Source organism: Staurois parvus, unplaced genomic scaffold (assembly GCF_062004578.1).
Source record: "Staurois parvus isolate SC_StPar_1 unplaced genomic scaffold, SC_StPar_1.0 ptg000151l, whole genome shotgun sequence".
Taxonomy (NCBI): Eukaryota; Metazoa; Chordata; class Amphibia; order Anura; family Ranidae; genus Staurois; species Staurois parvus.
The window spans coordinates 11,918,334-12,040,229 of NW_028317947.1; the positions used below are offsets into that span (position 1 = coordinate 11,918,334).

At 43.4% G+C, this 121,896-nt stretch overlaps 3 protein-coding genes across 4 annotated transcripts in view; 2 read left to right on the forward strand and 1 right to left on the reverse strand.

The window, feature by feature from the left end:
- The window catches only part of LOC149464478 (keratin, type I cytoskeletal 47 kDa-like), a 23,620-nt gene extending 15,074 nt beyond the window's left edge, over window positions 1–8,546 (reverse strand). Inside the window, exons 1-2 of the mRNA XM_089674447.1 lie at window positions 8,069–8,546; window positions 3,705–3,833 (exon numbers count right to left, since the gene is read on the reverse strand). Coding sequence (XP_089530573.1) covers window positions 3,705–3,833; window positions 8,069–8,320 — 381 coding nt within the window. The 5' untranslated portion in view covers window positions 8,321–8,546. The remainder of the gene's footprint in view (window positions 1–3,704; window positions 3,834–8,068) is intronic.
- A 48,374-nt stretch (window positions 8,547–56,920) lies between these two features.
- EIF1 (eukaryotic translation initiation factor 1) lies at window positions 56,921–64,514 on the forward strand. The gene is made up of 4 exons (XM_089674448.1): window positions 56,921–57,079; window positions 58,836–58,999; window positions 59,103–59,204; window positions 61,957–64,514. Exons 1-4 carry the CDS (start codon window positions 57,049–57,051, stop codon window positions 61,999–62,001), a joined length of 342 nt encoding a protein of 113 aa, XP_089530574.1. The 5' UTR covers window positions 56,921–57,048; the 3' UTR covers window positions 62,002–64,514.
- A 6,697-nt stretch (window positions 64,515–71,211) lies between these two features.
- LOC149464480 (gastrin/cholecystokinin-like peptide) lies at window positions 71,212–120,549 on the forward strand. 2 transcript variants are annotated; one of them, XM_089674728.1, is made up of 4 exons: window positions 71,250–71,304; window positions 114,416–114,588; window positions 117,808–118,017; window positions 120,361–120,549. In XM_089674728.1, the coding sequence occupies exons 3-4, from the start codon at window positions 117,810–117,812 to the stop codon at window positions 120,459–120,461; spliced, it is 309 nt and encodes a 102-aa protein (XP_089530854.1). In that variant the 5' UTR covers window positions 71,250–71,304; window positions 114,416–114,588; window positions 117,808–117,809; the 3' UTR covers window positions 120,462–120,549. The 2 variants fall into 2 exon arrangements, with proteins under 2 accessions (XP_089530853.1, XP_089530854.1); XM_089674727.1 differs by lacking the exon at window positions 114,416–114,588 and having other exon boundaries at window positions 71,212–71,304.
- The last annotated feature ends 1,347 nt before the right edge of the window (window positions 120,550–121,896 follow it).

A 121,896-nucleotide genomic window follows, 5' to 3' on the forward strand; every position in this document is an offset into this window, starting at 1 on the left:
TAGGAATCTGCAATAACGTTTGCTAAGGTCCTTGCACTATATCAAAGGTGACCTTGGAGTTTTTTTTAAGTTACCTTTTTTGGAGAGAAATATAGGAGCTGACAATGCTGACTTGTTTTAATAGGTGCAGGGTCTAAGGCTGCCATCATGACCTGTGCGTTGCCCCGCCACTCCAGGGTCTAAGACTGTCATCATGACCTGTGCGTTGCCCCGCCACTCCAGGGTCTAAGGCTGTCATCATTACCTATGTGTTGCCCCACCACTCCAGGGTCTAAGGCAGTCATCATTACCTATGCGTTGCCCCACCACTCCAGGGTCTAAGACTGTCATCATGAGCTGTGCGTTTCCCCGCCACTCCAGGGTCGAAGGCAGTCATCATGACCTGTGCGTTGCCCCGCCACTCCAGGGTCGAAGGCTGTGATCATGACCTGTGCGTTGCCCCGCCACTCCAGGGTCTAAGGCTGTCATCATTACCTATGTGTTGCCCCACCACTCCAGGGTCTAAGGCATTCATCATTACCTATGCGTTGCCCCACCACTCCAGGGTCTAAGACTGTCATCATGAGCTGTGCGTTGCCCCGCCACTCCAGGGTCGAAGGCAGTCATCATGACCTGTGCGTTGCCCCGCCACTCCAGGGTCTAAGGCTGTCATCATGACCTGTGCGTTGCCCCGCCACTCCAGGGTCTAAGGCAGTCATCATGACCTGTGCGTTGCCCCGCCACTCCAGGGTCTAAGGCTGTCATCATGACCTGTGCGTTGCCCCGCCACTCCAGGGTCTAAGGCTGTCATCATGACCTGTGCGTTGCCCCGCCACTCCAGGGTCGAAGGCTGTCATCATTACCTATGTGTTGCCCCACCACTCCAGGGTCTAAGGCAGTCATCATTACCTATGCGTTGCCCCACCACTCCAGGGTCTAAGACTGTCATCATGAGCTGTGCGTTGCCCCGCCACTCCAGGGTCGAAGGCAGTCATCATGACCTGTGCGTTGCCCCGCCACTCCAGGGTCTAAGGCAGTCATCATGACCTGTGCGTTGCCCCGCCACTCCAGGGTCGAAGGCTGTGATCATGACCTGTGCGTTGCCCCGCCACTCCAGGGTCTAAGGCTGTCATCATTACCTATGCGTTGCCCCACCACTCCAGGGTCTAAGGCATTCATCATTACCTATGCGTTGCCCCACCACTCCAGGGTCTAAGACTGTCATCATGAGCTGTGCGTTGCCCCGCCACTCCAGGGTCTAAGGCAGTCATCATGACCTGTGCGTTGCCCCGCCACTCCAGGGTCGAAGGCAGTCATCATGACCTGTGCGTTGCCCCGCCACTCCAGGGTCGAAGGCAGTCATCATGACCTGTGCGTTGCCCCGCCACTCCAGGGTCTAAGGCAGTCATCATGACCTGTGCGCTGCCCCGCCACTCCAGGGTCTAAGGCAGTCATCATGACCTGTGCGTTGCCCCGCCACTCCAGGGTCGAAGGCTGTGATCATGACCTGTACGTTGCCCCGCCACTCCAGGGTCTAAGGCAGTCATCATGACCTGTGCGTTGCCCCGCCACTCTGTTCATCCACCAGTAATGATGGAAAGCCCTGTGTAAGATGTGAGCTTACACAGGGCTATGAATTCACTGGGAGACAGCCCTGAAGCATATACAGTGATGGAAATAAGTATTTGATCCCCTGCTGAGGTCCCAGCTGCCTGGAGATCATTGACAAGATCCTCACATGTAGTTCTGGGATGATTCCTCACTGTTCTCATGATCATTGACACTCCACGAGGTGAGATCTTGCATGGTGCACCAGACCTAGGGAGACTGACAGTTGTTTTGTGTTTCTTCCATTTGTGAATGATTGCACCAACTGTTGTCACCTTCTCACCAAGCTGCTTGGCGATAGTTTGGTAGCCCAGTCCAGCCTTGTGTAGGTCTACAATCTTGTCCCTGACATCATTGGACAGCTCTTTGGTCTTTGCCATGGTGGAGAGTTTGGAATCTGATTGTTTGATTGCTCCTGTGGACAGGTGTCTTTTATACAGGTAACAAAATGAGATTAGCAGCACTCCCTTTAAGAGACTGCTTCTAATCTCAGCTTGTTACCTGTATGAAAGACACCTGGAAGCCAGAAATCCTGCTGAATGATAGGGGATCAAATACTTATTTCCCTCATGAACATGCAAATCAGTGCATCATTTGTTAGACATGTATTTCTTTTGAAAGCCCCCCCATGCCTTGCAGCGCTGCCGGGTTCCCCTCTTCTGCTGGCTGCTGCGGAAGATCGATCAGGATGGAATGCGAGGAAGGGGCAGGTAAATGTGTAATTTACCAGCCCCTTCCTTGTCTTAGTGAACAGAGTCACTGACTCTGTTCATTCATAACTGAGGCATAGTAAACTGTGTGTACTATGCTTCAGTTTGTGAAGTGAAGGGAAGCTCTGTACAGAGCTATTCCTGTCCATTCTTTCTGTACAGCTGAGGCTGCAGAGATAGAGACTGAGGGCCGTGTCCTTAATCTCCTTTCTCTGTCACAAAGGTGAATTATCTGAGGTCTGTTTAGACCCCTGATATTTCACCAAAGCTCCCCAATGGGGCTTGTAAAAAATAAAATTGTAAACAAAATAAATAAATAAATAAAATTGTAAAAAATTAAATAACAACAAAAAAAAACAACTAATACTGACATCAGTGGCGGATCCAGGGTGGCAGAGGTCACACTTGCAACCGGGCCCCGGCTATCCGCTACTGTGGGGAGGAGCTGGTGGGGGATCAGGGGGACCCTTTATGGTTTCTTGTACTGGGGCCCTGAAGGTTCTAGTTACTCCTCTGCATAGGGGGGTCCCTCACTTGTCAAAGGCACCATTCACAGAACATCCTACATTTTTCTCAATGACTGCAAAGCATTCATTGATTGGATGAAGTGGAGATTGTGACTTCACCTCCCTGCCTGTGATTGGCTCCCATGCAGAGCGATCTTTCCCCTAAGTTAATTATGCAGCAGGGCAACCCCTATGCATGTGACCCAGAGGATCACTATAGTAGTTGCAACTACTGAAGTGATTCTCCACTTCCACAGGAATTCCACCGGTATGGCATGGCATATACATACTTACATTCATCCAAGCTGGACCAATGTACCTACAGTATGTAATAAAGATCACATCTGAAATTCAACATTAGGTAAGCTACACAGGGGCAGAAAAAAAAATCACTATATAAGCTGTTAAATAATATTTAGGCAGGTTAGGAAGCTATATTTTTTATTTTACAGAGTTGCCCCACCCAAAACTGATCTTTCTGGGAGTATAAACTACCTGACAGTTGCTTCTGTCTCTCAGATATTGGTGGGATATCTGTGATGGGTTTGTGGGTCTACACTGTTGCTTTGACCATCATGAGGACTTCCAACCAACCCTGTTGGCTTCATTTATATTATATTATGAAGAATGTAGCTGGAGTAGCTGGATTGCACAAAGGTGCCAGAAACAACTGGAACGCCCAGGAGGACAGGAGCAGAACTGGAATGGAGATCTCACTGTTGGAGTTTCCAAGTCTGACTCACTAGGCTTCACCGAAAATATTACTTTTATAGAGGACCTTTCATTTTTACATAGGAATCTAAAGATAGCCAGAATAAATCTTTCTCATCCACATTATACTGCAATTTAGATTTTGTATCCTTTTAAAAAAAAATAAAATCTAAAAGGACAAGCCAGTTACCTGAGAGCGCAGCTTGTTGATGGTGTCAGAATACCCACTTGCGTCAAAAGCGCTGACGGTGGATTTTCTGTCGTAGAACTCACGGATTTTCAATTCAAGTTCATTGTTGGCTGTCTCCAGAGATCGGACCTGAGGAAACACAATATTAAACTGTACTAAATACACAAGAAAACCTTCATCACTCTCTGTGTAAGCCTGCAATGTGGTATATGTATGTCTCTGCATTGTCACAGGATGAGGTTCATGCCGCTTGGCAATGCAAAAAGGCAAGAAAAGTGGAGCATCCAATCCGAGCATCCATGTTTGTTTTCAATTTAGTACATTCGGAACAGTAAAAAAAGAATAAATAACTGGTTAGTTATATACTATATATATATATATATATATATATATATATAAAATTATTATTATTTGCATTATTATTTAATAAATTATTCTTTTTTTAATTATTATTATTATGATCATTATTATTGTGGGTGGAACATCAAGCTTAAGCTACCGTGGAATAAAATCTCTTTTCTATACATAATTTATTACTGAGTACAGTTACATAGTTAGTCTGGCTGAAAAAAGACAAAAGTCCATCCAGTTCAACCATAAAAAAAAAAAGTTATAATCCTACACCCACAGTTGATCCAGAGGAAGGCAAAAAAAACCCAGCAAAGCACGATCCAATTTGCTCCTGCAGGGAAAAAAATTCCTTCCTGATCCCCCGAGAGGCAATCGGATATTCCCTGGATCAACTTTACCTATAAATGTTAGTATCCAGTTATATTCTGTGTATCCAAGTACAGGTATTTATATAGCTTGGGCCTTATATTATTTGCACGTATATACATACATTATACTTTTGTTATATTTCTAATAAACATTAAATGCTATTTTATTTTCCACTGGAAGATTTGGCACTCATCTGATTGCAGCACACTGAAATCAACCTTTCAACAAGCAATTCAATTACATCCCTCAGCAGCAAAATGATTTAAAGCATATCCAAACCCCAAAACAGAAAAAAACATGATATACTGCAGCCTACCAGTCCTTAAATGTAGTTTCTGTCTTTGTTTTCGTTTTTTTTTTTCAATTCCACCTGGTGATCCTGCCAATAACACACTCCACTCCCTGTCCTAGGGTGACCACGCTGACTCACTGGATCTATGGAGGAGCAGCGTTGGTTTTTTTCTCCTGATTTGGACTGCAAAGACCTCCCCTCTCTTTCTCTCCATGACATGCAGTTCCCAGAGCATAGCTGAGAAGGTTGATAAGAGTTTTTAAATGTTACTTCAATGCACAAACAGGATTCTGGCATGCTGGAATAATTCTGAACTTGCAGAAAATGAGCCTAGACTTGAAAAATAAAAAGAATGCAGCCACCAAATCTAAGGACTGGTAAGAGGCAATATATGATATTGTTGCTCTTGAGTGCACATATGCTTTAAGGGGTCTATTGATAAAACATTACAATGTCATTCCACTGTACTGTATGAAGGAGTAGAGTTGTCACCCTAAGCTGCAGTCCTAATGTGAACTACAAAAACCTACCAGTATGGTCTCATTCACACAGCCTTGAAAATGTTACTGATGCTTTTACCCGTCTTCTAGGAGAAAAGTTCCCGTGTAATGATCGTTAAAATATTTGCATCTAAATGAGTAAAAACGCTATAGGGTATACTTTACATGCATCACTTCGCAAATTCAGCCCTGGTACACTAATGCGGTGCAGGAAACGCAGTGAATCCTGTACATTTCCCGCACCGCATTGCAATCGCCAGCATCAATGCGATCTGGTACGGGTGTCAATGTTATATTTACAACACCCCGAAACAGATCGCAAAACGCAGTGCAATTGGCAGAATTCGCATTGCATGGGTGCGATGGTCCTGCAACTTTTTAGTGCGGATGCGATTTGAGCCATACAAAATGTATAGCTGAAATCGCACCACACAGACATCGCATGTGATTTGCGCAGGAATGCCGTGCGGTTCCTGTGCGAATCACATGCAATGTGCCGAACCAGGGCTGAAGGTTTTGTGTGTGACGACGAGCAAAGGGCCACACATGGAATGAATAACTATAGGAATGAATAACTATCATTCACTTGGCCATAAAAAAAAACATACAATTGCATTTTAATTACGGATGTCTAAGCACATGTGCAGGGGCGGACTGACAACACATGGGGCCCCTGGGCAATAGGGGATCATGGGGCCCCTGTGCCCTTGCCCAAACTCAAAAATGCCTATGAAAAAGGTATTCTCATGGGGCCCCCTACTGACCCTGGGCCCTCGGGCAGTTCCCGAGTTTCCAAATGGTCAGTCCGCCCCTGCACATGTGTGAACGGCTCCCTTGAAAACAATGCAGTGGAATTCAGATCTGTAATGAAACCCTTGCGCACCACTCAACCGCGTACGAGCGGCCCGCACAGGCAAAGCAACGTATCCATACTTAGCTGCCTGTTTCCAGGTTTCAGGCGTGTCGCCCCAACTCGCCTACTCCCGCTATGACTGTACACAGCAGCAGCCTGTCAGCAAGTCTTGGTCAATGATTCTCTCAGTTTTTCATCCCTGCAAAGCAGGGATGAGAAACTAAGAGATGATTAGTAAAAACAGCACACCGTACACACATTACACAGTTAGGCACTGATTTAACCCCTTGATTGCCCTAGATGTTACCCCTTCCCAGCCAGTGTCATTACTACAGTGACAGTGTACAGCATTAACACTGATCACCATATTAATGTCACTGGTGATGTCAGTGGCAGTTAGTGTCAGATTGGTCACCGCACTATCGCAGTCCCGTTATAAGACGATGATCACCGCCGTTAGTAGTATTAAAAATAAACTGCAGTGTATATATACACCATAGTTTGTAGGCGCTATAACTTTTACACAAACCAATCAATATACACTTTTTGGGATTTTTTTTTTATCAAAGACATGTAGCAGAATACATTTTAGCCAAAATTGATGAAGACATTTTCTCTTTTTTTAATCTTTTCATTGGATATGTTTTATAGCGGAAAGTGAAAAACATTGTTTTTTTGAAAATTTGCAGTCTTTTTTCGTTTGTATCGCAAAAAATAAAGAAACCCAGTGGTGATCAAATACCACCAAAAGAGGGCTCTATTTGGGTGAAACAATTATATAAATTTTGTTTGGGTACAGTGTTGCATGACTGCACACTTACCAGACAAAGTTGCAAAAAAATGGCCTGGTCATGAATGGGGTAAAATCTTCTGGAATTCAAGTAGGGCAGCTCAGTGGCTAAATGGTTATCACTTCCACCTGGCAGTACTAGGGTTGTTGGTTCAAATCCCAACCACGGCACCACCTGCCTAGAGTTTGCATGATCTCCCTCTGCCTGCGTGGGTTTCCTCCAACACTCCAAAGACATGCTGGTAGGTAAATTGTCCCTAGTATGTGTATGTATGAATGTGAGTTAGGGCCCTTAGATTGTACGCCCCTTGAGGATTAGGGACTGTGAATGTACAAAATATATATGTAAAGCACTGTATAAATTGATGGTGCTATATAATAAGTAGTTAAAAAAACACTTGTGTATGCATTTTTTCTGGCACGTGAATGAAGCCTATAGCTATTCATTCCATGCATGGCCCTAGGCTTACTGTCACACCCAAAAGCTAAACCTTGAATCTGTAAAGTGACGCATTTATTTATTTCAGGTACTTATATAACTCCATCAATTTACACAGCACTTTACATATATATATTGTACATTCACATCAGTCCCTAACCCTCAAGGGGTGTACAATCTAAGGTCCCTAACTCACATTCATACATACACATACTAGGGACAATTTAGACAGGATCCAATTAACCTCCCAGCATCTCTTTGGAGTGTGGGAGGAAACTGGAGTACCCGGAGGAAACCCATGCAGGCACAGGGAGAACATGCAAACTCCAGGCAGGTGGTGCCGTGGCTGGGATTCGAACCAACGACCCTAGTACTGCCAGGTGGAAGCCACTGTGCTGCCCATTATATTGTAAAGTGCTGAGCAAACTGTTGGCGCTATATAAATCCTGTATTATAATAATAATAATAATAATATAATTTAAAAATGTATAATGATGTCACTGTTGTATACTACATTGTGAAAAAAAGAACAGCTGTCAGGTTGATTCATTAGTATGAGTCATAAATAAAGTGCATATGTCATGTGTGCTCCAAGCATTTTTCCTGCAAACTCCAGGCAGGTGGTGCCGTGGTTGGGATTCAAACCAGCGACTCCAGTACTGCCAGGCAGAAGTGCTAACCACTTAGCCACTGTGCTGCCCAGATGCATGATATACCTTCTAGCTGCAAGCTGGTTATGTGATCAAATATTACAATGCGGTTGTCCTTACCCGTTCCAGATAGACAGCCAGGCGGTCGTTCAGGTTCTGCATGGTCTCTTTGCCGTTGACAGCTAAAGCGCCGGATTCTTGGGCTGCAAATCCAGCACCAAAGGCAGGGGCTGCCATGTTAAAGCTGGCAGAGGACACCCTGACACTGGCAGCACCTCCTGCCAAGCTGCGCGCCCTGGGAATGCCAGCTCCAGCACTAGCCCCACCAAAGCGGCCAGACTGGTTGATACTGCGGGTGGAGAAGCTCATCATTTTTCCGGCAGGGATGAAGCGACAAGTGTGAAGCGTGCAGGAGGGTGAACTAGTCTGTGGCCCCTCTGCCCTGTCTTATATACCCAACAGAGGGGGAGGGCTTGCATTCTTATCTGTACCAGGGACCCTCATAGCTGCTTGTCTATACAAAAGAACATTCCTGCAAGTAAACAGGCTTGACTTGTCTGGGGAGTACCACGAATTCCTGACGTTTTACTGTATTTCCATGGAAAGGGAGCTTTACCTTTGTGAAGAGAAAAGTGTTGAAGAATTAAAAGACGCAGCTGTCATTGAACGTCTTTAAAGGAGCAGATTCTAATTCTGGGATTTACAGACCTGCAGCAGCTGCCGACTATATTTCATCGGTGCCTCTACTATTATTTCTGTCCTTGTAACATCCTATGGAATATGACCATGGATTGGGCTTAAAAAGGTCTTGACTGTTGGGAAATGCAGCAAATAATCAGGATCTAAAGGCTTTCCAAACCCGAGTTGCTGCATTTATTTCTTTTTCAGGTTTACACAGCCCCGGTATATACTGAGAAGCTCTATATATAACTCTGCACCAGCCATATCATATAACGACTGCTGGAGGAGCTTGGGACGTGACTGCTCTTCCTACACTGGACACGGTACAGGCAGAAATCAATGAACCTGTCCATAGATTCTACTCCAACCTGAGGCTGGCCATACATTATGCAATTTTCTGCCCAATTTCCTTTAGATTTATCTTAATCAATGTAGTGCAAAGGCCTGCCTAACTGGATACAAGTGAAAGTGTTGTTTAGGTTGACCTCATATTATATGGTTTTTGGTAAATCTAAAGCAATTTTCTAAAAAAAATTGTATAATGTATGGCCAGCCTAAGACCATACAGCGGTTTAACAGGACAGGTTCCACTCAGAACAGGCCTCGCTATGGTCGACCAAAGGAGTTGAGTGCACGTGCTCAGCGTCATATCCAGAGGTTGTCTTTGGGAAATAGATGTATGAGTGCTGCCAGCATTGCTGCAGGGGTTGAAGGGTGGGGGGTCATGTAGTCATGTAGGAGTGGAAGAGGACTCCAAGGGCAACCTGTGAAGCTCTGATGAACTCCATGTCCAAGAGGATAAAGGCAGTGCTGGAAAATAATGGCGGCCACACAAAATATTAACACTTTGGGCCCAATTTGGACATTTTCACTTAGACATTAATGGCTGTGTGTCGAGTTATTTTGAGGGGACAGAAAATTTACACTGTTATACAAGCTGTACACTCACTACGTCACATTGTAGCAAACTGTCATTTCTTCAGTGTTGTCACATGAAAAGATAATAAAATATTTACAAAAATGTGAGGGGTGGACTCACTTCTGGGAGATACAGTATGTCTGTTATATAATAGTTTATATATAAATCAGTGTCAGAGGTTCTGATGCTGGCCATACATAGATGAATTTAGGCTGATTCCTTTTTTATAAACTGAAAATCTGTCCCTGTTGGCACCATCCGAGTGAACAAAGTCAATCAGCAAGCCAAAAGGCCAACACCTTGGAGGGATTGCATTGGGAAAGGTAGAAAAAAAGACAGTTTAGAGGAAGATTAGTAATTTATCTGTCCATGGGGTGGGGGGGGTGATGCAGCCTGCCCACAGCTAGTGTTGTGAATACTGTATCCATGGTGCCTACAGTGTACTATATACAGTATTTTTTGTTAAATCATTATCTGGAAAGTCTGGTATAACTAGATGGATAGAAGGATTGCTTCACTATAAGCTGCTTTTATTGCACAAATGTATACTGGACAACAATTACCAAAGCAGAAATAGAACTGATTTTCTCTCTTACCATTAGAACCCAAGTACTATAGATCCCTTTCTAATTTTGTCTACCCCTGCAGGAGCCGCTTCACAATGCTTGTCCCCAGTGGTTGCCCTGACCTAGCTAACCTCCCAACGCCTCCGACACTCTGGGTTCAGACATACAGTGAGGAACAGAAGTATTTGAACACCCTGCGATTTTGCAAGTTTTCCCACTTAGAAATCATGGAGGGGTCTGAAATTCACATTGTAGGTGCATTTCCACTCTGAGAGACAGAATTAAGAAAAAACAATTCAGGAAATCACATTGTATGATTTTTAAAGAATTTATTTGTCTTGCACTGATGAACATAAGTATTTGAACACCTAAGAAACAACAAGAATTCTGGCTCTCAAAGACATGTTACTGCGCCTTTAAAAAGTCCACCTCTACTCCACTCATTAATCTAACTTAGTAGCACCTGTCTGAGCTCTTTAAAGACACCTGTTCACCCCACAGTCAGTCAGATGCCAACTACTACCATGGGCAAGACCAAAGAGCTGTCAAAAGACACCAGAGACAAAATTGTGAACCTCCACAAGGCTGGAAAGGGCTACAGGGCAATTGCCAAGCAGCTTGGTGAAAATAGATCAACTGTTGGAGCAATTGTTAGAAAATGGAAGAGGCTAAAGACGACTGTCAGTCTCCCTCGGACTGGGGCTCCATGCAAGATCTCACCTCGTGGGGTATCACTGATGATAAGAAAGGTGAGGAATCAGCCCAGAACTACAAGGGAGGAGCTGGTCAATGACATGAAGAGAGCTGGGACCACAGTTTCAAAGGTCACTGTCGGTAGAACACTACGCCGTCATGGTTTCAAATCATGCATTGCACGGAAGGTTCCCCTGCTCCAGTCATCACATGTCCAGGCCCGTCTGAAGTTTGCCAATGACCATCTGGATGATCCAGAGGAGGCATGGGAGAAAGTCATGTGGTCAGATGAGACCAAAGTAGAACTTTTTGGTCTAAACTTCACTCGTCGTGTTTGGAGGAAAAAGAAGGATGAGTTGCATCCCATCCCTACTGTGAAGCATGGGGGTGGTAACATCATGCTTTGGGGGTGCTTTTCTGCGAAGGGGACAGGACGACTGCACTGTATTAAGGAGAGGATGAATGGGGCCATTTATTGGGAGATTTTGAGCAACAACCTCCTTCCCTCAGTCAGAGCATTGAAGATGGGTCGTGGCTGGGTCTTCCAACATGACAACGGCCCGAAGCACACAGCCAGGATAACCAAGGAGTGGCTCCGTAAGAAGCATATCAAGGTTCTGGAGTGGCCTAGCCAGTCTTCAGACCTAAATCCAATAGAACATCTTTGGAGGGAGCTGAAACTCCGTGTTGCTCAGCGACAGCCCCGAAGCCTGACAGATCTAGAGGAGATCTGTGTGGAGGAGTGGGCCAAAATCCCTGTTGCAGTGCAAACCTGGTCAAGAACTACAGGAAACGTTTGACCTCTGTAATTGCAAACAAAGGCTTCTGTACCAAATATTAACACTGATTTTCTCAGGTGTTCAAACACTTATGTTCAGCAGTGCAAGACAAATAAATTCTTTAAAAACCATACAATGTGATTTCCTGAATTTTGTTTTAAAATTCTGTCTGAAATGCACCTACAATGTGAATTTCAGACCCCTCCATGATTTCTAAGTGGGAGAACTTGCAAAATCGCAGGGTGTTCAAATACTTCTGTTTTTCACTGTATTTCAATAGGATAGAATACTAATGTAAGAGACACAATCCTTAGTAACACCTCTGTATTTGACTTGTTCAAAAGAGTAGACCACAGAAATAATGGGTTTAGGATATACAACCCCAGTTAATACATAAAAGCAGAACACTGATAGAATAGGCATAATCAATTAGCAACGTTTAACAGATTACACAGTCATGAGCAGAAAGTTTCAACTATTTAATTGCAACACCAGTACCTAGAGGAGGGAGAAAAGGCTTGTTGTTTTATTATGTAAATGTGTACTCTGGCATAAATAGATATAAATACCCTAAATTTAATAACAATGGCCTTGGAAGAGAAAAGGTCCCTTTAACTTGAGATTGCAACTTGAGTCCTGCGATGTTTAAAGTTCCTGATGGTGGCAGCTGTTGTCTTCTGCTAGCAACAGTGGGGCCCATAAACATTAGTCAATACTGGTAATTCAATGAAGTTAAACAGATAAGCCATAGTACTGCTTAAAGCAATGGTCTCCTGGTAACTGATGTAAAGGTTTCTGCATGCAGTGTCTCTAGAGTGATGACAGAAAGAGGTTGGGCACCAGTCCACTTCCCTATCCCATGTATAGCATGGCCTCCTAGGAACAATACTGCTCCATCTTTGGTGTCAAGTGGAAGAATAGTGCCCACCATTTGTGTAAATGGAAGAAATAGTGCCCCCTCATTGGTGTCAGTTAGAGGAATAGTGCCCCCTTGTTGGAGTCAGTGGAAGGAATTATGCCCCTTTACCGGAGTCAGTGGGAGGAACAGTACCCCAAGGACAAGATAATGGCTAACAAAGGGCCGCAGCTTGGAGACCACTGGATTAGTGAATAAGTAGAGTAGCAGCAGACTCCACTTCAGTCATCATCATATGCAATGAAAATGGTAGTTTTTAATTTTCCTTATACCTGGTAAGCTAAGCTGAAAATTGACTTTACAAGTGAACAAGCCATTGGACACGCATGATAGCTAGGCTACTAACATTTTCAAACGGAGAGTTCAGCAGTGGCAGCCCACAACTCAAGCTTCAAATCATCAACATTAGACATGGCAAGAACTGAAACACATAATTCAAAAGCCATGACAGGTCGGGAAGAAGAAGGTGTAGGTTACTTCCGACAACTGTCACTGTAATGTCTTCTTCTTTTTATAGGTCCCCTGGAGCTATGAACCTGACTGTTGTAGCAGGGAGGACAAAAGTTGATCTACGAGGAGCACACTACCAATAACTGTAGGTAAGTAAAGAAGAAACAAGAGGGGAGAGTGGAAAAACAGAATATTAGGAATACATACAGTACACATATCTTTGGCTATCATAATATCCTCATATCCCCATTTCATTTTTCTTTCTACCACTTCAATAAATGTATCCAATACAGTACGCAGGTATATATACTTTTAGTATGCATCCAGGGTCATACGTCCACATGCATGTTCTTGCCAGTACCAGCGTATATTTGCACACAGCCGCATACAACCATTAATGTCAATGGGTGGCTGTGCACAGCCTGTGGCTCCTGGGCAGGGAAATATGTTGTACAGCCCCAGGTGTCCATGAAGAACTATTAAACCCAAAAGCTAAATTCTTAGATGTAATGGCTGCATTAGTTTTCTTTTTTAGGCTTGGTGATCCTGCCAGTAAGTCTATTGCTTTTCGAAAGAACAAGTTGTCCTGCAAGTGTTTCGGTTTTTCAGGGATGAGAGAAACAATTTACCACCGACCGGTGCTTACACTGGTCAGCTTTTATGTAAAACATTTATCCCGAAAGAAAAAAAAATATTTACTAAGTAATCACTGGAGTTTGGCATCAATTTGTTATCGCATGTAGTATATTTAACACTCCCATCCTACCAGACTGACAGTGCTAGTGTTTGCCGTGCCTCCTCTGCTCCTTCATCCAGAGTAAGGGCACTCTAATACAGAAGGTGTGTTACTGGCCGGTGTGTTTCCACCACCATGTTTGACAGTTGGGATGGTGTTCTTGGGGTCATAGGCAGCATTCTTCCTCCTCCAAACACGGCGAGTTGAGTTGATGCCAAAGAGCTTGATTTTGGTCTCATCTGACCACAACACTTTCAACCAGTCCTCCTCTGCATCATTCAGATGTTCACTGGCAAACTTCAGATGGTCCTGGACATGTACTTTCTTGAGCAGAGGGACCTTGTGGGCACTGCAGGATTTCAATCCTTGTTGGCGTAGTGTGTTACCAATTGTTTTCTTGGTGACTGTGGTCCCAGCTGCCTGGAGGTCATTGACAAGATCCTCACGTGTGGTACTGGGATGATTCCTCACTGTTCTCATGATCATTGACACTCCACGAGGTGAGATCTTGCATGGTGCACCAGACCTAGGGAGACTGACAGTTGTTTTGTGTTTCTTCCATTTGCGAATGATTGCACCAACTGTTGTCACCTTCTCACCAAGCTGCTTGGAGATAGTTTGGTAGCCCAGTCCAGCTTTGTGTAGGTCTACAATCTTGTCCCTGACATCCTTGGACAGCTCTTTGGTCTTTGCCATGGTGCAGAGTTTGGATTCTGATTGTTTGATTGCTCCTGTGGACAGGTGTCTTTTATACAGGTAAAATAAATGAGATTAGCAGCACTCCCTTTAAGAGACTGTTTCTAATCTCAGCTTGTTACCTGTATGAAAGACACCTGGTAGCCAGAAATCCTGCTGAATGATAGGGGATCAAATACTTATTTCCCTCATGAACATGCAAATCAGTCATCATTTGTTAGACATGCATTTCCGTTGAATTTTTTGTTGCTATTCTGTCTCTCAGTGTTACAATACACCTACCAATCGATTATTAGAGTGATCATTTCTTTGTGAGTGGGCAAACATTCAAAATCAGCAGGGGATCAAATACTTATTTCCTTCACTGTATATTGTACACACGTTTTGTGCATACTCTGTCGAAGCCTATTTACAACTGAGAGATGTAAAGAGCATTTCCAAAAGCCCATTCACATCTGCCATTGAGTAAAAAAAACAAGAGCTTCTCTAAGACACGATGGCACATTTTTGGCCCTAACAGACTTTAGTGGGACCACCTGAAAAAACACAATTTTGTACCAACCTCCTCCTCCTCCTCCTAGTGAATAACTTTGCATTGGCTAATCCAAAAATGCTTAAACCTAAAAACAGGCATACAAATGCACAAAAACACAAAACAAAACAACCACCATGGATGCCAGCACTCAAGTGTGAATGTAGGACTAAAGAATACAGGAGATCTCAGATAAGGATGTGTACAATGTCACAGGTACAGTATGTGATTACTAACCCAGAATGCTCCAGAGCAAGTTCAAATTCCTTGTAGAAAGGAGACTTTGACCAGCTGACCTTAACCCACAGCAGGACATTATACATGCATTGTATTATAGAGTGAAGGGGCTGCAGCAATCTACAGATTCTTCTACACCAGGGGTCTCCAAACCTTCTAAACAAAGGGCCAGTTTACTGTCCTTCAGACTTTATGGGGGCTGGGCTGTGGCTATTGGGAGTAGAAAAGGTCCAGGTCAATGGGAAAAAGCAATGCCCCATCGTTGGTGTGGGAGGAATAATGCCTCATCATTGGTGTCAGTGGGAAGGATAGTGTCCCATCTTTGGTATCAATGAGAGGAATAGTGCCCTTTTACTGGTGTCAGTGGGTAGAAGAATGCCTCATCATTGTTGTTAGTGGGAGGAATAGTGCCCGATCACTGGTGTCAGTGGGAGCAATAGTGCCTCATCATTGGTGTCAGTGGGATGAATAGTGCCTCAACATTGTTGTCAGTGGGAGGAATAGTGCCCTATCACTGGTGTCAGTGGGAGGAATAGTGCCTCGACATTGTTGTCAGTGGGAGGAATAGTGCCCTATTACTGGTGTCAGTGGGAGGAATAGTGCCCTTTTACTGGTGTCAGTGGGAGGAATAGTGCCTCATCATTGTTGTTAGTGGGAGGAATAGTGCCCTATCACTGGTGTCAGTGGGAGCAATAGTGCCTCATCATTGGTGTCAGTGGGATGAATAGTGCCCCAACATTGTTGTCAGTGGGGGGAATAGTGCCCTATCACTGGTGTCAGTGGGAGGAATAGTGCCTCGACATTGTTGTCAGTGGGAGGAATAGTGCCCTATTACTGGTGTCAGTGGGAGGAATAGTGCCCTTTTACTGGTGTCAGTGGGAGGAATAGTGCCTCATCATTGTTGTTAGTGGGAGGAATAGTGCCCTATCACTGGTGTCAGTGGGAGCAATAGTGCCTCATCATTGGTGTCAGTGGGATGAATAGTGCCTCAACATTGTTGTCAGTGGGAGGAATAGTGCCCCATCATTGGTGTCAGTGGGGGGAATAGTGCCCCATCACTGGTGTCAGTGGGAGCAATAGTGCCTCATCATTGGTGTCAGTGGGATGAATAGTGTCTCAACATTGTTGTCAGTGGGAGAAATAGTGCCCTATCACTGGTGTCAGTGGGAGGAATAGTGCTTCATCATTGGTGTCAGTGGGGGGAAAATTATGCCCCATTGTTGATATCAGTGACAGTGCCCCAAAGGCCAGATGAAAGATAGCAAAGGGCTACATCTGTCCCCCGGGCCGCAGTTTGGAGACCACTGTTCTACACCAATAATTAGCTATGTGCTCAGTATAGGTAAGGTGTAACACTGGCTACATTGTCAGTTATACTGTATTTGCACTATGAACACATGACAGTAATACAATAACTTTCCTTCCTCTGCTTTTTTCCAGATTTCACTACATTCTCCCCCTTGCTTAGGAGAAAAAATATTTTGGCTGCGAGTCCTTTTCTGGGAAGCCACAGTGCAACTTCTCGTGACCATTTATGTGGTTTATAAACCATGTGACTATACTTTCCCCATTTCTAGTATATTGCCACTTAAGCTGGCTATACGTGGATCGAGGTTCAACCAGTTCAGCCAAATTTCAATCCAGTGATCAATCAATCAATCGTGTGGCCACTGCAGTTGAACAGAAGTCGATCTATGAATCAACTTCTGTTCAACTGCCCTACTGGATTTTAGCGACTCGATCAGCACCACGGGCAATAGGCTGCAGCGCTGATCTGTGTATTCTGAGGGTGGGGGAGTCTCCCCGCTGTCAGAATACAATAGCGCATCAGAAAGGATTCCCCCATCCACTTCAAATGTGTGGATGGGGAAATTGGGTCAGCTTTTTTCATTCAACCTGTTAGTTGAACAAGAAAAAAAAATGACCCATGTATGGCCAGCTTTAAGCTTTTTTCACCTAAATCAGCCTTGGTGTTGTAGGTATACTAAGGATAACCGTGGCTGGGATCAGAGGTGTTCTCATTAGCAGCGACCACTCACCTCATACAATTCAATGACAGGCTGAAAGGAGCCAAGACTGTTCATGACTATAGGCATGTATCCGTATATCGATGAGTTACTGTGGTTGGGGACAGATGTCCAACCTTGGATGCAATCTGTCTGCTTCCATGCTCACAGCTGCAGACAGCCCCAGCTCCATTGAGTTGTACAGGCTGAACAGAACACCTGGGATTCCGAATGCAGGAATCCTTGATTTAAATTGTCACCCCAAGGCAGATTTAGGATGTGTGATGGAGGCCTTAACTGTCAATTAATTACTGTCACTCACTGACTCAATTATACTACTATAAACTCAAATACTCCAGGCTTGCTGGGAAACATGTGACTGCTTTCCAGGATGCAGTGCTTGGACTTGAGTAGCAAAACACCACGCCTAAACGCTGTTGTGTGATGAGAAAGATGGGAATAACAACTCTGTGTAAGCTTCGATGGCCTCCGACATGGAAAACACTGAGGTTTAACTGAGGAGGAATGAAGGGGGGGGATTAAGGGGAAGGTGGGTCAGTTGGTGACTTTATGGGAGATTCTGTTGCTCCAAATGGGCAATTATCAGAGTCTTTAAAATTCCACAAAGACATCATTTAACCATTTCAATACCGTGCAATTTTACACCTTCCTGCCCAGGCCAGTTTTCAGGTTTCAGCGCTCTCACACTTTGAATGACAATTGCGCGGTCATACAACATTGTACCCAAACTAAAATTTGATCATTTTCTTCACACAACTAGAGCTTTCTTTTGGTGGTATTTAATCACCGCTGGGGTTTTTATTTTTTGCTAAATTAACAAAAAAAGACCAAAAATTTTGAAAAAAAAACACATTTTTCTTTGTTTCTGTTATAAAAGTTTACAAATAAATAATTGTTCTTCATAAATTTAGGCCGAGATGTATTCTGCTACATGTCTTTGGTGAAAATAACCCAAATTAGGATGTATTTTTTAGTTTGTAGGAAAATTATAGAGTTCACAAACTATGGTATAGATCTGAATATTGATCAATCCTGAAGTACTGACAGCCAATCTAATATCTTGAGGTCCAAGAATGTCAGAACAGTACAGATATCCCCCAAATGTCAGAATAGTACAGATATCCCCCAAATGACCCCTTTTTGCAGAGTAGACAGTCCGACGTACTTCATAAGAGGCATGGCGAGTTTTTTGAAGTTGTATTTTTTTGACATAATTTTTCGGAAAATTAAAAAATTAAAAAAATTATTTTCACTATTTTTTTTTTTACATACTGTCACCAGTGCAGTACAGCGTCATCATATAACTGGCATGGCGGTGAACAGCGACACTGACTGGTGACAGTATGAAAAAAATATATATTTTTTTTTTTTTTTAATTTTTTTTAATTTTTTTATTATATTTAATTTTTTATTACATTTTTTTTTTATTTTTTTTAAGATTTTTTTTCATATTTTACTATGACCAAAATAGTACAATGTTACCATAGTAACACTGTACTACTTTGGGGAAGTGATCAGTATTTTTTTTTTTTTTTACACAATTTGCTTATAGCAAAGAATTACTTTGCTATAAGCAAGCATTTACCTGAATGAAATCGATTCATTCAGCTTTTTTTCTTTTTTTTTTTTGTGCTTAGCTGTGATTTGGTCACAGCTAATCACATGACATGTGCATGTGATTAGCTGTGACCATTCACAGCTAGGCACTAGTATACAATGGATGGCATCATGAATGAAGCCATCCATTGTATACAACTGTCATGTGACCTGCTGTGATTGGTCACAGCAGGTCACATGGTACCGGCAACGGGGGCCGGTACTCGGATCTGTGATCGGCCGTGTCCGAGGTGCACGGGCGGTGACAGATCGCACTGCTGCGTCGCTCTGCAACCGCGCAAACCGCACATGTGCGGGAGCACGCCAAATGGTGTGCACCCGGAAAGCTGCAGCGCTTTTCAAGCCACCAAACGGCCATTGGCCGGGCGGCTAATGGTTAAGAGCTGGGACAAAAAAAAAAAAAAACAGCGCAAACCAATTAAAGAAAAAGGAAAAAACCAAATAAGTCCCAAATAAAGAAAGTCTTGTGTTTCAAAAACTTAAATAAAATAACTTAAAAAAAAAATAAACTATAATTCCCAACGTGTTCAAATCATCTAAACAGTGCAAGTTTTCACTTACACTCCCTCATTTAAGAGTTGCTGGGATTTTGGGACTTATTCAAATGATCAAACACAAAGAAGCTCACTAGCTCCGGTAATGCGGCTCTTTAACAAAATAGGACGACTCCCTTGATGCGTACCCAAAAGCAACCCAAAATGTGGATATATAGAAATAGACGACAAATCAAAAAGTCCTTTTATTGTTCATAAACAGATTCCAGACATCCAATGCGTTTTGAGTTCAACAACTCCTCCCATTCATCAGGACTGAAAAAATAGAATTGGACTAAAATGGACTCAAAGGAAACTGTAACCAAATGGACCTATTTTGGATCTGGTATAAACTCCTTTTTGACTGCAACTGTGTACTGTGATTGGTTGTAGTTATTTTTTTTTTTTTAAAGCTGAAGTTTTGGCAATTTTCTATATAGTTACATTAGTTCAGCTTGAGCCAATGAAGTCATACCTATGGGATCCCCATGAAAGCTGGAAATCACTATAGTAGCCACTGCTACTACAGTGATTGCCGCTGCTTATCAGCTTGCTCCAAACAGGCTCCATTCAGGGAACATTTTGCATTATCTCAATGAATGCAAAGCATTTTCTGATTGGATGAGGTGGAGAGATGGGGTAATGACATACTCACTGAATGAAACCTGTTCCAATCTCCTGTATCCAGTAAGCAGCAGGGCAGCTGCTTGGCACAAGACTTGAAAGCTAGCAGCACTGTAGTAGTGGTGCCTACCATCATGATTTCCAGCTTTCACGGGGGGTCCCACAGGTATGGCATATACCCACTTACACTGATCCAAGCTGGGTCAATGTAACTTTCCATTCTGTGGGAATCGGAGGAGGTGTCACCAAGTGTTATCGCACCCGGTGACACCAACCCTAGGGACGCCCCCGATCAATGATAACCTGCGTGGATAGAGGAATCTTTGCTAAAGGCTGTTGTACTCAGACAGCTGCACCTGCGGCTGTCTGAATACCTGAACAATGACTGCTTTTAATTGGATGCAGTCAGCGTTCAGCTGATAGTCTTCCACTCAGCTCCATTTTCTGATTGGATGAGGTGGAGAGATGGGGTAATGACATATTCACTGAATGAAACCTGTGCCAACCTCCTGTATCCAGTAAGCAGCAGGGCAGCTGCTTGGCACAAGACTTGAAAGCTTGCAGCAATCACTGTAGTAGCGGTGCCTACCACCGTGATTTCCAGCTTTCACGGGGGTCCCACAGGTATGGCATACACCCACTTACACTGATCCAAGCTGGGCCAATGTAACTGTAAAAATTGCTATACCCCAACGTCAGTCTGATGTCTTTTTAATGTCAGATCTAAAGGGCAGGAGCACATCACATGCGATATAAACATTCTTTGCACATTTCATTCATTTTACAAATAAATGCAGGAAATGTATGGAAACTTGGGATCTAATTTCTATTTTGCTATTGTAACTGAATGTTAATTGCTAATAGCTGCTCTCTGTAAGGTTCATGCAAGGCTGTTTTGTTAGGTGATGTCACTCATTGGTTCTCTGCAGTGACTGGTAACACAAGTGATGACACATTTCACAACATTCGTGACTTAGACTGATGCTTCCCTAATTTCTCACATTCCTACACAGGAGCCATTATTTTGTTAGAGAGTATAATTATAGGTGTGATGATGCAGCAATCTAAGGACTGCAGGCAGTGCTTTGTAAAATGTTGCTCATCTACTATGTAAGCCAGTGTAAGAAGTTACTGTATAACAAGTAGAGGACACATAAAAGATATAAATTCCTAGCATTACATCATATCAGCCTATGAACAGTACCTAATCGCTTCTCAGTTATGATCATGGCATTTCCTAGATGGGGGAGAAAAGCCATACACATTTAGACTTCTCCATCCATGCTAACCTGCGTGGATAGAGGAATCTATACTAAAGGCTGTTGTACTCAGACAGCTGCACCTACAGCTGCACCTGAATACCTGAACAATGACTGCTTTTAATTGGATGCAATTTAATTGGATAGTCTTCCACTCAGCTCCTCTGATTCTTCAGTTGACGTTTGGCAAGCCGGGTTGTTCCGGCAGGGCTGACCACAGCTCCAACTTGCTTAATCGGCAAAAAGTTGAGCTGTGTATTATTATTATTATAATACAAGATTTATATAACTGTAAAAACAAACCCCAGCGCACAAGAACACCCCTTAGGAAAAATCATAAATAAACCAAGGTTGTAAATTGCTGCTCTACACAGGTCAAGTGAACCAAAAATAAGAAAAACAATAACAGCGCAAATCACCACCTTAACTCAATAAATAAATACACATAAAAACTTATGAATAAAATGTGGTAAAAATTAAAAGTGAACAAATTATGAACCATTAATGTTAATGTGATGTGCAAATTCCTACACACATAACATATAAAGTGTCCATATAACTGAAATCCAAGAAAAAAAAGTCCTTTCTCCCCAGTGCCAAAAATAATGCTTCCACCATCCACCAGTGAGAAAACAACATCAACCGCACTCACCAGATATTGGGGAGTGCTGCGCCTTTTAGGATTATTTTGGGCTCCTAAACCCCTTTAAAACCTCCAAGACTCCTTTCCACCATAAGATTAAGGATACTCCTCCACTCGCTCCTGTCTTCTCCTCTCACCGGAAATGACGTGAAACGTCATTTCCGGTTTTGCCGTCCTGACGTTCCGCATCATTTCCGGTGAGGGGAATGCACGCTGTACAGTGCATTCCAAGCGGCCATCTTACTCATTGTTGAATGGTGTATCCTATCATCCTTTCGTTGGACCAGGCCGTGAGGTCTCTGGTGTAGATAATATGGAAGCTGTGATACCTGTGATAGCCTAATGAGGAAATAAAACTCTGATTATGATCATGAGAAATGTGAGTGGTCTAGCAAACGTTTTTATTATTTCATGGAGTATTAGCAGTATCACACTATTGTGTATTTTTTTTCCCTGCACTCCTCTGGAGTTGGTGAGAGGAGAAGACAGGAGCGAGTGGAGGAGTATCCTTAATCTTATGGTGGAAAGGAGTCTTGGAGGTCTTAAAGGGGGTTTAGGAGCCCAAAATAATCCTAAAAGGCGCAACACTCCCCAATATCTGGTGAGTGCGGTTGATATGGTTTTCTCACTGGTGGATGGTGGAAGCATTATTTTTGGCACTGGGGAGAAAGGACTTTTTTTTCTTGGATTTCAGTTATATGGACACTTTATATGTTATGTGTGTAGGAATTTGCACATCACATTAACATTAATGGTTAATAATTTTTTTCACTTTTAATTTTTACCACATTCAAGATGTATATAGTGCCAACAGTTTACGCAGCGCTTTACAACGTAAGGGCAGACAGTACAATTACAGAACAAATTAATACAGGAGGATTCAGAGGGCCCTGCTTGTTAGAACTTACAATCTAAAAGATACCAGATATAATCAATAATAATAGATAATTTATAAAATAATAGCAAAAATAGATATTCAATGCAATAAATATTGAGCAATAAGCTAGATATTGATTATATCTATACATAATACAGTATTGTTATTTTATTTTTATGCTGTATAATACAGCATAGTGTTCCTGGGTCCACTACAACTGGTGTAGTGTTCCTGGGTCCACTCCTACTGGAGGAAACCCCTATACAGGGGTTCTGCTCCTGGTGCAGGACCTTAGAAAAAGCTTTTAGGAAGACACTGAGTCCCAGTTAGGCTTAGCTGGAGGGCCTATGCACAAGTTAGGGGATAAAGTTAGGTCTGGAGAAGCTCACTGGAAAAAACGAGGCGGAAATTGGTGGCAAAGAGTCAAGCCTTCCTATGGTGGTGTGAGTCTACATCTCCGTCACCAGGAGGAGCCTGGTGGAAATTGTCAGGAGGCAACCGATGATCCTGTGGTGAAGAATAAGAATAGTCACTGTCTGTAGCTTTAACCTCTGGAAGGAGTACAGGTAGCCATCAGCTTATAGATCCAGTGGGACATTCCTTGTTATGTACTGTGTAGCCAGAAGTGAGGAGCCCTCAAGTTGTTCAGTCCTACAGTTTATTCGAGTATCCCATGCTCCCTATTCAAGTTCATCATTCCCAATAACCCTCACCATTAGAAAGTTCTTTGGAGCCAGTAGAAGAGTGTAGGAAATGCTGTGTGCCTGGCTGTGTTTTCTCTAAGAGGGAAATAGGACCGAATTCACTAACATCTCCTTAGGGGGGTGCGCTACACATGTAAACATAGTGATAACTTTATAAAGTGATGATTCCTTCTCCAAAACATGTAGCCCAAGCAGACTAAACAGAGCTAATAATGATATGCAAATGTTGACTTTCTGTCAAAAGTCAGCAGCTAAACCTTCAGCTCCAGCTCTGGTCACTAGTATATGCAACAGTGAAACAGTGGATGTTTCAACAAGACCAGAGGAGTACTTGGCGTGAAGGTTTTGGCTGACAGCTTGATTTTACCATCTGTATGCTGTGTGAGAAGCAAGATGGTGGCACCAAATGGGTATAAACTGGGTCTGCGGGGACACACTGGTGCTGGGGTGTTTTCAATGATATTGCACCAGTGAGTTGTTAATAAAGCTGAATAGTTCAAATTTCTCTGTGTTTTATGTAAACACTAGCAAAGTAAATGGTTGAGAAGGTTATGGAGACCCGAACACTGCCAATTCAGAGCAAGTGAGGGTGTCTGGTAATAGCCCGTCCCCGGCATCGTGTATATATTATTATTATACAGTATTTATAAAGCGCCAATAGTTCGCTCAGCGCTGTACATTACAAAGGGGGACAGAACATGTGACAGAACAATACCAATACAATGCAAAACATGAGGGGATTGAGGGCCCTGCTCTTTCGAGCTTACAATCTAGGAGGGAGGGGATGGAAATGACCAATCTATGATATTTTGTCACCTCCCCACTCTGCAATGATGCTGTAATGGACTGAGGATCTGGAGTATTGGGGAGCGTTAAATCTCCTCTATGAAACAGAGCTGAGAACCCATTTGTCAGACCAGACCAATTTCTCTTGGAGGGAGTAACACTATTCCACTAGGCAAGCTGTAACGCCTTTCAGTACTGGAATTCAGTTAGACAAGCATACCGTGTTGGGAGTGGGCCAGGAGCAGACATTGCCACTTAACCCTGGTTGGGCAAAGTGACAGTGCCTCTTAAAGTGTCAGGAAATGATTGATCATTTTTCAGAGGTGATAAGTATATAATACGAGATAACATATTACATGCTAAAATTCATTGTCCTGTAATCCTAGCATGAAAAACAACCAATTTTCAGTAGCAGAAAACTTGATGTCCACCACACACAAGTCCACATTTACTGGCTACAGGCAATCTACAAAATGTAGTAGTGGGCAACACAGTGGCTAAATGGTTAGCACTTCTGCCTGGCAGTACTAGGGTCATTGGTTCAAACCCCAACCACGGCACCACCTGCCTGGTGTTTGCATGTTCTCCCTGTGCCTGCGCGGGTTTCCTCTGGTTTCCTCCCACACTCAAAAAACATGTTGGTAGGTTAATTGGACCCTATCTAAATTGGCCCTAATATGTGTATGTATGAATGAAAGTTAGGGACCTTAGATTGTACACCCCTTGAGGGTTAGGGACTGATGTGAATGTACAATATATATGTAACGCACTGCATAAATTGACAGCGCTATATAAATACCTGAAATAACGAAATAAACAATGTGTGCTGTTGGCCTAGCTTGCTCTAGCCCTAACTGCCCTACCCATACAGCATCCTGTATTTTAACAGAAACTGGAGCTTTGCTATTACCATCCCCCATAATGGTCTCTTAAAATGCCAAGACAAAGGAAAGGTCAGTCTCCAACTTGTAGCTCAAGAATGATGCAGGTTAAATTACCCAGACAACACAACAAAGGATGTAATCCACAAACAGCCCACAGCCAAGTCCTGTGGTGATGGGGGCATGATAAAGCTAAGGGCCATTTAGGAATGTCCCCACCTTATAATTGCAGGAACGTGCAGGTTTGGGCAATTCACAGAAATCCAGATGGACCAGTATGATCATTCCTATCCAACTCCATAATTATCTAATGGATTAGGAGTTGTTTTTTTTTTTTTAAAACGATGACTGCAATCACTAACATTTTACATGACATATTCATACAGTGAGGAACAGAAGTATTTGAACACCCTCCGATTTTGCAAGTTCTCCCACTTAGAAATCATGGAGGGGTCTGAAATTCACATTGTAGGTGCATTCCCACTCTGAGAGACAGAATTAAAAAAAAAATTCAGGAAATCACATTGTATGATTTGTAAAGAATTTATTTGTCTTGCACTGCTGAACATAAGTATTTGAACACCTGAGAAAATCCGTGTTAATATTTGGTACAGAAGCCTTTGTTTGCAATTACAGAGGTCAAACGTTTCCTGTAGTTCTTGACCAGGTTTGCACTGCAACAGGGATTTTGGCCCACTCCTCCACACAGATCTCCTCTAGATCTGTCAGGTTTCGGGGCTGTCGCTGAGCAACACGGAGTTTCAGCTCCCTCCAAAGATGTTCTGTTGGATTTAGGTCTGGAGACTGGCTAGGCCACTCCAGAACCTTGATATGCTTCTTACGGAGCCACTCCTTGGTTATCCTGGCTGTGTGCTTCGGGTCGTTGTCATGTTGGAAGACCCAGCCACAACCCATCTTCAATGCTCTGACTGAGGGAAGGAGGTTGTTGCTCAAAATCTCACAATAAATGGCCCCATTCATCCTCTCCTTAATACAGTGCAGTCGTCTTGTCCCCTTCGCAGAAAAACACCCCCAAAGCATGATGTTACCACCCCCATGCTTCACAGTAGGGATGGTGTTCTTGGGATGCAACTCATCCTTCTTTTTCCTCCAAACACAACAAGTGAAGTTTAGACTAAAATGTTCTACTTTGGTCTCATCTGACCACATGACTTTCTCCCATGCCTCCTCTGGATCATCCAGATGGTCATTGGCAAACTTTAGTCGGGCCTGGACATGTGATGACTTGAGCAGGGGAACCTTCCGTGCAATGCATGATTTGAAACAATGACGGCGTAGTGTTCTACCGACAGTGACCTTTGCAACTGTGGTCCCAGCTCTCTTCATGTCATTGACGAGCTCCTCCCTTGTAGTTCTGGGCTGATTCCTCACCTTTCTTATCATCAGTGATACCCCACGAGGTGAGATCTTGCATGGACCCCCAGTCCGAGGGAGACTGACAGTCGTCTTTAGCCTTTTCCATTTTCTAACAATTGCTCCAACAGTTGATCTATTTTCACCAAGCTGCTTGGCAATTGCCGCGTAGCCCTTTCCAGCCTTGTGGAGGTCCAGAATTTTGTCTCTGGTGTCTTTTGACAGCTCTTTGGTCTTGCCCATGGTAGTAGTTGGCGTCTGACTGACTGTGGGGTGGACAGGTGTCTTTAAAGAGCTCAGACAGGTGCTACTAAGTTAGATTTATGAGTGGAGTAGAGGTGGACTTTTTAAAGGCACAGTAACAGGTCTTTGAGAGCCAGAATTCTTGCTGTTTCTTAGGTGTTCAAATACTTGTGTTCAGCAGTGCAAGACAAATAAATTCTTTAAAAACCATACAATGTGATTTCCTGAATTTTTTTTTTAATTCTGTCTCTCAGAGTGTGAATGCACCTACAATGTGAATTTCAGACCCTTCCATGATTTCTAAGTGGGAGAACTTGCAAAATCGCAGGGGGTTCAAATACTTCTGTTCCTCACTGTATAGTATTATCCAAGCACATTAGACCATGTATGTACCCATATCCGTTTAGTTGTATCTGGCCCTTGGTGGTTTTATGGACCAGCTCTCTGGGCACCATGTCTGATATGCTTGAGTGCCTTTTTGCTTAGAATTTCCATGCCAAATGTTTTTACGAGGTAGGTTGCCCTCCCCAATTGCTCAGGCTTGGGACTGAGTAGAATGTGAAGACACACATGCAGAGTCAATTTACAATAACCAAATAACCTACCAGAATGTCTTTGGAGTGTAAGAGGAAAGCCATGCTAACCAAGGGAAAACATGGAAACTCCATGTAGGCACTGGACAATACTATAATGCAGGAAATTAGCTGGCCAAGCATTACCTGATATTCACAAGAGATATTAAATGCTACCTATTATAAGGATTGGTAATACATTATACATCTACTTAAGGCCAGCTTAGCTCTAACGCCCTCCTGATGCCACCTCCATGTACCCGGTACTTACTCTTTAACCACTTCCCATCCATAGGACGTACCAGAACATGCTTGGATGGTATGGGTGATATCTTAGTATCTTTTTTTTCAGCTGGCAATTCTGTGTTTTGTAAAAGTAATCTGAGCAGCTAAAGAATCGCTGTATTGTTTTTACAAGCGGCGAAATTGGGTCCCCCCTACCGCTGCCACCAGACCATGATCCAACACTGATCCAACACTGGGTGCTTTACTGACAAAAAACAGGTCCATATGTTGTTAGGTGTGGACAAAGGAACAGACCTTACTCTTGTGTAAGCTCCAAGCACACCAACCTGGAACTTACATGGGGAATTATTTTGTGACCCTGGTGGAGTGTGGAGGAGTGACTGGACATTACGTACCTGCACTAGGGGAGCAGGGGGTGGAGGGTGCAGTCTATTAGGTGGACCTGTCACTTCATCCTCAATGAACAAAGTGCAGTTTTTTTCCAAACAGATATTGTTTATAATGGCATCACTTCAACCCAAATGCACATACATGGGCTTTGTTATTCATTTTTGTATAGAAGAGTCATGATTCCACACCATTCCAATAATTCCTTTATGCCTTCATGGCTCACTCCAGTGTACGTCCAAAACCAACGATATACGGCCTAATTACACCGAAACATTCATTCCCACTTGTTTCAAACTTTTTGGTCCTTGGCAGTAGTTCAGTGAATAATATTACAGAACTACAGTATATAGATATTTGAGAATGGTTCTTTTTTTTTCCTTTTCAAAATAACTTGAATTATCTGATATGGCGATTCTATAACTTACAATGCCAACCAGTGGAGAAGTAGCACAGGGACGCCAACATATGGGGCTCTGTATCATATTGGTGTAGATTAGTCTGCCAGGACTTCTCCAGAGCCTCTCCCATCCTCTGGAACTCCCTACCACAGTATGTCTTGTCAGTCCCCACCCTGTCTGCCTTTAGGCGATCTTTGAAAACTCACTTATTCAGGGAAGCCTACCCCACCTCCACCTAAGAGCTGTACTTGAATCACCTCCACCAGATCATCCCCCGCAGCTATCACCTTTTGTATCACCTCTCCTTTCCTTTAGATTGTAAGCTCCATGAGCGGGGTCCTCCTATTCCTTCTGTACTGAAATGTATTGTAATTGTACTGTCTCCTGTTATATTGTAAAGTGCTGTACAAACTGTTGGAGCTATATAAATCCTGTATATAGGGGCGTCCCTAGGGTTGGTGTCACCCGGTGCCGGAACACTTGGTGACACCCCCTCTCTCTCTCTGCCCTCTTCCCCCCTTCTCTCTCTCTCTGCCCTCTTTCTCCCCTGTCACCAGAGTCCGGGGATTACACACTGACCTGCTGCATACTCTGCCCGCCCCTCCAGCTCTCTGACTTCAGCACCCGTGGCAGGAATGTGGACCTGCCCCTCTGCTGAAACTCCGAGAAGGAGAGGTGTCTGAAGTGCCTGCTTCACTGTCAGTCCCCTCAATGCTTGCTTACTTCAGCAGTGGCACATACAGAGACGGACTGAGCTTCTCATGGGGCCCTGTAGTGACCCCGAGCCCTCAGACAGTCCGCCCCTGGTGGAGCAGGTCCGGTGTCACCCCGTGCAAATGGTGTCACCCGGTGCGGCGCACGCAACCCGCACCTGCCTAGGGATGCCCATCTGTATAATAATAATTATAATTAAAACTGGTGCGCTCAGAATCTGGTGCAGCTGTGCACGGTGGCCAATCAGCTTCTAACTTCAGCTTGTTCAATTAAGCTTTGACAATAAAATCTGGAAGCTGATTGGTTACTATTAGAGATGAGCGAATTATTCAAAAATTCGATTCGGCTGATTCGCTGAATTTGCGGAATAAATTCGATTCGATGCGAATTTATTCGCTGCGAATTTAACTTATTAAAAGGGTTTCTAGGCTTCAGAGAGCCTTTATATTAGTGCAGAACACTGTACCTTTAATTTAAATGCCCTTGGAGTCTGCTGGGGAAGAGAAATAATACTGACAGTCAGTATGACATGCAGATGAGTGCCGTCGATCTTAGAATCACCGCACACTTCACTCATTTGGGCAGTCACGGGGCACGACGAAGAAGATGAAGAAGAAGATGAAGAAGAAGAAGAAGATGAAGAAGAAGATGAAGAAGAAGAAGATGATGAAGAAGATGATGATGAAGAAGATGATGATGAAGAAGAAGATGATGAAGAAGAAGATGATGAAGAAGAAGAAGAAGATGATGAAGAAGAAGATGATGAAGAAGAAGAAGATGATGAAGAAGAAGAAGATGATGAAGAAGAAGATGATGAAGAAGAAGAAGAAGAAGAAGATGAAGAAGAAGAAGATGAAGAAGAAGATGATGAAGAAGAAGAAGATGAAGAAGAAGATGAAGAAGATGAAGATGAAGAAGAAGAAGATGATGAAGAAGAAGATGATGATGATGAAGAAGAAGAAGATGAAGAAGAAGAAGAAGATGATGAAGAAGAAGATGATGATAAAGAAGAAGAAGAAGAAGAAGATGAAGAAGAAGAAGATGAAGAAGAAGATGATGAAGAAGAAGAAGATGAAGAAGAAGATGAAGAAGAAGATGAAGATGAAGAAGAAGAAGATGATGAAGAAGAAGATGATGATGATGAAGAAGAAGAAGATGAAGAAGAAGAAGAAGAAGATGAAGAAGAAGAAGAAGATGAAGAAGAAGAAGAAGAAGATGAAGAAGAAGAAGATAAAGATGAAGAAGATGATGATGAAGAAGAAGAAGATGAAGAAGAAGAAGAAGAAGAAGATGAAGAAGAAGAAGATGAAGAAGAAGAAGATGAAGAAGAAGAAGATGATGAAGAAGAAGAAGATGAAGAAGAAGAAGAAGATTAAGAAGAAGAAGAAGATGAAGAAGAAGAAGATGATGAAGAAGAAGATGATGAAGAAGAAGATGAAGATGAAGAAGAAGAAGAAGAAGAAGATGAAGAAGATGAAGATGAAGAAGAAGAAGATGAAGAAGATGATGAAGAAGAAGATGAAGAAGATGAAGAAGAAGAAGAAGAAGAAGATGAAGAAGAAGAAGAAGATGAAGAAGATGAAGAAGAAGAAGAAGATGAAGAAGAAGAAGAAGAAGAAGAAGGAGAAGAAGAAGAAGAAGAAGAAAAAGATGAGGATGAGGAAGAAGAAGAAGAGGATGAGGAAGAAGAAGATGAAGAAGAAGATGAAGAAGAAGAAGAAGAAGAAGAAGATGAAGAAGAAGAAGAAGAAGAAGATGAAGAAGAAGAAGAAGAAGATGAAGAAGAAGAAGAAGAAGATGATGAAGAAGAAGATGAAGATGAAGAAGAAGAAGATGAAGATGAAGAAGAAGAAGATGAAGAAGATGATGAAGAAGAAGAAGAAGAAGATGAAGAAGAAGAAGAAGATGAAGAAGAAGATGAAGAAGAAGATGAAGAAGAAGAAGAAGAAGAAGAAGGAGAAGGAGAAGAAGAAGAAGAAGAAAAAGATGAGGATGAGGAAGAAGAAGAAGAGGATGAGGATGAGGAAGAAGAAGATGAGGATGAAGAAGACGAAGAAGATGAAGAAGAAGAAGAAGAAGATGAAGAAGAAGAAGAAGAAGATTAAGAAGAAGAAGATGAAGAAGAAGATGAAGAAGATGATGAAGATGAAGAAGAAGAAGATGAAGAAGATGAAGAAGATGAAGAAGAAGAAGATGAAGAAGATGAGGATGAAGAAGAAGAAGAAGATGAGGATGAAGAAGAAGAAGATGAGGATGAAGAAGAAGAAGATGAAGAAGAAGAAGAAGATGAGGATGATGAAGAAGAAGAAGAAGAAGAAGAAGAAGATGAGGATGAAGAAGAAGAGGAAGATGAAGAAGAAGAAGAAGAAGAAGATGAAGAAGAAGAAGAAGATGAAGAAGATGAAGAAGAAGAAGAAGAAGATGAAGAAGAAGAAGATGAAGAAGAAGAAGAGGAAGATGAAGAAGAAGAAGAAGATGAGGAAGAAGAAGAAGAAGAAGAAGATGAGGATGAAGATGAAGAAGAAGAAGAAGAAGAAGATGAAGAAGAAGAAGATGAAGAAGAAGATGAGGATGAAGAAGAAGAAGAAGAAGATGAAGAAGAAGAAGAAGATGAAGAAGAAGAAGAGGATGAAGAAGAAGAGGAAGATGAAGAAGATGAGGAAGAAGAAGAAGAAGATGAGGATGAAGAAGAAGAAGAAGAAGAAGAAGATGAGGATGAAGAAGAAGAAGATGAGGAAGAAGAAGAAGAAGATGAGGATGAAGAAGAAGAAGAAGATGAGGATGATGAAGAAGAAGACGAAGAAGAAGATGAGGATGAAGAAGAAGAAGAAGACGAAGAAGAAGATGAGGATGAAGAAGAAGAAGAAGAAGATGAGGATGAAGAAGAAGAAGAAGATGAGGATGAAGAAGAAGAAGAAGAAGAAGATGAGGATGAAGAAGAAGATGAGGAAGAGAAGAAGAAGAAGAAGAAGATGAGGATGAAGACGAAGAAGAAGAAGAGGATGAGGATGAAGAAGAAGATGAGGATGAAGAAGAAGAAGAAGAGGATGAGGATGAGGATGAAGAAGAAGAAGAAGAGGAGGATGAGGAAGAAGAAGAAGAAGAGGATGAGGATGAAGAAGAGGATGAGGATGAAGAAGAAGAAGAGGATGATGGTGAGGAAGAAGAAGAAGAAGAGGATGAGGATGATGAAGAAGAAGAAGAAGAAGAAGAGGATGAGGATGAAGAAGAAGAGGATGAGGATGAAGAAGAAGAGGGTGAAGAAGAAGAGAATGAGGATGAAGAAGAGGATGAGGATGAAGAAGAAGAGAAAGAGGATGAAGAAGAAGAAGAAGAGGATGAGGATGAAGAAGAAGAAGAAGAGGATGAGGATGAAGAAGAAGAAGAAGAAGTAGGATGAAAATAAGAAGAATTCCAGTACAGCAAAAAGTGTATCTGCAGAGAGCTCCGCTATTTCTGACAGTTCTCTGACAGTTCCTTCACATTTACAGCGGTTGAAACATTGTATCTATTTGTTTCCGAATAAAAACATCTGTATCCTAAATGGAAACAAATAGATACAATGTTTCAACCGCTGTAAATGTGAAGGAACTGTCAGAGAACTGTCAGAAATAGCGGAGCTCTCTGCAGGGACACTTTTTGCCGGCTGTAGAAGGGATGAAAATCGGCCGATCGGGAAAAATTCAATTCGTGCATCCGAAGTTTGCTAAATTTCGGATTCGACGCGAATCGAATTTTTCCTAATATTCGAAACGAATTCCACTTCGCCAAGTTCGATTCGCTCATCTCTAGTTACTATGCAGAGATGCACCACATATTGCACTATGTAGTTTTAGTAAATAGGCCACTTTGTGTATCTGTGTATTTGAACAGGTATTTGCAGTGAAAGTGGAGTTGGTAAGGTCTTACTATGTCATTCATTTGCTTCTATATGAAAAAAATCTGATTTTCTGAAGGAGTTTGCATGGTCTCCCTCTGCTTGTGTGGGTTTCCTCCGGACACTCTGGATCTTAGGCTAGGTTCACATCTATGCATTTTTAGTGTTTGCAGATCCACAGAAACCCACTACAATCCACTTAACCTCATTCTCTATGGGTCCTGTTCACATCTATGTAGTTTCCTGCAATGCGTTTTTTGGAAAGGTACAGGGACTTTTTATACCTAGCACGGTGCGTTTAGTCCATAGACTTCAATAGAATTGCATCAAATATGCATGAAAAATGCATGTACGTGTGTTTTTGGTGCCTGTTCCAGCATGAAAGCAGACAGCTTCTTCTAGCAACATCACAATAAGCAAAACGCATTAAAAGTGCATGAAAAAAAATGTGAAATGCCCTAGAAAATGAAACGTAAAAACGCATCAACCGCAGAAGCATAGATGTGAACCTAACCTCAGATTGTAAGCTCCTTGAGGGCAGGAACTGATGTGATTGGACAATATGTAAAAGCCGTGTAAATTGTCTGTGCTATATAAATACCTATATTAAATAAATGAGTAATTACAGAATTATATGGATATGAGAATGGAACTTTTTTTTCAAAAGAACTTGAATTATCTGACATAATCCAGATTTAAATGAAAAAGGCTGCAAACAGAAAATATAAGGATCAGGCCCTCCTAAGCCTCTTGTATTGAACTGTATTGTTGCCGTATTCTCTCCCGTTATTTATTTATTTCAGGTACTTATATAGCGCCATCAATTTACGCAGCGCTTTACATATATATTGTACATTCACATCAGTCCCTAACCCTCAAGGGGTGTACAATCTAAGGTCCCTAACTCACATTCATATACAAGTGCCAATTTAGACAGGATCCAATTTTTTATTTTTTTTTATTTAAATATTTATTTTCCATATATAATACATATTTCATCATTATTCTCATAAAAAAAACCATTTCCAAATCGTTAATTACATTTCTTACTATCTTTATTCCCATTATCTCCCCCCCTATCTAATTACCCCTCCTCCCTAAAAAATCCTCCCTTCCCCTACATAAACCCACCCACTCTGCATTGTTCTATTACCTCTTTTCCCAACTAGAATATAGAATATATAAATACTTCCATCTCTCTCGCATTACTACTTCATATATTTCACCATAAATTCTTCCCATTTTTTCCACTTAGAGAATAACCCCATCTTGTCTTCTTGCATATAATACAATTTCTCCATCCTACATATCTGATTCGTTCTCTCCACCCAATCCTCTATCTTCGGCACCTCTGGTCTATGCCAAAACCTAGGTATCAGACCCTTCGCTGCATTCAGATAGTACCATATACCCGAGTCCTTGTATTTATTTACTGATAGCTCTGTACTATGTAGTAGACACATAGACAGGATCCAATTAACCTACCAGCATGTCTTTGGGATGTGGGAGGAAACCAGAGTACCCGGAGGAAACCCACGCAGGCACAGGGAGAACATGCAAACTCCAGGCAGGTAGTGCCATGGCTGGGATTCGAACCAGCGGCTCCAGTACTGCCAGGCAGAAGTGCTAACCACTGTGCTTCCCAGATGCATGATATACCTACTCACATTCATACATACACATACTAGGGACACTTTAGACAGGATCCAATTAACCTACCAGCATGTCTTTGGGGTGTAGGAGGAAACCGGAGTACCCGGACGAAACCCACGCAGGCACAGGGAGAACATGCAAACTCCAGGCGTGGTGCCGTGGTTGGGATTCGAACAAACGACCCTAGTACTGCCAGGTGGAAGTGCTAACCATTTAGCCACTGTGCTGCCCATTATATTGTAAAGCGCTGAGCAACCTGTTGGCGCTATATAAATCCTGTATAATAATATCATTTAAAAATGTATAATGATGTCACTGTTGTGAAAAAAAGAACAGCTGTCAGGTTGATTCATTAGTATGAGTCATAAATAAAGTGCATATGTCATGTGTCCTCTAAGCATTTTTCCTGAGTCATACATAAACTATGTACAGGTCACAGGTCACATGTCTCATGTCCTGGAAGCCGTACAAAGTTACTAAGAATGCAATAGAAGAATGCTGTCTGCTAATAAAAGTGATTTGTTCTGTGAATACCCACAATAACTACTCTGTGCTGCCACCTTCTGCTCACAGCACGACATGACACTAAGAGGAGTATTTATTTTTTTATTTTCTATTTATTTCATGTACTTATATAGTGCTGTCAATTTACACAGCGCTTTACATATATATTATACATTCACATCAGTCCCTAACCCTCAAGGGGCGTACAATCTAAGGTCCCTAACTTACATTCATACATACAACTGCAAGACACTTGCTTTCTGCATGTCACGTGAATGACATGTGGAATCTGATGCATGCCCGTGTTTCCATCAGACTTTGTTTTTTCATTTTTTTCATTATGGATGAAGTTCAGAAGAATGTGCTCTAGGAGAATGAGATTACCTTTTAACCTTTTTGCTGCCAGAGCCGTTTTGCACACATTCAAAAAAAAAAAAAAAACATTTGAGGCCTGAAGATTACACAAAACCCCCAAAACATTAAATATTTTCTGAAGGTAGACACACTAGATCAGGGGTGGGCAAACTTTTTGACTTGAGGGCCGCAATGGGTTCATATATTGAACCCGGGGGCCGGACCAAGAGTAGATGAATGATGTGTATGTGTCATCCATAGTAAGTATAGTAATATTCCCCCATAGTAAGCATAGTAATTCATCCCCCATATAGTAATTCATCCCCCATAGTAATTAATCCCCCATAGTAATTCATCCCCCATAGTAATTCATCCCCCATATAGTAATTCATCCCCCATAGTAATTAATCCCCCATAGTAATTCATCCCCCATATAGTAATTCATCCCCCATATAGTAATTCATCCCCCATAGTAATTAATCCCCCATATAGTAATTCATCCCCCATAGTAATTCATCCCCCATAGTAATTCATCCCCCATAGTAATTCATCCCCCATATAGTAATTCATCCCCCATAGTAATTCATCCCCCATATAGTAATTCATCCCCCATATAGTAATTCATCCCCCATAGTAATTCATCCCCCATATAGTAATTAATCCCCCATAGTAATTAATCCCCCATATAGTAATACATCCCCCATATAGTAATTCATCCCCCATAGTAATTCATCGCCCATATAGTAATTCATCGCCCATATAGTAATTCATCCCCCATATAGTAATTCACCCCCCATAGTAATTCATCCCCCATATAGTAATTCATCCCCCATAGTAATTAATCCCCCATATAGTAATACATCCCCCATATAGTAATTCATCCCCCATAGTAATTCATCCCCCATATAGTAATTCCTTCCCCTATATAGTAATTCATCCCCCCTATAGTAATTCATCCCCCCTATAGTAATTCATCCCCCATAGTAATTAATCCCCCATATAGTAATTCATCCCGCATAGTAATTCATCCCCCATAGTAATTCATCCCCCATAGTAATTCATCCCCCATATAGTAATTCATCCCCCCTATAGTAATTCATCCCCCCTATAGTAATTCATCCCCCCTATAGTAATTCATCCCCCATATAGAAATTCATCCCCCCTATAGTAATTCATCCCCCATATAGTAATACATCCCCCATATAGTAATTCATCCCCCATATAGTAATTCATCCCCCATATAGTAATTCATCCCCCATATAGTAATTCATTCCCCATATTAATTCATCCCCCATATTAAGTCCCCAAGTCCCCCCTGTGTCAATTCACTTACCTTTTCTCCGCGCGTTCCTCTCGCCGTGTTCCCGCGCCGTTCCGGTGTAGCATGAAAATCTGTCTCCTATGAGGATCTGCCCCCCTCGACGTATCTGCGCATGTGCCAGTTTCAGGCATTAGCAGCCGATCGGCGATCTCCGGCACATGCGCAGATACGTCCAGGGGGACAGATCCTCATAGGAGACAGATTTTCATGCTACACCGATCTTCAGGGCGGACTGTGAGAGGAGCCTAGCGGGAGCCTAGCTCCGCGGGCCGGATTAAAAGGTCTGCCGGGCCGTATACGGCCCGCGGGCCGTAGTTTGCCCATTGCTGCACTAGATAATTAAATAATGGTAGTTCCAATTTTGTATGTCACATGATATTTATTTATTTATTTCAGGTACTTATATAGCGCTGTCAATTTACGCAGTGCTTTACACATATATATTGTACAGTCACATCAGTCCCTAACCCTCAAGGGGTGTACAATTTAAAGTCCCTAACTTACATTCATACATACACATACTAGGGACAATTTAGACAGGATCCAATTCACCTACCAGCATGTCTTTGGAGGGTGGGAGGAAACCGGATTACCCAGAGGAAACCCGCACAGGCACGGTGAAAACATGCAAACACCAGGCAGGTGGTGCCGTGGTTGGGATTCGAACCAGCGACCCCAGTACTGCCAACCATTTAGCCACTGTGCTGCCCAGCAGTAATAAAGGAGTAAATGTGATGTACTGCTCATGAAGCTTTCAATTTTATTACCAGCATGTCTTTGGAGTGTGGGAGGAAACCTATGCAGGCACAGGGAGAACATGCAAACTCCAGGCAGATGGTGCCGTGGTTGGGATTCAAACCAGCGACTCCAGTACTGCTAACCATTTAGCCACTGTGCTGTCCAGCAGTAATAAAGGTGTAAATGTGATGTACTGCTCATGAAGCTTTCAATTTTATTTAAAGACATTCACCTGCAGTGAATGTTCTCTGAATGTCACATTCACTGTTTCATAACTAATGCAGTAAATGCTTTATTTATATTACTTTAATTTCGTTTTCTTAGCCCTACAGAAGGGCAATGTTGGGTCCTGGAAACACGTTGGATTCCTAATTTGATCTTCTATCTGATCATAGATGAAATAAAATTGTAGATGGACTAATAACTTGTAGTTAACATGTCTTTGGAGTGTAGAAGGAAACCGGAGTACCCGGAGGAAACCTGCACAGGCACGGTGAGAACAAACACTAGACGGACCAATAACTTGTAGTTAACATGTCTTTGGAGTGTAGGAGGAAACCGGAGGAAACCTGCACAGGCACGGTGAGAACAAACACTAGACGGACTAATAACTTGTAGTTAACATGTCTTTGGAGTGTAGGAGGAAACCGGAGGAAACCTGCACAGGCACGGTGAGAACAAACACTAGACGGACTAATAACTTGTAGTTAACATGTCTTTGGAGTACCCGGAGGAAACCTGCACAGGCACGGTGAGAACAAACACTAGATGGACTAATAACTTGTAGTGCAATGCTTCTATGTCAAATCTAAAATTATTTTTGCTGTCCTTGTGCAGCTTCAACCTACATTTATGAATGCATCCACTGGTGTCACGATCAGGAATCCCACCCAGACAAAGGCAATGCAGCCATTGCTGGAGTGCATGAAGATATGAAGTAGCTGCAAAGAGGCTGCAGGAGATCAGCAACACCGAGACTTAGCAAAGGATGAAAATTTTTTTTTAGAAAAGACAGCTGTTTACAATACACAGTACTATGTCATAATCATCACAATTAAATGCGGTAATGGTGTCTGGCCTGCTTCATTCATGCTCTGTAAGGCCACCCATTATAATGATTGGTTAATGAGGAAATGTAGGAAAGCATGGGCCAAAACTAGAGTGCGAAATGCCTCATAGACCTTCCAAGGTTTTAGGGACCCTGACACTGTATGGCTTCTGTTATTGGCTCCTGGTGTTGGAAGTGGCAGTTTACTAGGTATATTAACCCCTGGCTAACACTGCTGCGACTTGCGACATCTAAAGTCACATGACAAGTCAAAAACACATTGTTTCAATTGCAGCCATTCCAATCGATTCAGTTGCAGCGACTGCAAAAATAGGTTCCTGCACTACTTTAATACAACTTCAGTTCAACTTAGGGTCCCATGAAAGCCGCATGAAAGACCCACTGAAGGTCGCACTGGAAATCGCACGACAATGGGGTTGCAGCAATGTGAACCGAGCCTTATGTCAATCAGAACTTATTCTAAGTTGGTTTTGGTTTTAATTTAAAAATCTTGAAAAAAGTTACAGTCTCACTCAGCAAACTATAAACTGCTGAATTCAAACAAAACCATGATAAACTTTAAAAAAAAAAGTCATAAAAGTAATCCTCATACAACCAAAATCCTAAAAATGTCGCCAACATCCTAGTAAAAGAATAAAAGGAGAGGGCACCAGAAGGGGAATTGTGGAATGTTGGTAGCATGTATGGTGGGACAATTAAATATACTGCAGCTTACCATTCCTTGGATGTGATGGCTGCATTTGTTTTCTGCTTTTCAGGCTGATCATTCTTTTTTCACCCAGAGATCCTGGCATGAAGGGGGGTAAAAGTGCCCGATAGGCAAGTGTTTAAAGGCACATGACATAGCGGGTGCTGCCAGGTAGAGGGGAGGAAGCAGAGCAGACACATATAGAACGTCACTTCTGGGAAACCCTGTCATTGTACCTGACCAGCATGGCCAGAAAAGAATGTAATACAATGCGATCTGCATTGCATTTTATTAAGTGGAGCACAGGGGAGACATTCAGGGTCTCATTAAAGAGAGACTATCACCAAAAAACCATCACATAGTCACCTACAGTATATGATGAAAAAAAAAGTTAGGTAGAAAATTATTTTTAATTATAAAAAAGTTAAACCCAAGCACATAAAATCCCCCCCCCCCCCTCCCCAAAAAAAAATGTTTTGCGGACCTCCACATTTACGCACATACGAACGCAGGGGCGGACTGACCATTTGGAAACTCAGGCACTGCCCGAGGGCCCAGGGTCAGTAGGGGGCCCCATGAGATGTCCCTGGTACCTTTTTCATAGGCTTTTTTGAGTTTGGGCATGGACACAGGGGCCCCATGATCCCCTATTGCCCGGGGGCCCCGTCAGTTGTCAGTCCGGCCCTGCACGAACGTAAATGCTAGCATCAGGGGGACCAAGGCATGCGAAATACATTACATATCACCGCACATGCCGGAGAGAGAGCAATATTTCTAGCACCAGACCTCCTCTGCAACACTAAGGAGGCTTTTAAAGCATCGCCTATGTAACAAATACAGTACAGGCGCATGCAAATTTAAGGTTTGACATGTTGGGTATCTGTTTACTCGGTGCAACCTCAACTTTCATATTTTACAAAAAAAAAACGCTAATTTATCATGTTTTTGTTCCCTAAAACAATAGCATATTTTTTAGTTTCCTAGACCTTTGCAGTAATATCAGCACAGTGGCTAAATGGTTAGCACTTCCGTCTGGCAGTACTAGGGTCGTTGGCACCACCTGTCTGGAGTTTGCATGTTCTCCCTGTGCCTGCATGGGTTTCCTCCGGGTACTCCGGTTTCCTCCCACACTCCAAAGACATGCTGGTAGGTGAATTGGCTCCTGTGTAAATTGTCCCTAGTATGTGTATGTATGAATGTGAGTTAGGGACCTTAGATTGTACACCCCTTGAGGGTTAGGGACTGATGTGAATGTACAATATATATGTAAAGTGCTGCGCAAATTGACAGCGCTATATAAGTACCTGAAATAAATAAATAAATATCATGTGACAGAAAAAATTGGAACTACCACTACTTTATTATCTAGTGTGCCTTCCGAAAATATTTAATGTTTTGGGGGTTTTGTGTAATCTTCAGGCCCCAAATGTTTTGTTTTTTTTTTTTTTTTTTTTTAAACGTGTGCAAAACGGCTCTGGCAGCAAAACCTAGGTTTTAGAGGAGGAAAACAAGAAAAAAATATTCTGAACCAATGGACTGCAGACATAGTACAGGAGATGACCAGAGATTGCAGACATTGTACAGGAGATGACCAGAGACTGCAGACATAGTACAGGAGATGACCAGAGACTGCAGACACAGTACAGGAGATGACCAGAGACTGCAGACATAGTACAGGAGATGACCAGAGACTGCAGACATAGTACAGGAGATGACCAGAGACTGCGGACACAGTACAGGAGATGACCAGAGACTGCAGACACAGTACAGGAGATGACCAGAGACTGCAGACATAGTACAGGAGATGACCAGAGATTGCAGACATAGTACAGGAGATGACCAGAGACTGCAGACATAGTACAGGAGATGACCAGAGACTGCGGACACAGTACAGGAGATGACCAGAGACTGCGGACACAGTACAGGAGATGGCCAGAGACTGCGGACATAGTACAGGAGATGGCCAGAGACTGCGGACATAGTACAGGAGATGACCAGAGACTGCAGACACAGTACAGGAGATGACCAGAGACTGCAGACACAGTACAGGAGATGACCAAAGACTGCAGACACAGTACAGGAGATGACCAGAGACTGCGGACACAGTACAGGAGATGACCAGAGACTGCGGACACAGTACAGGAGATGACCAGAGATTGCAGACATAGTACAGGAGATGACCAGAGACTGCGGACATAGTACAGGAGATGACCAGACACTGCAGACAGTACAGGAGATGACCAGACACTGCAGACATAGTACAGGAGATGACCAGAGATTGCAGACATAGTACAGGAGATGACCAGAGACTGCGGACACAGTACAGGAGATGACCAGAGACTGCGGACACAGTACAGGAGATGACCAGAGACTGCGGACACAGTACAGGAGATGACCAGAGACTGCAGACATAGTACAGGAGATGACCAGAGATTGCAGACATAGTACAGGAGATGACCAGAGACTGCAGACATTGTACAGGAGATGACCAGAGACTGCGGACACAGTACAGGAGATGACCAGAGACTGCGGACACAGTACAGGAGATGACCAGAGACTGCGGACACAGTACAGGGGATGATCAGAGACTGCGGACACAGTACAGGAGATGACCAGAGACTGCGGACAGTACAGGAGATGACCAGAGACTGCAGACAGTACAGGAGATGACCAGAGACTGCAGACAGTACAGGAGATGACCAGAGACTGCAGACAGTACAGGAGATGACCAGAGACTGTCCTTGACCCACCCTTTCATTCATTGAATTTCAGTTCTTTCAATGATGGAATCACATATTCAGCTTTTAACTAAAATTATTGTGTTGCAATCGTTTTCTCTCCTCTCTACGTTTATGTTTTCACTTTAGAGATGAATGGAGACTGCCATTGCTGACCTCTCCATCTGGGAGTCTCACTTCTCTGGCTGTAAAGTCGATGCTAAAAGTTTCAGTGCTGAGATAAGGAATTCTAAAATTGTTCTGACACTCATTTACAGCATGCGCCAAAGTAGTATAGCCAGACACAGCCAGGCAACTAGCATTTTTCAGAGGGATACCAGTAGTCCCCATCCCCATACTTTTCATAGGACAGGGACTTCGAAGCCATTTCGTTTTTGTACAAGGGTGCCATCTAATGGACAATATTGTGTATGACAGCCACTGAAAAATCCTATCAGCCAAAGATGGCCAACTGTGGCCCTCCAGCTGTTGTAGAACTACAAGTCTACAAGAGGCATTTCAAAACTGACAGTTACAAGCATGACTCCCAAAGGCAGAGGCATTATGGGACTTGTAGTTCACCAACAGCTGGAGGGCCACAGTTGCCCACCCCTGCACTCAGCCATGCATGCACAATAACAGTGGAAAACATCTATCTGCAGAAGAATAAAGAAATGAAACAATAAAGCGGGACTCCGGACAAGTTGTTTCTAATCCAGTACGGCCTTTGCACTTTCATCAACAAACAGCACAGAACGTCAATTTTAAAGCCTTTCATAGGTGACAGGTTTTGATTTTAGTGCAAGTTTTGTACTTTTTACTGTTATTTGCTAATAAAACTGTTTGTCAAACATTTAGGCTTAATTTAAGCCCGTCTTGCTCGCTGAAAAACGATCTGAGAGGATCACTTTTCATAGTGTGATACAGGTGCAGCTTTTTTAACAGGAATACCACTGAAAACCATGACATGAGGTGGCCCTGCATACACTTTAGTACTTTTTTATTTAAGAACAGGGAAAAATCTTTAATCTCACAACAGAAATATGTTAAATATTTCAGATTTCTTTCTTTCTGCCATCAGGAGGAGCTCCAGGCTCCTTTCCATGTTTACCAGGCTAATCTTAACTGCTTTGATGAAGAATGTCTGTTTTCTTGTAAAGCTCAATCAGAGAGTCTACATACACAGCTTGAGAGACAGAAGCAGGGGCGGACTGACAACTCATGGGGCCCCCGGGCAATAGGGGTTCATGGGGCCCGTGTCCTTGCCCAAATTCAAAAAAGCCTATGAAAAGGTACCAGGGGCATCTCATGGGGCCCCCTACTGACCCCGGGCCCTCGGCCAGTGCTCGAGTTTCCAAATGGTCAGTCCGCCCCTGGTCAGAAGTAAAGATGAGCAGAGGTTCACCAATCAGTGAAGAGCTGTATCTAAAAATTGTCCATTTCAGAATAATGTTCCTCAATGTAAAAATTGCAAAGACTTTAAATATATCATCCTCACCAGTACATAATATCATCAAAAGATTCCAAAATTTTTTAAACATAAATCACCAGCGCCAAAATTTGCACAAATTAATACTGAATATACAAATAAATTCTGCTGCTCATCAGTGCAAACCCACACCAAAAAACTAAATATAAAACATTAAAACAGCGCAAAAAGAATTTGAAATAAATTCCACTACAAAATAATGTATATATATAAAATATCTGGTGAGTGCGGTATCATTTTTTGAACACTATTTTTGGCGGAAGCACGATTTACTTCTTTAGGAAGAGGACTTTCAAGAATATTTATATATTTTTTTATTTTTTTTTTTTTATTATATAATAATTTTTTTCACCAAATTGGAGTGGGACTTATAATTTTATATATATACATTTTTTTTTGTAGTGGTATATATATAAAATTATAAGTCCCACTCCAAATTGGTGAAAAAATTATTATATAATAAAAAAAAAAAAATATATAAATATTCTTGAAAGTCCTCTTCCTAAAGAAGTAAATCGTGCTTCCGCCAAAAATAGTGTTCAAAAAATTATACCGCACTCACCAGATATTTTATTAATATATATTTTTTTTTGTAGTGGTATTTATTTAAAATTCTTTTTGCGCTGTTTTAATGTTTTATATTTAAAAGATTTCAAGAATCTGGAGAAATCTCTGTGGGCAAGGGACATGGCTGAAATGCAATATTGGATGCCTGTGATCTTCAGGCCCTCAGATGGAACTCTGATTGGGGGGGACTTTGTTGACCACAGACCATCTTCTGCAGAGTGAATAGACTATGGTAAGGAGGGGTTCCTGATATAAGGGGGAACCTTTATATCAGTGCCCCCCCTTACCCTATTGGATTCACTCCCCTCTTAGATCAGTGACCCTCCGTCAAACTGGCCTGCAGGCGCTGTCACTGACCTTCTCTCAGGTGCACCATTCAGGACTCAGTCAGACTGTCCCCTCCGTGCTCCAGCTTGGCGGTTCTGGTTTCATCCTATATTCTCTTCACCACAGTCCACACACGTCTAACTCCTCCTGTGACCTCCGAAGGTGCTCCCGCTCTTGACTCCTCTCCAGGCTCCCGCTCAGAGACTGCAGACAAGATACAAGACAAGAGATGTTGAGAGACTGCAGACATAAAGTTCACAGTAAATCCATCAATCAATGTTGCATTAAATTCAGCCATGGATGTTCTTGAAAGGCGGGGGTTATAGTGGAGGGTTGATCTCATAAGCCAGTGCCTATCCTGTAATGCACACCGGCTGCCAATCAAGCGCAGGCTAGGTTTCCAGAACTGGAATGGTGCACCCCATGCCAAAAAATCTCTAGATTTTAGATTTGTATCATTCCTATAAAATTGATAACAAAAAATATGAAAAAAGGTAAATATGATAAAACCATTAAATTATAAATCAATAATAGTAAATTCATGAACTAGTAATAATTGCAATAAAATACAAAAATGTATATATATATAAAATATCTGGTGAGTGCGGTATAATTTTTTGAACACTATTTTTGGCGGAAGCACGATTTACTTCTTTAGGAAGAGGACTTTCAAGAATATTTATATATATATTTTTTTTTTATTATATAATAATTTTTTCACCAATTTGGAGTGGGACTTGTAATTTTAAATATATACATTTTTTGTAGTGGTATTTATTTAAAATTTTTATGTTTAAAAATAAAAGCAAATACATTATTTATAATTCAGATCAATCAATATAACCATGATTAGGATCTATTGAAAATAGTGAAAATGAAATAATAACAATATTAACAACAATAATAAAAAAAATTAGAACAAAAATAAACTACTATAATAATAATAATATAAAAAATTAATAAAAAAGATTGTGTAATAAGAAAAATACACTACACATATAAATTCATAACAACATGCATGTGTGTTTATGTGTGTGACTCTAAAACACTAAAAAAAAACAATTAGGACAAAAAATAAAATAATATTCTTATTATACAGTATTTATATAGTGCTAAAAGGTTTGCTCAGCGCTGTACATTATAGTGGGGGACAGTACATGAGACTATACAGTAACAAAACACGAGGGGTTCAAGGGCCCTGCTCTTTCGAGTTTACAATCTAGGATCTACAATCTAATATAATAATATTAAAAATTGATAAAAAGGATCATGTATTAAGAAAAATACCCACAAATATACTGTACATCCATAACAGCACACATATATATATGTGCATGAATATAAAATGCTAAAAAAAAAATAATAAAAACAAAATTAGGACATAAACTAATATAATAAGAATAATATAAAAAAAAGTATTAAAAAAATATAATGTAATAGGAAAAATACTTTACACATATACATCCATAAGAGAACACATATATGTATGTGTGCATGAAAATAAAATGATACAAAGAACAATAAAAACAACATTAGGACAATAAAATAATATAATGAGAATAATATAAAAATGAACTAATAAAAAAGATCAAGTAATTAAAACAATACCCTACAAGTATACTGTACATCCATAACAGCACATATATATGTGCCTAAATATAAAATGATTAAAAAAATAACAAAATTAGGGCAAAAATAAAATATAATCATAATATCAAAAATTTATTATAAAAAAAGATCATGCAATAAGAAAAATATCCTACAAATAAACATCCCTAACAGAACAGATATACAGTATCTCACAATAGTGAGTACACTCCTCACATTTTCATAAATATTTTATTATATCTTTACATGTGACAACACTGAACAAATGACACTTTGCACGAGCAGAGAAGGCCATAGATAACATACTGCGATCCGCAACTGATCCTTTTTTCATATATTTTGTTATTAATTCTATAGGAATTTGGCATGGGGTCCACCCATGGTACAAATTTTGGCCAATTCACAAGAAATCGGATTTCCATAATGGAAAATTTTAAGTCAAGCATGCATTATATTCATATTGCAATGAGGACACTATCTGCATGGAGTTTGCATGTTCTCCCTGTGCCTGCATGGGTTTTCTTCAGGCATTTGGACCTTAGATTGTAAGCTCTTTAAGGGCAGGGACTAATTTGAATGTTCAATATGTACATTGGTGCACAAATACCTGTAATATATAAATGAATGTTATTAAAGTTATCAATATTTTATATAATATATTAATGTATTCTATAGTAATAAATACACTATACTGCCAAACGTATTGGGCCCGCCCTCCAAGTCATGTGATTCAGGTGTTCCAATCCCCTCCATGGCCACAGGTGTATAAAATCATCACCTAGGCATGCAGACTGCTTCTACAAACATTTATGAAAGAATGGGTCGCTCTGAGGAGCTCAGTGACACCAAGCGTGGTCCCGTGATAGGTTGTCACCTGTACAATGAGTCCATCCGTGACATTTCCTGGCTACTAAATATTCCACGGTCAGCTGTTAGTGTGATTATAACAAAGTGGAAGCAACTGGGAACAACAGCAACTCAGCCACCAAGTGGTAGGCCACGTCACATGACAGAGCAGGACCTGTTGTCAGGGGGTCAGCCTTACATCACCAAGCGCAATGCAAAGTGCCAGATGAAGTGGTGTAAAGCACGCCACCACTGGACTCTAGAGCAGTGGAGACGTGTTCTCTGGAGTGACCAACACTTGCCTGACTGCATTGTGCCAGGTGTAACGTTTGGTGGAGGGGGATTATGGTGTGGGGTTGTTTTTCAGGGGTTGGGCTTGGCCCCCTAGTTCCAGTGAAGGGAACTCTTAAGGCGTCAGCATACCAAGACATTTTGGACAATTTCATGCTCCCAACTTTGTGGGAAGAGTTTGGGGATGACCCCTTCCTGTTCCAACATGACTGCACACCAGTGCACAAAGCAAGGTCCATAAAGACATGGAGGAGTCAGTTTGGGGTGGAGGAACTTGACTGGCCTGCACAGAGTCCTGACCTCAACCCCATAGAACACCTTTGGGATGAATTAGAGCGGAGACTGTGAGCCAGGCCGAAGTCTCTGGTCATCTCCTGTACTGTCCGCAGTCTCTGGTCATCTCCTGTACTGTGTCCGCAGTCTCTGGTCATCTCCTGTACTGTGTCCGTAGTCTCTGGTCATCTCCTGTACTGTGTCCGCAGTCTCTGGTCATCTCCTGTACTGTGTCCGCAGTCTCTGGTCATCCCCTGTACTGTGTCCGCAGTCTCTGGTCATCTCCTGTACTGTGTCCGCAGTCTCTGGTCATCTCCTGTACTGTGTCCGCAGTCTCTGGGCATCTCCTGTACTGTGTCCGCAGTCTCTGGTCATCTCCTGTACTGTGTCCGCAGTCTCTGGGCATCTCCTGTACTGTGTCCGCAGTCTCTGGGCATCTCCTGTACTGTGTCCGCAGTCTCTGGTCATCTCCTGTACTGTGTCCGCAGTCTCTGGTCATCTCCTGTACTGTGTCCGCAGTCTCTGCTCATCTCCTGTACTGTGTTCGCAGTCTCTGGTCATCTCCTGTACTGTGTCCGCAGTCTCTGGTCATCTCCTGTACTGTGTTCGCAGTCTCTGGTCATCTCCTGTACTGTGTTCGCAGTCTCTGGTCATCTCCTGTACTGTGTCCGCAGTCTCTGGTCATCTCCTGTACTGTGTTCGCAGTCTCTGGTCATCTCCTGTACCGTGTTCGCAGTCTCTGGTCATCTCCTGTACTGTGTTCGCAGTCTCTGGTCATCTCCTGTACTGTGTTCGCAGTCTCTGGTCATCCCTGTACTGTGTCCGCAGTCTCTGGTCATCTCCTGTACTGTGTCCGCAGTCTCTGGTCATCCCTGTACTGTGTCCGCAGTCTCTGGTCATCTCCTGTACTGTGTCCGCAGTCTCTGGTCATCTCCTGCACTGTGTCCGCAGTCTCTGGTCATCTCCTGTACTGTGTCCGCAGTCTCTGGTCATCTCCTGTACTGTGTCCGCAGTCTCTGGGCATCTCCTGTACTGTGTCCGCAGTCTCTGGTCATCTCCTGTACTATGTCCGCAGTCTCTGGTCATCTCCTGTACTGTGTCCGCAGTCTCTGGTCATCTCCTGTACTGTGTCCGCAGTCTCTGGGCATCTCCTGTACTGTGTCCGCAGTCTCTGGTCATCTCCTGTACTGTGTTCGCAGTCTCTGGTCATCTCCTGTACTGTGTTCGCAGTCTCTGGTCATCTCCTGTACTGTGTCCGCAGTCTCTGGTCATCCCTGTACTGTGCCCGCAGTCTCTGGTCATCTCCTGTACTGTGTCCGCAGTCTCTGGGCATCTCCTGTACTGTGTCCGCAGTCTCTGGGCATCTCCTGTACTGTGTCCGCAGTCTCTGGGCATCTCCTGTACTGTGTCCGCAGTCTCTGGTCATCTCCTGTACTGTGTTCGCAGTCTCTGGTCATCTCCTGTACTGTGTTCGCAGTCTCTGGTCATCTCCTGTACTGTGTCCGCAGTCTCTGGTCATCCCTGTACTGTGCCCGCAGTCTCTGGTCATCTCCTGTACTGTGTCCGCAGTCTCTGGTCATCTCCTGTACTGTGTCCGCAGTCTCTGGGCATCTCCTGTACTGTGTCCGCAGTCTCTGGTCATCTCCTGTACTGTGTCCGCAGTCTCTGGGCATCTCCTGTACTGTGTCCGCAGTCTCTGGTCATCTCCTGTACTGTGTCCGCAGTCTCTGGTCAGCTCCTGTACTATGTCAGCAGTCTCTGGTCATCTCCTGTACTGTGTCCGCAGTCTCTGGTCATCTCCTGTACTGTGTCCGCAGTCTCTGGTCATCCCTGTACTGTGTCCGCAGTCTCTGGTCATCTCCTGTACTATGTCCGCAGTCTCTGGTCATCTCCTGTACTTTGTCTGCATTCTCTGGTCATCTCCTGTACTGTGTCCGTAGTCTCCGGTCATCTCCTGTACTATGTCTGCAAACTCCGGTCATCTCCTGTACTATGTCTGCAATCTCCGGTCATCTCCTGTACTATGTCTGTAGTCTCTGGTCATCTCCTGTACTATGTCTGCAATCTCTGGTCATCTCCTGTACTATGTCTGCAATCTCTGGTCATCTCCTGTACTATGTCTGCAATCTCTGGTCATCTCCTGTACTGTGTCTGAGGTCCATTGGTTCAGAATTTTTTTTTTGTTTTCCCCCTCTAAAATATATATATATATATATATATATATATATACACACATATATGAATATTATTAAATATTACAAATATTACTCAATTATGGATATTTGAGAATTTTTTTTGTTTTTTTTAGAAGAACATGAATTATATGATCCAGAGGAAAATTGCTCCAACACAAAGCTGCAAACATAAAATATAATTTGCAAATATATAATATTTAATATATATTCATTTTAAAAAAAACACAGCTGTCAAATTGATTCATTAGTTTCTGAGTCATAAATAACGTGCATATGTCATGTGTCCTCCAAGCGTTGTTCCTGAGTCGTACATAAACTATGTACAGGTCACAGGTCACATGTTCTAGAAGCTTTACAAAGTTACTAAGAAGGCAATAAAAAAATGCTGTCTGCTAATAACAGTGATTAATGAATACCCTACAAGAACTACTTATAGTTATATTTAGAAAGCAGTGAATGTGACGTACTGCAAACATTCACTGCAGGTGAAATAGTTAATTTAGTGAATGTATAAATATTTGATATAAACTCCCCTAAAAAGCTTTTTATGTGACTTTTGATGTTTTAAGATATATCTTCCATGTCTTCTGTCTCTATCTTCCAGAAAAAAAAGGGTCAGTGTGTATTAACTCACATGGATGTTTATATACTAAACCTAGAGTGCAAAATCCGGCTCACTTCTGCAGAGAAACCAATCAGCTTCTAACCTCAGCTTGTTCAATTAAGCTTTGGCAATAAAACCTGGAAGCTGATTGGTTTCTCTGCAGAAGTGCTCCTGATTTTGCACTCTCCAGCTTTAATAAATAAACCCAACAGAGCATTTTATACACAATCCCAATAAAGGTGAAAGCTACTTTATATATTTATGAGGTAACATGCATGTACACTCCAAACATTTTGGATTGTGTAAGAAAGGGTTAAAAGTGTTTCACTGTGTCCCACTTGGGAGATTTCCCATCATTTACTGTCCCGAAGATGCAACAGGAAATCTCCCCAATGTTAGGGGAATCCCCTTCTTGGGCAGCTGTCACAGGAACAGGTGTCCCCATCCGGAGATTTGCCCTAACCTCTTGTTCTGGTGACAACTCAAATTTTGGCTTTCCCATCATTTTTGGTCTCAGTGACAATGATCACCAGGAGTTAATATCCCCAACAGGGACACAGACAGCGCCAAAAACCTGACAGGGGTTCTAACCTTTCACCACTCCATCCAAAACTAAAAGTTTTACCTTTTAGGTTTAAGAGGCAGTGTCATTTCTCCTCACTAGCCATTATTTACTCCTGGTGCCCACCAGTGACACTGCTTCCACTGACACCAATGCTGGGGCTTATTATTGTGGCCACTGACACCAATGCTGGGGCTTATTATTGTGGCCACTGACACCAATGCTGGGGCTTATTATTCTTTCACTGACACCAATGCTGGGGCTTATTATTCTTTCACTGACACCAATGCTGGGGCTTATTATTCTTTCACTGACACCAATGCTGGGGCTTATTATTCTTTCACTGACACCAATGCTGGGGCTTATTATTCTTTCACTGACACCAATGCTGGGGCTTATTATTCTTTCCACTGACACCAATGCTGGGGCTTATTATTCTTTCCACTGACACCAATGCTGGGGGTTATTACTGTGTCCACTAACACCAATGCTGTGTGTTATTAATGTGCCCACTGACACCAATCCTGGGGGTTATTATTGCGTCCACTGATATCATTTCTGGTGGTTATTATTGCGTCCACTGACACCAATGCAGGGGGGTTATTACTGCATGCATTGACATTGATACTAAGGGTTATTATTGTGTTAACTGACACCAATGCTGGGGGATATTGTTGCATCTACTGACACCAATGCTGGGGGATATTGTTGCATCTACTGACACCAATGCTGGGGGTTAATATTGCATCCATTGACACCAATGCTGGGGTTATTACTGCATCCATTGACACTGATGCTGGGGGTTATTACTACATCCATTGACATCAATGCTGGGGGTTATTACTACATCCATTGAAATCAATGCTGGGGGTTATTACTGCATCCATTGACACTGCTGCTGGGGGTTATTACTACATCCATTGACACCAACGCTGGGGTTATTACTGTATCCATTGACACTGATGCTGGGGGTTATTACTGCATTCATTGACACTGCTGATGGGGGTTATTACTGCATTCATTGACACTGTTGATGGGGGTTATTACTGCATCTATTGACACTGATGCTGGGGGTTATTATTGGATCCACTGACACCACTGCTGCGGGTTATTATTGCGTCCACTGATATCATTTCTGGTGGTTATAATTGCGTCCACGGACACCAATGCAGGGGGGTTATTACTGCATGCATTGACATTGATACTAAGGGTTATTATTGTGTTCACTGACACCAATGCTGGGGTTAATATTGCATCCATTGACACTGATGCTAGAGGTTATTACTGCATTCATTGACACTGATGCTAGAGGTTATTACTGCATTCATTGACACTGTTGCTGGGGGTTATTATTGCATCTATTGACACTGATGCTGGGGGTTATTATTGGATCCACTGACACCAGCGTTGGAGGTTATCATATTCCAACTTTTTTTAATGTGCCTTGCAATAAGCTGAAAAAAATGCAGCAGGACCAAAATTTTGGGGTGTTGAGGTGAGAAATATAATAATTTCTTCATAAATTTAGGCCAATGTGTATTCTGCTACATGCCTTTGCTAGATAAAAAAAAATCCCAACACGTGCAAATCAACTGGTTTACGTGAAAGTTATAGCGTCCACAAATGGCGGTATACATACTGGAATTTTTATTTATACTAGTAACGGCGGCGATCAGTGACTTATAGCGGGACTGCGGCGGGCATTCTGATACTGGGGGGGGGGGGAACTGACTAACTGCCACTGACATCCCAATGACACTAATACAGTGATCAGTGGTAATAAAAAGCACTGTACTAATGACACTGCGCAGGAAGGGGTTAACATCTGGGGCGATCAAAGGGTTAACTGTGTGATGTTTTACATGATGTGCTGTGCTGTACTAGGAAGACATGCTGTTTTGTATCTCTCTGCTGTGCAGAGAAATACAAAGCAGCATGTCCTTGGTGGCAGGAGAGAGACCTGTGTTGTTTGCAAACAGAGGTCTCTCCCGTCAGCTTTGCCTGATGATCGCCGGGTGCTAGCGGGGAATCTCTGGCCAGGACCTGGCAATTGACATCCCTAGCCGCTAATGCCGGGGCGGGTAGGGCTGCGTGCACGCCCCCTAGCTGGAAATGCAAATCACATATATTTACGTGATTTTGCACAGCCCTGCAGCAGTTCTATTAGTGTATGGCCAGCTTTACTTCGACTTTAACCACTTTCCCGCTGCCCTATAGCAGATATACTGCTATAGGGCAGGCACGGATGCGCAAAATCACATATATATATATATGTGATTTTGCATTTTCGGGTAGGGGGCGCGCACGAGACACGCATGCTCCCTACCCGCGCCACTATTCGCGGCCTCAGCTGTAAATCACCGGGTCCCAGCCGGTGATTACTCGACGAGAGAACTGTAAGTAAACAATATATATATCTCCCGTCAGCTCCTGCACACTGCTAGGCATGGCTTTGCACATCAGAGCCATGCAAAGCAGTGTCCTTAAAATGAAGCACACGCACATAGCAAGCAGCACACAGTTAACCCTTTGATTGCCCCAGATGTTAACCCCTTCCTGCCCAGTGCCATTAGTACAGTGTCAGTGCTTTTTATTAGCACTGATCACTGTATTGGTGTCACTGGGAATGTTAATGACACCTTGTCACCTTCTCACCAAGCTGCTTGGAGATAGTTTGGTAGCCCAGACCAGCCTTGTGTAGGTCTACAATCTTGTCCCTGACATCCTTGGACAGCTCTTTGGTCTTTGCCATGGTGCAGAGTTTGGAATCTGATTGTTTGATTGCTCCTGTGGACAGGTGTCTTTATAAAGGTAACACAATGAGATTCGCAGCACTCCTTTTAAGAGACTGCTTCTAATCTCAGCTTGTTACCTGTATGAAAGACACCTGGTAGCCAGAAATCCTGCTGAATGATAGGGGACCAGATACTTATTTCCCTCATGAACATGCAGATCAGTGCATCATTTGTTAGACATGAATTTCTTTTGAATTTTTTGTTGCTATTCTGTCTCTCAGTATTACAGTACACCTACCAATGTTCACTGGGGTGAACTGACTTGGTGTCACTGACATCCCCAGTGACACCAATACAATGATCAGTGCTAAAAAAAAAAAAAGCACTGACACTGTACAAATGGCACTGGGCAGGAAGGGCTTAACATGAGGAGCGATCAAAGGGTTAACTGTGTGCTGAGTGTTTTACTAGGGGGTGGTGTCTTGTGTGCTTCACTGTAAGCACACTATTTTGGATGGCTGGGCTGTGCACAGCCATCCAAAGCAGTGAACCTGAGATGACAGGGAGAATTGTTAGTAAACAAAACAGTTCTCCTCCCCGTCGGAGATCCTCGGTAATCACGAGGTGCGGGCAAGTAATCACCGGCTGGGACCCGGTGATTGACAGCCACGGCCGCAAATGGCAGCGCAGGTAAGACGTGCGTGCGCCCTCTACCTGGAAATGCAAAATCACATATATATATATATATATATATATATATGATTTTTCGCACTTGTGCCGCCCTGTAGCAGGATTTCTGGAAGCAGTTATCAGCAAAAATTAAAAAACTAGAAAAGCTACAATTTCTGGGGAAATTGTGTGAAGTGTTCTTGCCTCCACCAGTAGTCTACAACTGGAGTGGGCGGAGTAACTGGGTGGAGTGGCTTGTCACTCTGCTGCATGCTCACACACCTGGGTTCCTATGGCAACTCACTCTACAGCAAGGGCAGAAAAGAGGTAAAAACAAACTGCTCCAACTTGCTCACTTCACTGGCGGTTCCCATTTTTAAACAGTTGTAGTTTAAAAATTATAAATCCTACACCGAAAAGCTTTATAAATTGTGAGAATCACAAGACCCAGACCTACATTTCAATGCATAGTATGTCTCTGAAATATTATAAATGAAGGCAAAGTTGCAGTTTAGAAATTGCCCTTCAAATTTGAGGAGGCTAGAGTGGAGTTTCAATGAATGTCAATGGGCGGCGTGAGTTGCAAACAAATGGTCATATTGTGAAAACTATCAGGACTATGGCTTAGCCGTGGACATTTTTAGTGGCAGCGGGATTAGCTGAATGTTTTGATACAAGATTTGTGTAGGTGGCCTTGAAAATGAGGGAGTGATGGCAGTTTAGAAATCATGTCCTGATTTTTCATCTCACACTCTAGCTTTTGTCAGCTCCCACTCTAGTTTTGAACAATCCGCCATTCATTCCTATGCGACCAATGTCACCACAAAAACGCCGATATTTCGTGAACCATTCGGCAAAACGTTCCACAAAGTAATAGCACACCAATCGGGAACAATCCGCACGTTTCGGTATATTACTGTCTATGTAGTGTAAAAACTGTGGGAGGAGTTAGGGTGGTAAATGTGGCTATAATAACAAGAATATATATGTGAGATAACAGGAAGTGGTCTGCCATGCAACAACACTTAAATATATAGTTTTTTTCAAAATTGTTGGTCTTTTTTTGTTTATAGCGCAAAAAATAAAAAATGAACAGGCGATCAAATACCACCAAAGGAAAGCTCTATTTGTACGAAAAAAGGATGTAAAAGTCAAAGTAGCGCCTGGTCAGGAGGTGGGGGGGGGGGGGTAAATCCTCTGGAGGACAAGTGGGTAATTAAACGAATACGTTACAGTTTGCGACTTGAATGTTCTTCAGTCTATTTGGTAACAACGGAAGTAAACATGAAATGTTGGAGGGCCAGTGCTTGTGTAACCCGACAGGTGATCCGTCCAAGTGACGTGAAACCGAGGGGGAACCTACTAGGTAACAGTAAACAGTTTTCTCGGAAGTCTCATGCCTGGAGACATATACATGACATCACTGCTTTGGGATGAATTACAAGGCAAACTCCTCCTAGCACTGGCCACTCCCCACCCTCTTACAAGGACAGGGCAGCAGCCATTTTAGATAAGGGCATACATGACAAACAGAGCCAAGGATGGGAAGGATAAACACTTTTTATAGGAGTGATTTCTTCTTCATGTGTCAGTTTACATGTCACAGATCTACAGACTAGCTATAGATCTGAAGTCACGTATGATGATGGAATGGTCTATACCCGGGGTCTCCACTTTACAGTATGAGGATCATCATCAGGAGTGCAACATCATTAATTATCAAGTGTCTGGGGGAGGAAACGTGTTTTATAAATAAATGAGCAACCCTTACATCGGGGTCCCCATCAATGTCCCCCCTTACATCAGGGTCCCCGTCAAAGTCCCCCTTACATCAGGATCCCCGACAAAGTCCCCCCTTACATCAGGGTCCCCGTCAAAGTCCCCCCTTACATCAGGGTCCCCGTCAAAGTCCCCCTTACATCAGGATCCCCGTCAAAGTCCCCCTTACATCAGGATCCCCGTCAAAGTCCCCCCTTACATCAGGATCCCCGTCAAAGCCCCCCCCTTACATCAGGTTCCATGTCAAAGTCCCCCCTTACATCAGGTTCCATGTCAAAGTCCCCCCTTACATCAGGGTCCCCATCAAAGTCCCCCTTTACATCAGGGTCCCCAATAAAGTCCCCTTACATCAGGGTCCCCAATAAAGTCCCCCTTACATCAGGGTCCCCATCAAAGTCCCCCTTACATCAGGGTCCCCAAGAGAGTCCCCCCTTACTTTAGGGTACCCAGCAAACTCCCCCCTTACATTAGGGTCCCCAAAGTCCCCCTCCCCTTACATCAGGGTCCCCAATAAAGTCCCCCTTACATCAGGATCCCCAAGAGAGTACCCCCTTACATCAGAGTCCTCATCAAAGTCCCCCCTTACATCAGGGTCCTCTTCAAAGTCCCCCCTTACATCAGAGTCTCCCCTTTTGAGCCCCTCAGACCTCCTCCTCACACCAGGGTTCTCATCAGACTGGCCAGCAGCGGCTGTGATGGAGGGAGGGGTGTGTGAGGTGTGGTGGGGGTCGCTGCGAAGGAAGTTGGTCGCTGAGGTGAGCTCGGAAGCCTCGATGGGGAAGTATGAGGGCCTCTGTAATAAGGCGGCCATTCTACGTGCTCTGAGGTAAACGTTCCTGACGTTTAGTAAGCCGCTCACAGCACATACCGCACTACGAGAAGCAGGGTCTAGTATAAGGCGCCCACACCTAAGATGGCGGACACAGGAGCCCTCTCTCAAACGCATCTTCATCCCCATCCCGAAAAGGGCGGGACCGCGTACGTCTGCCCCACCCCCCACGTGTTGACGTAACCGAAACCAGCAGAAGGTATAAAAGCAGCGGCGGCGGCCATTTCCTTGTGTACGTGTTACAGGAGCTGTTCACTCGGTTATCTCCAGAGCCCCCCCGCCGTTCTCACACAGGAATCTCCATCTTATCGTATGTCCGCTATCCAGAACCTCAACTCCTTCGGTGAGTGGCGGGGAAATGCAGGGGGGCGGGCGGTGAGTGGCGGGGTTCTCACTGGGGGAGAGGAGGGTGTTATTCCGCTGCGACTACACGGGGCATTGTTCATACACGGCCGCCTGTGTAGGTCAGGATTATCCGGGGCTCCCCTAGTGAAAGCTGGGCTTCTATCGCAGGATGGCCGCTGGTCGGGCTGTACAAGATGGCGGCCCCCCCACTATCGGCTTCCTTTCTTCACCCGGCCTGCTGATGTAAAGGGCGTGGTTTTGAGGAAGCTCGTCGTTTCTTTGCTCCTCCCTCTAGTATCTGCCTATATTCTTGGTGGTTGACAAGTGTGGGCTCTGGGGGCTCGACTGTGCCCCCCCCCGGCTCTGGGGGCTCGACTGTGCCCCCCCCCCGGCTCTGGGGGCTCGACTGTGCCCCCCCCCCGGCTCTGGGGGCTCGACTGTGCCCCCCCCCCCCGGCTCTGGGGGCTCGACTGTGCCCCCCCCCCGGCTCTGGGGGCTCGACTGTGGCCCCCCCCCCCGGCTCTGGGGGCTCGACTGTGGCCCCCCCCCCCGGCTCTGGGGGCTCGACTGTGCCCCCCCCCCCCGGCTCTGGGGGCTCGACTGTGCCCCCCCCCCCCCGGCTCTGGGGGCTCGACTGTGCCCCCCCCCCCCGGCTCTGGGGGCTCGACTGTGCCCCCCCCCCCGGCTCTGGGGGCTCGACTGTGCCCCCCCCCCCGGCTCTGGGGGCTCGACTGTGCCCCCCCCCCCGGCTCTGGGGGCTCGACTGTGCCCCCCCCCCGGCTCTGGGGGCTCGACTGTGCCCCCCCCCCCTGGCTCTGGGGGCTCGACTGTGCCCCCCCCCCCCTGGCTCTGGGGGCTCGACTGTGCCCCCCCCCCTGGCTCTGGGGGCTCGACTGTGCCCCCCCCCCCCTGGCTCTGGGGGCTCGACTGTGCCCCCCCCCCCTGGCTCTGGGGGCTCGACTGTGCCCCCCCCCCCCCCTGGCTCTGGGGGCTCGACTGTGCCCCCCCCCCCTGGCTCTGGGGGCTCGACTGTGCCCCCCCCCCCCCTGGCTCTGGGGGCTCGACTGTGCCCCCCCCCCCTGGCTCTGGGGGCTCGACTGTGCCCCCCCCCCCCGGCTCTGGGGGCTCGACTGTGCCCCCCCCCCCGGCTCTGGGGGCTCGACTGTGCCCCCCCCCCGGCTCTGGGGGCTCGACTGTGCCCCCCCCCCCTGGCTCTGGGGGCTCGACTGTGCCCCCCCCCCGGCTCTGGGGGCTCGACTGTGCCCCCCCCCCGGCTCTGGGGGCTCGACTGTGCCCCCCCCCGGCTCTGGGGGCTCGACTGTGCCCCCCCCCGGCTCTGGGGGCTCGACTGTGCCCCCCCCTGGCTCTGGGGGCTCGACTGTGCCCCCCCCTGGCTCTGGGGGCTCGACTGTGCCCCCCCCCCTGGCTCTGGGGGCTCGACTGTGCCCCCCCCCCTGGCTCTGGGGGCTCGACTGTGCCCCCCCCCTGGCTCTGGGGGCTCGACTGTGCCCCCCCCCCCCTGGCTCTGGGGGCTCGACTGTGCCCCCCCCCCCTGGCTCTGGGGGCTCGACTGTGGCCCCCCCCCCCCCCCCTGGCTCTGGGGGCTCGACTGTGGCCCCCCCCCCCCCCCCCGGCTCTGGGGGCTCGACTGTGGCCCCCCCCCCCCCCGGCTCTGGGGGCTCGACTGTGCCCCCCCCCCCCGGCTCTGGCGTTTACTGTTGGAGTCTCATGTATGTTGCATGTTCTGATTGCAGACCCCTTTGCTGATGCAAGTAAAGGTGATGACTGGCTCCCAGCTGGGACAGAGGATTCTATCCATATAAGAATCCAGCAGAGGAACGGCCGGAAGACTCTGACAACTGTGCAAGGCATTGCGGATGACTACGACAAGAAGAAACTAGTCAAAGCTTTTAAGAAGGTCGGTGTTCTCACGGTCACTCTGTATTTCTAGCACATCGCTGCCAGTGGCGGGTCCGAGCTTCAGTTCCTTTTTTTTATCTTTTATTTTTTTCCTTTTATAGAAATTTGCTTGCAATGGTACCGTTGTTGAACACCCAGAATACGGAGAGGTGATCCAGCTTCAAGGTGACCAGCGCAAGAATGCTTGCCAGTTCCTTATGGAGGTAAGACTCATTCCTTGCTGTTCATTAGGGGATCTCTGCAGTATAGTGGGGGGGGCATAAGCCTCCCCCCTTGTATAATGGCTTGTGACCTACAAATGAAGTCTAAGTTCTGAGTATCTGTTGGCTTTTGCTGCTTCCTGATTAGGCGGAGCAATGCTAACGTTTGATCATATGACGTTCTCCCATTCCAACCGCTCAAGTGCGGCTCTGGGAGTGCGCAGCACGGTGATCGGTGGTACGCTGTGTCTCTCAGGCACAGCAGATCAACGGAAGATGTCGACTCGGTCATGTGATCAGCTGTGTCCAATCACAGCTGATCGCATGTTAATAGGGAAATGCCGGTTATCTGCATTTCTCTCCTCACGAGCTGTCGCGCTGACAGAGGAGAGCCGGGAATCGGCATCCCTTGGAGGGGACATGTACACTGATCATCAGTGTGCCCTGATGTGTAGCCCCATCAGTGCTACCTGCCAATGCCTACTAGTGCACATCAATGCCACATATCAGTGCCCACCTGAGCTGCCTTTCAGTGTCACTTATCAGTGCCGTCTGTCAGTGGCATATGCGTGCTGCCTACCAGTGCCCATCAGTGAAGGAAAATCGCTTATTTTACAAAATTTTATAACAAATTAAACTTTTTTTCAAAATTTTCAGTGGTTTTTGGTTTAGCAAAAATAAAACCCAGAGGTGACTGAATACCACCAAAAGAAGGCTCTCTCAAAAAAAATGATAAAAATTTCATATGGGTACAGTGTTGCATGACCACGCAATTGTCATTCAAAGTGTGACAGCGCTGAAAATTGGCCTGGGCAGGAAGGGGGTATAAGTGCCCTGTATGCTAGTGGGTTAATGTTCTCCTACCCCCAAAGTTGTTACCATGTCAGGCCAAAACTTGGAATAGGAAGGCTGACATTGTTTTCTGAAAATGCTAGTTGCCTGGCTAACATGCTGATCAGTGGCCTGAAATTTGAGACTGGTTTAAAAACAAAAATCCCCTGCGGGTTAATGTCATGTGCCAGTATGCACCACACACTAGCATTTTGTGACTGCCTGTAAAACAAAGCCTTCCAGTGGCGTGCTTTTGGCACTTCCATATTCACCCAGTCTTCCAGGTTTGTCCTTATTGCCTGTTTGAATGGCTGGGCCATGATGACGTCACTTCTAACCCATGCGCAAGGGAGTCACGGCTGTCATACAGCACTCTTAGTGTGCCATCATGTGTACTGAGCTCTGAATTGAGGTGGTGACATCACTGTCTGCTACAACTGCATAGTACAAGTGTAGGCGATATTCAGTGTACCTACAGGTAAGCCTGAGCCTTTTCATAGGCCTACCTGAAGGTACAAGTTAAGGCAGAGCTTACTACCACTTAAACCACCTCCCGCCCGCCATATAGTAATATGACAGACGCAAGGCGGTTCTCTCGTTCTGGGAGGACGTCATATGACGTCCTCTCATTCTCACCCTCGGACACAGCGGATCACGGAAAGAGCCGAAGATGTTGGCTCAGTCATGTGATCAGCTGTGTCCAATCACAGCTGATCACGTAAACAGGGAAATGCCGGTTATCGGCATTTCTCTCTCGAGTGGTCACGCTGACAGCTCGAGAGGAGAGCCGGTAATTGGCTTTCCGCAGAGGGGACATGTACACTGATCATCAGTGCCCTGATGATCCGTGTAGCTCCAGCAGTGCCTCGTGTCAGTGCACATCAATGCCTCATATCAGTGCCCATTTGAGCTGCTTATCAGTGCAGCCTCATTAGCGCACATCAGTGAAGGAGAAAAATCACTTATTTACAATTTTATAACAAAAATTAAAACTTTTTTTTCAAAATTTTCAGTGGTTTTTGGTTTAAGAAAAAATAAAAAAACCCAGAGTTGATTAAATACCACCAAAATAAAGCTGTCACAAAAATTATAAATGTCATATGGGTACAGTGTTGCATGACTGTGCAATTGTCATTCAAAGTGTGACAGTGCTGGAAATTGGCCTGGGCAGGAAGGGGGTAGAAGTGCCCTGTAGGCGAGGGGTTAAAGTAGAGAATCAACATGCCATGTTTTGGATTCTGCTTGCTTAACCACTTGCCCTCCAGAGGATTTATTGCTGTGCCAATAAATCACATGATTGGGCAGACCTGAATAAAAAAAGTAAAACTTTATTTGTAAAACATGCAGAAAATACATCCTATGGCTCTCCTTCAACAAATCTTTACCTGCCTGTGCAGGTAATGAACTCTCTAACGTGTGTGGAAGTGACTTTCTCTCAGTCCAACCAATCAAAGATCACCACCATAGAACACTGACCTCTGACCTCTTGGGGCATTTAAAGCATCACCTATGGGAAAACATAGGGTGGCTATTTCACAGGCAACACTAGTTCAGTTCTTGACATGTTGGGTGTCTGTTTACTCTGCGCAACTTCCAACTTTTATTTTACTGAAACGGGTAATGTTCTTTAAGTGCCCTAAAATAACATCTTATTTTTGTACTTTTTACTGAGACTTTTGCATTCCGTAAACCATTGTGCTAATATCGTGATATTTGGAACTACTGCCAATTTTCTCTCGCATGGCTGTTCTTAGAAAATGTTTTCGGGGTTTTACATAATCCTTAAGCCCTAAAATGATTTGATACTTGTGAAAAAATTGCTCTGGCAGCAAAGTTTTCAGTATATACTATGGGAGGTGGGTAGTATTGCCAGGTGGTTGGCCATGTTTAAATATTAAACTTTTTTCTCCCCCCTTTCTTTTAGGTTGGACTGGCCAAAGAAGATCAACTGAAAGTCCATGGATTTTAATAATCAAGACCTAACCTCAGCTTTACCTTAAGGATTCCTGTAATGAGTAGCTTTATTAAGAACTGACCCTTGTTACAAGTTTAACTCGCTTGTGATTAATCTGCCACCTTCAAAGGACTTTAACAACTTTTTAGACTCTTAGTCATTGTGGACTGGTCCTATTTTGTAGTTTCATGTGACAAACACTGATTAACCATAGCATTATGACCACTGACAAATAAAATTGATTATATCATTTACAGTGGCGCCTGAAAGTGGGTGGGACGTACGCTATATTGCCAAAAGTATTGGGACACCCCTCCAAATCATTGGAGTCAGGTGTTCCAATCAGCTCCATGGCCACAGGTGTATAAATTCGAGCACCTAGTTGTGCAGACTGCTTCTGCAAACGTTTGTGAAAGAATGGGTCGCTCTGAGGAGCTCAGTGACTTCAAGCGTGGTACTGTGATAGGTAGCCACCTGTGCAATAAGTCCATCCGTGAAATTTCCGTGCTCCTCGATATTCCACGCTCAACTGTTAGTGGTATTGTAACAAAGTGGAAGCAACTGGGAACAACAGCAACTCAGCCACGAAGTGGTAGGCCACGTAAAATGACAGAGCGGGGTCAGCACATGCTGACAGTCTGCAGAAGTCGCCAACTATCTGCAGGGGCAATAGCTAAAGACCTCTTAACTTCATGTGGCCTTCAGATTAGCAAAACAACAGTGCGTAGAGAGCTTCATGGCATGGGTTTCCATGGCCAAGCCACTGCATCCAAGTCTTACGTTGCCAAATGCAACGCAAAGCGTCGGATGCAGTGGTGTAAAGCACGCCGCCATTGGAATCTAGAGCAGTGGAGACGTGTTCTCTGGAGTGACCAATCGTGCTTCTCTGTCTGGCAATCTGATGGACGTGTCTGGGTTTGGCGGTTGCCTCAAGAGGAGTACTTGTCTGACTGCCTTGTGCCAAGTGTAAAGTCTGGTGGAGAGGGGATTATGGTGTGGGGTTGTTTTTCAGGCGTTGGGCTTGGCCCCCTAGTTCCAGTGAAGGGAACTCTTAAGGTGTCAGCATACCAAGACATTTTGGACAATTTCATGCTCCCAACTTTGTGGGAACAGTTTGGGGATGGCCCCTGCCTGTTCCAACATGACTGCATACCAGTGCACAAAGCAACTTCCATAAAGGCATGGATGAGCGAGTTTGGGGTGGAGGAACTTGACTGGCCTGCACAGAGTCCTGACCTCAACCCGATGGAACACCTTTGGGATGAATTAGAGCAGAGACTACGAGCCAGGCCTTGTCCAACATCAGTGCCTGACCTCACAAATGTTCTTCTGGAAGAATGGTCAAACATTCCCATAGACACCCTCCTAAATCTTGTGGACAGCCTTCCCAGAAGAGTTGAAGCTGTTATAACTGCTAAGGGTGGGCCAACTCAATATTGAACCCTACGTACTAAGACGGGTGCCATTAAAAGTGTGCGTGCGATGGCAGATGTCCCAATACTTTTGGCAATCTAGTGTATTAGGCAGGGAGTGAACATGTCCCTGAAGTGATGTCTTGAAAGAAAAATGGGCAAATGTAAGCATTTGAGGAGGGCCAATATGTAATGGTTAGATGATTGGGTGAGCGCATAGCCAAAACTGCAGCTCTTCTGGAATGTTCTCGGTCTGCAGTGGTCATGACCTACCAAAAGTTGGGCCAAGGAAGGAACACCAGTGAACCAGCGGCAGGGTCCTGGGGGGCTAAGGCTCACAGATGTTGATGGGGAGCAAAGACTGGCCCATGTGCTCCAATCTGGTAGTGCTGCTGTAGCTCAAATTGCTGAAAAAGTGAATGCTGCATCCGATAGGTGTCAGAAGACGGTGCATCGTAGTTTGTTGCGAATGGGGCTGCACAGACTAAGATCAGTCGAGGTCTCCACATTTACCAATGTCCAAAAGCTCACACATTGGGCACATGGGCATCAAAAATCTACTGCAGGCTGGTCTGAATCTAATTTTTTAGATCGTGTGGCTGTCCAAGTTGCATGTGCGCCTTTTACCTGGTGAAGTGATGGTACCAGGATGGGTGAAGGTGAGCCAGATGAGGCAGTGTGACTTTCAGGATATGCTACTAATGGCTTAGTGCCAGATACCACACCTTCAAAGGTCGGTCTAGTGGAGTCCATGCCTTGACAGGTCAGGCCTGTCTGGTGGCAAAAGGGACCTACTCAGTATTAGGTGGTCATAATGGTATGGCTGATCGGTGTATTCAGCAATGACTTGTTTGTCAGTTTCTGGTGTCATGGCACATCTACAAAGTTGGGTAAGTTTAACTCCCCCCAAATATGACATACGTGTTGGGGAGGCAAGATGACCGGGTTCATGGACTGGTTTATTCTGGTCCATTCTGAAAGTCATCCATTGGATAGTATCACAACAATGTAGTCTGCCATGGCTGACATCTGTTGGCAATAACATTGTGTAGTGGCAAGAAACAAGCTTGTTTTATGTTAAACTTATGTAAATAAACCTTTTTTTTTTTCATTTAACACCTGTGATTGCTTTTATCATAAGTGCCCGGTCATACCGGTGCGATTTAAGACGCTGACATTCACATTCGTTAGATGCTATTTTAGTAGTAGTGCACTGAAATGAAAATTCTGGTGCCGAAACCAAAAATTCAAAATGCACTTGGCCGAAAAACGAAACCAAAATGCGCAGTTTTTAAAAATGAATATATTTTTTTGGGGGGGAAATGCACTTTGATTAAAAAAAACTATATATACCCCAATTTTTTGTAAAATATGAAAGAAGCAAGTAAATAGATACCCAACATGTCAAGCTGTAAAATTGTGCACGCTCGTGAAACTGCGGTACTTAAAAAAAAATCTCCATGGGTGATGATTTAAAAATGTGTACAGGTTAGTAGTGTAAAGTTACAGAGGAGGTCTAGTGTGAGAATTATTGCTCTTGCTTTGATGTTCGTGGTAATTCCTCATGTATTTGGTTTGAACACTATTTACATATGTGGGCATGGCCTACATATGCGTGTTCACCATTACGTGCGAGAACGGGGGGGCACTTTAACCTTTTTATTTTTTTGCTTTTTTTTCACTGCCGTTTCATAAAAATAATTTTAATCACTTATCACAAGAAATGCATGCATCCCTTGTGATAGAAATAATTAGTGACAGGTCCTCTTTATGGAGAGATAGGGGGCCAATAAGACCCCACATCCCTCCTCTGTAATGTAAAGCATTGGATCAAAAAAAGCATTGAGCTAGTGCGTTACAAAAAAAAAATGGCCGGAACAGGAAGTGACATCGTTCCGGTCCTCCAAGGGCATAGAGATGAGTGGCGGCCATCTTTCCTTCACTCATCTCTATGTCTAGTGCTGGGATCGATGGTTTCTCAGGTAAGGCTGAGAACTACTGAGGGGTGGGGCGTTTTATTGGCACCTGTATCGGTGCTTTTTTTTTTTTTCCACCAATTTCTGCTAACGGCCGAAAGGGGTGTTTTCGGCCGAGCATTTCGGTGCATCCCTAGATTTTAGGGGTAATTTCAAATCGCATCGGTACGACCGGGCACTTAGCGTCTGGTCACACTGGTGCAGATTGAACTCTCATCTAACAAATATGAATGTCAACGTCTTAACGGGCGATTTGCTGTAGTGCGATTTCTAAAGTTCTTGCATTACTTTTTCTGCAGTTTTGCTGCAATTTCATATACATAGAACATAATGGAAATTGCACTGCACATTGCAAGAAATCTTCACAAGTAGCAAAGTCTTCATTGAAATTGCACATAAATTGCATGGTTTTTAAATTGCACCGGTGACTTAATGTTGATGATCATTGTGTATAGTAGACATTTTTCCCCTTCTGGGCAAAGAGATATGTTCCCTTGAAAGCTGCTCAGTCTGGAAGTGCCCCCCTTCAGTGTACGTGGGAGCATGCTATTCTCTCCTAGGATGTGTCACTGATTACTGGGTCACTGACACATGGCCCAGGTGCCCGCCTAATGAACCTTTGTTATAAATCGCATGTTTGATGTACACAATGGCTTTGTCACATACATTAACCTGGCGCTAAGCCTGAGTGTGGCTCGGGGTTAATTTGCAGTACCAAAAGCGGTAACCCCGAACCACACTCAGGATTACACTGTAGTGCTTCTGCGATCTCCGGCCGATGCCGGCATCTGTCTTCCGGGTTCCGTTCCCTGCGAGCGTCGGGACGTACGGGGGGCGGAACCGGCAGGAGATTCAAAAAAGTAAAAGTGTGACATACACACAATACATTGTAATCTGTTAGTACTACATTACTGTATTATTATTATACAGGATTTATATAGCACCAACAGTTTTCTCAGCGCTTTACAATGTGCAGGGAGACAATACAAGAGAGATTTGAGGGCCCTGATCCTTGGAGCTTACAATCTAGGAGATCAAACCATTTCACATACATTTTGTCCCGAGTGCTGTGCCCGGCACCCTGCCCTCTTTTTTACTGTTCTTTCTGCCTGGAAACTTGAGAACGTCCAAAAAGCGTCCCTTTAGGTCAAAAGCGGTGTTAGACCAGCTAGAGAACAGCGATAGTAAATCAGAACCACTTGCAGAATTGAGTGATAATGATTCGTGGGGGAAATTCATCATCAGACACTGAAAACGATTCTGCGACTTTGCTCAGTGATTGCGAACTTGGCGCTATATTTCAAATTTCAGTGTTTTTTGTTTGATTATATTAATTAATTACATTTATTATTATTATAATTTTATGATTATTATATTATGATTTTGTGTTTCAAATTTTATCCTACCCGGGATGTCTACTAGACTTGTACGGACAGATTTCAGTGAGGTATTCTTAAAAATTACAGGCCTACAATAAAAAAAAATACATATTTCCATGTAAAAAAATGTACTGCTTTAAGCACAGAAATATGGACATAATCAGACCGCTAGGGAGGTTGAAGCCCCCGTTTTTAATAGGTGTATACTCCTTCCACTTATCCAGTGTTGAGGTGGGGGTTTGTCAGACTTTTGGGTAAATTAGAACTGAAAATGCTCAGCATGTTTACTGCCTTGTGTCACCCAATTTCATGTTGCATTTTGAGGTACTTCAGCCTAGCTATACACATTGGATTTGGTACTACAGCATTTATCTGGAAGAAAATGTAATGAATTACTTCTTCCGCAAGCCTTTTCTTTGTCAGGGTAATGTAACAAGGTAAAATTTAGGGAACATTTCACACAGATGATCTGATCAGGTCTGCTTGTCAATTTATTTCAAGTGGACCTGACCAGCAGGTCCATGCATCCCTATGGACAGATGTACACCCATCTGTCCATAGGGATGCATGGACCTTCTGGTCAGGTCCGCTTGAAATAAATTGACAAGCAGACCTGATCAGATCATCTGTGTGACATGGGCCCTAAATGGACCAGTCTGCTTACACCCTGCCTACCTCTGGGTCCAGTCCACTAAAGGAAGGGGATCAGGCTTCAGTTTTAGGTGGATTGGGGTGTAGTCAGGTGTAAACACAGCAGAATCCGTTTATTCCGAGATGCCTGTGAAGCAGAATGGGCTCTGTCCATGTTAGCTCTACGGAAACTGAATGGAAACATGTATTTGCCAGCTCTGCTCAGATCAGCAGGGGATCTGTGAGTGGATGACGGCAGCATTGGCATCCCTATGTGTATGGCTCTTCTTCTGTTTCAATAAAGTTCTGTGAGGGGTGGGGCCCTGGCAATGGATGCACACAGCCTGGCTTGGGAGTGAGCCTGCAGGTGTGCCACCATAGCAAGTGGCTTTCTATGGGTGTGCGCAGAAGAGCCGATGGTGTGGGGATGCCTGAAGATAAGGTTCGGGGCAGGTCTGTCCAAATCTACTGCACAGAGGAGGTACTTCTACCATTTAAAAAAAAATGTTTGCAAACACTCAACAAGTATACCTGTCCTTTGCTGATCAACGGACAGCCAGACGGGTGAGTAGTCCCGCTGGGCAATTCCAGACTACACAGGTAAGGAATTATTAGACATACAAATTCACTTACCGTTTTGGAGGTGATCAGTCTCCGCGTCTGGAATGCTCCACGGTCCCCCTCATCCACTCTCTGTCGGCTGGTCCAGTGTTCAGAACCCGGGCCCCACGTTGGGCGCCAAAATGTTTTGGACTCGGTCACTTACAGACCATTTACCATGATCTACCAGCGAGCCAAATTAATATGAGAATACGTGCACGTGGAAGTAAGACACTGACACTTCGCAGTTTGCCAACTTCCTAAAATTCTGTTTTATTGAGGAACTAACAGTATCATTTATAGGGCTTATGATGCAGGCAAAGCATATACATTGATTGGGTGAAAAGTCCACTGGGTTTCTGCGTGTTCTTCCATCCCGGGACACGCAGGGAAGAAGTCCCTGCACTTCTCTGGAAACCTCAATCCACACGGGAACCTCGGTTCCCAGTGCGGTTGTGATTTTCCAGTGTGGATGGTGTGCCATTAGAATTAATGGCACCCGCCCGCGGGTCCCTATTCTTCTGTGCAGGTGGTGCAGCTGCACAGATTTTTGTGCGGATCCGCAGCGGCACCACCCACACAGATGTGAACCTAGCCTAAAGCACAGCACACATTTAACCCTTTGATCACCCCAAATGTTAACCCCTTCCTGCCCAGTGTCATTAGTACAGTGTCAGTGCTTTTTATTAGCACTGATCACCGTATTGGTGTTACTCAGTGACAGTTCCCCCCCAGTGTCAGAATGCCCGCTGCAGTCCCACTATAAGTCGCTGATCACCGCCATTACTAGTATAAAGAAATAAAAAATCCCAGTATATATACCGCCATTTGTAGACGCTATAATTTTCACGTATTGGGATTTTTTTTTTAACAAAGACATGTCGCAGAGTACATTTTGGCCTAAACTTATGATGAAATTTTATTTTTTTTTTACTGGATATGGTTTATAGCAAAAAGTAAAAAATATAGTTTTTTTCCTCAAAATTGTTGGTCTTTTTTTGCTTAAAGCGCAAAAAATTAAAAACCGCACAGGCGATCAAATATCACCGAATGAAAGCTATATTTGTGGGAAAAATTAGGACATTTCATTTGGGTGCAGCATTACATGACCGCGCAATTGTCAGCTAAAGTAACGCAGCGCCGTATCGCGAAAAATGGTCAGGAAGGGGGGTAAATCCTCTGGCGGACAAGTGGTTAAGAACGTTGTCGGTTCCCTAGCAATGCAGACAGTGGGCGGAGCCTGATGGGGACGCTGAAGACACCAGTTCTCCATCAGGTTCACTCTCTTCTTCTGATTAATAGCAGGCAGTGGGGGGGATTCTAAAACCAGTAGTAGGCTGTCTTTTGGCCGTGGAATACGCCTACTGCCTGCTGTCAGTCACAAGGGGAGCAGACCTGATGTGGAACTAGGACAGGGGTGTCAAACTCCATTTCATCGTGGGCTGTATCAGCATTATGGTTGCCCTCAAAGCCTCAAAGGGCCGGTTGCATCTGTAAGACTAGATGTCCAGAGCACCCCACCCCCCATTACATCAGATGTCAAGAATCCCACACCCTCCCTAACCTCACCATACACCCCCTTTGGGGAAGAGCTGGAAAGCAGAAAGTGCAGGGTCTGGAGGAGGAGTTGAGTCAGTTACCAGAGTCTGCTGAATGCTGAGACCAGGGAAGGCAGAGATGAGGGGGTGCTGTAGCTGAATTGAGAGATGCAGGATTTGGCAGAGGAGTTCTATTCTCTCTGCTGCTGCCTGCTGAGACAAGGTGGGGGCGAAGACAAGGGGTTACCTGCAGGAGAGGTACAAGGGCCACATGACCTGGAGGGCTGGATTCGGCCTGCGTGCCTTGTTTTTGGCACCTGTGAACTAGGGCCTCTGAATCCAAATATGGCTCCGCCCACCACGCTACAAAACTCCTTGGCCACTATGCTTTCACAGGTGGGAAGGGAGCAGAGCTGCTCTGAGGATGGACACTCGGGGCGCCTCCGTGGTGCTTTTCCCAAACTCATGTACCTGTTTCCAATAGGAACGTCAATCTGTCACCTACACCAGATACAGCAAATTCTTAACCATTTCTCTACCACCCTATAGCAGAAATACTACTACAGAGCGGCACGGGATGTGCAAAATCGCGTGTATATATACGTAATTTTGCAGTTCCAGGTAGTGGGCGCGTGCGTGCGTGCCGCCATTCGTGCCCTCGGCTGTCAATGACCGGGTCCCGGCTGATGATTCCCTGCTGGCACCCGGTGATCTCCAAGGATTTCAGATGGGGAAAGACCTGTATGTAAACAAAACAGATCTCTCCCGTCAGCTCGTGCACACTGCTTTTTATGGCTCTGCATAGCACAGCCATACAAAGCAGTGTGCTCACAGTGAAACACACACACAACCCACATACAGCACATAGTTAACCCTTTGATCGCCCCTCATGTTAACCACTTCCTGCCCAGTGCCATTAGTACAGTGTCAGTGCTTTTTATTAGCACTGATCACTGTATAGATGTCAGTGACACCAAGTCAGTTCCCCCCAGTGTCATAATGCCCACTGCAGTCCTGCTATAAGTCGATGATCACCTCCAGTACTAGTAAAAAAAAATTTTAAATTCCAGTATATATATATATATCACCATTTGTAGATGCTATAACTTTCACGTAAACCAATTAATTTACACGTATTGGGATGTTTTTTTTAGCAAAGGCATGTAGCAGAATACATTTTGACCTAAATTTATGACGAAATTTTATTTTTAACATTTTTTTTACTGGACATGTTTAATAGCAAAAAGTCAAAAATATAGGGTTTTTTTAAAATTGCTGGACTTTTTTTTATAGCGCAAAAAAACCACACAGGTGATCAAATAGCACCAAAAGAAAGTTCCATTTGTGCTAAAAAAACAAGGCCGTAAATTTCATTTGGGTGCAGTGTTGCATGACCGCGCAATTGTCAGTTAAAGTAACGCAGCGCCATATCACAAAAAATAGCCTGGTCAGGAAGGGGGGTAAATCCTCTGGAGGGCAAGTGGTTAAATACAGTGAACACCCAAATTACCACTAGCTGGAGAGGTAAGTATTCTTCATTTTCTGTTTCAGGAAGTTTAAAAGAAAAAAAAAAAAAGTAATTTTCGGAAGCACCTATTGAACCTCAACATTGTGCCTGGTGGTAGAGAGCACCAGATGCAGCTCAGTGTTGATTAGGAAGGTTTACTTTAATCTGGTGTGATTAGTGTCATGCGGTGTACCATGGCCCTGCTTGGAGGTCAGCTTAGAGGCATCGGGTGTTGGCTGGGATGGGAGAGAACACCAGAACAGACACTATTACTAGGTGAGTGTGTTCAGGTCCTCTGTAATCTCTCCTTACATTTTTTTTTTTTGCTGCTACTGTAATATTCAAAGGAAATCTGGACAGGATTAAAGTGAACCTGTGCTTTGCATAGGCAAGCTGGCCGTAGCTGGCTGGACAGCTTGGCTTTCATGTAGCATTCAGCAGGCAGTGAAAGTCATACCTTAAATGGGGTTATGGATGTCCCATCATGGATGTTGCATAGAACAAGTTCCTTATGTACTATACAGGTACTCCTCGCTTAACGACCGAGTTCCGTTTCAACGACTTGGTCGTTAAGCGAATTGGTCGTTAAGTGAGGAACTGCATGTACTGTATACAGTAGTACAATATATGCATAGTATTTGACAATACAGTATTCTGAATAAGTAAAATAACAAGAAAGATCAAACTGAAAACTTCCACTTATCTTAATTTGCATAGGTTGTGTAATTTACACACAGTACTGGAATGTTGTATTACAGAACATAAAGTTAGCAAAGTACAGTAGGTACATTAAAGCACCAAAAACCACAGTACTGTACTGTAGAGTGTACAAGAAGGAAAAAGGATATTTAAAATACAGTAAACAAAAAAAAACAAAACAAACAAAATAAATTCAGGCTATCATTTTAGTCAACGAATCCTTCAAAATCTTCATCTGTGTCATCATCAGAGCTATTATCAGGAGCTGCTGAACGCCCAGGTAAGGGACACGATGGAGTAGAAATTGAAGCATTGGTAGTGCTTGGTGTAACTTTCCAAAAGTATCCACTTAGAGTGGTCTGCTTTGTCATTTTCTTTTTTTCTTCATATATTTCACGATAGCACTGTAAAACTTGACTTCTTTGTCTTTCCACCTTTGTGAATCGTTCAACATTCGGATCTATACTCTCTAGTTGGAACATAGCTGCATTCACTTTTGAGAACACACCAGCTAATCCCTTCACAGTAAACTTCTTTGGTACTTCTTCCATGTTTTCATTTTCTTCTTCCTCCTCCGCCAGGTTCTGCTGTGCTTCCAACTCTATTAAATCTTCGGTAGTTAGCTCTCCCTCCCTGTATTGCACTAATTCCTCAATATCTTCCACCTCAACTTCTAAATTAAGCACTTTAGCAAGTTCCATGGTTGTTTTATTTATGGCATCAACATGTTCATCTTTCTCAAAAACTGCAACATTGTTCACAAAACATTTTAGGCATTTTTTCCATATGCCTTGCATACACTTTTCTGTCACTCCCTTCCAAGCGGATTCAATGTTGTTTATGCAGTCTAAAATGTTGTAAGATCTCCAGAAATCACGGAGAGTTACTTCATCATTTTCTGTTGCTGCTACAGCTTTGGAAAAAGTTGTGCGTAAATAGTATGCTTTAAATGTGGCTATGGCCCCCTGGTCCATTGGCTGAAGGATTGAAGTTGTGTTTTTAGGTAGATATACTATCTTTACATCTGGGTTTCGGTCATCAAGATACTGGGGATGGCCTGGAGCATTATCAAGCAGGAGGATAATTTTAAAAGGAATGCCCTTTTCTTGACAATAATGCTTCACTGAGGGTATGAAGCAGTGGGTGAACCAATCCTCAAATAAAGCTTGAGTCATCCATGCCTTGTTATTTGCTCGGTAGTAAACAGGCAGTGTGTTCTTTCTAACTCTGCTCAATGCACGTGGGTTTTCAGAGCGATAGATAAGCAAAGGCTTCAACTTAAACCCGGTAACATTTCCTCCCAACAACAATGTGACCCTGTCCTTAAATGCCTTAAAGCCAGGCATTGTCTTAGCTTCTTTGTGTATATAGGATCTTTCAGGCATTTTCTTCCAAAAAAGTCCAGTTTCATCCACATTGAAGATCTGTTCTGGACAGTAGCCACCTTGCTCTATGATTTTATCAAATTGGTCAACAAATTTTTCTGCTGCTTCTACATCTGCACTTGCTGCCTCACCACTGACACTCCGATTATGCAGGTTGAATCTTCGAGAAAACCGTTGAAACCATCCGTTACTTGCTGTAAAGGTTTCGGTTGAACCGCTGCGTGCTTGCAAAGTCTCAAAGATATTGAGTGCCTTGGCTTGAATTATTGAAAGGTTCAATGGCATTCTTTTTTGAATCTGGTCATCAAACCAGATAGCCAGTAACTTCTCCATATCATGAATTAGGCCTTTCCGCTGTCTAGTTATTATGGCTTTAAAGCCTGTTGATGCTTTCACTGCCTCTTTTACTCTATCTTTATCCTTAAGGATTGTTGAAATGGTTGAATGTGCCAGATGCAAGTCATGTGCTATCTCATGGACTTTTTTGCCACCTTCATAATCCTTTATGATCTTTATTTTCTTCTCAAGATCAATAGCCTTCCTTTGTTTCTTGGCATTTTCTGGTGCAACCTTGCTTTTCCTTTTTGGAGACATCTGGGGTAAAGTACAATACAGAATAAGGCACCCAGATCACACACAACTTGTATGCTTGAAGAAAAAGCTTTATAAATAGTTACACTGTACTGTACATACTGTAATGTACTATATCTGTACTGTATACAGTATTGTCACACTACTGTGCTGTATTGTGTGGGCCTGAGAGAGATCCTGGACTGTATACAGTACAGTACAGTATAGCTGTTTATAAAGTTTTTTTCTTTGCATCGCAAAAAAATACAGTAATTTACAGTACTGCTGAAATGTGAATACTGACCAGGAAACCAGCAGTACCGGACCTCAGAATAGTGTACAATTTCAGCCATGAATGATGAATGACTTTGAGACGCAGGGCCGCTACCACCGCTACCACGTTTAGCACGTAACCACGTTTTAGCACGTACCGTCGGTGAGATGGTCGTAATGGTAAAGAGATGGTCGTAAGTGCGAGCGGTCGTAACGGTGAAGAGATGGTCGTAAGTGCGAGCGGTCGTAACGGTGAAGAGATGGTCGTAAGTGCGAGCGGTCGTAACGGTGAAGAGATGGTCGTAAGTGCGAGCGGTCGTAACGGTGAAGAGATGGTCGTAAGTGCGAGCGGTCGCTAAACAGGTAGGTCGTTAAGCGAGGAGTGTCTGTATTTGGGAGCAGTATTGTGCTTTTCTTTTTTTTTTTTTTTTTTTTTTTTAATTTTGCGTCTTCATCTACCATCACTACAGGGGAGCGATAGGCAAGTATATGCTGAGTGTAGCAAGTTCAAAACTTTAACTTGCCCTGAATGGGCAAAAAATAGATTTTGCTTACCCTCCTGCCAACCACGTGACATATAAATGCATTGGCAGGAAAAATGGACTTTAACGCCCAGCCGCCACACATATGCATCCAGGGCAGCCTGAGGTTCTGCGCTTCAAGTGCACTGCCGTCTTTGACAGCTCTCGGTACCTGATGCTAATCAGAACTCAGCGGCTCAAGTTCCCAATCATGTGATCGCAGTGAAAGCCAATCATGGTGTTCATGTGATAGAGAAGCTCTGCTTCCTCCCAGCTTACATTTGATCTGTTTCTGCAGTGCATTTTGTGTTTTTGTACATGCAGGTTTTTTACGTGTTTTTGATGCGTTTTGCTTCCCCCTTTTTTTTTGTTTTTTGTTTGGCAGATTTAAAACACAAAAATGCATCACATGCTTTTCTGCAGCGTTTCCATTGAAGTCTATAAGAACCAAAAAACGCAACTTTTTGCGTTAAAAAAAAAAGTCCCTGACCCTTTCCAAAAAATGCACCGGGTGAAAAAGCAGAGATGTGAACATGTCCCATAGGAAGTCATGTAAAATGAACTGTAGTGCGTTTCGGCAAAACGCTGCAGAAAGCGCTTAGGTGTGAACCAAGGGTAAGGTGTTTTTGATGTATTTTTGGGAGGTGTCTGTTGTCTTGCACTGCGTTATTGATGCATTTCTGCTACATCTATTGAACCAAAGGTGCAACCTGCTGCGGGAAAAAAAAAAGTCCCTGACCCTGTTCAAAAACGCGCAGATGTGAACGGAACCCATAGGAAATCATATTAAATGAGCTATAGTGCGCTTCTGAAAAAAATGAAAACACACTGAAAAATGCATTGGTGTGAACCAGGACTAAAGCCCAACCAAAGGGCCACAGGAAGGTGACGTGAAGGGGATAATCCCTTGTCTACCAATCTACGTTTACAGCTGCTGCTTGCTATTCATTTTTAGAGGCTACAGAGGGCGTTCAGATAAAAGTGAGACGGAGCAGCTACACAGATCACTTTTATGTGTCTCTGAAGGTGTCCGCCCGCGTATGCTCCAGACCAGGGGCGGACTGACCATTTGGAAACTCGGGCACTGCCCGAGGGCCCGGGGTCAGTAGAGGGCCCCATGAGATGCCCCTGGTACTTTTTTTTTTTTTTTTTTTTTTTTTATAGGCTTTTTTGAGTTTGGGCAAGGACACAGGGGCCCCATGATCCCCTATTGCCCGGGGGCCCCACGAGTTGTCAGTCCGTCCCTGCTCCAGACTTATCATCTTGATCTGATTACACTTCTTTAGTAAGTCACTTGCCTATAACAAGCATGCAGCTAGTGAAGTCAAAACTATCCTACATGCTTTTTTTTCCAGGCCAGATCTGGGGTAGATAATTTAAATAGATTTAAGATTTGGTTATCAGTGACAGTTGTCCTTGTACCCATATGGAAGAAAAATATATTTGACATATACTTTAAAAATATTCTTCCCAAATATATTGCCATATATTTGAAATGCTACAATTTTGGCCATATTCAGTGTATGTATGTATGTATATATGTACGTGTGTGTGTATATATATATACTGTATGTTGAAATGCCTTTTTATTACAAAATATATGAAAAATATTTTTAAAAATACATTCCAAATATACTGTATGTCTTTAAAAATACATATCTACATTTTTGGAATGCATTTACAAATATATGTTAAACTATATTTTAAAATGACTCTTTTTATATGTTAAAAAAAATCTGAAGAATATATTTAAAAATATATATATTTTTTAAATATATTCAGATATTTTTTTAACATATAAAAAGAGTCATTTTAAAATATAGTTTAACATATATTTGTAAATGCATTCCAAAAATGTAGATATGTATTTTTAAAGACATACAGTATATTTGGAATATATTTTTTTAACAAATTTTTTAAACATAAATTACATATATTTGTAAATACATTCAAAAAATGATTTGTATTTTCAAAAATATTTTTTATATATTGTGTAATAAAAATGTATTTCAAATATATGGCAATATATTTGGGAAGATTGTTTGTTTTTAAAATATATTTTTCTTCCATGTGGGTATCCCCATTTAGTTGTCATATCTATTCCCATTGCTAACTGAAAGCCTGCTTGATCTGTACTATACAGGTCCCCAATTCTTCCATTATATTGCTTGGTGTGTATTTCTAGGCAAAACACTTTTTTTTTTTTTTGTAGTTTTACATAGATTGGGGAATAGTGAGAGCCTATGTCTCACTATTAAAAAAAGAAAATTAAATTCTTCATTCACCTATTTTATGTTCTAATAATTTGATTGCATTTGTTGATTATCCTCTGCAATAATACACAGTATACTGCAGCACTTACTGTACAGAACACTAGAGCCCCCCCAATGGTGAACTGTTGTAATTACCATGGTGCCTTGTAAGTCTTTTTCTGACATTTCCTATACTAGGAAATCCCAAAGTATAATTGTCCTTCTGCCTCATGTATTAGGACCTAAGCTCCCAAGGTTTTTCTTTATGTATCTGTGCCAGACATGCATGAATAAATGTGTCTTAAAGTAGGACTATAGGCAAAACTTCTATTTTTTTTTCATTTTGGATAGAGTGGAGCAGGGGTCTCCAAACTTTCTAAGCAAAGGTCCAGTTTACTGTCCTTCAGACTTTAGTGTCAGTGGGAGGGATAGTGCCCCATTGTTGGTGTCAGTGGGAAGAATTGCGACCCATTGTTTGCATCAGTGGGAGGAAGTGTGCCCTGTCATTGGTGTCTGTGGGGGGAATTGTCCCCCTTATTTGGTGCTAGTGGGAGGAATTGTGCCCCATCGCTGGTGCCATTGGGGGGGAATTGTGCCCCATCGCTGGTGCCATTGGGGGGGAATTGTGCCCCATCGCTGGTGCCATTGGGGGGGAATTGTGCCCCATCGCTGGTGCCATTGGGGGGGAATTGTGCCCCATCGCTGGTGCCATTGGGGGGGAATTGTGCCCCATCGCTGGTGCCATTGGGGGGGAATTGTGCCCCATCGCTGGTGCCATTGGGGGGGAATTGTGCCCCATCGCTGGTGCCATTGGGGGGGAATTGTGCCCCATCGCTGGTGCCATTGGGGGGGAATTGTGCCCCATCGCTGGTGCCATTGGGGGGGAATTGTGCCCCATCGCTGGTGCCATTGGGGGGGAATTGTGCCCCATCGCTGGTGCCATTGGGGGGGAATTGTGCCCCATCGCTGGTGCCATTGGGGGGGAATTGTGCCCCATCGCTGGTGCCATTGGGGGGGAATTGTGCCCCATCGCTGGTGCCATTGGGGGGGAATTGTGCCCCATCGCTGGTGCCATTGGGGGGGAATTGTGCCCCATCGCTGGTGCCATTGGGGGGGAATTGTGCCCCATCGCTGGTGCCATTGGGGGGGAATTGTGCCCCATCGCTGGTGCCATTGGGGGGGAATTGTGCCCCATCGCTGGTGCCATTGGGGGGGAATTGTGCCCCATCGCTGGTGCCATTGGGGGGGAATTGCAACCCATCGCTGGTGCCATTGGGGGGGAATTGCAACCCATTGTTGGTGTCAGTGGGAAGAATTGCGACCCATTGTTTGCATCAGTGGGAGGAAGTGTGCCCCATCGCCGGTGCCATTGGAGGGAATTGTGCCCCTTAGTTGGTGTCAGTGGGAGGAGTTGTGCCCCTTAGTTGGTGTCAGTGGGGGAATTATGCCTCATTGTTCGTATCAGTGGATGAAATGGTTCCCCAAGGGCCAGATAAAAGCAAGCAAAGGGCCACTGGAGTAGAGTGATAATCTGTCAGATTTATTTTTGCCATCTGTGTCCCATTGGGAAGATTTAGCTTCCCTTCCTGTCTCATGGCCAAACAAGAAGGGAGAGGAAATCCCGGCAAATTAAGCAAATCGCTTGGGTCTTCCCAATTGGAATATTTCTCCTCTATTACTTTTCTGGGGAAAACCCAAAATGTGAGGTTTTCTTTACTTTCACTTTCAATAATAATGTTAAACAGAACAAATAGAGAGGGTGAATCTCCCTAACGGGGGCACAGCTGGTGATAAAATCTGATAGGTTCTTTTCCCTTTCCACTCTATCCAAAACAAGAAAAAAAAAAGTGCCTCTAGTTATACTTTATGATACTGTATGTGACTATAAAGGATGCCGTGTGTCTTTCTGGAGAGAATATGAAGAACTGAAGTCTCCTTGATCGGAAATACATTTTAGGCTGTAAAAAGAATATCACAGTGGCTAAATGGTTAGCACTTCCACCTGGCAGTACAGGGTCGTTGGTTCGAATCCCAACTACGACACCACCTGCATGTTCTCCCTGTGCCTGCGTGGGTTTCCTCCAGGCACTCTGGTTTCCTCCCACACTCCAAAGACATGCTGGTAGGTGAATCGGCTCCTGTCTAAATTGTCCCTAGTATGTGTATGTATGAATGTGAGTTAGGGACTTTAGTTTGGACACCCCTTGAGGGTTAGAGTGTGTGTGTGTGTGTGTGTGTGTGTGTGTGTGTGTGTGTGTGTGTCACTTCGTAAATTGATGGCACTATATAAGTACCTATAATAAATCATATTTTAACAATTTTTGATCTTTTTGTATCCAGGGGATCTCGTGGCTGCCCCGGGTAATTCACTTGTCTTCTTTGCGATTGTGCGGATTCCTTGTTTAACCTCTTTTTTTCAGCTTTCAGCGCTGTCACACTTTGAATGACAATTGTGCAATCATGCAGTGCTGTATCCAAACTAAACTTTTATAATTTTTTTGAGACAAATAGAGGTTTCCTTTGATGGTACTTAATCACCTCCTGAGGTTTTTATTTTTTGCTAAACAAACAAAAAAAGACAAAGTTTTGAAAAAAAAAAAGTTTTTCTTAGTTTCTATTATACAGTATATGTATATATAAGTGATTTTTCTCCTTCACGGATGAGGTGGCTGCACTGACAGGCAGGACTGGGCATTGATGGGCAGCACTGACCGATATTACTGAGGAGGCACTGATGGGGCTACACTGATCATCAGGACACTGATCAGTGTGAAAATATCACATGTATTCAGACCCTTTACTTTTTTGAAGCACCTTTGGCATCAATTACAGCCTTGAGTATTTTTGAGTATGATGTGACAAGCTTTGCACACCTGGATTGGGGGGATTTTCTGCCATTCTCCTTTGCAAATCCTCTCAAGCTCAGTCAGGTTGAATGGGGACCGTTGGTGGGCAGCCATTTCCGGATCTCTACAGAGATGTTCAATAGCGTTCAAGTCTCTGGTCGTCTACTGTAGTACATCCGAAGTCTCTGGTCATCTCCTAGATTTTAAGCTCCAAGGAGCAGGGCCCTCCTTTCTCTCTTGTATTGAACTGTATTGTTGCTGTATTGTCTCCCTTGATATTGTAAAGCGCTGAGCAAACTGTTGGCACTATATAAATCCTGTATAATATAATAAAAAGTTGGGGCTCTGGCTGGGCCGCTCTGGGACATTCACAGAGTTGTCCCTAAGCCACTCCTATGTTGTCTTTGCTGTGTGCTTAGGATCGTTGACATGTTGGAAGGTGAACCTTCGGTCCAGTCTGAAGTCCTGAGAGCAGTGGAACAGGTTTCCATTGAGGATATCTTTTACATTGCTCCATTCAGCTTTCCCTCAACCCTGACCAGTCTTCCAGTCCCTGCTGCAGAAAAACACCCCCCACAGCATGATGCTGCCACCACTACCATGCTTCACTTTTGGGATGGTATTGGGCAGGTGTTGAGTGGTGCCTGGTTTTCCCCAGACAATACATATAGAATTGAGGTCAAACCGTTTAATCGTGGTTTCATCAGACCAGAGAATCTTGTTTCTCACAGTCTGAGAGTCCTTCAGGTGCTTTTTTGCAAACTGAAGAGATGCTTCCATTTAGCCACTCTGCCATAAAGTCCAGATTGTTGGATGGCGACAGTGATGGTTGTTCTTAAACTTTGTTCCATCTCCACACAGGATCTCTGGAGCTCAAGCAAAGTGACCATCCGGTTCTTGGTCACCTCTTACTAAGGCCCTTCTCCCCTGATGGCTCATTTGGCCGGGTGGCCACCTCTTAAGAGTCCTGGTTGTGTGAAACTTCTTCCATTTGAGAATTATGAAGGCTGTTGTGCTTTTGGGAACCTTCAGTGCAGCAGAATGTTTTTTGTAGCCTTCCCCAGATTTGTGCCTTGCAATAATCCTGTCTCTGAGCTCTGCAGGCAGTTCCTTGAAACTCATGACTTTTGCTCTCATGCAGTATGCATTGTCCTCTATGAGGCCTTTTATAGAGAGGTGTGTTGCATTCCAGATTGTGTCCAATAAATGTAATTTACCATAGTTGGACTCCAATCAAGGTGTAGAAACATCTCAGCAATGATCAAGAGAAACAGGAGGCACCTGAGCTAAATTTTAAGTGTTGTTGCAAAGGGTCTGAATACTTATGCCAATATGTCTAGATATGTTGGGTGTTCCATTTCTGTCATCTGACTTTCATAGAGGACATCTCCAGGAGTGAGGAGAGCATGCCGAGAATGGCTTGAACCAAACCGGATAACGTATGTGCTCTCCAGCGCCTCAGGAAATGCACAGCCAAAGGAAAGCCAAGGGAACCAGGACAGCGACAACCAAAGGAGATGTTTCAGGGGTGTAGCCCTCCACAGACGGGGAGATCAGCCACTAGATAAAGAATAATAGGTGGCGCACACACCTAGTGCATTATCCAAGGTTTATTCAAAGGTATAAAGGATAAAAAACATACTCGAAGACGAAGCATGTATCTAACAAGCATGTGCATTATGGAGATGGCCACAACGGCAAGCAAGCTGGGATGCCATTAATGTTCATGTGTATGTAAAGGCAGGCCGACCAATACTTTTGGCAATATAGTGTATTTAAGAGACAGAACAGTAGCAGATGATGGTTTACATGCAATTTTAATTTTTGTAGTTTTTTTTTTTTTCTTGACTCTTTATTATCAAGCTCTTATAGCCTATGTATACCGTATATAAAACACTGTATCCTATGGGACCCTGTAACACCTGAATATATTTCTATGAAACATATGTTTCAATAATTTCCATCAGATTTTTCATAGGAAAGATCCTACAGCTAATTCTTCCCTTTGCTGTCTCAGGCTCATCACTGATAGTGAAACAATTGCCTCTAATAATCCTCCAGAGTACAGATGATATTGGCATAGTCCTCCTTTCTCATCCACAGGTTGACTTCTGCTTCATTACTCTAAAGTAATCTGTTTGACAATGTGTTTTGTACTGCTGATTCCGACAGAAGATCGATGGCAGAAGAAAGAACATTGACCCCCTACCTTTTACCTTTTGCACTTCAATTGTGTCTGTTTAGTTGTGACGGACCGTTGTCAGAAATAAAACAAATTATTTATGGGCACATGTATGGGCATGGCCAAACACATGGGCTTACAGGAAAAGAGCACTTTAAAGGAGAAAGTCATAGTCCCATGCTTCTGTTAAGTTACTAATTTCATTTCGTTTATTCGCATTCGAATGGATTAAAATTGTTGGAAGTATTGGAAACGAAAATATCAAATTGGTCCAAATTCATTGTGAAGAATAGCTGGTTGTTAAGGAGCAGACTGCTGTCCGGTCCAGGGGCGGACTGACAACTCATGGGGCCCCCGGGTAATAGGGGATCATGGGGCCCATGTGTCCTTGCCCAAACTCAAAAAAGCCTGTGAAAAAAGTACCAGGGGCATCTCATGGAGCCCCCTACTGACCCCGGGCCCTCGGGCAGTGCCCGAGTTTCCAAATGGTCAGTCCGCCCCTGGTCCGGTCGCCACATCCTTAACAGCCATGACTCAGCTGCTGTCTGTGGGATGCCATTTGTTTTGGAGTCCTCTCCAAAATCCCTACCAGACCCTTATCTGAGCATGCAGCCAGGCAGGTCAGGAAAGGATGGGGGACAAGTGAGTGTCCTCCTTCCTCCTGAACCATACCAGGCCACTTGCCCTCAAAAACTGGGGGGTGCTTTGGGGCTTGTTGATGGGAACAAGGGCCTCTTCCCCACAACCCTGGGCGGTCTGCGGGAAGGGGACTTAACAGAATCTGGAAGCTCCCTCTAACAAGGAGGCCCCCAAATCCTGCCCCCTCTCCCCACATGTGAATGAATATGGTGTACATAATACCCCTACTCATTCACCGAAAAAATGTGTCAAAAATATACATATAAAAAAAAAAACCCAGACAATTTTGAGACTTTTTGCTATTAAACATGTACAGTAAAAAAATTGTTAGAAATCCAATTCCTTCATAAATTTAGGCCAAAATGTATTCTACTACATGTCTCTGCTAAAAAAAAAAAAAAAAATCCCAATACGTGTAAATTAATTGGTTTACGTGAGGTTATAGCGTTTACAAATGGCGGTATATATACTGGCAGCGATCGGCGGGACTGCGGTGGACATTCTGGCACTGGGGTGGGGAACTGACTTGGTGTCACTGACATCCCCAGTGACACCAATACAGTGATCAGTGCTAAAAAAAAAAAAAAAAAAGCGCTGACACTGTACTAATGGCACTGGGCAGGAAGGGGTTAACATGAGGGGCGATCAAAGGGTTAACTGTGTGCTGGGTGCGTTTTTACTAGGGGGCGGTGTGTTGGTGCTTCACTGTAATCACACTGCTCTGAATGGATGTGCTGTGCAGTGTGCCCGAGCTGACGGAGAAGGTCCGTTAGTAAACAACAGTCTTCTTCCCTGTCGGAGATGCTCTGTAGTCAAAACAAATTAACACTGTGTGTGTACTCACATTTCTCAACATAGAATTATTTTTAACAGGACCATGAGGGTTCTTCTTTAAGACAAAGTGCACTTATTCTGTGTGCTCCTTTTGGCCTCACCAAATCGAACTCGCCCCCCCCCCCCACATTTCCCCATTCAGACTTGCAGCCAGGAGACCGTGACCAGTCATTGAGCTTGTTTTGATGTTAGGGGTTAATAAAACTTGGATGGGGTAAGGGGTGTACGGGATGCTCAAAGGAACTGAGGACAAAAGTTTCTGAAACTATTTACAAGTCTTTACAGCAAAAAATCCACTTCTGGAGAGCTAGCCAGCCTCTCCTGATGTACCACCCCAGACCCTCCTCAATCCAGCAGATCTAGGTGAATCCCTGGGCACGGATGTAGTGCCTGTCACTACAGTGTGAGCAGTCCCAGGTAAAAGGCTAATTCATTTTCCCACCTGAGTGCCCCTTTCCCCTTACTGATTTTTTTTTTCTTCTTTCCCTTTTTTTCCCAAACTCTCCTGCGGCTAAGCAGACTCAATTACTCTCAAAGGCTGTCCTGGCCCCTTGCCAAGCCTCCTCTTGGAGACTGGCCAGGATCCTTTAAGAGTGCAAAACCAGCCACTCCTCAAATCCACCCACTGCTTCTAGACCTTTCTCCAAAATTCTAGAGCAGGGTGAAATTCCAGAGGGGCTGGTCTGCAGAGCCTTTCAGCTCTGACCCAATTTTGACCCCATGCTAGCTATTACTCCTAAGCTGCTAGTTGGCCCTAGCTAGCAACTGGAGTCTTGCTCCCCCTAGCTGCCTAGGATGGTGCTACAGAAATATACTGTCCATCCTGTTTCCAGTAGCACACAGTTCAGGCCCAGTCTAGAGGTATTTTTATGATTTATTGCAGGCCCTGCGCGAAATGGAGGGAGGAGGGTGGATGCAGGATGCCCAGGGGACTCACAAATCTTGGAGGATGGCATCAAGCTTGTCCAAGCAATATTAGGCTCTGTAATAGCAGACTCAAAAATTATGCTGATAGACAGTAAATTTGTAACCCTGAGTAGTCGCAACAATTTCTGGCGTCCCACCCTCAATGAGTACTTCAATATCTGGAGCTACAGGTCCTACTCGCAATGCTCAGGGGCAGCTTAGGCACTGCTCCCCTGCAGCACTCTTCAGTGAAAGGTTTACCTCTCCAGCCCAACTTCCACAAGCATGTTTCCTCCAACAAGGTTCCTTGAGGCCCTCAGACCATAGCACCTGTTGAGGCCTAATAGCAGTAGCTTCTCTGGAACACGCACATACCCCCTCCCAACTACGCCTTACAAGCGAGGAGCTAGCAGACCCTCAATAATCACTTTACTTCCTGTAGCTACATGCAAGGATGTCTTCTCTCCCCCTGCAGAGCTGCACCCCAGCCTACAAGAACTACTAGCCCTCCTGGCTTCTCGGAAGATCTCCTGGATAAAGGATTTAGCTCAATGCTGTCCTTGGAAATCTTGCTACTTTTGGCAGGCTTTCCCCTTGTAGATCCCAAAGTGTGCTGCTATATTCGCATTGTCCTCCTTGTTCCCTGCTGCTCCAGGCCTGTTCCCATCCATGCCTCTGCACAGAATGTATCCTCCTGAGCCAGGCCGAGCCCAGCCTGGAGGCCCCCCCCAGACCTAGGGGACCCCTCCTAGGCACCAACAGTCTCTCCTTTAGCACTCCATCTTCCACCTGACTCCCCCATTTTTATAGGCCAGTCCACCACTCTAGTAGGGCCTCCAAACCTTGGATTGGCTGGACCCCCCCATAAACATGCAGATTAGACCTATGGAAGGTTCTATGGTCCTCAAGAGTCTGGAGGAGGCAATAGAGCCACAACCTGTAGAGTCATCCAGCTGACCTGCAATAACACGACTTTAATCATATGACTCACACAGCTACTATGAGCCATAAACAATGATTTTACCTTTTAATACTCTACACTCTTCTAGTAGCACCCTAGAGGGTGCTACACTAATTTTTTTTCTTTTTTTGCAAGGTACAGTTTTCCTTTAATGGGAAGTTCTCAGGGTCAGGATACAGGAACTGCCACTTTTTAAGGAGAATGGTCCCCACTGTCTTTACTTACTGTACTTCATAACATAAGTGTCAGGAACCAGAGCACCTATTGGTGGTACTGTGGTCCCCAGACCTGAAAGGCGTAGTTCCGGAGTCCACCAGGAACTGAAGCCTGCAGGTCTTAGGAATAAGTGTGCACCTGATGCTGGTTATTGGGAGGGCATTTATCTCCTTAAGAATCTCTAGGCTCCTCAGTGTTTTGCCTCTGTGCCCATGGTGTCTGGTCTATGTAACCAGTAATCTATCCTACTCTTGCCCATTCATCCCACTGTCTGTTCATAGCTTATCAAATAGAAAAACACAACAGTGAGCGCTAGTCCTGAAAGCGGCTAAGCACTCTAAGCAACCAATATGTACTTAAAATGGAATAACATAAATTAGTGCAGCGCTAAAAGTAGTGATATTAAGAAAGATATAAGTCCACTGAAAAGTCTTGGTATTGGACGTGTCCAGTGACAAATGAGGATTCAAAATTGGTGATCCGTGTGGAAACGGCTGAAAAACGCACTCACCAGAAGCAAGACACATAAACGCAGTGTGCATCTAGAGCTCATGGATCCTCAATCCAGAAGGGGATAAAGCTGGTCCAGTTACAGGAATGGTGGATCCCTCCTCTGTGGATGCAGCAACAGATCCTCCTCTCCCCAATTAGGTGTAGGATTCCAAGATCAGGATTCTGCAAGCAAAAGCTCCTCAGGGGAGTTTTAGGGAAGGACACCCATAGTGTAGTAGGTTATAAAAAGCAGCTTTATTAAAAATTATAGTATCCAATTCAAAGTAGGCAGGTATCATAAAGATGTGTCAGCAAGACAAACTAACCCTGACACTCTGAATAATGGCCGCCGGGCCTCCACGTGGCTCCGGCGGCGTAGCGTCTTGACGTCCAGGCTCCTCCTTACGCGTTACGTGCGCACGCACATCTTCAGAGGTATGGAACCATTGGCGTGATGACGCGAATAGGCGCATATATATAAGCATAATGACGCATGCGCGGTTACGTATGCACCAGTGTGCAATAACTAAGGCGCATGTGCGTGGCTCCGTCTTCCATTTTAATGGAGCTCAGACACAGGATAGAAGGGCAAGAATGCCCTATAATTGACAGATGAATGTCAATGAAGACAAGTTCAACAACGGTGTGAAATACACCTATTTGAAAGACAATCTGATTCAGATCTATATAAAAAAATATATAAAATAGGCGCGATAGTGCCAATGTGTTGAACTTATTCCAATTAAGTAGTATAATTTGAGTATGTGTATATATACATGCGTCATTATATCTTTGCAAGTTAAAAATTTATCAACATACAAAAAGACATCATATGTATAAAAGTTATATACCAGAAAAAAGTTCTCAGAGGATAAAACTAAAATAAAATAAAATAAAACTGCAGAGCTAAATCTGCACTAACCCCAAAACTAATGACACATGTGAGAATCATTAAAAGATCAATAGAAATTGCTTAGATAGAAACGCATGTGAGAAGGTCAATCCATGCGTCTATAAAAAGGAAGAAATTGATTGTTTAAATTTACGTCACCCATTAGCAATGAAGCAGTTAAGATCTAAGTCTATATTAAGCCCCGCTGGATGGGAAGTACCCAATTCGAAAATGTGTTTAGTCTCCAGCTGGGAAACTGCTCTCACTTTATGTGTACCCCTCCAATGTGGGGTGACTAAGTCGATCCCCACAAACTTGAGTGATGTGGGATCCCTATGATGGAAACGTCTGTAATGTAGGGCTAATGAATGGTCTTTATATCCTTTTCTGATAGCAATGTGTTCCCGAAGGCGGTCTCTAAGCCTCCTGGTGGTCCGGCCAATATATTGTTTGGAGCACGGGCATTCAAGCAGATAAACTACAAATTTGCTGTCACAACTTATAAATTTATCTATTTCATATGTCTTGTGTGTTTGACTGGAACTATAGGTATAGATTTTCTTCTTTCTGCTTCCATTGCATTTGCAGGCGATGCACCTATTACAGGGGTAAAATCCTTTCATATTAAACAGTGTGAGTGATTTAACAGGAGGGTTAATAATGTTAGGAGATATTTTATCTCTAAGAATGGCTGGTCTCCGAAAAATTACTTCAGGTGTATCAGGAAGTATGTTACTCAAAACTGGATCTGATTTTAATATATTCCAATTTTTCTTGATGATGTGTTTAACCGCTCTATGTTGAACAGAGAAGGTAGTGATAAACGGACAAAAAATGTCATTTATTTTCTTAGAATTAGTACCTAAAAGTTCCTCCTGACTAATCTGGGTGATTTCTGTGATAGTACTATCTAGGGACACCCCATTATAGCCCTTCTCCAAAAACCGTTCTTTCAAAATATTAGCTTGTATCTGAAAATCTGTGGTGTTTGTACAATTTCTTCTCAGTCTTAGCAATTGTCCTTTGGGGACATTAGCAAGCCGAGAGCCCTTAGGTGGAATGTTACTCCTGACTCTGATGATACTGCAGCAGTGGCAGAATGGCACCAGTATTTTAACTTAGCTGGTTTAGATCTGCTGAAGTTCATCATTGCCAGAAAGAAAAAGAAACTGGCCATGTTAGACAAAGAAATCAACATAGTTAGGGAAAGGTTAATCCCCTACAAAAATAATGAGGAATATACCTCTGAGTCTAACAAATTAAAGAAACACCTGGAGCACATAGAAAACAAACAAAAGAATAAAAAATAAAAAAAGAAAAAAGTATCAACGTGATCTAAACGATTACCAGTCTAAACTGATTTTTAAATGGCAAGAGGACCCCCAAGATGTCATGCAGATACCTGTCACAGCACCTACACCTAGGTCCCCAAAACCTCCTATACCTAAGTCATCGTTCCCAAAAGGGAAAAATTCAAATAAAAATAGGAATAGAAATGCTAATAGCAATAAGAATGACTATCAGATCAAAACCTCTAATAGGTTTGAACCATTATCCAATCTACCTGACTCTAATGTGGGTTTTAGAGACTCTAGGTGGCACCCCAATAACTACCATACGCCGCAAAATTTTAACCAACCATATCCTCTTGAGAGGAACTATCAACATAGCCCTGCTAGACCAGCTCAGCATGGGGGGTATTACCGAAAGGGACCTGAGATACAATCTAATGATAGAGGGTACTACCCCTCTCCAAGAAATCAGAAAAAGAATTCTAAAAAACCACACAAAAATCTTACAACCCTCCGAGAAATCCTGCTCCTAACTATTACCCTCCAGTAACTCCTAGGGTCCATAATACTAATGATTATCATTATTATAATAATCAGGAACGTTTTTTAGGATCAGGCAGGATAAGAAAGAGGAGCGCAGACCAAGAGGAAAGAGAGGAGGAAGAAGAATACATAGATACCCAAAAAAGGAGGAAGGTATAATAGGTAAAGGTATCTTTAATCTGAGTACTACAACCCTTTCAGATAATGAACTGAAGCTCCTAGATAAAGGATTAAAGTACGCACCTGCTAGATCCCTTAACAAATTTGAGACGTTCATAGACGTGCACAAGTTCGCTAGAAAATTGTCCATAAAAAGACATTTCCAAACCAATCCCATTGCTAAAGATGTAACTATGAATAAAAATAGGAATTCCTCTAACCTCAGTAATGCATCTACATTCAACCCTCCACCACAAACTAATTCTGCAGTGGGCCTTTTTAGAGATTAAACCTTAAGAGATTTACAGAAATTACAGATTAAAAAAGTATATGCAGATGCAAGTCTTAAACGTGCAACTAAAACACTGTTAGAAAAAAACGACTTGGTCATCCGCCCCGCGGATAAAGGTGGAGGAATAGTAGTCCTTAATAAACAGGATTACATGGAGGAAGTATACAACATTTTGAAAGATTCCTCCACATACCTTCCCCTCAATCATAATCCTACAACGACCTTTAAGAACGCCCTGAAAGCTATCATTAAGACTGGCTTTGAGAGAGATATCATCAACAAAAAGGAAAGGGACTTTCTCTGTCCCAAGGCACCTAAAATACCAATCCTCTATATCCTACCTAAGATTCACAAGGACCCTTTGAAACCCCCGGGAAGGCCAATAGTCAGCGGGATCAATTCCCTTTGCTCCAAGATCGGGCAATACATAGACCATTATCTTCAGCCACTGGTAGTCCACACCCCGTCATATCTCAAGGACACTAAACAAGTCCTAAATGCCATTAAAGATGTAGTTATCACTCCATCTACAATATTGGTTACAGCAGATGTTGAATCGCTGTACAGTAACATTAACCATGCAGATGGAATGAGAGCCGCAGAATGTTACCTAAGACAGCAGAGCCCTCTTGGTTCTACACATATTGATTTCATTATACAACTACTTGAATTTGCAATGGTTAAGAATTACATGTGGTTTGATGGCAAATATTATTTACAAATAAAGGGTGTGGCTATGGGGGCGAAATTCGCCCCCAGTCTTGCCAATCTATTTATGTCCTTCTGGGAGGAAGAGATTATATACTCCAGGGACTGGCCAGAATTGGTCTTCTATAGGAGATACATTGACGACATTCTTTTGTTGTGGAATGGGGATACACAATCGCTAGAAAACTTTTTCACTACCTTGAATTATAATAATCACAATATCAGACTCACCTATAACTTCAGTCATGAAGAAGTTAGTTTTTTAGACCTCACCTTGGTGAGGGTAGACAACAAAATTATCACCAAAACGTTTTTCAAGTTGTCGGATCGGAATAGTTATATTCCTTTGGATAGTTGCCATCATCCCAGCTGGCTTGCTAATGTCCCCAAAGGACAATTGCTAAGACTGAGAAGAAATTGTACAAACACCACAGATTTTCAGATACAAGCTAATATTTTGAAAGAACGGTTTTTGGAGAAGGGCTATAATGGGGTGTCCCTAGATAGTACTATCACAGAAATCACCCAGATTAGTCAGGAGGAACTTTTAGGTACTAATTCTAAGAAAATAAATGACATTTTTTGTCCGTTTATCACTACCTTCTCTGTTCAACATAGAGCGGTTAAACATATCATCAAGAAAAATTGGAATATATTAAAATCAGATCCAGTTTTGAGTAACATACTTCCTGATACACCTGAAGTAATTTTTCGGAGACCAGCCATTCTTAGAGATAAAATATCTCCTAACATTATTAACCCTCCTGTTAAATCACTCACACTGTTTAATATGAAAGGATTTTACCCCTGTAATAGTTACAGGGGTAAAATTTAAAAGGATCGCCTGCAAATGCAATGGAAGCAGAAAGAAGAAAATCTATACCTATAGTTCCAGTCAAACACACAAGACATATGAAATAGATAAATTTATAAGTTGTGACAGCAAATTTGTAGTTTATCTGCTTGAATGCCCGTGCTCCAAACAATATATTGGCCAGACCACCAGGAGGCTTAGAGACCGCCTTCGAGAACACATTGCTAACATCAGAAAAGGATATAAAGACCATTCATTATCCCTACATTACAGACGTTTCCATCATAGGGATCCCACATCACTCAAGTTTGTGGGGATCGACTTAGTCACCCCACATTGGAGGGGTACACATAAAGTGAGAGCAGTTTCCCAGCTGGAGACTAAACACATTTTCGAATTGGGTACTTCCCATCCAACGGGGCTTAATATAGACTTAGATCTTAACTGCTTCATTGCTAATGGGTGACGTAAATTTAAACAATCAATTTCTTCCTTTTTATAGACGCATGGATTGACCTTCTCACATGCGTTTCTATCTAAGCAATTTCTATTGATCTTTTAATGATTCTCACATGTGTCATTAGTTTTGGGGTTAGTGCAGATTTAGCTCTGCAGTTTTATTTTATTTTATTTTAGTTTTATCCTCTGAGAACTTTTCTGGTATATAACTTTTATACATATGATGTCTTTTTGTATGTTGATAAATTTTTAACTTGCAAAGATATAATGACGCATGTATATATACATACTCAAATTATACTACTTAATTGGAATAAGTTCAACACATTGGCGCTATCGCGCCTATTTTATATATTTTTTTATATAGATCTGAATCAGATTGTCTTTCAAATAGGTGTATTTCACACCGTTGTTGAACTTGTCTTCACTGACATTCATCTGTCAATTATAGGGCATTCTTGCCCTTCTATCCTGTGTCTGAGCTCCATTAAAATGGAAGACGGAGCCACGCACATGCGCCTTAGTTATTGCACACTGGCGCATACGTAACCGCGCATGCGTCATTATGCTTATATATATGCGCCTATTCGCGTCATCACGCCAATGGTTCCATACCTCTGAAGATGTGCGTGCGCACGTAACGCGTAAGGAGGAGCCTGGACGTCGAGACGCTACGCCGCCGGAGCCACATGGAGGCCCGGCGGCCATTATTCAGAGTGTCAGGGTTAGTTTGTCTTGCTGACACATCTTTATGATACCTGCCTACTTTGAATTGGATACTATAATTTTTAATAAAGCTGCTTTTTATAACCTACTACACTATGGGTGTCCTTCCCTAAAACTCCCCTGAGGAGCTTTTGCTTGCAGAATCCTGATCTTGGAATCCTACACCTAATTGGGGAGAGGAGGATCTGTTGCTGCATCCACAGAGGAGGGATCCACCATTCCTGTAACTGGACCAGCTTTATCCCCTTCTGGATTGAGGATCCATGAGCTCTAGATGCACACTGCGTTTATGTGTCTTGCTTCTGGTGAGTGCGTTTTTCAGCCGTTTCCACACGGATCACCAATTTTGAATCCTCATTTGTCACTGGACACGTCCAATACCAAGACTTTTCAGTGGACTTATATCTTTCTTAATATCACTACTTTTAGTGCTGCACTAATTTTATGTTGTTCATAGCTTAGTTAGGTAATTTTAGGTAGGTTTGCTTGTGTTTTTGCTTTACTTGGATTCTCTTGCACTGGTTTGTTTCACCTTTACATAAGTTCACTGGGTTTTTGTATTGTTGCCGTATTTCGGTATTTATATTAATTGTTGTGTTTTATGTTAATTATGACTGCTGCTAAATCACATTATTTTCACTTCGTTTTGAGTCTGTTGTTCTCTGAGCAAAACCACATATCTCGTCACACCTGTGTAAGGGACCTGGATTGGAAAGCGGTTTGTGGCAAGCTGACCCAGGTCCTGTCCCTCTTCTTCTCCAGATGCGATAGTCACGTACAGGGGCGGACTGACCATTTGGAAACTCGGGCACTGCCCGAGTGCCCGGGGTCAGTAGTGGGCCCCATGAGATGCCCCTGGTACCTTTTTTATAGGCTTTTTTGAGTTTGGGCAAGGACACAGGGGCCCCATGATCCCCTGTTGCCCAGGGGCCCCATGAGTTGTCAGTCTGCCCCTGGTCACGTACATGCCTTTTTGGAGATACTCCGCCATCTTGTGTCACTCAATCTCCTGGCCTGAGGCCCGCCTTCTCCCATATTCCCAGTCTAAAGCCTGTTACTCGAAATAATGTCCAATTTTCAATACTTTACTGCATCAACTAGGCACACACAGCAATACATCCTCTTCGTGGCACAGAGAACACTCATTACAATTACTCAGAACCATAACATCCACCCATTTTCCCATTTGTTTCCAGTTAATCCCCAAAGGTGGTTACACACCCAAGGTGTTCCTCAGTCTCAGGCCCCGAAGCCATCCTAAACCAAGCCAGCAACCTGCTAGGCGAAGGTCAGGGGTGGCAAGGTTTCCCCACCTTCCTTCTTCCCTCAGCATCCATATCTATTCCTCCAAATCCTGGCAGTAATGCCACATTCCTACATAAACTTAGTTAGGGTTGACCTGTTCCCATATCCGAGCTGCTAGGCCCCACCCATAGCTGGCATTGGAAGGAAACAGACTTCACCCACTATATCAAGAGGAGAGTCAACAAATAAAAGGGCACTACTGCCAACAGCTGCTCTATGGCTACCAGCTGTCAGGACCTGGATCACCTGCTGAAGGCACTGTGCTTCTCAGACAGGAATATTGTAGTTCTGGTGTTCACCAGTACTTGTTTCCCAGCAGCCAGCCGATCCCAGTGATCAGTTTCCACCTGATGCTGGTTGCTGGGTGGGTATTTAGTTCCTTCTCTAAAATTCCCTCTCGCTCCAGTGTTTTGCTTTGCTAGTCAGATGCTGCTTGCCGTTTTTATCCTGCTCCTGATCTTGCTCTTCCCCTGCATCCTGTACACTGTACATTTCAGCCTTATATCTGCTCCCCTTGTTCCTAAATCTAGTCCTGTCCCCCCCCCCTTCTTGCTGTGTTCCTCATTTTATATATATTGTATTATGGTTAGATTGTTGGGTATATTGTCACTCCTCATGTATTCTTCACTTGTATCTTTAAGTTTTCTGTTTTGCTGGTGTCTGGATGGATTTTGGTCTCACTGTCAATACATTTACTTTATTATATATAGCCTGGTCTCCGTTTCCTAGTGTGCCCACGCAGATCTGGCCATCCCTGCTGCTGATTTCTGATACCAGCACTTACCAACATTTAGTCATTCACTCACCTAGACAAAGCAGATACTATTCTGTTTGGTGTAGCCAGGCAGTGCTGGGCCCCCCATTCCTCTGGGGCCCATAGCAAGTACATGGTCAACTCTGACTATAGTTACACCTATTAGGGAAGGTATTTTGCCTGCTTCCTCTGGTGTTTGCTTTTTTCCCACATAAGTCTGACGTGGGACCATTGCCAAGGGATAGACAAGCTAAGGAGCCCCAAGGACTCAACTATAGGAGCCCCAGATCTGCAAACTATGTAATCAAGCATGCAGACAGCTCTACAAGTATGTGCTTGCTTTCACTAGTTGCTGCTTGCTTGCCACTTTTAAAGGAAACCTGCACCAGGGAACCATAGAGGGTGCCATTGTTGACCTTTCGTTCTGAAAATACTAGTTCCCTGGCTATCATGCTAAATCATAATGGCTAATTCCACCTTTCAAACCATGTTTCATATCCATATTTAGGATGTAACATCGAACATGGTGCCATTTAGGTGCATTCATCCCTTACCTGAGTCGTGGGGTTCTTTTTCCCACAGCAATCTGCATAATTTTGAATTTGGTGGCTCCGTACACACCCACATTATCCATTCACAGGATCTGTGACTGAAAAACTACAAATCCTATCTGTCATTGTAGCAGAAGGATTCATAGTTCTCAGTGGAACACAAGTGCCTTGACGTCACTGCACTGATATTCCATTGACCACTTCCTCTATAGCTCTGTATGGACCCGGTGCTGGACAAATAGTCTGCAGGAGCCTGTGAATTGCACCCGTAATGCACTGACCATGGTTGCAATGCTTTGTATGCTCCAATGTATAAAATTAATAAATGCACATTTTTTTCTTTTAGTAATATGGGTACATTTATTTATTTTAAACTTGTAATGGTTTTTCAGTACTTTCTAGGTAGTGACTAAGGGTGTGAACAGGTATGCAGATCCGGAGTCTTGACTTCTCCCTGATTTTCCTGATCTTCGTTCTCTTTCTAGGTCCATGACTCAGAAACTATTGAAACCAAAGAATACCAGGCAACAGGGCTGGATCTAGGGGGGTGCTGGGGTGGGTTATGTCCCTCAGTGTGCATCCACTGATCTATGAGCCAGTCTGATGCAGGTAAGGAGGCACTCTGATGGGGACAATCCATGTAAGGGGTCACTCTGTTTCGGAGACACCTGATGAACACACGGATATAAGGGGACAGTCTGATGGGGATAATTGACCAAAGGGAAGACTCTGATGGAACACTGATGTAAGTGGGTGTTCTGATGGGGACCCTGATGTAAGGGGGCACTCATATGGAGACACCCGATGTAAGGGGGCACTCATATGGAGACACCTAATGTAAGGGGGCACTCATATGGAGACACCCGATGTAAGGGGGCACTCATATGGAGACACCCGATGTAAGGGGGCACTCTGATGAGGACACGGATATAAGGGGCAGTCTGATGGGGACAGTTGACCTAAGGGAAGACTCTGATGGGACACTGATGTAAGGGAGTGTTCTGATGGGGACCCTAATGTAAAGGGGCACTCACATGGAGACACCTGATGTAAGGGGGGATTATGATGGGAACCCTGATGTAAGGGGGCACTCTGATTGCTAACCTTTATAGGTAAAGTTGTTCCGGGGAATGACCGATTGCCTCTCGGGAGATCAGGAAGGAATTTTTTTCCCTGCAGGAGCAAATTGGATCATGCTTTGCTGGGTTTTGTTTTTTAAATGGTAGAACTTGATGGACTTTTGTCTTTTTTCAGCCAGACTAACTAGAACTATGATGGGGACGCCTGATGTCAGGGGGCACTCTGATGGGGACGCCTGATGTCAGGGGGCACTCTGATGGGGACGCCTGATGTCAGGGGGCACTCTGATGGGGACGCCTGATGTCAGGGGGCACTCTGATGGGGACGCCTGATGTCAGGGGGCACTCTGATGGGGACGCCTGATGTCAGGGGGCACTTTGATTACTAACATTTAGAGGTAAAGTTGATCCAGGGAATGTCTGATTGCCTCTCGGGGGATCAGGAAGTTATTTTTTTCCCTGCAGGAGCAAATTGGATCATGCTTTGCTGGGTTTTTTTTTAAATGGTTGAACTGGATGGCCTTTTTGTCTTTTTTTCAGCCAGACTAACTATGTAACTATGATGGGGACACCTGATATCTAGGGGGACTGTGATCAGTACTCATAATGTAAACAGGGACTCTGATGACACTCCTGATGTAAAGTGTGTCTCTGATAGACATCTGACATAAGGAGGCAAAGGTTCTGTTTAATCACCCTTATCTAATGTCAACCTCATACATATCAGTGTTTCCCAGGTTGTGACACTGTGTGACAGACTGTTAGTGACTCATACAGTGTTGGCATTACACCCCCTGACTTTTTTACTGCACCCCCAGATCGGATAAGCTACATCTGGCCCTGGCAGGCAACTAATATTTTCAAGAGGCAGCTGACCCCTTTAATATTTCCATTCATTTGTGAACCTATAGAAGAGCAAGCTTCCAGTAATTTTATAAAAAATGTACCATCTTACATTTCATGGACATATTTCATTCTTCTGTGAAAAAAAAAACCTATTGAGCATGGTTATGGATTTTGGGATGAATAATTAAAAAAAAAAAAAAAAACTCTGCTCCAGGATGTACCATATTATTGAGCCCTTTCCCATCTCGTATCTCAAGTACTAGATATAATATGATCACTAGAGATGGGTCTTTATTTTGGGCTCAGTAATTATCAAGCCATTCCCAGCACTCTATTACCTTTTTGTAGATACCAGTAAAACTGCGCGGTCTTCATGAAGAGTGGGCGGAGGAATGACGTCCTCGCACTATACCAGTAAACATGCTGCCTATCGACTCTCCAGGGCTCATTCCATTATCTTTGGTATGCAGTCTGGAGTCTTAAAAATCTCATTACTTTCTTTCCACCAATCCACTGAATCACCTGCGGCCTTGCAGCTATCTGTCATCTCTCTTACCTAACAAACCCCTCTGCCTCTATTGAAATTGTGTATTTAATTGATGGAAGTTCAGCAATTAAAGGGAAAGTTAACTATTTATAGGTGCCAGCTGTGAAGATTTAAATGGGATGTATAGTAATTTTGTGCTTCACTTTTTTATTTACTGAAAAAAATCAAATTTGAAAAGTTTTAATTTGTCAGGTAAAGCAAAACTCACAAGATCAAGTGAATAGCCCATTAAAAGATAAAATAAAAAGCTGTTTTTGATGCAATATTCACCTTCAATCCAGATCTGTCTTTTGTAATACTTATTGCCACTAGATGTCCTCAGTTTTCCAGCCAGCATCATTTTAACAAACTTCCTTTGAGCCCAGTCAGTCCAGGACCTGTCCGCGACTGTGACTGGACAGTGAATGGAGAAGGGGCACAGTGATGAGCTCATCTCTCTGTCACTCTGCTTAACCACTTGCCGCCCAGCCACTGTATATATACGGCGGCAGGACGGCACTCATAGGCAAAACCACGTTTTAAAACGTGTTTTGTAAACAAATAGGCGGCGCGCCGCTGCCCTATTTGTCCCGCCGATCACCGCCGCAGATATCAGTCGCCGGGTCACAGCCGCTCCTTATCGGCTATCTCCCAGCGATCAGCAGCAAACAGTGACAGACAGCACAGCTGCAGTAGCTGTGCTGTCTGTCACTTCCCTGTCAGCTCGAGGATGAGCTGATCGAGAAAGAGAAACTGTTCTTTCTCGATCAGCCTTGTCCCGTCCAGTACACACTCCGCCCCCTAGTAAAACACTCCCCTCACTCCTATAGCCCTTCCCTGCAAAATAAAGTTAACCCCTTCCTCCCCATTGCCATTAGTACAGTGTCAGTGTTTTTTTTTTTTGCACTGATCACTGTATTAGTGTTTTTGGGGATGTCAGTGACCCCAAGTCAGTACCCCCCAATGTCAGGATGTCCGCCGCAGTCCCGTCATAAGTCGCTGGTCGCCGCCATAAGTCGCTGGTTGCCGCCATAAGTCGCTGGTCGCCGCCACTATTAGTATAAAAAAAAAAAACCTAAAAATCCCAGTATCTTTCCCGCCATTTGTAAACACTATAACTTTCACGTAAACCAATTAATTTACACGTATTGTTTTTTTTTTTTTTAGCAAAGACATGTCGCAGAATGCATTTTGGCAGCATTTATGACTAAAATTTATTTTTGCTTTTTTTTTTTTTTTTTTTTTTTTTTTTTTTTTTTTACTGGACATGTTTTATAGCAAAAAGTCCAAAATATTGTTTTTTTCCTCAAAATTGTAAGCCTTTATTTTTTGCGCGATTAAAAAAAAAAAAACGCACAGGCGATCAAATACCACCGAAAGAAAGCTCAATTTGTGGGGAAAAAAGGATGTAAATTTCATTTATGTACCGTATTACATGACCGCGCAATTGTCCGTTAAACTAGCGCAGCGCTGTATAGCAGAAAAATGGCGTAAATTGCAGTATTTACACCATAGTTTGTAGACGCTATAACTTCCACACAAAGCAATCAATATACACTTATTGGGATTTTTTTACCAAAAACATGTAGCAGAATACATTTTGGCCTAAATTTTATAACCAACTTTGAGTTTACTATATATTTTTTATAGCTGAAAGTAAAAAATATTGTTTTTCTTCAAAATTTTTGGCCTTTTTTTGTTTATAACATGAAAAATAAAAAGCGCACAGGTGATCAAATTACACCGAAAGAAAGCTCTATTTGTGTGAAAAAAAAGGACGTAAATTTCGTTTGGGTGCAGCATTGCATGACCGCGCAATTATCAGTTGAATTAGTGCAGCGTCGAGTAGCAAAAAGAGGCCTGGTCATTAAGGGGGGCAAATCCTCTGGAGCTGAACTGGTTAATATCCCTGTCAGCATGCTTCTTCTCAGCACATGAACCCATCGATCCTTATGCTGCTTCTTTCTCTTAGACTCAAGCCCTGTTGTACAGTAAAGACTGAAACCACATCAAATTCCTGTACCTATGTTGCTGTAAGATACAAAAAATATATTTAAGTGTAGCTCCAGGCAAAAAAAAAAGGTTTTAACTGCTTGTTTTGTCAAGGGGCAACTAGAAAGCTTATACTCACCCGATCCTTTGCTCTAGCGGCAAATTACATTCCACAATCCAGTGGTGGACTGTTCCTGATGTCATCACATCCAGAGCAGATTTATGAGCTTGATGACATCAGGAACAGTCCACCACAGAAGACCATTAGACAGCGGGGGGGAGGGTGGGCAGGGACTGATCAGAGGCTAGGGTAAGTATATCTGTTTCCAATCTCCGTAGACAAAAACAATCCATTAACCTACACAGTATGGGCACAGCCCCACTGCATGGAAATCCTTTTTTGTCTGGAGTTGGGCCTTAGTTATGTACTATTGATTACAAAGCTGCTTTAATTTGTGTATTTTATATCTGTCTAAAGCAGGGGTGGGCAAACCTTTTGACTTGAGGGCCGCAATGGGTTCATATATTGGACCCGGGGGCCGGACCAAGAGTAGATTACTGATGTGTATGTGTCATCCATAGTAAGTATAGTAATATTCCCCCATAGTAAGCATAGTAATTCATCCCCCCTATAGTAATTCATCCCCCATAGTAATTTATCCCCCATAGTAATTCAATCTCCTCCATAGTAATTCATCCCCCATATAGTAATTCATCCCCCATATAGTAATTCAATCTCCCATATAGTAATTCATCCCCCCTATAGTAATTCATCCCCCATAGTAATTCATCCCCCATATAGTAATTCATCCCCCATATTAAGTCCCCAAGTCCCCCCTGTGTCAATTCACTTACCTTTGCTCCGCGCGTTCCTCTCGCCGTGTTCCCGCGCCATTCCGGTGTAGCATGAAAATCTGTCTCCTATGAGTATCTGTCCCCCTCGACGTATCTGCGCATGTGCCAGTTTCAGGCATTAGCAGCCGATCGGCGATCTCCGGCACATGCGCAGATACGTCGAGGGGGACAGATCCTCATAGGAGACAGATTTTCATGCTACACCGGTCTTCAGGGCGGACTGTGAGAGGAGCCTAGCGGGAGCCTAGCTCCGCGGGCCGGATTAAAAGGTCCGCCGGGCCGTATACGGCCCCCGGGCCGTAGTTTGCCCATTGCTAAAGTGTAGCTTTAAAGGATAAGTTCACCTTTTACGTCAAGTCCAGACACTTTCACCCCCTTCCTGCCCAGGCTAATTTTCAGCTTTCAGCACAGTCGCACTTTGACAATTGCATGACCATGCAACCTGCTTTCTTTTGGTGGTATTTGATCACCACTGGTATTTTATTTTCTGCTATATAAATGAAAACATATCAAAAATAAAAAAAAATTCCAAGTTTTTGTTATAAAATTTTGCAAATAAATAATTTTTCTTCTGAAATTTTAGGCCAAATTATATTGTTACATTTTTGGGGTAAAAATAGCCCAAAACAGTGTTTATTATTTAGTCTGTATGAAAGTTATAGACTCTACAAACTATGGGATATATATTTGGAAATTGATCAGTTGAGACCCTAAAGTACCAAATGCTGGTATGATGTATGGCTGTGATCTAGAAGTTGGCATGAGGTATGGCGGTGATCAGGATGCTGGTATGGGGTATAGTGTTGATCAGAATGCTAGTATGGGGTATGACAGTGATCAGGACATTGGTACACTGTATGGTGGTGATCCGGACACTGGTAAGGCATATGGGGTGATCGGGATGCTGGTATGGGGTATGGCGGTGATCGGGATGCTGGTATGGGGTATGGCGGAGATCGGGATGCTGGTATGGGGTATGGCGGAGATCGGGATGCTGGTATGGCAGAGATCAGGATGCTGGTATGGGGTATGGCGGAGATCGGGATGCTGGTATGGGGTATGGCGGAGATCGGGATGCTGGTATGGGGTATGGCGGAGATCGGGATGCTGGTATGGGGTATGGCGGAGATCGGGATGCTGGTATGGGGTATGGCGGAGATCGGGATGCTGGTATGGGGTATGGCGGAGATCGGGATGCTGGTATGGGGTATGGCGGAGATCGGGATGCTGGTATGGGGTATGGCGGAGATCGGGATGCTGGTATGGCGGAGATCGGGATGCGGGCACGAGGTATGGCGGATATCGGGATGCGGGCACGGGGTATGGCGGATATCGGGATGCGGGCACTGGGTATGGCGGATATCGGGATGCGGGCACTGGGTATGGCGGATATCGGGATGCGGGCACTGGGTATGGCGGATATCGGGATGCGGGCACTGGGTATGGCGGAGATTGGGATGCGGGCACTGGGTATGGCGGAGATTGGGTTGCGGGCACGGGGTATAGCGGAGATCGGGATGCTTATATGGGGTACATCAATGATCAGGGCGCTGATATGGTGAATGACGGTGATCTGGTATGGTGTATGGTGGTGTTATTGTTAGCACTGGTGACACGGGGACAGGTGACAGGGGCTGGCTGCATTATTTATTACACTGGGGCAGTGATCAGGGACACAGCGGTGGCTGATAATGCAGTCTGTGAGTGAAAAATCACAGGCGGCTGTACACTCACAGGCTGTAGCATCAGTTCTCTCTTCCCTCAGAGTGAGAGCAGAGAGAACAGATCTTTACTTTCACTTGTTAATGTTTACTATGATTGATGTGATTGGACACAGCAATCACATGGTAAAATACCATGTGATCACCCGGGACAGCAGTAATGTGATCCGCTGTGTTTGGGTGGCACATGGACCACCGGACTTCCAGATGCGTGCACTGTGAGCTGCGCAGGAGCCTCTGATGCAGACTGACATACAGGTACTTTAGCCCACATTGACTCTTGTTTCTCGTCTGCCATTTATAGGCAATGGGCGGACAGGAAGCAGTTAACATAAAATAAATTTTGCAGGTAAAAAAATGTGCATTTTACTTTTTTCTTTGGGAGCTCAGTAAACATTGCAGCTGTAAGTAGAAGCTTTCTGGTGCCGTGCAGGACTCCTGCAGACCGTCAGTGTATCTGTTTGCTTGTACCTGGTATGAGCAGACCGTTTTACACTGACAGGAAGAATCAATGAACTACCACAGAGATCAACAGGACCCTCTCCCAATAAGCAGGGTATAGTATATCCAACCTTTTCCAATCACCGCTTCTCTCTCCTAATAAGCTGGATCCATCCAACTTTTTCTAATTCATATTACCCTCTCCTAATTAGTGGGATCTATTTAACATTTACCAATCACTGTTACACTCTCCAGCAAGCAGGATCTATCCAACCCTTTTCCAATCAGTATTACCCTCTCCTAATAAGTGGGATCCATCTAACCTTTTCTAATCAATATTACCCTCTCCTAATAAGTCCGATCCATCCAGCCTTTTACAATAATTGTTTCTCTCTTCCAATAAGCAGGATCCATGTAACCTTTTCCAATCAGTATTACCCTCTCCTAATAAGTCGGATCCATCTAATCTTTTCCAAACAGTAATACCCTCTCCCATAAAATGGGATACAGTATTTCCAACTTTTTCCAATCTCTGTTACCCTCTCCTGATAAACAGGATCCACCAAATCTTTTAAAATAATTGTTTGTCTCCTAATAAGTGGGATCCATCCAAACTTTTCTAATCAGTTTTACCCTTTCCTAATAAGTGTGATCTACCCAACCTTTTCCAGTCACTGTTACCCTTTCCTAATAAGCGGGATCCATCCAACCTTTTCCAATTCTTATTACCCTATTTAACATTTACCAATCACTGTTTCCCTCTCCTAATAAGCAGGATCTATCTCACCTTTTCCAATCCATATGACCCTCTCCTAATCAGCGAGATCTATTCGATATTTACTAATCACTGTTTCCTCGCTTAATAAGTGGGATCCATCCAACCACTTGCAGTCATTGTTCTCTCTTCTGATAGGTGGGCTCCATCCAACTTTTTCCATTCACTACTAACCTCTCCTGATAGAGCTGGGAAGTTCCTGCCCATATGCCTTCTATTCAGTTAAAGATGTATGATGGTGACATGCATATATATATTAAACAGTATAGAATGATTAGAGGATAGTTGGATTATACCGTACGTCCAAATGTGATCATCCATCATCACATGCGGTACAGAGCAACAGGTTCACTTTAATGGCAGCCTAGCAGCAGTATTTACATACTTACCTACCCTTCGCTCCCCAGCCACCAGGAGTAAAAAGAAGTGGCCAGTACTTCCGGGTATGGGGAACATGTCAACTACCCTTCCTTCCTTCTTCCTTCTTTCTTCCTTCTTTCCACCTCCTTTCTTTCTTTCTTCCTCCTTCTTTCTTCCTCCTTTTTCTTTCTTTCTTCCTCCTCTCTTTCTTTCTTTTTCTTTCTCTTTCTCTTTCTTTTTCTTTCTTTGTCTTTTTTCTTCCTCCTTTTCTTTCTTTTTTCTTCCTTTTCTTTCTTTTTTCTTCCTCCTTTTCTTTCTTTCTTTTCTCCCTTTTTTGCCTTTGTCCTTTTTTCCTTTTTTTCCCCCCTTTTTTCCTTTGTCCTTTTTCCCTTTTTTGTCCTTTTTTTTTTTTTTTTTTTTTTTTTTTTCCTCCTTCTCTTTTTTTTTTTTTTTTTTTTCCCCTTTTTCCTTTTTTTTCCTTTTTTTTTTTTTTTTTTCTTTTTTTTATCCTTACCAGGTGACAGGGCTTGGATAAAACTCTTCATTGCCAGTGGCCAATCAGAGCAGCAGGGGAGCAAAATAAATGTCGCTGGTGGGGCCACTATTAGAGTGAACCTTTTGCCTGCCCCTCAATGAACAAAGAACAGGTTCACTTCAAGTCTATGGTCACCTTTAAAGCAGTGTTAAAACATAGCAAACATTTATTTTATTGCAGCTTACCTATTCTTAGATGTGATGGCTGAATTTGTTTCCTTTTTTTAGGCTTTCTTTCCTTTATTTTCATCTAGCGATCCAGCCAGTAAGCCTGTTTTTCAACAGAACAAGCTGTCCTGCAAGTTAGTGTTGAGACAAATCATTTACCACTGACAGGAGTGCTTACAATGATCAGCTTTTATTTATTCGTGTAAAACCTTTACACCACCAGAAAAAAAAGCTGTTGCTGGAACTGCTTGTGTAACTGCAGTGTGAGCTGGAGTTTGGTTAAAATTTGTTAGTGTATTTAAATCTGCTAAAGCTTCTAAAACTCTCCTCCAGATTAAAAATGCTGCTGTCCAAAGATGCCCCCTGTGCTCCTTCTTCCAGAGTGGGGACACTCTAATACAGGAGGTGTGTTACTGGACAGATCACCAGGTGAAAATCGAGGGGAAAAGCCAAAAAAATTTAAAAAATAAATAATGCCGAAACCACAGCTAATGTTTTGTAAGCTTAAATATATTACATTTTTGGTTTTGGGTTGAACCCCACTTTAAATCATGTGTTCCTTCTGTGTTTGTACACCTGATGTGTCCTAGAACAAGGAGGACATTTCCTTTAGGCTTTTACATTACATTAAAACTATTCCACTCAAACAGAAAAGTGACTAAAAGGTTTGCTTGCCATAAAAAAAATCTCTTTTTAATTCTCCAGACCTTTTCAAAGTGCAATTTTTTAACCTGCGACCTGAGATGACGAGTATCTGATAATGGTCTGCTTATCTATCGCTCGGTAACAGAACCGGGAGCAAGTCAATGGCGTGTACATCAAGAGTGACAAGACGTATTAACTCCTTCGATGACATTTATTGTGCTCTGCCAATGGACTGAAAAACTGTGCAGGGAAAGAATTTTTCTCATTGGCCAATTCTGGATCCATATCTTTGGGTATGATGAAGCTGATGGGCAACAACTGTTGTCTATTGTTTCCTCCAAAAAGCTGATTTACTAGTCTTTGGAGGTTCCTCCTCCATCATCTACACATGGGCTGAAGTTGGCATTTATAATTATGTGTGTAGAAGGAGACCGTAGTGTATGAGGACTAGTCCATTAATGCGTCACCAATGATTGTCCATGCTCCTGGAAGCTGCACACAACACCTGGTACTTTTGGGTTTTTTAGAGCAGCATAAAACTCCCTTCTCCCTAAGAGCCTATTCACACCATGCACACACCATGTTTTGGCAGTGCAACACAAGTACATTCATTGGTAGGTGCATTGGGATGCCATTCAGAAGAAAGGACACTGCATTACACCAACGCACTTAATGAGTTACCATAAATAGTCGATATGGTATTTCTAGAACTTGGCGGTTGGATGCTTCGGAACTAGGTTATGGTATTTCTAGAACTTGGCGGTTGGATGCTTCGGAACTAGGTTATGGTGTTTCTAGAACTTGGTGGCTGGATGCTTAGGAACTAGGTTATGGTATTTCTAGAACTTGGCGGTTGGATGCTTCGGAACTAGGTTATGGTGTTTCTAGAACTTGGTGGCTGGATGCTTAGGAACTAGGTTATGGTATTTCTAGAACTTGGTGGTTGGATGCTTAGGAACTAGGTTATGGTATTTCTAGAACTTGGTGGTTGGATGCTTAGGAACTAGGCCATGGTATTTCTAGAACTTGGTGGTTGGATGCTTAGGAACTAGGTTATGGTATTTCTAGAACTTGGTGGTTGGATGCTTAGGATCTAGGTTATAAGTCATACCAATGGAGCTTACTCAGGCTTTGCTCCTGGCAGCCAGAAACAGGAGATCCATGATATCAAAAAAGTACTTTTGTTGCTCCAAAAGTGAATGTTTCTGTATTTGGAAACCCTGTACCCCTGTACCCTACTAAATGGTGAAAGGGCGGACTCTAAATAATAGGTTTGTAAGCTTGGCTTGGCCAAATCTAGTAGAGTTGGATGACTGTCATCTGATGTCTATCTGTGTCCTTTTAGGTCCTCGTTGACTACCTTCCCTCCTTTTTTTTTTTTTTTGCGCTTCAGAACAGCTTCTCTCCCCAAGTCTATGGGAATGCAAAAGCAGGTGGATTAGGTTAACTTCTTGACAGTGTTAGAGGCCCTTAACTGACTTTGTCCACCAGCTTTAGCAGTCGTGGAGAAAAAGAACAGAGGGCCCATATTGAAGAACAATTGTTTGCACCTCTTGTAACTACTGTTGGCATAAGACAATGCTAAGCTGCAGCAAGCATAGCTAGCAGAATGTTAGCGTGCATAAAAAAGGTTTTTACTCCAGAGGTAAAACTATGAGATGGTATGAAAAAGTTTTGAGACTAGTTTTGTAACACGCCAACAGATGGGAGCACCTTCATAAGTCAGTGTGCCTAAAGACACTGTCCTGTGTACATCAGGAGCTGTGCAACTGGTGCTATTCTGACCGTGTGTTGCCACGTCTGCTATTTTATCATGGACAGCAAGTTAGACCAAAGAGCAAACGTGAAATTATGCTTGAAACTGCGCAAATCTGCCAAGGAGATGTTTGACATGATTTAGCAAGTATATGACGATGCTGCCATGAGTCGTTCGAGGTGGTTTGAGTGGCATGCATACATTTGGCATTATGGTCGGTGGGAAGAACGTTTCTTACAATTGTAGGAAGAATCCCTCCTTACAAATGGCTGAAAACATCATTGGCGCCAGTGGTTACTCAACTGAGAGGCAGGAATTGCTCAAGAATCCCCTAGCACCTTCTGGTGAGAAAGGTGTTGGTGAACATCCTCATTTCTTCCAGTCTAAATGGTCTCAAGGGGGAAATAATAGAAGTATTCTGTATCACTTGATGCTGTTGGGAAAGAAATGATGGAGGTACTCTCTGACTGATACCGCTTGGATAGGACCAGTTGGAGCATCATTGAGATTTCCTCCTGCCTCTAATCTTCCCTAAAAGTGATCAGTGCCTGGGTCTACATGACCACACATGGGGTTCTCCTTGATCCAGTACAAAGGGGTCCCAAGTCCCAGGAGGCACTTGTGCAGTGCCACAGTCTACACCCATGATTAGACCACCCCCTTGACCCTTACTCATAGAAAAACGAATGACAAAAAAGATATGGATTTGACAGAAATGTGATTAATTTGCTCAGGAGGTCTGAGTACTCTTGAACTGAAGTCCCATCAGAATCTCTAACCTATAAAAAGGAGCACTCATCTTCCAAAGGCAGAAAGGGATGGAGCTTTTCTAACACCTCAGCTCTCAGGCTCCATACACACTAGCATTTTCTTTCTTTTCTATTTAAGCTCAAAAATGCTGGATAAAAAAAAGCTGATATTTATTTATTTTTTTTTTCTCTCTACATGTACTGTAAGAATGCTAATAAAATGCTGGAGAGAAATGTTGAAATGCATTTTTATTACAAAATATATGAAAAATATTTTTAAAAATACATTTATTCTATATTTTTGGAATGCATTTACAAATATATGTTAAATTCCTTTTTTATATGTTAAAAATCTGAAGAATATATTTTAAAAAAAAACATTTTGAAAAATATTTTTTATATATTTTGTAATATATAAAAACGCATTTCAACATGCAGAGTGTGTGTATGTATGTATGTATGTATGTGTGTATATGTATGTATGTATATATATGTGTGTGTGTATGTATGTATGTATGTATATGTGTGTATATGTGTATGTATATATATATATATATATATATATATATATATATATATATATATATATATATATATATATATATATATATATATATATATGTGTGTGTGTGTGTGTGTGTGTGTGTGTGTGTGTGTGTGTGTGTGTATGTGTGTGTATATATATATATATATATATATATATATATATATATATATATATATATATATATATATATATATATATATATATATATATATAGAATACGGCCAAAATTGTAGTATTTCAAATATATTAATATATTTGGGAAGAATATTTTTTAAATATTTTTTTTTCTACCATGTGGGTAGGTATTGTACTAACAAATGACAATAATGTCAAAGGCACATCATGACAGAACAGCACTGTCCAATCCATACTACGTGACTGTCAGCAATGGGAAACCTGGACTTCCAAGAGACTAACGCATTTCGAGGACTTGCCTCTTCCTCAGAGCCAACACATGCAATGTCTGTACCCTCTAGGAGAGTCCAGGGTTCCCATTGCAGTCACATCAGTGACAGTGCTGTTCTTTCATGATGTGCCTTTGACATTCTTGTCATTTGTGAGTACCATACCTATTATTTCTATCAGTAAATGTTTGTTAGGGTAATGCACTAGGCCGGTGCGCCCTCTGTTTGTTTTCTTTGTATCCAAGGCTGCATTCACACCTGAGATTTACTGGCGTTTTTTTAATTGAGAATTTTTGAGCGTTTTTAGAAGTGTATTACAAGCGGTTTATCAGCATATTACAGGTTCAGGCATTTTTGTTTAGTCTATTTATTTCAGGTACTTATATAGCGCCGTCAATTTACGCAGCACTTTACATATATATTATACATTCACATCAGTCCCTAATCCTCAATCTAAGGTCCCTAACTCACATTCATACATACACATACTAGGGACAATTTAGACAGGATCCAATTCACCTACCAGCATGTCTTTGGAGTGTGGGAGAACACCGGAGTACCTGGAGGAAACCAACACAGGCATAGGGAGAACATGCAAACTCCAGGCAGGTGGTGCCGGGGTTGGGATTCAAACTATTGACCCTAGTACTGCCAGCAGGGGTGTATTTACCACAAGACAAACAAGGCATTTGCCTAGGGTGGCATTTTTTTTAGGGGAGCAGCACTGCCCCCTGGAAGAAGGGACATATGTGGTATGGGGACCAGGTGGAATCCAAGAGAGGCTGCTTGATGGTGTATGCAGAGCCCGACTCTCATTGCTGGGGATGTCCAAAGCTGTGAAGGTGAGTGTCTCTTTATTGCCGTGGGAGGGGGGTTGTTGTTAGTGGAAAGCTCTCTCTGGTGGTGGGGGGGATGGGGCAGGGGTGTTGTTGGTCACTGTCAGGATTTCTCCCCGGGGGGTGGATGTTAGTGGAAAGCTCTCTCTGGTGGGGGGGGGTGGGAATGGGGCAGGGGTGTTGTTGGTCACTGTCAGGATCTCTCCCCAGGGTGGGGGGATGTTAGTGGAAAGCTCTCTCTGGTGGTGGGGGGAATGGGGCAGGGGTGTTGTTGGTCACTGTCAGGATCTCTCCCCAGGGTGGGGGGATGTTAGTGGAAAGCTCTCTCTGGTGGTGGAGGGGGAAATGGGGCAGGGGTGTTGTTGGTCACTGTTAGGATCTCTCCCCGGGGGGGGGGGGGATGTTAGTGGAAGGCTCTCTCTGGTGGTGGGGGGAATGGGGCAGGGGTGTTGTTGGTCACTGTTAGGATCTCTCCCCGGGGGGGGATGTTAGTGGAAGGCTCTCTCTGGTGATGGGGGGAATGGGGCAGGGGTGTTGTTGGTCACTGTCAGGATTTCTCCCCGGGGGTTGGATGTTAGTGGAAAGCACTCTCTGGTTAGGGGGGGATGGGGCAGGGGTGTTGTTGGTCACTCTCTGAATCTCTCCGGGGGGGGGGGGGGGGGGGATGTTAGTGGAAAGCTCTCTGATGGTGGTGGTGGGAGGAGGGGGGAGGGGGCAGGGGTGTTTGTTGGTTGGTCACTGTCAGGATCTCTCCCCGGGGGTGGGGGGGGGTCTGGTGTTTGGTCGGTGTCAGGCTCTCTGCCGGGGAGGGGGCATCCGATTTTTGTGTTGCCTAGGGCAGCACAAAGCCTAAATACACCACTGACTGGCTAAATGGTTAGCACGTCTGCCTGGCACTGTGCTAAATAATAGAAAGCACTAGGGGGGGGGGGGGGAAATTAGGGGAGGAGGGCTGCTGTTTGAGCAGAAAACGCGTGACAAAACGCACATAAACTCAAGTCACATGTTTTCAGGCGTTTCTATTGAAGTCTTTGGGGCCAAAAACGCTTGTACTCTGCCAAAAAAGAAGTTCATGTACTTTTTTTGAGCAACAGGCATTTTTCTTCAGCAGACAGCTCCTATGTGAACAGCGGCCATTGAAATGAATGGGATTTGTTGAGCGTTTTAGAGCTACAAGGGTGTGAATGCAGCCTAATAGTGTGAATGGACACTAAATATTTTCTTCTAGGGGCAGAAAAAAAGAACGCTCAATAACTAGCTGCTAGGAGCTTAAAAATGAGCTAGTGTACATGGAGCATCAGGCTGCATGAATATTTTTGTCTTTTGGGCTGGCCTGCCTCCTTTATATCCCAGAATAACCTTTTAATAAAATTAATCCTTTTCAAAAGAGAGGCTTTGGAACTGCCGCTGCTTCTGAAAATGCTAGTTGTCTGACCCTAGAGCGTCAGCACTTAGAGTAACTAACATAGAACAAATATTACATAGTTACATAGTTAGTCTGGCTGAAAAAAGACAAAAGTCCATCCAGTTCAACCATTAAAAAAAAAAAAAAAGTTATCCTATACCCACAGTTGATCCAGATCAAGACTTTCCTGATCTGCATACTTGTATTGAAGCCAGAGGATTAGTATAACAGCCAGGCAGCTGTCCTTTCCAGAAGGAGGTCACCCCCTCCCCCATTTTCTCATGGAGGAGGGGGTACCTTTTTAAAGGACAACTTTTTTTTTTTTATTAAAGCATGGCCCCAACCCCCTGAGTGCAGCCCACTTGGTCCAATATTTATCTCCGTTAGTGATGGGCCGACCCCCTCCTGTTCGGTTTGCGGTCGAACATTCAAGCCTAACAAAAGTTCGACTGTGAACTTTGAACCCGGGACAATTCACTAAGCAGTATCTCCCCACATCTGAGTAGGCAGTAAGATACCGCACAGCATTTAAAAAAAAAAGTTGTGGTATTTTAGTAGTGAAAACCATGCGCTAATGTTTGAGCTGTCAGTGGGGTTCCCCGCTGACAGCTGAATGTAAAAAGAATTGCCAGCAATTTAAAAATATTTTGCAAAAAAAATTGCATGGGGTCCCCCCAATCTATACCAAGCCCTTGGGTCTGGTATGGATTTTGAGGGGAACCCACACACCAAAATTTTTAAAAATGGTGTGGGTGTTCCCACCAAAATACATACCAGACCCTTATCCGAGCATGCAGCCCAGCAGATCAGGAAAGGGCCAGATGCCCTCAAAATGGAACTCCCATGTTGATGGGGACAAGGGCCTCCTCCCCACAACCATGGCCGGTGGTTGTGGGTGTCTACACGCGGGGGGCTTATCAGAATATGGAAACCCCCTTTTAACAACGAGACCCCCCCGTGTGAATGAGTATGGGGTACATGGTACCACCCAGGGGCGGACTGACAACTCATGGGGCCCCCGGGCAATAGGGGATCATGGGGCCCCTGTGTCCTTGCCCAAACTCAAAAAAGCCTATGAAAAAAGTACCAGGGGCATCTCATGGGGCCCCATACTGACCCCGGGTGCTCGGTTAGTGCCCTAGTTTCCAAATGGTCAGTCCGCCCCTGGTACCAACACTAATAAAAAAAAAAAAAAAAAAAAAAATGTAGTGAAAGATGACAGTAGACTAATTAAAAAAAAAATTTTTAAAAAGTGTATTAAAAAAATTACAGTAGACAGTCTGTCAGCCTTTTTCATTTTTTTTTCTTTGTAGTAAAAGGGCTGAAAGAGACTGTCTACTGTAAATTTTTTTTTTTTTTTTTTTATAAATGTCCCCCAAAGTAGATCCAACATCAATCACAATGGCCGCTGACATGAAAAAAGATTTAAAAAAAAAAAAAAAAAAGGGCCCCGCTCCAGACACTGGCTCCCGCCGTCTGACAGCTGTGCCGGCCTGACAGTTCTTAAATATCTAAGGGGCAGGGCCACCTGGCGATGTCAACTGGGTTAGCACGCCCCCTTGTGACAGCATTGTGTGCTGTGATTGGCCAAAGCATTGCATCTAACCTATGGTCAGGTGCATTGCTTTGGCCATTCACAGTGCACTGTCAGAGTGCAGCTCCCTGACTGATAGCAGCCCTCCAAATGCCCTTACCATTCATGTGTTCACCAAACGGACAATGTTTGGGTTAAACTGGGTGTAGGATTATAACTTTATTATTATTTTTGAATGGTTGAACTGGATGCACTTTTTGTCCTTTTTTTTTTTTTTTTCTTTTTTTTTTCAGCCATACTAACTATGTAACTTACATTCGTCTCGAACCTCAAGCCCAACCCTAATCTCAGTGCCTGTTCTAGACGTCCTCACTGTTTGACCATGCTCAGAGCTGTACACCCTTCCATCAGAAAGCATCCTTCCCTTGGTTCTGTTCATGTTGCGCATGCGCACTCTGGTCCCATTGTACTCTGGGGGGTGCACCATGCCTTACAGGACCACTTGTACCAATGTCTGATGAATTAGCTTTTTGTGAGAGCTGAGAAATATTATTCCATACAATGCCATCTTCATTCTTTATTCATTCAGCTCTAATAGGTTCCCGAATCATCCGTGTTTTTGATTATAAATCCTCTTTTACATGAAGCTGCTTGTTGTGCAAAGACCGTCCTGTGCTTATGGCAGAGCATAGAAAGTACTCGCTCTCAGCGATCGGTCTGCACGCTGGGTGCTTGTGAACAGAAACAACTTGACACAGTGCTTCGGGTCACAAGTGGCTGAAAACAATGCAACCGTATTATTAACCAGGAGGCTCATGGCAGTAATGATATTAGGCATGCAGAGGGTCAAAGCAGGCAACAAACTGAGCCGTTCCTACCCATGGACAATGTACACCCATTATTTATCTTACATTTCCACCTAAAATAATACTAATATTAAATGAAAAAAAAAATTATATGTATAATAAAAAATTTTCCACCAAAAAAAACAAAATTTATTAAAATTTTTATTTTAATTTTTTGGGGGGTGGAAAAGAGAGTGGTTAAAAAAAAAAAAAAAATATATATATATATATCTATATCTGTGTATGCATATGGTGGTATGCTGACACCTTAAGAGTTCCCTTCACTAGAACTAGGGGGCCAAGCGCAACCCCTGAAAAACAACCCCACACCATAATCCACCTCCACCAAACATTACACTTGGCACGATGCAGGCAAGTACCGTTCTCACGGCATCTGACGCTTTGCATTGCACTTGGTGATGTAAGACTTGGATGCAGCTGCTCAGCCATGGAAACCCATTCCATGAAGATCTCTATAACTGTTGTGATAATCTGAAGGTCACATGAAGTTTGGAGGTCTTTAGCTATTGACTCTGCAGACAGTTGGCAACTTCTGCGCACTTCAGCATGCACTGACCCCGCTCTGTCATGTTACATGGCCTACCACTTGGTGGCTGAGTTACTGTTGTTCCCAGTTGCCTCCACTTTGTTATAATCCCACTAACAGTGGACTGTGGAATATTTAGTAGCCAGGAAATGTCACGGATGGACTTATTACACAGGTGACAACCTATCACGGGACCACGCTTGGTGTCGCTGAGCTCCTGAGAGCGACCCATTCTTTCACAAATGTTTGTAGAAGCAGTCTGCATGCCTAGGTGATGATTTTATACACCTGTGGCCATGGAGGGGATTGGAACACCTGAATCACATGATTTGGAGAGCGGGCCCAATACTTTTGGCAATATAGTGTATTTCCCCATGTTTTATCCTTTTAAAGACCCTGGAGGTACAGAAATATACAGGTTGATCCTGGCAGAAATGCACTCCGCTCCTGATTTTCCTGTTGTGGGCAGACAACACACAGAATTTTTGTAGACTGAGTGGTGTCAGCCCTGCCCAGTTGTCTTATGCAAAACTACTCAACCACTCCCACTCTTAGATCTTCACAACTTAAAGGCATATCATTCTGTAGTCCAAGTCCAAGCTATACAGACTCTTTGAGATAACACAAGACACAGGACAGCGCTGCCAAACAAGCTTCTGATAAGACCCATGTATGTAATTCACACTGGAAAAACTCTGATGAAGGGAGTGCTTGGACCCCCAAAACACGTCGGATACTTCTTGGATTGTACTAGACTTTCAATGGAATAAAGTTGTTCCATTTGAATTCTTGTTACATTGTGCTAAAATTTCTGGTCAACATGTTGTTTTTGGTATTTTTAATTTTTTATGGTATATTATCAAATGGATATAAGGAAACACTTCCAATGATATATTTAACAGATTAAAAAGGAGCAGCTGATTGTTAGAGCTGCCATAGACTTTAAAGCTTCGTGTACACTGGGGCTTTTGTAGTCGCTCTGCTCCTGGCAAGAGAAAAGCTGATTCAAACACGCATTTTGCCACATTTTTACGAATGCATTTAGGTTCGTCAAACACTTAGGTATTTATTTCACTAGCCAGAATATTGTTATCCTGGCCACTGAAACAAAAAAAAATGCTAAAATGCTTTTTTTTTTCTCTTTTCTGCCAAAATACTCTTCTCTTGAATGCACAAGTTTTTATTTATTTTTTTATATATATATATATATATAAAAAATATAATTTTTTTTTTTCTACTAAGGCTGGATATGGTGCTCATCTGACCACAGATCAATATACTTGGTAAACAAACCCTTTCTGTACTTGAGAAGCAAGAAAAATGTCAAATTTTTTGCAATCGTTGGCATTAAAATGCAGCCAGGATGAGAAGAGTTAAAATCCTTTTTTTTTTTCTCCAATTCAACTTAAAACAATTTCTGAGATTTTCTGTAGCGTGCAGGTCTGGCGTCTAAGTGTCAGGTAATGAAATGAAACTTAATTGTTCAGTTTTATTACACCGTCTGCTATTGTGATAAGTGATCCTCTTGACAAATAGTTAATCTCCATCCAGCTACAGGGCAGGGGGTTCAGTGACATCACAAACAGAAGGGGCCCTGAAGAAAGATGATCGGTGGGTGGGATCAGCCATCACTGCCTAGGATAAAAGGCGATGGGGATGCTGCAGACAGTCAGCAACATCTTTCACAGCGGCACCATCCAGGCTCTGAAGGACCACTGCAACAGGTGAGCCATGTGTGAACAGCAGGGGGCGATAGACTGCTCAGCTGTGTATTTATTCAGTGGGATGACTTGGAAATTGTGATTATTGCAAATACCATTTTCGTTTTGTACATTTACAGTGTTTGGGGTTTTTTTTAACTGTTTTTTAATGCTTCAATTAATGAGGCGGTGCTACTTAACACCACAGAGTCTTGATCCATATGACACAGCTAAATGAGTCTCCTTCCTTCTGCTGCAGTTTTCATGCAGTAAAATTAAAAAAAGAAAAAAAAAAAAAAGTAAAAACTTTAAAATGTGCATAGGATAAAGCACATAAGAAAGGTGCAGAAGCCTCGTTGACTGCCAACTTCAACTGGTCCGGTTTGGGGTCAAATGACCTTTTTACAGATGAGGTATCTGTCCAATACTTTTAAATACAATAAGTTTAGGGGGCTAGTGGATGTCGTTCTTGAAATTTGTAAGGGAAAATTTTTGATACAGGGATTTTTGATCTTAAAGGGGAACTAGTGTTTTTATATAACATCACATCTAAGGACTGGAAAGCTGCAATAATAATTATTTTTTTCTTCCATTTACATACGCCTAAAGCTTATCTCTTTTACCTAAATGAATATTTTTATGTAATCCTAAACAGAGAAGTGTTGGAACCTCTGCTTGTTTTTATTGCTAATTGTTAGGGAGATTTCCTTTTCACTTCCTATCCCTCTGACCCCTTTGTCACCAGGACAGGAAGTAATAGGAATCTCTCCAGTGGGAGTGGAGACTGTTTGTTTGTTTTTTATTATCTCAGGTCAACATAACAACACCCTTAGTGAGCTGCACAACAAATATAACGAGCCTGATTGGCTGCAATACTTGTAAGTTGCTGTAGATGGCGACATACATATTAAACTCTATAGGCTCCATATAAAAAAACTAACGCACCAGGAGAAGGATACTAATATTTAAAAAGTGACAGTTCTTTTCAGCCAAGTCCAATAGGATTGAAAATTGCAGTCACCTGGCTATAATGATACTCCATATCCTTTTGTTAAAAGCTTTGTGAATTGAACGTTTGGTCTCATAACAGATAATGTTTGGTGACATCCTAAATTAGGGGCTTTAGATTGTACGCTCCTTGAGGGTTAGGGACTGATGTGAATGTACAATATGTCTGTAAAGTGCTGAGTACATTGACAGTGCTCTAAAAGTACCTGTAATAATCATCTCCAGTAGAGGAACTGGCAACCATAAAAACCTTGCAGAGGTTCTAGCCCTTCTACATTTTTCCCAGAAATTTGCACAGAGTTGGGCTTTAAGAGAAATCATCTTATTCATGTGTTTTGTATGTTACATATACAGTCTCTGCTTCCTTCTCCAGTTGGGTATGATGACCCTTCTCTCACACTGCAAATCTACCAGACAGGATCTGTCCAGTTGAAACCAACAGACTGCCTAAAGGAGCTAAGGACCACCTTCCTGGTCTAGCTCATTGCCTGCCTCATTTTGCCTTCCTATTCAGCAGAGAGGATATCGGTGGCACTCCTGGGGTGTTACTACTTGCACCACAATTTTTGGGTATCTTAACCGCTTCCTGACCGCCCTATAGTAGAACTACTGCTATAAAGCAGCAGGGCTGCGCAAAATGTATGTGTGTGTGTGTGTGTATATATATATATATATAATATAGTGAATTTGCAAATCCGGGTAGGGGGTGTGCACTGCCCTACCCACGCCAGCATTGGTGGCTAGAGATGTCAATCACCGGGTCCCAGTCAGAGATTCTCCGCCAGCACCTGGCGATCACTGAGAAACAGTGACAGGGGAGAGACCTGTGTGTAAACACCACAGGTCTTTGTCCTGCCAGCAGTAACATGCTGCTGTGTACTTCTCTGCACAGCAGAGAAATACACAGCAGCATGTCTCCCTAGTAAAACACAGCATAGCACACAGTTAACCCTTTGATCATCCCAGATGTTAATGCACACCACCACTGGACTCTAGAGCAGTGGAGACGTGTTCTCTGGAGTGACCAATCACACTTCTCTGTCTGGCAATCCGATGGACGTGTCTGGGTTTGGCGGTTGCCAGGAGAACGGTTGTGCCAAGTGTAAAGTTTGGTGGAGGGGGGATTATGGTTTATGATTAAGATTGAAAAAAGTGTTTTAGTTTTTGTTAACTGCTTGCCCACCACCCTATAGTAGAAGTCCTGCTACAGGGCTGCGCAAAATCATATATATATATATATATATATATATATATATATATATATACACACAATTTTGTATTCATGGGTAGGGCATGCCTGCACGTTGGGGGCTAGAGATGTAAATCACCGGGTCCCGGCCACCAATTCCCTGTTGGCAATCGGTGATCACTGAGGAAAGCTGACAGGGCAGAGACCTGTGTGTTAAAAAAAAAACAAAAAAAAAAAACCCAAAACAAAACACGGGTCTCTCTCCTGTCAGCAAGGACATGCTGCTCTGTATTTCTCTGCACAGCAGAAAGATACAAAGCAGCATGTCTCTGTTGTAAAACACACCACACAGTTAACCCTTTGATCACCCAAGATGTTATCCTCTTCCTGCCCAGTGTCATTGGTACAGTGTCAGTGCTTTTTATTAGCACTGATCACTGTATTGGTGTCACTGGGGATGTCAGTGGCGGTTAGTTCCCACCCAGTGTCAGAATGCCCGCCGCAGTCCTGCTAAAGGTCACTGATTCCCGCCATTACTAGTAAAAAAAAAAAAAAAAAAAAATTATTATATATATACACCGCCATTTTGTATAACTTTCACATAAACTAATTAATTTAAACGTATTGGGATTTTGTTTTTAGCAAAGACATGGAGCAGAATACATGATGGTCTAAATTTATGATGAAATTTTGATTTTTAAAATTTTTTTTTTATTGGATATGTTTTATAGCAAAAAGTCAAAAATATATTTTTTTTAAAAATTGTCTTTTTTTTGTTTATAGCGCAAACAATAAAAAACACAGAGGCGATCAAATACCACCGAAAGAAAGTTCTATTTGTGGGAAAAAAGGACATAAATGTCATTTGGGTGCAGCGTTGCATGACTGTGCAATTGTCCGAATCACAAAAAAATGGCCTGGTCAGGAAGGGGGTAAATCCTCAGGCGGGCAACTGGTTAAAGATCACTGTATTTACTCTTCGGATTGGGGGTCACATGTTATGTCATTTTTAACAGGTTTGCTTTTTGTACATTGTTGTGTTACAGAAATGGACAAGAAGCTTTGTGTTAGTATTCTGCTAGCCATGCTTGCTATAGCAGCCGTGTGCAGGCCAATGACAGAGCTAGAATCAGCAAGGGACGGAGCTCAGAGGAAGAACGCCTTGTCTGAAGTCAGCAGACGGGACCTCCTAGCATCCCTGACCCATGAACAGAAGCAGCTGATCATGTCACAGCTTCTCCCCCAGCTGCTTTCAGGTAAGGTGCAGCAACAAAGCAATATACAACACGAAACACAGCTCTGATTTACAGAAGGTTCAAGTGCCAGAGGGTTGAGATTTCCTAATACACTGCTTGGTGTTATGTAAAGTGTATATACGCCCCAAACACAAAAATGTAACAAATTGCAGATATTTCCTGGTATAGTCAGTTCCATTTACTGGCCATAATGTAGTATGGCCACTAGATGGTGCTGAGGAGCATAAATATTTCCTATGATAGCACCATCTAGTGGACATTTCCTATGATAGCACCATCTAGTGGACATAGTGCACTACTTTCAAATTGCAGAGTATAGCCATGCAGTTTGGATGAACAGCTATTGGGTGTTGAGAGGTGTATTGAAAAAAGAAAAAAAAAAAACCTCAACATTCGATCCTTAATCTGACTGTTACACTTTACTCTGACCCCTAAAACCAGCCCTTAACACCCCCTATAACTGAATCCTTACCTTAACACCCCCCCTACAATGCCTGAGTGAGCCGGATTCAGCTATTTATTTATTTCAGGTACTTATATAGCGCCATCAATTTACACAGCACTTTACATATATATTGTACATTCATATTAGTCCCTAACCCTCAAGGGGCGTACAATCTAAGGTCCCTAACTCACATTCACATACTAGGGCCAATTTAGACAGGAGCCAATTAACCTACCAGCATGTCTTTGGAGTGTGGGAGGAAAAACACACAGGCACAGGGAGAACATGCATACTCCAGGCAGGTGGTGCCGTGGCTGGGATTCAAACCAACGACCCTAGTAGTGCAAGGCAGAAGTGCTAACCATTTAGCCACTGTACTGCTGATGTTTACAGCTAGCTTTGTGAATGTTCATGTGTCTATAGGCCTCTTGCTCTCATGACCGTCACACCTGTGCCTGAACATTCTTGATGCTTGACATGTTTTCCCTATACCTGCAGGACTCTCTTTGGGTATTCGGGCAGCTGTGGGTGTCATGGTTGCCTGACTATAATAGCCAGCAGTGGAGATACCTCTATTAAATGGTGGGCGTTACACCTACAAACCTCTGGTGAGCCATGATTTCCAGCAGCTGCACTGGATAACATGGCAACAGGTAACTGAAGCTGGTGAATTTCTAGCAACTGAGCTGAATTCCAGCCCCACAGACTGACTACTACCTGCTGGGTCCTCTCAAAGCTCGGCTCTTTGCCTTGTGCCCTAAGTCCAGCTTTATTACTATTATACAGGATTTATATAGCGCCAACAGTTTGCTCAGCACTTTACAATAGAACGGGAGACAATACAGTTCAATACAAGAGGGTTAGGAGGGCCCTGATCCTTGGAGCTTACAATCTAAGATTTAAGCACATGTTGGTATGGTACAGAAAGTATGTTTCTACTTGATGACTTGTGTGCTGCCCCGGCCCTGAAACTAGCAGAACAACTCTAAACCATAACATTTTCAGCACCATGTTTCACAGTTAGTATGAGGTTCTTCTAAAATGCTGTATTTGGTTTTTGACAAACATGGGTGTTGCCAAACTACCCTATGTTTGATTCATCAGTTGACGGCGCACCGTTCCAGAAGGTCAATTCGTGACACACTTTCATTGCGGGTTGGATTTGGGTGTTCTCTGATTGTAGATACAGGAACTTTGACACCGATTGTAGATACAGGAACTTTGACACCCAAGTATTACCTGCAGATTCTACAATTCGATTTTAGGGTCTTTAGAAACGTCTTTTAGCACCAGTCACCTCTTGGGCATAATTTGCTGGGTCAGCCACTCCTGGATCAACTGGCAATCCTTTCCCAGACTCAAGGCATCCACATCTTTCTTTCTGAGAGTCTTCAAGAGTTCCATTGACAGTGACATGGTGACACTACACACAAGAGCTACTTGTAGATTCTACATTGAAATGGAGGGGTCTTAGAAACAGTCAGCTCTTGGACAGAATTTGTTGAGTCAGTCAGTCCTGGACCATATAGCAATCCCTTGCCAGAGGTCTAAATTAGACACGTTCCACCATTCTGCTCCTTATGGAGGTTCTAATCCTTGGCACCTAATCTGGAGCTCCATATTTTAATTTGTATTTGTAGGAGTTATACTTTCTGTGTAACAAGTCTGCATTTTGGTAATTTAGTATATGAGAATGAATCTATGTTGTTGTAAAGCGTATCCTTGAACTAATGACACCTTTTACATGTAGTCGAAAAAAAAGTTCTAATATTTTCCAGCTCAAATATGTTAAAATGTCAACCATTTCCACATACTTTTTTTACATGACTGTATAAGTCCATACCCTTTAATTTTTCTCCCATAATTGCTTTCCGTAACCTGTTGTTTTACCACTCCAGAACTCTCCAATGCCGAGGACCATCTTCACCCCATGCGTGATCGTGACTATGCTGGATGGATGGATTTTGGCCGCAGGAGTTCAGAAGTTACAGAATCCTAAATCTTTTCCTTAACCCTCTCTGCCCCTTTTACTGCTGTAAATGCCCCAATGGGGAACAATGATGCTAATAAATTATTGGTCTGATAAATATTCTGCACTTGTTTTGTTTATGATGTATTTCGCATGTGAACGTCCGAAGAAAAGGCTAATTATCAGAGAATACCAATAAATAAAATAACATGTAAATAAAGAGATAAACAGGACAAAGAGAGAGAATTGTTAGAAGCCAAAACTTTTATTGTGGTGTCCCTGTCGGTGGGTTCTTCTATCCAGTGGTGTACAGAGCATATCTTGCACCTGGGGCAGATAGGTTTTTTTAATAGTACAGATTTCCCCAACCCCATCAGTACAGACAGACCTTAATGCAGACACTCCCCCGTATAGAACCAGTTCAGACCACCCCAATACAGACACATCTCAGTACAGTGCCCCTCAAAACAAACCTCCCAAGGACAGTCACCCTCAATACATAAACCCCAAAACAGACATATCTCAGTACAGACCTCCCAACAACCCCTTCCCTTCAGTACAGATCCCAACTCCCCCTTCCCCAGTACAGTCACCCCTCAGTACAGAAACCCCAATACAGACATACCATAGTATAGACACCCCTCCACAGTACAGACACACTTCAATACAGACCCCCCTTCCCCAGTAGTCACCCCTCTGTAAAGAAATCCCAATACAGACATACCTCAGTACAGACCCCCCCCCCCTTCCTAGTACAGACACACTTCAATACAGACTCCCCCCTCCCCCAGTACAGTCACCCCTCAGTAAAGAAACCCCAATACAAACATGCCGCAGTATAGACACCCCTCCCCCCCCCTTACAGACACTTTAATACAGACCCTCCCCCAGTACAGTCACCCCTCCGTAAAGAAACCCCCATACAGACATAGCATAGATTCCCCCAGTACAGACACACTTCAATACAGACCCCCTCCCCCAGTACAGTCACCCCTCGGTACAGAAACCCCAATACAAACATACCGCAGCATAGACCCCCCCAGTACAGACACTTTAATACAGACCCTCCCCCAGTACAGTCACCCCTCATTACAGAAACCCCAATACAGACATACCATAGTATAGATTCCCCCTAGTACAGACCCGCCGGTAGTACAGACGCACCTCCAGTACAGACCCCCCCCCGCATAGTACAAACACACCTCAGTACACACAACCCCCTTCCCCCCCAGTACATACACACCTCAAAACAGACCACCCCAATACAGACACTCCCCAGTACAGGCACCCCCAATACAGTCCCCTAGTACCAACCTCCCTCATCAGACTCCCCCCACCTACCCCAACACAGCACTCCTTTAGAACGGATCTCCTTACCAGATGCAGGTAGTTCAGAGCGAGGGAAGTCCTCCCCCCGGGCTGTGTCATGTGACTTGAGCAGATGGCAATGGCACTATCAGACAGA

Bases quoted from the DNA above. Each gene is read 5' to 3' on its own strand.
- EIF1 (XM_089674448.1), top strand. From the start codon at position 57,049: ATGTCCGCTATCCAGAACCTCAACTCCTTCG. The intron at 57,080-58,835 runs GTGAGTGGCGGG...TTCTGATTGCAG, and splicing joins CCAGAACCTCAACTCCTTCG to ACCCCTTTGCTGATGCAAGT. The intron at 59,205-61,956 runs GTAAGACTCATT...CCTTTCTTTTAG, and splicing joins CTTGCCAGTTCCTTATGGAG to GTTGGACTGGCCAAAGAAGA.
- LOC149464480 (XM_089674727.1), top strand. From the start codon at position 71,223: ATGGCCCTGCTTGGAGGTCAGCTTAGAGGCATCGGGTGTTGGCTGGGA. The intron at 71,305-117,807 runs GTGAGTGTGTTC...GTTGTGTTACAG, and splicing joins AGAACAGACACTATTACTAG to AAATGGACAAGAAGCTTTGT. The intron at 118,018-120,360 runs GTAAGGTGCAGC...TTACCACTCCAG, and splicing joins TCTCCCCCAGCTGCTTTCAG to AACTCTCCAATGCCGAGGAC.